Source organism: Brassica rapa, chromosome A05 (assembly GCF_000309985.2).
Source record: "Brassica rapa cultivar Chiifu-401-42 chromosome A05, CAAS_Brap_v3.01, whole genome shotgun sequence".
NCBI classification, from domain to species: domain Eukaryota; kingdom Viridiplantae; phylum Streptophyta; class Magnoliopsida; order Brassicales; family Brassicaceae; genus Brassica; species Brassica rapa.
This window is the reverse complement of record NC_024799.2, coordinates 7,487,823-7,592,885: the sequence shown is the minus strand read 5'-3', so window position 1 is coordinate 7,592,885 and position 105,063 is coordinate 7,487,823. Positions and strand designations below refer to the sequence as shown.

Sequence of the window (105,063 nt, the reverse complement as noted above, 5' to 3'; positions counted from 1 at the left end):
TTTTCAAAATACATTTTATAAATTAATGTATAAGCTTTTATAAATGACTTAGAACCTCTTAAAATAATTTAAAACATCTGATAAACCAATATAAATAATTTTATAAATGTATTTATAAATGTATTTATAATTTTATAAATGATTTATAAAGCATGCATTGAATTATTAGACATTAATAGTTATTACGATACTCTATACACAAATATAATTCTTTCTATATGAATATAAAATCATTATATCAATTCAAATAAACATTTTTGTTTATTATTTTATGTAATTTATAAATATATAAGAAAATTTATCGCATTATTACTCTTTCATAGTTTCAACATTAATTAGTTACCATAAATAAATATTTCTAATATTATGTAGATTATTTTGAAAGTGGTAATTGAATTATCCTTTCCTTTTAAATATAATTATAATAAATAAAATTAAAAATCATTGGCCAATCAAATTATAACAATTTGAAGAGTTCATTTATGATCAACATGTAATAAAAAATCACTTATATGACTTCTCAATCAATATATATTAGGATTTATATTTTTATAAATAATTTATAACATTATATAAATAATTTTCAAATTCTGATAAATTTATTCTATAAAAAACGATAAATAATTTAAAAATATTATTAATAGACATGTTTGGATTTTGTAATATTTAAAATAGTTATTATATAATTATATTCGAATACAATTCATCAAGTAGAGTATAAAACTATTATAGTTATCTTATATAAAAATTCGTTCATTATATTTTATAGTTTATAAATATTAAAAGTGATAAATAAAACATTATTAATCTTTCTATAATTTCAAGAATTAATTGGCATAAATTATTATTTGTAATATTTTTTAGATTATATGGCAAATGATGTTAAATGTTTTTAGACTTATCTTAAATTTTTAGATATAATTTAAAGAAATAAAAATTAAAAACAATCGACCAATCAAATTATAACAATTTTTTGAAACTTCACCTATGAGCGATACGTCACCAGAAATCACTAAAGTGATTTCTCATTTAATATATAGGGGGAATTTCTATTTTTTATATTGTATATTTAATTTTTTATTTATTTTTCCTTATATTATATATTTACTTATTATTGTTTAATTTAATATTTTTATTTCTTATATTTTATATTTACTTATTATTTATTTTTCTTTATATGTATATTTATTTTTATTTTTTTGTTAATGCCACGTGTTATCTTTCGAGAGAAGTTTTTTTTGCTGATGTGGACGCTCTATGGAGCCTCAAAATGTCTATTTTATTAGTATATCAGATGATAAATTATGATAGATGTTTAATGTGATATATATATATTTCTTATATTGTATATTTACTTTTTATTTATTTTCTTTATATTGTATATTTATTTATTATTGTCTAATGTAATATTTCTATTTCTTATATTATATATTTACTTTTTTTTTATATGTATATTTATTCTTATTTTTTTGTTAATGCCACGTGTCATCTTTCGAGAGAAATTTTTTTTGCTGATGTGGACGCTCTATGGAGCCTCAAAAGGTCTCTTTTATTAGTATAGACTAGGGATTAATCCGGGCTACGCCCGGGATTTTTATTTTTTTCTAATTTAAGTTGTTAAATTATTTATATTTAGGTTATGATATATATTTATATAAATGTTAAGATGCATGTCATAATTAAAATTTATTTTTAAATTTTAACACGTTAAAGTAACATATTTTTTACTGTTTAAATATTTTTTTGTAATTTTGTTGGCTATTTAGTTATCATACTTAGCAAAACTATTTGTTGAGTATTTGAATAAATGTTTTAGATATTTAATTAAACTGCAGAGTATTTTCGGTTCGACCACATGCTCAACAATCTATCGATCCGTAAAAAGATGGACGATCTCCTTGGCCAGGTAAGTAAAATTTTAGCAAAAATATCTTTGATTTTCAAATATTAAGTATATAACTATTGTTTTGAATATTGTTTTTTTAATTGTATTTTTTGATTAAATTATTGTATTATAATGTTTATGTAAATATTTTTTGTGATGTTTGAATTTGTGTTGTTCGTATACTTAACCTAGATGATATTGATGTTTAACAATTTATTGTTTTCTGGAAATAGAAAATAATGATATATCAAAAAGTATCTAATACTTGTTAAATGATAGTATAATGTAAATTACATCCATTATTTGAAAATAACCATTTGTTGTTTTTATTTTTTTAAATCAGAAATTATTTTTATTTAAAAACATTATTCATATATAATATATTAGTTTAAGTTTGGAAGATTAATTTATATATATAAATTATGTATATTTAAAAAAAAATTTAAGATATTATATATTGAGTAACTGAATAAAAGCTGAATTTCTTATCTTGAAAATCAAATATTTATATTTTTGTCTTCATGTTGTACTCATATTTATAACTCATTATGTTTTTAAAAAACTTAGTTTTAATTAATAAACGAATTTAATAAATTAAATTCATCACCTATAATGTTCTGTAAACTATATTTGAAAACTCTCTAAAATTATATTTTAAGCATAATATTACTATTATTTAATTTAAGTTATTTTAAGCATAATATATGCTAAACCAACTTAAATTATATTTACAATAGGACCATCCTAAACTGGTTAATAAACCAAAAACAATACTAAACCAACATGAACCAACACCTGATTTGGCGAGGAAGGAAGTGTTTCGGGATAAACGCTTGAATGATTATTAACTGTAATGGTTTGATCATGAAAGAGTTAGTACGAATATTAACAATAAAATTATGGATTTGATTAATTTAAATTTGTAAGAATACCTTTGAGTCTATGAAAAGCAATTCAATTCCAATGAATAAGTTTGGTTTTTGAAAGTTGCGGGTTTCCCAACAATGAATCCACCTAACAAAAAGTTCGTTGTTATAAAAAATCTCTTTCAAGGTCATTAAAGGTTTTTGGGACGGCAAGAGTTGATGGTGGAATCATTTTTTTGCTCGAGTGCTTTGAAGTTTTCCTTGATAAAGTGAGGTTGATGTTGATGGAATAATGAGTTTTATAGGGACTTTCTTGATGTAAAACTATACATTTTTATTTTTTTTTGCTAAATGTGGTATTTCCATTTTTATATAATTTACTATCATTTTAAGATAGATGTACATTTTAAGATCGATGATTAAAGCTTAATGTACTTTTTTCATTTTTTATAATGTTTATTTCCATTTCTTATATTTTTTATTTACGTAATATCTATATTTTATATTTTAAAATAGATATTTAAATCTTAATGTACTTTTTCCATTTTTTTAAATTGTGTATTTACTTTTATCATATATTTTATATTTTAAGATAGATGTTTAATGCTTAATGAACTTTTTCCATTTTTTAAAAAAATTGTGTATTTACTTATTATTATATATATAATTCATATATTATATATTTATATTATTTACTTATTATTTATTTTCCTGTATATGTATTTCCATTTCTTGTACTTTTTATTTACTTAATATCTCTATTTTACATTTTAAGATAGATGTTTAAATCTTAATGTACGTTTTCCATTTTTTTTAAATTGTATATTTCCATTTGTTATACTTTCTATTTACGTAATATCTATATTTTAAATTTTAAGATATATTTTAAATCTTAATGTAATTTTCCATTTTTTAAATTGGGTATTTTCTTATAATATATATTTACTTATTATTTATTTTCTTTATATTGTGTATTTCTATTTCTTATACTTTCTATTTACTAATAGTTTTATAATTTAATATAGATTTACATTTTAAGATAGATGTTTAAATACTAATGTACTTTTTCCATTTTTTAAATTGTGTATTTCCTTTTCTTATACTTTCTATTTGCGTAATATCTATATTTTATTTTAAGATAGATGTTTAAATCTTAATATACTTTTTCCATTGTTTTTAAGTTGTGTATTTTTTTTCTTATACTTTTTATTTACTTAATATCTATATTTTACATTTTAAGATAGATGTTTAATATTTAATGTACTCTTTCCATTTTTTAAAAATTGTGCATGTACTTATTATTGTATATATAATTCGTATATTTATATATTTATAATATTTACTTATTATTTATTTTTATATATATTGAGTATTTCTCTTTCTTATACTTTATATTTAGTTAATATCTATATTTTATATTTTAAGATAGATGTTTAAATCTTAGTGTATTTTTACATTTTTAATGTAAAACGGCAATGTTTAATAGAAGAACTTGGACAAATAGTCAAATAGTTATATTTATGTTTTTTTCATTTTATATAAAATGGTAATGTTACATTATGGAGATAAGCCGCTTTTTTTTAGTGAAAAATGGAAATCTAACATATGTTTAATGTAGTTTTTCCGTTTTTTTTATGTTGTATGTTTACATATTATTGTTATTTTTAAATATAAAATGGTAATCTTACATATGTTTAATGTAGTATTCCCATTTTTTTTATGTTGTATGTTTTCATATTATTTATTATTTTCGAAATTATATATAATGTTTTTTTTGCAAAATAGTAATTTTACATTATGGAGATAAACCGTCTTTTTTTTAGTGAAAAATAGTAATCTTACATATGTTTAATGTAGTTTTTCTATTTTTTATGTTGTATATTTACATATTATTTTTTTAAAAATTAAAAATGTAAATGGTAATCTTACATATGTTTAATGTAGTATTTCCATTTTTTATGTTGTATGTTTACATATCTATACTATTATTTGCGAAGTAAATTTTGGAATCAAGCTCTCACGTTAAAAGTTAGAGCGGTTAATATCGTTTATACCCTTAATAAATTTTATATATAATTAATTATATAATCAAAAACGAAATTTTATTAATAATATTATTTTTTAAAAAAATAAGATAATTCTTATATATTGTGTTGTTTTCTTAAAACATTTTTCAATTATAAAATTTAAAAATAAAATATAAAACAATTATAATAAATTCAATGGTTAAAGTCAATGTTATCTTTAATAAATTTTAATTAAACATACATATTTAATTAGATTTTTTTCACATATATATATATATATTTTTGATTTAATTTTTTTGAAAACATAAATAATAAGTTATTATGCTGGTTTTTGAATTAATAAAAAATAAACTAATAAATATTTGTAAACGATTAAGCCCGCATATGCGGGCAAGACACCTAGTATTTATTATCTTCAAAATTATATATAATGTTTTTGTTTTTTTATAAAACAGTAATGTTACATTATGGAGATAAGCCTTCTTTTTTTAAAGTGAAAAATGGTAATCTTACTTATGTTTAATGTAGTTTTTCCATTTTTTATGCTGTATGTTTACATATTATTAATAATTTTGAAAATTAATAATATTAAAATGTAAAACTATATTTTATGCCACGTGTCATCTTTCGGGAGAAGTTTTTTTTGCTGATGTGGACGCTCTATGGAGCCTCAAAAGGTCCCTTTTATTAGTATAGATTATTATTATTATTGTTTAATGTAATATTTATATTTCTTATATTGTATATTTACTTATTATTTATTTGTCTTTATATTGTATATTTACTTTTTATTTATTTTCCTTATATTGTATATTTATTTATTATTGTTTAATGTAATATTTCTATTTCTTATATTGTATATTTACTTTTTTTATATGTATTTTTATTTTTATTTTTTGTTAATGCCACATGTCATCTTTCGAGATAATTTTTTTTTGCTGATGTAGACGCTCTATGAAGCCTCAAAATGTCTCTTTTATTAGTATAGATATCCCATATACAGAAGAAAAACAACATTATAATTAACCAAGTTATATTTGGTTGAATAAATATAAATTAAAAATCTTTAAAATCCTGAAGGGAAAAGGATTTAGCTCAAACGATACCCCATGCTCTACATAAACATCATAGCGACCTCTCAAATTCTCATCAAACAAACTCAAAACTTCATATATCAGTTCCACACTTGATTTGTTAGCTTGTTTAGTTCTCTCATTCCTAAAAAAAAAGAGAGAACAAAACATCGATCATGGCTTTGATCAAGAACAAATCCTTATTCGCTTCTTTTATGATTTTTGTGGCACTCTTTGTTGGGGGCACCGTTCACAATGTCGGAGACACGAAAGGATGGACCATGATGGGCGTTGATTATGAGGCATGGGCTTCTTCAAGAACTTTTCAAGTCAGAGACTCTTTGATCTTCGAAAACAACAAAGACTACCACGACGTACGTCAATAAGTCACCCCCAACAATTTTGAGTTGTGTGTACCATCTAATGCATTAGAAAGATATGAACCGGGTCTGACACAGTGACACGGTCACTCTAACGAAAGCAGCAGGTGTCCACAACTTTATATGCGGAGTTCCTGGTCACTGCGACCCGTGCCGTGCGAAGTTTTCAGAGGCCTAAGTCAATTTTTTTTTCTTTTGACAACATTTAAGGCAAATATTTTCTCAAATGATCTTCATATAAGATTTCGGTATGTTCGCATAGATATAGTGACTATGTTTATAATTGAAATCTAAAAAGAGAATCTAAACAAAAATCTAAATATATATATATATATACAATCAAACTCTTTATGTACAGTATATAAACATATATAACACTAACTAATGCATTTTATATATAAAATAGGCCCTAAATATTAACTAAAAATGATGGGGTCTAAGGCCATTGTCTTTTTCGACAAGGGTAAGCACGGCTCTGACTGCAACATAGGACAAAACTAGCGTTCCGGCCTCGTTAGGTCCGGCTGCAGCTCCTGTTCCTAGACAGGTCCGGTCACCAAGCTTATCCTTGTCTCCTTTGCCTGATTCAACGGTTAATAATGGTCCAAGGTACCAGAAGAAACCATCACGAGTCCCACATAGCGCAGCTTCAAACTCTAGTGTTTGGATCGGATCCTACATCCTAATTTCTTTATTTCCTTTTTTCATCTTATTTTGATAGACTCCACACACTTTTTATTTCCTTTTGGTTCTACTTCTTACTTTGTAGTTTTTACCTTTGAAATTTTATGTTGGACGTATAGTTATTTTTCTTTCCTTCAATGGTTTTGCATGTTTACTTCAAAATAATAAATTAATTCATTCTTTCTGATTTCCGTTTGTGCACTTAAATTATATACTTCTTGCACTTTAGCAGATGATATATTAAACAGTTGAATTGGACTCCGTAGTACACGAGACATCAAAAAGTGATACTTTTTTTTTTTTTGTAAATTGTCAAATTCAAGGGCTTTTATTAATGTCTAAGAGTTAAAAAAAATATAATGATTTCCCCGTATATCAAATTAACATACAATCTTTATGTAATTCTTATTTTCATATCAGCTACTAAATATATCAATGTTAGGGCCGGTGAATCAAAAAGAAATTAACGTCAAAATTAAGGAAAAAGGAAATTATCTTTTCCTGAGTCATTTGATTTACTTTATAGGTATGTCTTCGCTACAAACAATGCGTATACGGTAGATATGTTTAAATTAATTCGGGCTTTTCCAGTAAATGGAAAGTAGACGACGAAAGAAAACCAAGGTGGATTCAAAGAAAACCATTCATCACAACTACCACAACAACCACATTAGTCTCTTGTATCAGAGAATGAATGAGAAAACCCCGCGAGATCAAGTAACCCAAGGTCCCAAGCCAACCCAAGAACAAGGTTTTGAACTAAGAACATTCATAAATGAGAAATATTCCCGAATATCATTAAAAACGTTTTTGTTACAAACATACACTAAAGATCAAAATGACTAAAATGTTTCAATAAAGAGATAAATATATAATTATACCTTAGAATTAATTAATCCAAACATTAAGATTTAGAGTTAAGGGGTGGCGATTTAGGATTGAGTTTTAAAATTTTATAAAATAAAAAATAAATATTAAAAATTTGAAAATAAAAATTTGAAAAATAGTTTCAAAAAGTATTTTCGAATTACAAAAAAAAAATAATAAAAAAAATTGTAAAGAAAGTTTCAAAAAAAAAATTTATAAAAAAGTTTGAATTTGAAAGCATATAATCTAAAACTATAATTTTTTTTGTATTTATATATCTAAGGTATTTTAGACTCTTTTTATCTATTTAATAAAACATTTTGGTCATTTTTCGTCTTAGGGTCTATTTTTGTAACAAAAACTTGAAAATTGTCTATTTAAAAGAATTGCCCTTCATAAATTTTCAACAAGGACAAGAAAAAAACCTGCTAACATTTTTTATATGAGAAATTAATTTAATTTTTGTAAGTTGAAAAGTATTGGAAGCTTACTAATGCCCTTTATCCATTCTTAACGAATTCTAAATAAAATCGGGACAATATTTGTAAAATATTTTTTGAATGGTTAAGGAATAGGAAAATTTTAACCCAAAACAAAATAAATAAATAAAAAGAACGAGAAAGAAAAAAATAAACAAATTCACTCCGTCGTGGACCATTCAAACACTATTAATTGGAATCATAATCATAAAAGGAAAAGAAAGTATGGGAAAACACTATATATACAGGAACAAATCTAAACAATGTCCTCACAAAAAAATTCTATCTAATATCTGTTTTCTCATTGTTTTTCGACCTCTCGATCAAGGAAAGAATCAGCATCGACCATGAAGACCACAATCATGAGTTTGTTAATTGTGGTATTACCACTAATCGGTTTATCTCATGCTGCATCCTTTTACGAGGTTGGAGACTTCAACGGATGGACGACAAAGATGGGGGTTGCCTATTACAAGACATGGTCTTCTTCAAAGACTTTCTACGTTGGAGATGCTCTCATCTTTCAATACAACAAGGATATCCACAACGTGATTGAAGTGAACTTCAGAGATTATGAATCGTGCAACCCTAACTCAGCTCTGGCAAGATATAAATCAGAGTATGAACCGGTTAAACTTAACAGAACCGGGCACTATTACTTCATATGCGGTTTTACTGGTCACTGCGAAGCTGGTCAAAAGCTGGAGGTCCTAGTCATGCCTGCTTCTCTGCAGAATACTACCATTATTCAACAAAACAACACCTCTTCTTCTAACCCTAAACCTAATCCTGTTAATGCTAAGCCTAATCCTACGCCTAAACCTAAACCTTCTCCTTCGCCACCTTTAGAGGATCCTCTTGTGGTTCTTCCAGTAGATGATGCAACGATTGCTTCACTTCCTCACAATGCGGTCTCAAACCCTCGTGTGTGGAGTGGCTTAAGCATGCTCTCCTTAATTCTTCTAAAAAGCCTAGTTTCTTCTTGATTTTGTTGTTTCAAACATTATGTTTGCTATGTTAGGTGTTGCTTTGAGATTTATGAGTTGAATTTTTTTTGTTATTTACTTACATTGGCGTTTGGTTTTCTTTCCCCTTAATGGATTCTCTTATAAGCTCAAATATTTCTTTTTCTTTTAACTTCTTATTAAAAAGAAATCAAAGATTTTTTTCCAATAGTTTATACCTTAATCTCGTCGTATGTTGATAGTATAGACATTACAATGTTTTGCAGTTCATGAAGAAAAATATATTATTGATCCGAGGCGGTTACTAACTCGTCGTATATACGTAGTAGACATTACTATCTTTTGCAAGTACCCACAAAAGTAAATAAGTGAAGATACAAATTGAAAATACAACTTAAGACCTGTGGCTTATGAAATAGATCCAAGGCCACCTACAAGACGCTTTTTTTTTTCTTTTTTTTGAACAACCACCCACAAGACGCTTTATAATGATAAACTAGGATAATACCTGCGCCTTGCGCAGGGTAAGTTTATTTGTATATATTATCGATAATTTATATATTTGATCATTTTATTTATACATATACAATATTTTTTGTTGTTATTATATAATTTATTATCGGATCAATTTTTATTAAAAATTATGGAACAAAATTATAATTAATTTATCATGGGCTGATAGGATTGGACATTAAACAAATTATGACATAAAAACCTTATTTTTTTCATCGAACACATTCTTGAAAAAAAATGAACAGTATTTTTTCCACAGTTGAATTATTTTGACTTTTATCTTCCATATGGTTTTGAAAGCTTTCATATCAACCATCGAATTGATACATGTCATTTTTATATTTTTAGTCATATACTTAAGGAAAACTTACTTTTTTGTAATTTAAATTCGTTTTAAAAAATTCAAAATATAACATATAAGAAAAAGTCTAACATATAAGAAAAATATAACATATAAGGTGTCATCATTTTTGTATTTTAAAAGTTGTTTTTAAAAAATATATATAACATATAAAGTTTCCTCATTTTTGTAATTTAAAGTCATTTTAAAAAATCAAAAATATAACATATAAGAAAAAATTTATTTTTTATTATATGGTTAATGTGATTGTTTTTTTAATAATATAAAATAAAACAAAAGTGAAGAAGAATGCAAAAATTGTTATCAAATCTTTATTATTCATAATAATTAATTATCATATATATGTAAATCATATTAGGTTTTCGTAGCTTTTATTTAAGGAAAGAATACACACTTCTTATATTTTAGGTTAATATAATGTTCTTTAGTGGACATTAAACAAATTATGACATAAAAACCTTATTTTTTTCATCGAACACATTCTTGAAAAAAGTGAACAGTATTGTTTCCACAGTTGAATTATTTTGACTTTTATCTTCCATATGGTTTTAAAAGCTTTCAGACCAACCATCGAATTGATACATGTCATTTTAATGTTTTTAATCATATACTTAAGAAAAACTTACATTTTTGTAATTTAAAGTCGTTTTAAAAAATTCAAAATATAACATATAAGAAAAAATCTAACATATAAGAAAAATATAACATATAAGGTGTCCCCATTTTTGTACTTTAAAGCCGTTTAAAAAAAATATAACATATAATGTTTCCTCATTTTTGTAATTTAAAGTCATTTTAAAAAATTCAAAATATAAGATATAAGAAAAAATCTATTTATTTTTATTATATGGTTAATGTGATTGTTTAATTTTTTAAATAATATAAAATTAAACAAAAATGAAGAAGGATGCAAAAATTGTTATCAAATCTTTATTATTCATAATCATTAATTGCATTATATATGTAAATTATATTAGGTAATTCCGTAGCTTTTATTTAAGGAAAAAATATATACTTCTTATATTTTATGTTAATATAATGTTCTATAGTGTTATATAATTATGGAAAAACGGGACAACTTTAGATTGAACTATACTTTATATTAGGTGCTCTAGAATTCTTAGAAAATAGATTTAGAAGGCATTTAGATGTGCCACATAAGCAAGGAGTCTTTTTTAATTAATACAAAATTGAGGTTACATCTTTTCAAATACTTTTCAATTAATATATAGGGGATTCATTGGTTCTTAGTTTTGACATGAATCTATCTTCTTTTTAGTTATTCAGTAGAAGAATGCACCTTCGCGAATAAGTTATGAATCTATATAAGCTGAATGTTCCTCTTACATATCCATGTAAGACTGTGACAAAAAGCCAGACAAAGTCAGCTTTTACTAAAGACTGAACAGGAAAGTTAAGTTGAAAGTTCTTTGGCTCGTTTGACAAAATCATGGATTTACGCTTGTTATCGTCTAAACATCTTTTCCTCAACCGAATTACCTTTTGAGTAACCTGAACACATTAAAAGTTTAAAACCAATAAAAACATAAATAAGAAGCCAGAAACAAAATGTTCCTCATGGTTCATCGTTAGCTGGACTTAGGTTTGGTGATGGACAATGTTACCTCAATAAGTTCATCTGAGGCAAATGTATCCTATAGCTTCCTTAAGTGTCATCTGAATCGAAAAGATACAAAAAACTCAATACAAATTTTAGTGATCAAGAAACTAGAGAAATTTGAGAAGATAGAGTACCCATTCAGCTGTGTAAAACTATGAATGATGACTAAGGAATGAAGAGGAATAATGCATTCTTTCATGCTCATAAATTTTTTGTATCATTTATAAGAGATAGTTTTTACTTTCTATTCCTCTTCATTCTTTTTATTTAGAGAAATATAGAACAAATGTGTTTCTCTTTAAATATGATAAGGAATAATAATTCCTCCTTATTTCTATAATTTTATTTATGTATATTTTTTTCCTATCTATTCTCAATGTTCATGTGATGGTTACCGTATATATAAGGATCAGTGGAATTTGAGAAGTCATGTTAAACTCAGAATTCAGTTATACATTTCTAAAAATTAAATAGGGAAGTAGTCTATTCGGATATTAACTCTACACTAGCCACCATGTGACCTCCTATTGATGGAGTTGTCAAACAAGCCATAAGGGATTATATTCAGCAACACAACCACATATCTCTACTCTCACACTCAACATAACATAAGATGAGAAAATGGATCAGATCTGTCACACCTAGGAACAAATAGCTGAGGAAATGTAGAAAGAGATGTAGATCGGAGTCTTACAAGGTAGGTCAGACTCTTACTGGAAACAACAACAAAAACGGCGAAGGAGAAAGCAAGCCGGTGGAGGTAGCAGATGATATTCTCAATATTATCCTTAATGAGCTCTTCTGCAATAGTATTCATGAGTTGAATTCACAGAGACTAATGATTACTCAATAGATTTTAGTTTCGAATTAAACTAAACATTAGTAGATGTAATGCAAATAAAAGACAAATAAAAACTAGGTTGTAAGTTTGATAGAAAAAGTGCTAAACTGAGGGTAAAATAATTAAGCAAAAAGCATACTAGACATATTTTTAGAAGTTTAATTAAGAATCATTTTAAATTTAATGGTGATATATGAGTTAGTAGTTATTAACACTAGGATAAGGACCCCCGCAGTTTGCGGGGGAAAGACGTTAAATTTTAAATAGAATTAAAAATAAAAATTATATAAAATATTTGAAATGAAAATGATGACATATAAAAAGTTTAGTTTATACTTAATCTTAGTAATTACTGCTAAACCTAATATATATTAAAGGATACATAATTGCCAAATAAGATGAAATTAATTTGTTCTATTGCGATTTTAGAAAAGAACCACTAATTTATTATAAATTTGGGCACCAAAATTAAAATACTAATTTTGCTAGAATATGGTGCCTTTAATAAGATGTTTCAAGTATAAAATTTTAGTGGATTTGAAATGAAAATGATGACACATAAAAAAGTTTAGTTTATACTTAATCTTTGTAATTAATGCTAAACCTAATATATATTAAAGGATACATAATTGCCAAATAAGATGAAATTAATTTGTTCTATTGCGATGTTTGAAAAGAACCACTAATTTATTATAAATTTGGGCACCAAAATTAAAATACTAATTTTGCTAGAATATGGTGCCTTTAATAAGATGTTTCAAGTATAAAATTTTAGTGGATTTGTAATTTCGTAATGAACTAACATCATAGAGAAAAACTACACAATTGATATGGATTCTGGTATATCCAAAAATAACTGTAAATAAGACTAAATGAATATATGCAATTTTGAAATAATTAATAATTTTACGATCAACTATAAAATATTATCTTATAATATTTAAGGCATTTTACAGTAATACTTAAGGTTCAAATTTTACATAACATACCAACATAAGGATGAACATATTAATTTAGTGAGCAGTCAATATTGGTATAAAATACAAACATTGGTAATGACTGAAGTGTGCATGAGTGGATGTCAAAAAAAAATTGTACATTGATAATGACTGAATTGTCTTAAACATATTTGTTGAAAGTAGAATGTAGTGCCTTCGTTTAGTCGGGATCGCCAACACAAACCCACAAGGCTAAGGTGAGTTGGGCAGATGTGTGTTATCCCAAGGAAGAAGGAGGGCTTGGAGTTAGGAGGCTGCGAGATACTTCTAAAGTCTACGCGTTGAGACTTATATGGAGGCTCTTTACTCAATCTACATCCTTATGGGTCTGTTGGATTAAGCATTATCTGCTTAGACAAAACTCTTTTTGGGATGTGAGGGATGACAGTAAGGGATCTTGGATTTGGAGGAAGTTACTTAAGCTAAGGGACTTAGCGTATGAGTTTATGAAAATGGAGGTTCGAGATGGATCAAATACGTCTTTCTGGTTTGATAATTGGATGGGTGCAGGGAAGTTGATTGATGTCACAGGGGCCATTGGCAGAACATATTTGGGCCTACCGCGAAGAGCGCTGGTATGTGATGCGGTCTCCAGTGATGGTTGGAGTTTGAGGAATAAGCGCAGCAGGAGGTTCCAGACTCTATACAATCAGATACTTGCAATGCCGGTTCCTGATGAAGACAGGGGAGAGGATCTGGTTCTGTGGAAGCAAGGAGAGGACGAGTTTCAAGAAAGTTTCTCGACTGCAAGAACCTGGGAGCAGATTAGGCACAAAAAGCCTAAGGTAGACTGGTCTGAGGCTGTATGGTTCACGCAGAGCACACCTCGGTACGCTTTTATCACTTGGCTAGCAGTGCAAAACTGGCTTTCTACCGGAGATAGGATGAGGAGTTGGGGTATCACGTAGGGGTGTGGACTTTGTGGAGAAAGGGATGAGACAAGAGATCATCTCTTCTTTGCTTGTCCCTACTCCTTCACTGTCTGGGAAGGTCTAGTGAGAGGGTTCTTTGGACGCAGGACCAACCCTGACTGGTCTACCACACTCAATGCGATCAAACGCAAGAGGGCAAATAGACTGGACTCCATCCTGCTCAAGATGATCTTCCAAACAGTCATTTACCACATATGGAGAGAGAGAAACTCAAGGCGGCATCAGGGCAACTGGGTATCGACGAACCGAATGCATAAGGCCATTGATAGATCAATGAGAAATAGGATAGTGTCGCTGAAGTATGACCCGCAGCATCGATATGCTGGACTGCTACAGAGATGGTTCGAGCTCACGGCTTAGGTAGATGGGGGTCTTTCTATAGATCTCCCTATTCTTTTTTCTTCTTTTAGTATATTCTTCATAATCTGATTCTTTGTAAATGTAATTCTTTTACCTAGTTGATCAATAAATTTGAAATTTCATCAAAAAATAAAGAAAGTAGAATGTAAATCATATCTTATACATCTATTAACATTTTTTTATATATAACCATCTAGTAAATATGGTTTTCTGAAACACACAATAGCAACAATCGAATAACAATGAGATTAATACTTTCTCAATAATTTGTTTTGGTAAAATTTTCAAATAACTGGACATTATAATATTTAAATGAGAATATGTCATAAAAATTGAGAAAAAATAGAGTTGAAAAGATAAAATAATTACAATATTTCTTGTAAGAATCTGTTACAAAGCTAATGTATAATTGGACTATATAATATTTATAATTAATGGTAATGAAAGAAATTATAATGAAAATTGCATCGTTAAAGTCATTTATAATTATTATATGATTAAGAAAGATCCTATGATAGATAAGCTCTTGTAGAAATTAATATTTATCATTTTTTTACGTTTACAAAAATAGTATTTGCAAAACTGAATGAAAGGTTTAATAGCAATGTTCATCTAAATGTTGATTGACTACAAATATATTTTTCTATACCGATTCATAAGATATTGAATTTTTGTTTTTTATTATTTTTAGTGAAAACATTGTGACGCGTATTAGAATAATACCTTTTCAACATAATTCAATAAATTTAAGATATGTAATACAATCTTCACCGCTCATTAGTGTTTTTCTGCTTGATTTTTATTGACACCATTTTTATTGGATTGTTACAAATATTTTAGATGATACAGTAAGAAATTAAAAGTTACAGAAAATGAATAACACGAGAGGAGAGAGAGTTCGTCACCAAAAAGATGTATTTCAATTCACCTCCTCCTACACAATCCCAACCAGCCAAATTCTCTCGAAATCATGGAAAAGTATTATATATTAATTTTTTTTTAAATGTAGAACAATTATATTGTAAAAAACTTGAAACAGTAATTTAATAAAAGTACTTTGATCTTAAAATTATTATAAAATATATTTTGTGTCTAATATTTTTCATTTCATAATGAATAATATAGTTAAAACAATAATTTTTGATAACTTAAATTGTGAATGTAAAATGTAGAAAAATAAAATTATAGAAAACTCATTTCTGAATTTATAGGAAAATTAAGATTTAATCATTTATTTTAAAATCATAACTTATTTAATTAAAAAGTTTGTTCACTTAGATAATAATGTACTTGCTTAAATATAAACTATGGATTTGGAAATACTAACAAAATAAAGTAATATATTTAAGATAATTTTCACACTTTCTAAACACAAAGAAGATATCGTATATGTTGCTGGATACTTTAATCTTTTCTTGTGCACTGGAAACTTTAATCTTACGTGAAATGTTGTTTATCAATACATACAGTTAAGGAAAATTTTAATACATAAAACAATGCTAATTTCACAGCACTTATTTTAAGTGCTGTAGAAATGAAACCAATATTCGATTCAAACAAAGGAGGTTTATAAAAGAAAGCTGGTTGGATGGAAACATAAAACATTACAATTTAAAATTAAATATTAAATATATTTTGTGCTGCTAAACAAATAAATAAATTGTTAAAATATGTATTTTCAAGACCAAAGTAAGAAATGTGTAAACCAAGAAATATCCATTCAAATTTGAAATGTGAGAAAATCTAAATTTCGTTTGTACGACGAATACTGATTTCCATTTCAAGGCCAGCGACGACACCTTTGAAAAGACACAAGTGTCAAAAGTTGCTACTTTTTATGAATAAGTGGTTGTTAACAAAAATTAGATGCAACTAACTTAAAACAAAGAAAAAGAAAAACTTAAAACAAAGAAAAGAGACTGTATGATGTGTTTTTTGTGTTTTTGACTTTTCTTTCATACATATTTAGTTAAGAATATTGAACAATTATAAATTTTAGGTTTCTATAACATTTTTGTTTGTCGCTAACCAACAACTAAATATGTTTGCATGGGATAATATACATAAAATCTCTTATGATGTTTTTATATTCTCTTGGAAATTTTAAGCATGTATCCAAAACAGGCAGTTGAAAACAGGCCTGGAGAAAACAGTGTAAATTCACAATTCTTAATTGTTCCAATTATGATGCCATGGGGGTTTTCTGAGTTTAAAACGTGACACCTATGCCGACTTAAATATTCCAATGGAAAACCATGGCCGAAAAGAAACACTCCCAGATAACACTCTCCAACCGAGAGACACAGCGTTTGATCAACCCATGATCAACCCATGACTATCATATGACTGTTGGATTTTAATTTTTTTTCTTCAGCTCGTTTTTCACAGTTACACGCCGCCCTTTCATATCTCTTGGGTTGACATGGTTATAACTCGAAGCATCGCCTAGGACAACCTAATGACCGACTCATCACCTTCTCTTGAAGCGCTGACTCGGCCGATTTTGCGTCAACTCGGCTGTGTTTTTAAACACTTGTTTCCATAACGAAAACAGTAGGACATTAAAAATGAAAGGGAGTAAGAACAATGGCATGACAAAGTGACAAATAAACAATATATAAATTTGTTAAGAAATTTTCTTTTGGAAGGGTTGTGTCTTTTGGTACAAGAAGAAGCGGTTGTGTCTTTTGGTACAAGAAGAAGGGGTTGTGTCTTTTGAAAAGCGATGATTCGAACACGAAACGTTAAGAACACCGTTTAGATTACTGATGACATCATACATTTAAACGAAACTAAAACTTGACCATTAGATTGTTATAAAAAAGCGATTCTTAGCGTTCGATTTAACTTTTATTTTCCTATAAAAAATTGCTTACATCAACGAAGACAAAAAGTGGTTTCCTATTATATATAGATATTTCAGAAAACTACAAAAAGATAAAATTTTATAAAGAAAATTTAATTTAATAATGATATAGAAATAGTCAATACTTTATTTCAAAAAAAGTTATATGAAATGAATTCAAGTCAATTTAAGATACACTTACAAATTTTAAAAATAATAGATATTTATATAAAATTTGCTAAAATTATCACCAAAAGTGATGTGAATTTTGCTTTTATTTACGATTATATTACTTTTTGCATATTAGTAATATTAGATATTTTATTTTTGTTTACAGTATATAGTTAAATTTAGTTACATTTTATTTAGAAAGTTTGTCATAAATTAAAATTTTCACCACTAAAATTTTACGTACATGTTATATAATATGGAAGCATGTCACATATTTTTTATCAAACCATGTTATTATTTTTTTCTTGAGCAATTTTTAGAGATTATTATTTGTGAAATAATGTTTATGGGATTTGTTTCGATTTTTATCTTGACATATTCCAATAAATTTAAGCACAATCCTTGGTCAAAATGCCAAAGTGGTCATTTTCATATCAGATAAGTAACTATATTTAACTAATATAGATGATACTAGTTGGCAAAAGAAAAGTAATAATAAATTGTACTCAAACTTTTCATATTAGTACGAAAATTCTTAGCTTTTAACGTCTCGTGTGAAAACGATGATCATCGTTGGGATAAAGAAATGATGGTCATCATGTGACTAAAAAGTACAAAACACTTTAACCTATATCATCTTTTATTTCATCAAACTTATCCCACAAAATTATATACCACTGCCAAAACAGTGATCAGTGTCGTTCTCTCCCTATGTGTATGAGACTGTACATATAACTATTCCCATTATTTTAAAGAGATGTAACTTCTTTCAAAATCAAGAAACCTAACTAAAGCAGACTGAAATATCATTTAGTATCTCTGTCACAGAGCTTGAATACTCAATAGCAACTTTTGCACACAAAATTCCAAACTTGTTACAATGTTGACTTTTCTATTAAATAGTCGCAACTTTTTAGCAGATAGCTAAAGGCATCAGAATTCAGAAGCCATCTTAATGAATGATAGCTGCACAGAGGATGATGAGCAGCTCTTATTCTTCAATTACTAGTTTCTACGACCGTAAAGTTCTAAATATTTCAACTTCAAAATTAACTGGAAAACATTACTTAGTATAAGACATAAAAAAAACCACAAGCAAAATCCAGAAAATTATAACTCACTTATAGAACAAAAATGAGATTACAAATAACAACACAAGAACATATTAAAGGGAAACACACACATAGAACCCATCTCATTCAGTATCATAGTCTTGATGATCAATGCAGAACCATAAAGTAAATAAGCAAAACTGAATAATAAAAATACTAAAAAGAGAGTAGTAGAAGTAGTCTTGAATCATAATAACTGAAACCACATATCTATAAACATATGGATAGATCATAGATGGTAAAACAATTAATATATCGCGTACTCTTCTTCCATCTCATTAATTCATCCTTCTTCCTCCGTGTCCTGATATATGAGAAACCTCCATTGTTCTTACCCTTTTCTTCTACAATGAAAATCAAAGAGAAACATATGGGTTGATTAATAAAAAAATTTAGAGTCATTAATTAAAGTTTTCTTTAAATGTGCTAGATAGCTAAAAGCAAACCTGTGTTTAGAGATGTGAGTTTGGAGGAGAAGAAGAAGAGTTTGGTTGAGTAGGTTCTTCTCCATGGATGGGGAAGCTGAGGCCTTGCATCATCATCATCCCATGAGAACCATACTGTGATGAAGAAGCAAACATCACAGGAGAAGCTTGATTGTGATGATGATGATGATGATTGTCCGACGTTGTTTGATGATGATGATCCCAAGAACGAAACGAGTGAGGGAATAAACTGGACTGAAGGGTACCCCGTTGTTGTTGTTGTTGGCCACCAAGAAACACTTGTTGTTGCTGACTGTTAAGCAATGTCATCATCGATGGTTGATGATGGTGAAGATTCACCATGAAACCACCGTTACCTCTTTCTTGCTCTTCTTGTTGTTCAGATGGTGACGACGATGACGTCATCGTTAAGTCGTGATGGTTCCAACCAGAGATTCTCCCAAATGTCTCGAAATGAGACGTGGCGAAGTTGTTGGTCTCGGGAACTACTGTGCTGTTGATGTTGTTTCCTTGAAATGGGTGAAGAGAGAGACCAAGATCTTGATTTAGGTTCGGTGTGGTTGTTGTTGTTCTTGAAACTATATTGTCGGCATCGTGATGATGAGGGTAGTTTTGGAAATTCATGTTCGTACCACCGCCGCTTGTAGTTGTTGTCGCCGGGAAGAACGTTTTCATTGCGTCTTCAGGATCAAGATTGGCCGCTACAAACTGCGTTTGAGTATCAACCAAGTTGGGCTCGGAAGAAGAAGATCCCGGTTTAGTGGTATCATTCTCCGGTGGTTCTTGAGTGGTTTCGAGCTTATCGATGGCAGCTTTAGCTTTCTTGATGAGCCAGTCCACGGCTTTGCTTGGCCGGTCATACTGTAACCGGTCTTGCACATCGTAGAACTGAATCGCCGTGTGAGCTGCGAGTCTCACGCGCCGGTCACGTGGACCCTTAGATGTGAAAACTTTGCTGTGACGGTCTTTTCGTCCTGTGGCTCGAATTATGTGACCACCTGGAACCTCTATTATCTCTCCTACTCCATCTCCGGCGCTATAACCTTTAAGTCCCATTTTGTTGACCTCTCAAAATGACACTGCTCTTGACTAGTGGGGGGGTTTTATCAGCTTGAGGAGGAAACTTTCGTGCTGTTTTTGTTTGGCTCTTCAAAATGGTTGCCGTTTTTGTTGTTGTTGTTGTGGTTGTGTTTGGTGTGTAGTGAGTTTAATAACATCTGATGCAGGCTGGAGACAGCTACCTGAAAGGTGATACAAGAAGTAGCCCATCTACGCAGATCCCCAAAAGTTCTGCCATGGCAGTCACAGGATTCAATGTCCCCAAGATACCAAAAAAAAAAAATGAAGAAAAACAAAACAAGAGAAGAGGCCTCACAACAAAAGAACTGGAATCTTTGGTCTAGCTAGGGTTTTCTTTTAAAGAGATATATTAGTACAATAGAATTGATAGAATAGAAAAGAAAAGAAGATAAAATACTTTTCTCGATATGTTTAGTTGGTGTAAAATTAAAGGGGAAGAAGACGAAGAAGAGAGATATGGAGGAGTATTGTTGGTGGAAAGGATGGCAGAAGTTAAGGGTTCAGAATAGGAAAAGTAAACTAAATAAATATACCCTTTTGCTTTCAACCCTTTGTTCCTTATATTATAATAAGATTCCCATTTCGCATATCAACATGTCTCAACATGTGTCCTTCCTTGAGTTCTTAGCCACATATTTATTTCAATTTTATCTGTTACAGAAAAAATTCCTCAATCATTATTCTTCAATCATGCGTGCATGCCATATTAAACATACATAACCAATGTGAAAAAAAGCACACGCACATATATACATGTATGTTTTTGACCAAAAATATACACAAATGTTGGTCGGTAGAAATTATATGTTAAACGGAGTGGGCAATGAAATAGATTGACGTACAAGTATTATTGATAGAATAGTTTCCCAATTATTTCTATATACTATGCAAGGAGAGAGAAGATTGTTTCATGTGGATAACCATGATTAAAGCCTAATGTTGAATGAGATTCGAATTTAAAAGAGCAAAAAGTGTTAGGAACTTATGAGTTATGATTAAGGTCATCGTCTGAAAATTTTGCTTTTCCTTGTAATTACAACTCTAACATTTATGTAATAAATTTTCCCTTTTTGTGATTATTTTAAACATCTTTCCCTTATTATTCAAGACGTTGATAATGATACACACCAGCTTTTTCTCGTTCCACTAAAAAGAGGGCAATGAAACATACGTTTCAGACTTTTTTTTCCTCTTACCACAACCATTTCGTTATAGATTTGATTATTAGTTTAGAGTTTTGAAGATAATTTTGTAAACATTCGTTTGTTTTAAACTTTTGGTTATATAAACATAAATAGTATACTTTTGCTTCCAAATTAAAAGAAAAATGAAAAATAAATCCCCTAGTTTCATAAAATAGCATTTTATGCCGACGATATAAGTTACAAATTTCTGTTAAAATTAAAAATTTAATTTCTTCAGTTTAGTTATCAAAAACTTTAATTGTTTGTTTTTTTTTGCGAGTAAACAAAGTTATATGATTGATAAAGACGAACAATCTAATAATTCACATTAATGTAACATTGATAAAGACGAATAATCTTATAATTCATTTTTGAGAGTAACCAAAGTTATAGTCTTATAGAAATCCCATGCAGTTATAAATAGGTATCTAAAGCCAGTTTAAAAAGGTGTTAGAAACGTTTCCAATAGCTCGTTATAACTTGTAAACAATATATTTAACATATTTATGTGTGTGTAGAAACAATCAATTAAATAGTCCACTCGATCTAGATTTGAGTATGTTTATCATAGACCACAATTAAAATATAATAAGAGGAAAAAAGCAGAAACTAAAAAGTGTCAAATTTGTCGTCAACTTGAAGACTTCCGAAAGTTGAATTAGAAAAAAAAGAATTGCAGGTTTTTTTAATTTAATGTCTTTAGAAAAAGCATACGCGCATGCAAAATCTGCCTTCATCCCAAAAGATTCCACGGTTCCACCTTATACTTGCAAGTCGTGAAACTTAAGTTAGCCCTCTATATCTTATCCATCAGTTCCACTTTTAAAAAGTAGATCATACCCAATTCAATTAATTTTTACTGAAAATATATAATTTTATTCTATGAAAGACTACTGAACTATTCCTCCGTGAATAAGTTTGGCGAATTGGTAGTGAAGAGAACTTTCCAGGTTAATTCGCAACAGATCGAGCTATACTGGGAGAGATACCGTGACTCTCACATGTTCTCATAAAGCTCATTGGCATCATTGTAACATGATGCAGTGGTGGGTTGGACCGTTCTAAATAAAGATCCAAAGTATTTTATGGTTTTGTAGTATCTCGACTGTCTCCGTACGTGGATATCTAAGTCTTATGTCCTCTATCATATCTGTCTTGATTCTACTTCATCCGATGGATGGTTTGGACTACACAGTAAAAAAAAAAAACAAGATATTGATTTACCATGCAAATTATTGTTTATTTTTTCGATTGATTTACCGAGTAAATTACTAGTAGGCCAACCATTATAAATTACTCTATATTAAACATGATTACTTGTCGAGTTCTTTTTCAAAAATCTTCTGAGTATTCAAATGCATTGAAATGACATATATTCTAAACCATTTCTTGTAACTCTTCTCACATGCACTAATATTTTTTTTTGGTAAAACACATGCACTAATATATATCTTAGAAGTTGGAATATTATACATTTACCATCCCTCACAGAAAGCGATGTCCTTAACTCGTTATCGAAGTCCGAGATTCTTATCTCCATGATAATAAGCTCAAAAACACTTCATACTAGTTTGAGTTTTGCAATATATTCGTTATGTCCTGACCGTTTTCCTCGGCTGAACTCTACATCTCATCATCGCGCATATAAACTTTGCTTCATATTTCCATGATGAACCTTTTTACCAAAAATAAATTTCCATGATTTTAATTAGAGTTTAGAGAGTTCCTCTTTATACATAATTTGGTCATGACCAACTAAAATTTTGAGAACTGATATTCGATCATAGATGAAATTCCTAGGTACCTACGGTGTTAGAATTCAGAAAATATATAAAACAACTTCTGGACGATTAAGCTCACAACATTTACATAAACTTGCATTGTCTGTTTTAGGTAGAGTTTAGTTCACTAAAAATATGCAACCGTTTGTATCAACAAATTAACCTACGACGTTAAGCCAGTTTGGTCTTGAAAGATAACTTGCGATATTTTATCGTTTATCTATAGTTTGCATTTGTTCAAAGACTTTCAAATGCTTGATCATGTATGATACTGTTTGTTAATAACTTAGTGACCCAAAAAAATCTTGTTAATAGCTGGTTCTTACATATATATTTAAGTGAAGCATTTAATTATTGAACCCCTTTTTCCAACTGGAAAGTAGGCTATATATCTAGATAGGAAGAGCTAGGAAGCGTCGAGAATAATGGAATGCGAATGTATAATAATTAGTGTTGGACGTTGGGGAACCTAACTGAATAATGAATACTTAGGTCCCTGAGCTTGTGTATGATATACTTTTACATACGTATCGTGAATAGAAAATAACTCTAATTAGCTTCTTTTTTTTGTTCAAGCTAAGGAAATACTACTCCTTCCGTTTTTTTATATTTAAGGCTTTACGATTGTGCACATAGATTAAGAAACATTTAATTTCTAAACAAAAACATTATTAATTGTTTATCTAACCACAATTTAACCAATAATAAAATAGAAACTATAATATCATTGGTCATCTAGCATTAATTAGTAATAAATTTTACATAGAAAATTGAAAACGTGAAATAATTTGAAACAAAAAAATTCCACGTCATATATAAAAAAAACGGAGAGAGTACTTTTTAATATCAATAAATACTCTTTCTTAAATATAATCCCATAAAGACATCATATATACAACTGAAAACTTTATTAACTTTTATTCAGCGAAGATTATTTTTCATATACTATTTTTATTATTAAAATTTTAAAAAACTTTTTAGTGTATACCTTTTACTACTCCATCCATTTCATGGCAATTAACATACTTTATATCTCAAGTTATATGATGTTTTTAACTTTTAATATAAAAATTATATTTAATGTTTTATGATTATTTATCATTAATTAAACTTTACGTAGGTTAATAATAAATATTTTAATAAAAATAAAAATAATTTAAATATGTCTGTAACAATTAAACATTAATTATCATGAAAAATATGAAGTAATATTTACATAAAAACATAGCTTCTTTATGCACGAATTTTGATACAGTGGTACACATTTTTTTTGTCAACTACAGTGGTACACATATAATTTGTACTTTGGTACTAACTTCATAATACTCAATCTAGTACTAATAGAAATTTGTACCCGAATCTGAATCCGAATCCGACCCAAAAAACTCGAACCGGAATCCGAACCAAAGTAGAAAAATACCCGAACGGGTTTTGTATTGAACAAGTTTTGAAATCCCAACCCGATCGGGTATATCTGAAATCCGAATTAATACCTGAAGTCATCCAAAAATATAAATATTTTAACCTAAATCTACATCTTTCATCCAATATGTAATGACTGGTTTCTCTTAACCAATTTTTGCTTAATTAATATTATATAAAATCAATATCAAATCACTATTTTTCTTAACTTAAATATGTACACACATATACATATATATATATATATATATGAATATGTATCTCATTTTTAAACGTGAGACTAAAGCACCATCTACATCTCTCATCTTCTATCCCTACAAAAATTTTTTTCCTAAAATATTGTTCTTCTCACGATCCATATAAGGTTTTTCGAAGACATTAGTTGCTGTCGTCATCAACAATAACCACCATAAACATCACTGTAACAACCGGAGCCACTTCAAACCATCTTGTCGTTCTTCATACCGGAGGGATAGTTTCCATCCATGGAGCTTCCCTTGTTACTCTCGATCTTTTTACATAACAAAAGCAAGAAGAGGAATAGTTTTTTTTCTGCAAAAATTATGTGGTTTTAAATTTTCTTTTATCAAATGCTTTGTTTTTTCCGGTTATATCCAAAATACCCGAACCCGAACTAAAAATACCCAAACTCGACCCGGATTCTATACCTCTATATCGAAATACCCAAACATCTGAAATATCCAATCAGAACCCGAACGGGTATCCGAACGCCCATCCCTAATAGAAACTGTAATCTATAAGTGTTATCAATGCTTGAAAGCCTCATACATGTTGATTTTTAACTGTCCATATATATATATATATATATATATATATTTTTTTTTAAAGTGTCATTTTTAAAAGCTTAAATAAAATTAAAACTCATGGCCCGATTTACATTATAAATATTATATACATGAAACTGACGTATAATCTAAGGATTCCTGCTAATGTCGTTATTGTATCACCATCTTAGATTGAAATATATGAATTTTAAATATTATTAGTGAATCTAAAATCCAAATAAAGGTTCTTTAATTCAAACATAATATTAAATTAAATAATACCATACAGGAGATAAACCTACGAAAAAGTTATCTTATAGTTGCTCAGAATAAATAAGCGTGGATGGATTCGAATTGATAGCCAAATAGCTTGCCATATTATTCATAAATTTGATATGGAGATGATGATCATGCTTTGTTAGCAATGCGTAATAAAAGCTAAAGGCGGTCGTGGCTGCAGTCTGCAATGACCTCAATTTCCTCAACGTTGAGGATTTTGTCACCACATAATTTTCAAAAAGTTAAGTTATTAGAAATTAGAGTTTCTTTCGTTCAAATATTTTAGTTAAAGAAATATTTGGTGGTCTTATTTTCACATCAGAACTGAATAAAAGTTTACTATTTTGAATTTAATATAAATTTTTATCTAGGTTTAGAAGCAAGCAAAACTTAGTTACTTGTAACAATTTGAACCATTAATTTGTAGCCAGAAATTTAAATTTTTTGGGTTAGATGAATTTTGTCTCTTTTAAATGGGTACCTCTGCAAACAACCTTTGTTCTTTAGCCAGAGAGTTAAACTGTCAGTATCAGGACAGAGAGATAGTAATCAATGCGATTTTTTCTGTATTTTTGCTAAAAGCTTTAGGGTACTACAATACATTGTGAAGTTTGAATTTCCATAAATTTTTAATACTTTTTCGAATTTCCAGAGATTAAAAAAAAAAGAATAACAGTATATTGTAAATTGTATGCGGAAAGTGTAGGGCTAAGGCATATGCTGTGTTTGCAGACCTTGAAGATGAGAGGACGGTGGCAGAAATGGACCCCTCTTCCATCTTTGCTTTTTTCATGTGTGTGTTTTTCTTTTAAGCTTTCTATTGGTTTCTTCTGTCAAATAATTTTTAGTTTATAATCAGTACGACGAAAATAAAAGTGAACACGCACGCTAACACTAATATCTTTCAAGCTCTAGCCTTCGTACAAGAACATTGATGACTGATTCATATTACTGTTTTTCATGTAAAAAGAATTCATACGATACAAATGATCCAACGATATTCGAGCATCAGTCATTAGTGGAGATACGATTGCCTGCATTGACAATTTGACATGCGTCTATATATATATATATATGTCGTGGTCGATAAAAGACGGTGCAGGCAGTGCTTTCTTTTCTCTTGACGATTATAATTTGGAAATTTTTGTCAGCATTTTAACGTTTACTCATCTATGTACGTAAGTACATCTGACAACGGTTTAATCTTTCTATTTTTCTACATCTCATTCCGTAGATATGCTTCTCCAATGTTATGGTCTAAGAACTCATGTAAACAGTTTGAGTAAATGTTATTGAAATTCACATATTTTAGCAGTGACTTAATGTTGCCATAGATATAGCATTGAAATGTATCCGTATTATTCATTCACACTATGAATAGGATAAAGTAACTGGGAATAATTAAACTTCATGCCATAAATTCCACCAGTTTTTCAAAGAAGTTGATATGTGAAGAAGGCCTTAGTTTTATAAGTATTTTAAATGATTATAAGCTACAACTTTTGTATACATAAGCATAAAGAGAAGTACATGCCCTAATGGATCCTAATCCGACTACTTTCGCAGAGGAGCTAGCACTAAACCAGAAGTGGCAATTTCTAAGGCAGTTAGAAGAGTGTTTTTTTAAACAAAAATCGAGGATAAATTGGCTGCGTGAAGGTGATCTTAACACTACTTACTTCCAGAGGGTCTGTCAGGCGAGAGCTAGCTTCAACGCAATACGCTCCTTTCTTCTAGACTCTGGCGTAATCATCACGGACCCATTGGTGATGAGTGCACATGCTATTGCCCATTTCCAATCTGTCTTGGGTCCGGAATATTTACCCCTGATTTGGTACTCATCAGCTGCCTGGTTCCACGATCTCACTCCTTTTAGATGCAGTCAACAACAAGGAGGAAACATTTTGTTGATGCCAACTACTGAGGAAATCACTAAGCTCATGTTCTCTTTGAGCCCCAACAAAGCGCCTGGACCTGATGGCCTCTCTTCAGCTTTCTACAAAGCCACTTGGTCACTGCTTGGAACAGAATGTATCAATGCGATCCAGAACTTTTTCAACTCCGGTTTCCTGCCAAAAACAACCAATTCAACAATACTCTCACTAGTACCAAAATTCACAGGAGCAACTCGTATCTCAGAGTATAGACCCATTTCCTGCCTGAATACTATCTACAAGGTCATCTCAAGGCTACTGGTGCGGAGACTAAAGCCTATCCCGCAAGATCTAATCCTACCTAATCAAACTGCTTTTGTGGAGGGTCGGCTTCTAGTGGAGAATACAGTTCTTGCTAGTGAACTAGTGAATGGCTATCACAAAAACAAGGGATCAAAGAAGGTTACCATTAAAGTGGATATAGCTAAAGCTTTCGACACCCTTTCATGGGATTTCCTCTTCTCGGCCTTAGAGAGTCTGGCCTTGCCGGTTCCTTTTGTCCGCCTCTTACGAGCCTGCATCTGCACAACATCGTTCATGGTTGCATACAATGGTACCGTAAATGGTTACTTCAAAGGTAAGAGGGGCTTAAGGCAAGGTGATCCCCTTTCTCCTTACCTCTTTGTGATTGCAATGAACTACTTGTCTCTAATGTTGGATAAAGAAGCAAGAACAGGGAATCTAGCTTACCATCACAACTGCCACAAGACTAAGTTGACACACTTATCCTTCGCTGATGACCTTCTAATTTTCATTGATGGGTCTATTGAATCTGTCCAACGAGTGCTTCAGATTCTTCGTGAGTTTGAAAACCGCTCTGGATTGGCAGTAAGTCTACAAAAGTCTAGTTTCTTCGCCTCAGGTCTCTCAGATCAAGAAGTGTCCTCGATCCAAGCCTCAACTGGAATGCAGAGAGGAAGTCTTCCCATGCGTTATCTTGGTGTTCCGTTAACTACAAAGAAGCTGAACCTGCAAAATTGTGAGCCCTTACTTCAACAAATAAAACAGAGATTCTCATCATGGTCATCAAAAGCCCTGTCATTCGCTGGAAGGCTACTACTAATCAAAACTGTTATTACGGGTGTTTCTACCTTCTGGTGTTCAAGTTTTATCCTTCCAAAAGCGTGCATCAATCGTATCAACTCTCTTTGTGGGTTGTTCCTGTGGAAAGGTAAAAGTGAGGGACGTTTTTCAGCTAAAGTGGGTTGGGAAACGGTAATACTTACCAAAGACCAGGGAGGGTTAGGTGTCAAAGATCTTCACTGCTGGAATCAGGCTTGCATACTCAAGCTAATTTGGTTACTTTTCTTCCGTCCGAATTCAGTATGGGTCTGCTGGTTCAAAGAAGTCATCTTGAGAGGGGATGTCAGTAACTACTGGTCCATTAGCCCAAGCAACAGCTTCTCATGGCTGGTTAACAAGATGATTAAGGCAAGAGTTCTGATCTACCCATTGCTAAAAAGGCAGCTTGGTAATGGAAAAAAAACTAAGTTCTGGTTTGACAACTGGTCTCCGCTTGGACAACTTGATGTACTGCTCAATGGTAGCTCATCACGTCTTGGCATCCCGAAAATGGCGACAGTGGCCTCCCTTCATCGTAATGGGCGTTGGCTTCTACCCTCTGCAAGGTCAGAAGAACAATTAGCTCTGCAAATTCATCTCACAACAGTTTCTTTATCAGAACAAGAGGACTACTATGAATGGGAAATCGAAGGAAAAATAAAAAGCAAGTACAACTCAGGAGAAGTATACACTTACCTTAAAGGGCCAATACCAACTGTTCCATGGGCAAAGCTTGTCTGGTTCTCCTATGGGATCCCGAGGCAGTCCTTCCTAACTTGGTTGGTTTTACTCGATCGTTGCCCAACGCGTGACAGGTTACTCCGATGGGGTATGAATGTGGATGCTGTTTGCTTGCTTTGCAATAACGCTCCAGAAAGTAGGAATCATCTTTTTTTTTAGTGTTCTTTCAGCAACAGGATCTGGAGATCGATTGCATGCCGATGTCGACTGACTCCAAGCGACTCTTGGTTATCAACACTTCAACAACTTCTCACTCTTGGCCCCAACAAAGATGAAAAACGCCTTACTCTCCTTGCCACCCAGAACACAATCTATTGGCTCTGGAATGAACGAAACCAAAGACTTCACAATCAAACTTTCAAGTCTGCTGATTCCATCATCTCAACCATCGATAAGCAGGTCCGTAATCGCATTCAAAGCTTCCGTCACTCGAACCCTCGTGCTTGTTCATCAATGATGCAGCGGTGGCTCGTCTGATCGTAACTGGGGCGGGGGAAACTGACCAAGACAACTACGATCTTTTCTGAAACGGTTTGACTCCCAACCCCCTCGGGGCTGCGTCTTTTATTTAAAACTGGGCCACAAAAGTTCTACTGATATGTGTTTCGTTATTCATCTGGGCTTGTCCCTTAACACTCTTAAACCAATGGGTTTGTAATATTTTGTTTCTTTTGCTCTATTTAATATGAATGCCTTCTTACAAAAAAAAAAAAACTTTTGTATACATGTGATACATAGACCCTGGTGCAGAGAAGTATGCAATAGATCACAATATTTTTTTTCAAAACTTAGTTTTAGTGATAGTCATTTTCATCAACCCGGCACTGACAACAAAACTTTGCCAACAATATTTTGGTCTATTGCAACATATATCTATGTGGGAACAATTCAACAATATATTATTGAAATTAATTACCATGAATTTTTAATAAAGTTTATAGAACAAAGTTTTTTTAATAGTCAATTGAATAACATAATTTAATACCAGTTTTATTTTTCAAACAAAGAATATTCTTGATATATCAAATATATATCGCAAGAAGTTTGGTTTATATATTGTTAGAAAGAAAAGCAACTTTGGATGGTTATTAAGGAACTTGCTAGTAGTTGTACAATAATAGCTAAGTTAACAACTTATTCATATGAATTATATTATTGCTTTTGATGATTCAGTCGTCTATATTTTTCTAAATGTTTTATTTTTCAAAAGATTTTTTTTTCAATCTCTGACATTGAATAGTGAAAATAGAATGAAAATACTGTTTGCAACGAAAAAAATTAGGGGTGGGCACTTCGGTTATTTTATCGGTTCGGTTCGAGTTTGGTTCGGTTTGGTTAGTTCGGTTCTAGATTTTTTTCAGCTGAAGTAAACCATAGTTAGTTTGGTTTGGATCGATTTCGGTTCGGTTATGTTCGGTTCGGTTTATATTCGGTTTGGTTCATATTCAATTCGGTTTGTATTTCGGTTCGGTTCGGTTCAGTTTAATCGGATTTTTCTTAGTTTATTTATTGTACAAGAAATTATGTTTTAATACATAAATGTATGGTTGTCATGAAATAATCATGTTGGTCATAATAAAAAATTAAGTATGTAAATTAAATTTAATATAAAACCAAAATAAAAACCTTTTAAAATGTTACAAATATAGTTTATAACTTTATAAGAATTCAATCAAACCAAAATTAACTAAATAAAAAAAAAAAACAATATTTTTGTCTCTTAAGAATTAAAAAAAGCATGTAATAAGTCATCTTCCATGTGATATCATCAAAAAAAGCTGCAACGAATCAATAATTAGTATATGTTATATATATACTATACGAGTATTTATCTATATTTTTACTATAACTCTACACCCATGATTCCATATTGTTCTTTTCACTAACAAAAATTGAAAACAGAACACGTCTTTGAGAGAAATACAATAATGGTTACACAAAAGCATGAAACCGTATAATAAATTATATTAGTTTCATGGAAATCAAATTATATTAGGATTTTCTTAGTGTAAAAGAAAATTACGTGGGCTTAATCTTAAGATTTTAATTTACTAATATTTTTAATTTAAATAACTATAAAACACTTCGGTTTATCGGTTCGGTTCGGTTTAAACTGAACTGAACTGAACCGTTCGGGTTGGGAAAATCTTCAACCGAATGATTTGAAATAAACTTTGATTTGGTTCGAATCAGTTTCGGTTCAGTCGGTTCAGTTTGATCGGTTCGGTTCGATTTTTTTGCCCACCCCTAAAAAAAATCCTAAAACATGGGGATAATAAATCAATCAAATTGGTGAAAGTAAAGTAAACAACAAGGCATAACCAAGATACGGATATACAGAAAAATAAGTGAAAGGAACAAATGAGAGATCTCGTGATCCAAGATGATGATTTAATGTCATTTTTCTGACATTATTAGCTTTTGCTTTTATTTCTGCATTAAATCTATCCCGCACCTAACAGCCTAACATTTTTGTTTGTTTTTGCACATTAGTATAAGACAAATTCTCATCTCAAAATTACAATTTCTAGCAACGCATCATATCAAATGCTGCAAGTTCTTTTTTATTTTTGTGTTTTTTGAAGATTTTTTTTCTTTTTGAAAAAGTTTTGTTGAAGCTTTTGAAAGTGATAGTTTTCATCTTTTTCTTTCTAAATTGAAAATTTTCCGCCCCCACCGGCCAAAAGAGGATACCAATTATCAAGAGCGAGAAGAGCAAGATGTTCCAAACAACATTATGACGAGGGGGTATACACGGAAGATGTCCAGAAGAAATAAAAAATGATTAAACTAAAAAAAGTATATTAAATTTTGAGATGGATTGTGCAAATTCTTTGAAAATAACCAAAGATCTAATAGACTAAGTTTCTTTGGATACTTTGGCCAAAAAAAATATCTTTTAGCTTGGAATAAAGATTTTTATTTTTATGATTTTATAATTGATTTAAATTTTTTAGTTTATTTAGAATTTTGTGTAACTTAAATGTTTATACGGATTCTCTATTTATTGAAATGCACACAAAATTATTTATTATTTTGAGTTAATTATAATTTGTCGGTAATAATTGTTCTCTAGAAATAGTTCTACAGACTAAACTAAATTTAAATTAAAATATAAAATCATTATACAACAAAATTAGGTATATAAAAGAGAAATTTAAAACTATTTTTTTTCTAAAAAAAATTCTTAAGCATATAAAATTTAAAGAAAAAGTGGATCCACCAACTTTATATTCACTGATCTATACTATTTATTTATGAAGTGATTTTGCTTATTTGTCATGTTTTCCATGATTTTATGTAATTTTGTTTATTTGTCATGTTTTAAAGGTTTAAACTGAGTCATTAATTTATTAATAATTTTTTAGCTGAGTTAATAATTTATTAATTTAAATAATATAACTATGAAATTTGTAACTAGATATATAATTATTTTGATATTGGTTATGTGTCATGTTTTCCATGGTTTTAGTTAGTTTTTCTTATTTTTCATATTTTTATTAGGTTATAGCTTTTAAAAATCACAACTCTTAAAATAACCTACATCTGTACAAGTGATTTGTAGAGCTAAATATCCACATCAATTTTTGAGCTTTCCATAAAGTTCTACAGCAAAATCTGAAGCCACAGCAAAAAGTCTACATGTTTTTTCTACGGCAAAAAAATTAAAGCTACAATCATTACCAATCGGACCCTAGATATATAATTATTTTGATTTTGTTTATTTGTCATGTTCTCCATGATTTTAGTTAATTTTACTAATTTGTTATGTTTTTATTAGGATTTAGCTAAATTATTAATTTATTATTATTTTTCTCTAAGTCATTAATTTATCAATTTAAATAATATAACTATTTCAAGCTTTGTAATTAGATATATAATTGTTAAATAAATTTTGTAACTTTGACGAGTTAGAACTAATTCTTATTATTTTGTTTTAAAATCATATTTGTTACTGGTAATTTTAAATCATATTTGTTACCAGATGTGGAACATAATCTATTTTTATTGTACTTTATAGTTTAATGATATAAATAATGTTTAAGTGATATTTATCTTAGTCTATGTCGTATTATAGTTATAGTAGTATGTAAATGCTAATACAAAGAATTATGATGCCGCCTTTATCTTAGTACCCACTTTAATAATGTATTATAATAATTTGCCAATTCTATGCCATGATAGTAATATATTCTCATCATACGTTTGATGGGAAATACACACAAAACTTCATCTTTGAATAATATGAAACATTTTCAAATGTTGCCTTTTTGAAAAAAAAACCCCATTTCACTTTTCTTATTAGAGTTATTGAGTCGGCTAAAGATTGCTATAAAATTATAGTAAAAATGTTGATACTTTAGAATCATGAAAAAATCAAAATTTGTTTTAATTGAATTGGTGTTGGTTGATGCCGTTGTAAATATATTAATTTATTTTGTTATTGATTCACATTAATTATATGATTTTTTGTTAGTCACTTATTTGAAATTTAATTTGTAGAGAACTAGGACTCGTGCTTCTATTGACTTGTCTTTTGGTAATTTTTGATATACATTATCTTAAGGGGATTCTTTTATTCTGCATAATTTCATTTTCGTTGATTATATCATAAAATATAACAATTCCTCTGCTTTTAAAGATAAATTTCTATATAACAACCCAAGTCATATTTTGTGATGATTTTCCAAAAGAGTCAACAAATAATGATAATTCAAAGAATTTAAAAAAATATTGGAATGTCAATATGGAAAAGGAATATTTAGTCGGTATATTTTCTATATTTTATTTTGTTTTTATTCATGTGTCTTATTTATGATATGTTTGTTAACGAATTTTTCTTTCTAATGTTTTGTGTTTTAGATATTATTGACGAAATTGTGAATGTTGAACCTTTAAAATATCTCATTGAAGAAGGAAAATATTTAACTACTATTTGTGACACAATGTAAATTTTATTCAAAGTTTAATTTAATTTAACATTGTTATATTTTTATAACATGACACTAATTTAAATTTTTTTAATATTTAGCAATACATGTTTAACATGCACATTGGGTCTTGATATGCAAGTATCAGATTTCTTTAAAATGATCATGAAAATCAATGTGGTATGTATTATTGAGTTTTATTCAAGTTATCTACATAGTTCTGTGGCCAAGAACATGTACTAATAAAATAAAGATTTTTTTTCAGATTGAGTGTGTTTGCACTTAAACCATTTTTTTAAATTAGACTCTTTAATATTAAAAAAATTATGTTAAATTAAGATTCAATTTCTAAATAGAAGAATCATCTATAAACAATACATAAAAAAATTTCACACAATAAACAATTGAGATTTGGTTAAAAATACCAAAAACACACAAAAGAAATAATATTTATATCTAATTAAATACATTAGCATAAATATAAAAATAATATTCTCTCCGTTACAAAATGATACATGTTTTAGCTTTTTCACACGGATTAATAAAATATACTTCCTTATGTTTCATAATAAGTGTCATTTTAACATTTTTGTTGTCATAAAAAACGTCACTTTACAATTCCAAAGAAAATTATACTTGTTTTCACCTGAAAATTATTAAAAAACTGCATTGATTTTATAAATATAATTTTATTTATCTCAAATACTATTGGCCAGAGAGGTATAATTAATAACAACTTACATATATTCCGTCACTTTCTTAATTTGTATGAAAAATATCATAATAACACTTATTTAGAAACAGAGGGAGTATTAAATTTCAATATTAATTGCATAATTTTTTGTGATTGTCTATTTCCTATAATTTTAAACCAATAAAAATTTAGAAAATACAATTAGTTTACAATTAGTCATTATTAGTTGTTAAAAAAGTGCATTGGAAATTAAAAAAATCTATCATTTTGAAATTTTTTTTTTTTAAATATGTATCTTTTTGAAAGAGATAGAGTATTAAAATAAAATTATTAAAAAATATATATTAGCTCGCTTTGCTTCGCACAAAGCTAGCCCACACCTGGTAAAAAAATGATTAAAAGGGGAAGAAACAAAAAAGGAGAGCTTAAAAGGACTTATTGAATCGACAAGTCCCGATCGTGAGTTAAGAGATAGGCTTGAAGATATGCGAGGCATTTATGACGCGTGGATAACACGTTTCCATCAGTCGATCACACAGTCATACTCTTTTTGTCAAGGCAATATGAATCCTTCTGTTTTTTGATTAAACATGAGAAGTGTCCAGGCCGAAGCCCAGCTAATTATATTCATGTGGATTGGTCCATCGTGGTCGTCTAATAGTTTTTACTTCTGTTTCGTAGGTGTTTTCTTTAAGGTGGTGTGGTCTTTTCCATCTTCAAGCTTGTGTTTCTCGCACTTATGCGGTGATTTGCTCTACTTTGTTTGGTTTGGAGTTACTGTGTTATTTAAGCTTCGCCTCTCTTCCCTAGTTGTTTCAGTTTGGTTTCGGCATGCTTCCCTCCTAGATGATGCCATAGAAAGTCGTCTTTTTAAAGATGTTCCAAAGGCTTCTCCTGTTTTTTCTCGGTTACAGATCCAGTATCAATAATCTCAGGTTTGCAGTAATCAGTAAGGGTCTTGAGTTAGTGGGCTTTGGTGCGCTTACCCTTTTGTTGGGGATCGTTGATCCTTAAGTTCTTTTGGCATCGTAATTCCTGATTTATTTCTCCTATGAACTTAATAATGTCTTGGGTTCATTAAGCAATCGGTGCGAATTAGATTGGATGACACTCATGGCTTTGCTGGCTTAATGACATGCTAGGACAAGGGAGCAGTGAGAAGTTCGATGTTATTTTTATGCGTACGTGGTTTGATGCGGGTTTGTAATCTCGTGTGTGATTTGATTCTTAGCCTGCTTGACCTATCCTTTTCGGTTTGTTTTTACTGTTTTTATCATGTCTCCCACGGGATATGGTCTCTAAGGACTTTAATGTAGTCCGTTGGCGTAGAATCGAACCTATGTATCCAGGGTCGGCTCAAGAAAATTATGGGCCCTTGGACAAAATAGTTTTTCAAAAAAAAAAATTTACATATACTTTATGGATAACATAAAAATTTTGGGTTTTTTTTTAATTTTTTTTTTAAATCATGCCCCATTTGAACACTAATTATGTAATCTCGTGTGTGATTTGATTCTTAGCCTGCTTGACCTATCCTTTTCGGTTTGTTTTTACTGTTTTTATCATGTCTCCCACGGGCTATGGTCTCTAAGGACTTTAATGTAGTCCGTTGGCGTAGAATCGAACCTATGTATCCAGGGTCGGCTCAAGAAAATTATGGGCCCTTGGACAAAATAGTTTTTCAAAAAAAAAAATTTACATATACTTTATGGATAACATAAAAATTTTGGGTTTTTTTTTAATTTTTTTTTTAAATCATGCCCCATTTGAACACTAATTATGTAAAAAAAAAATTGGGCCCTGGGTCCAACCCCCCCCCCCCCCCCCCCCCCCCCTTCTCCTATGCTTCAGCCAGCCCTGTATGTATCCTAACAATATCTTTCATCCTGTTTATGCAAATAGCATTTCGAGGAAAAAGATAAATTATTGAATAAAGATTTAACTATTCGAAAAATAAAATTCGTAAATAAAATTTGAAACTATTCGAAAAATTATATTCGTAATTAAGTGAATTAAATGATGGTTTGTAAAAAGTTATATTTTAACAAAGTGGTGTTGACCTGGTTGCTAAATGGGTTCCACTTAGAACTTCCGATATGGATTTGATTCGTGCAATTTAGATGGATTACTCGTATATACGGATGCAAAACTTTGTAGGATTAATTAGTTAGTCTTTGGATTTAGAAAACATTTAGAATCCCACGGTTATAAAAAAAGGGATATATTTTTTAGCAAAGTTTATTTGAGAACCTCATACTCAGATTTAACTATGTAGTTGGTATAGCGTCAACAATACCCATCATTTTGAACGTAGAAAATATGCTAAACTTTTAGAGTTAAATCAATCCAATGGGATTACAGTTTTTTCAGAGCATATGTAAATTATGAAATCTACAATTATTAAAAATAATATTCTTGTAACTGTATACGAAAATAATAATATACTAGATCTTGACCAACGCAACCATATGGTATAGTCGCTACGAGACGGAAGCTTGAAACGGTGAAGTACGGTAACGACCTTGTGTAGCGGGTTGGAGAGACCGCTAATATTGGAGCACCTTCTGCAGCAGCCACCCATAGCAACATTGAGTAGTCGCTATGGAATCAAGATTTCTGAAGCACCTAAGTGTCGTAGCGGCCACCATTGTACTGGCCAAGACAAGTCGCTACGGCCTTATCAGGTTACTACAAACGAAAAGACCTAACTTTTTATGGGTCAATCTAGGTTTGTTGGGTTGATCCAGCTCGTTTTTTAGGCTTCTATAAATACTTTTTAGACCAAAATTTAGACTTGTCTTGTTATCTATGAAATCAATTTTGGAGTAAAAGATTCAATCTTGATCTATATCTTTTTGTGTTTGCTTAATTGCTTTGATCATTAATCATGTTTAGTTTTAAATCAACCAATGACTTAATGTCTATCATAATAATGAGTGAGTAGTCATTTTTGGATTCATGGATTATGATGATTATGATGATAAAATGAAGATCTAGAGTGTTTAGATTAATTTATTTCCTTGCTTGTTGAGTGATCTTAATGCTAGTCTAGAGTTGACCTCTTTAGATTAGAACTCTAGATATTTCATTGTCCGGAAGGTGTTCGATGAAATGTCTAAACCAACTCAAACTTGCTCTTTGCTGGCTTAACCAAAGACATTTGATGTAAGGAGAGCTTAGATAGTTAATAAACTCACTTTTAATGATCACTTGAATGACACATACCAAAGTCATTTGATGTTGGATTAATAAGAGTAAATGAGCATTTTTCTTGACAAAGAACTTGTTTAGTCTTGTTGGCTAGATTTAAGAGAATATCTTGATTGATACCTTGTCATTCTAGATTAGAATTTAATCATTTTTAGTCAAATTCATAGACCCATCAGTTCTTCTTTATCCTATTGTTTGAAAGTTAGTTAATTTATTGCTTAGAGTCTTGTTAGTTAAATCATATCTATACTATTAAAGCAGGATCCTATTGTCATAATTACCTTAGCCTACCCTTTCCTTCACTAACATTGCATGTTTCATTAAGGGCAATTAAGTAATATTAATAACAAATCTATATTGGGTCATTATTTTTGGATCCAGCCCACATCAAATCTCTCTTGGGCCATTTGGGCCTATTAAAAAATCAGATTCAATTCTCACTTTTTTTTTCCTTTGGGCTATTGAGTCCAAGTTCAAATAATTTTTTTTCAACTATTCTTAATTATTATTTTTTTCTTTTCTTAATATAATTTAAGCATTCATAAAAATAATTAATTTTTCTAATTGAAAAGTATAAATCTTTATTAAAAGTATATAATTTTTTAATTACAATATTAACCCCATAATAAATTTAATTTATCAGAGTTATACCAACTTAATTCATTAAAAAAGTAAAGTTTAATTTTTTAAACATAAATAGTCATTTAAAATGAAATACGATAAATAAAGATAAAAATTTTAAGTCTTTTATAAAATAAAACACAAATATATGAAAATGTGATCCATTTACTAAATATTTGTCAATTGAAAAAAAAAACAAAAATAAATCCGCGCTTTGAAAGCGCGGATCAAAATCTAGTCACTCATTATATTGAGTGCACTTAGATTAAGTATAAACATGTATTCTCTTTGCATTGAAATCACTTAGAATTAGATTGACTCTTAAATACTACATTGATTTGACTTAGGATTTAAATAAAGTCCTTATCAGTTACAAGTGGGCCAAATATGTGACCGACTCTGTCCACGAGTTTAGTGCCCTTTATCTAAATTTGGATGTAGCCTTTCCACATTTTGGAATCGTTAAATTCTGAAGTAAACCATAACATATAAAAACGTCAAACACGAGTATTGTAAATATATATATATATATATATATATTGTGTTTGTGTCTGAATTTACCACATAGACTCCAAAGAGTAACATAACCAGGGTCAGGCCTTAATATAAACTAACAAAGCATGTGCTTCAAGACCGGACATATTATATTTTTATAGGGCCAAGATAACACAAAAAGTTATCTCTCTCTGCTTGTTTTGAATTTTGAATTTTGAAAGCTTTTCTGGAACTGAATTTATCAGATTCGGCTCTGAACACAATTATCAGAATGTAGGGTATTATACAATAGTAGGGAGACGAAGGAGTACCATGTGAAAAAATAACAATAGATATTCTTCGTTCTTGAATTTTTTCTTTCACCCACGAAATTTAGCAACAAATTGAAATTTTCTAAATATTTAACCTAACTCAGTATTTTAAATAAAGCATTTGCTATATATATATATGAAAAATGATTGTAATAATACGACATCACATGGCTAAACGTCTGAACAAAAACAATGTATTAAAATTATATGAATTATATGTATAACATGACATTTTTGTTTCCTAAAAGAACCAAAAATATCTTTTCACATTAGGTCGACAAAATATCAAGTTGATTAATTGGCCTTATAGAAGGAGTCAATACCGTTTACAACACTTGTTTCTAAACAGCCCCACACAGGATACTCCCTCAAAAACTTAAATCTAGGAATGGTAGAGCGCTAAAAGAGCAACGTTATTAATTGGTTAGAGCATCACTAGTAATGGTTTCTAAAAAATAATTTTTTTGTTTTATTTTTCAATTGCAAAACTAACCTGAGACAACTTACATGGAAGTCGTTTAGGTATAACAAAATATTTATTTTTTAATTTTATACTACACGACTTATGTGTAAGTCGTCCAGGAAAAGTCAAATTTCTGACACAATCCGGTCAAATGCAAAACTAACCGTTTTTCTTAGACGACTTACATGGAAGTCGTCTCGAATGGACGTTAAAAATCAATTGCAAAACTAACCTAAATAGACGACTTCCTAGAAGTCTACCAGACGACCTCCGTGGAAGTCGTCTGCGTCGATATTTAATAAACTTTCATTTTCTCTAAAACTATAAAGACTTTTTAATTTTTTTGTTAATTCATGTATATTAATCAATATTGGGGCTACTGAATGAAATTTATAACTTAATTGTTGATATTTATGAGGTTACCAACATTTAGTAAAGTTTCTAGCTAATTGAAAAGACTTCCGTGGAACTCATCTACATTAGTTTTTGTAAATTTGTTAGGTAACTTTAATTTTCAAAAGTGTTAAGTAACTTTAAGAATATCAAGTAACATGGTTTAATGTATCTTCTCAGATCATAAGATATACTTTTTACTTATGTACCTAATGAAAATGTTCTAGCTTTGAACTTATGTAATATTTTCTTTTGTGAATTTGACTAAGTTTTCTTTAGAATTCATCTCCTTTAGATGAAATCAATTTGATTAATTTTTTGTGTTATTGTGTTTTGCTATTGAAGTTGTATCAATAACTTCAATTATGTCAAATAATACTGGCAAGATAATATTGTGGAAAATGAACATATTTACCAAACTTTTTTATTAATATCTCAAATTTACAAAAAGAGTCACAACTAAAGGAGTACACATGCAAATAACAAAACATACCACAAACAAAACTATTATAGATCATTCGTCTACAAAGACAAGCTTAGACTTCACTTGATATGGAAGAAGACCCCGTCAGAAGACTTCCGGGAAGTCGTCTTGAAGACTTCTTTGAAGTCGTCTGGAAGACTTCTTTGAAGTCGTCTGGAAGACTTCCTGGAAGTCTTCTAACGTATTATATCAAACCCAGATCTGAAAAACCTGTATATTATATCAGAAAAACGTTCAAATGACTTAAAAATAGAGAAAATGAGTGGAAAGTTAGATAGACATACTTTTATAGAACACACAAAGTACATATCCAAATGGAAGATGAGAACCATTTGATTAAAACCTGCAACAAAAAGATAGATTAGTGAGAAAGACATGAGACAAAAATGAAAAATTCATATAAAGTTTAGTGTTTTAAAGTCAAAGAGATTAGAGTGGGTTTGCAGAGTTTTAGTTTGGAAAAAAGGTATGAACTTTATGCAACAGGAGGTTACCAAATGAAGAAAAATCAAACATAAAAACTTACCAAAATGCTCAAATCTATTATGAAAGAGAGACATAGGAGAAGACTCCGTTAGAAGACTTCCTGGAAGTCGTTTGGAATATTTCCTGGAAGTTTTCTAGCCAAGAAGTCTTCCAGATCTGAAAAACCTACATATGCAAATCCAGATCTAAAAAACTTGCATCTCCAAAAACGTTCAAATGGTTCTAAAACTGAGAAAATGAGTGAAATATTAGATAGGTCTACATTTATAGAACACATAAAAATACATATATGAAATTAATAAATATACCTTTAAATGAGTGGAAAATGAGAACCATGTGAAGAAAAACTTGCAAAACAAGATAAACTAGTGAGAAAAACATGAGACAAAAATAATAAATTGATATAAAGTTTTATGTTCATAAATTCAAAGAGATTAGAGAGAGGTTGGAGAGTTGTAGAATGAGGAACATACCATTTTTGTTGCAGTCATTTGAGAGAAATAGAGAAAATGTGTAAATTTTTCTTTATATATGAAGACAAAAATTCCAATAAGGTTAAATATTTTTGATCAGAAGACTTACTAGACGACTTACTTGTAAGTCGCCCAAAAGACTTCAAAATTTTTAGCGGGAAACTAAATTATTTTTAGCGGGAGTTAGAAGACAAAAGTTTTCTAATCGCCAGACGACTTACATGTTTGTCGTCTAGACCCTAAACATAACTTATAAACTAAATTAATTAACTAAACACTTTATAAAATCAAATTTAACTTAAAAGGTGTTTACTATACACAAAAATAATCACATGTAGGTAAAAATTTAATTTTTCTAAAAAACATTTAAACTTTCCAAAATCTAACCCTAAGAATACATACAATACTACAATATATATTGCCAAACCCTAGACCAAAGAATATCATGATTCACTACTTTCACTCATCTATGTTGAAAACAATTCAATTATACTATATCTTAATTTATGTCATTTAAAACTGTTTATAATTACATGATTTTAATTTTTCGCTTATCAAAATATATTTTTACAAAATTTATAAATTATTTTTAAGATCAACTATACCAGACGACTTCCGTGGACGTTGTCCAGAATACTTAACAGAATCTTAGAAGACTCAAGAAGATTTAGTAGGACTATATTCGTAAAAATGAGTTTTGTTTTTTTGTTTGGTTACAAGGGGCTGGCTGTAATTTTACGAGACTTTTTGATTACTTTTGTATTTGATTTAAGTTTAGGTATACTTTTGCAATCAAAATCAAATTTTGAGTTATATTTGGTAAATCCCCAAAAAAATTAAAATAAAATATATTTCTCTGTTCTAAAGTTTCCTAGAATAAAGTTTGTGAGTCACAACCAGAGTTTTATAATGAAAGCAGTGCCATTGTCGGAAATAAAGGAAAATGTTTTATAATGATTCTTATGCCATTTGGAAGCATATTTATCAAATGACTTGTCCTAACCAGAGTTGCAGAAGAAAAAAATGAGATATTATACTAACAGCGTTGTCGCATTGGTATTGTGATGCGCAATGTCTTATCAAGAGTTTCCACTCTTGGTGTCTATGAAGATAAACATCACGACCTTCATGAGTTACATAAATGTTAGAAAGTCTCTTTTTGTCAGCTTAAAGTCGTGACAGTGAATGAGAAGTGAACAAAAGTGGCTTCATATGTGTAAGGTTTCAATAATTTATCCCACAAGAATTAATTTACATAGTGGGTTTTTCTGGTCGCTTGAGTTTGTAGGGGCCAAAATTAAAGAACGTTTGAGGTATTGACACTTCGATTTGGAATAAGGTTTCAAATTGCTTTCTTTCTTTTGAAAACAAAATTAGGATTGCGTTCAAATTTGTTTGTACGTAAAACTTTTATATTTAAGCTATTTATATTAGGATCATATATTTATATGTTTTTTCAAATAGTTGTTTTATTAAATTATGTAATAGTTTACACTAACCCAATTTAGGTATGGAAAATTTTATTACTTTATCATATTATCAATTTATAGCGTGTTGATTTATAGTGTTTCTAATGTACTTGGTTTTACGCAACAAAGATAAAAGAAGTAACAGATCAAAGTGAGTATCAAGCATTTGTACGCAGCAATTTACAAAAATAGTTTTTCTGCGTTATGCATTTTTGTGTCGATTGCATGCATAGTTATTTTTTGTTTTTTGAGAAAGGGCCTGATTAGATGCATAGTTGTATTGCATAACATATTAACATATCACATATGTTATATTACATGCTCTTGTTATGTTAAATGTATATAAAATCCAGACTTTTAGTTAGTAGTTCTATATATTAAAAAAATTTGAACCCAAGTTCTATGAAGTTTACCAGTTCAGTATTTATCAACAAACTAAAATATGTAATTAATTTTCCTTCAACCTAGGAGGCTAGCATTAAAATTTGATAATTATATATATAACCGAGAAATTCCACATCAAAATCCACACTAATTCAAAAGATTTATACAATGAAGAATCGATCGGAATTCTTGATTCTAAACATAATTGTAATCGCAGTGGAAGAACTCAACTTTGATCCCCTAACTTCACGATAAATCTTCCACCTATTAATCAAAATATAACATACCTGTCTAAATCTATCAAGATTATGCACAACGGTCTAATCATCAGTTGTGCAACCTTATCTATCGCAATTTAACAACCTAGCTTATCAAATAACAATGTTTTAACAATATTTGAATTACGGAATAACCCTAGACCTTAATGTATCCGGCGGAGACACATCGCCGTTATGGGCCCCGAATTCACTGCCGAAAAGACTTGATTTTTGTTTATTGTTTTCTGGGGTCAGATTTAAGTTTATAATTTTGTTCAAAAAAATTTATACTTTTATAAAAGAAAAACGTGAAATGCGGTCGTGGCCACTAAATTTTGCCGCCTGAATCATGATTCTTCGAGGCACATGAACATCACTTAAAGAGAGTTTAGCCGTTAGTTTTGTTTTTAACGCCACATCTGAATTGGCTTTACGTGTACCCACGCAATAACAACACAACTCTAAAAATATACTCCGTTCTATCAATAAATCTACGTACCTTTTGCTTTTCTAGTCATAAAGTACTTATATTAGTTGGAGCTATAGAAGAGAGATGTGAGTATATTTGGCGCCGTCATTGCACGATCTAACGTATCTTCTTAATTTATTATGCATTTATGATCTATTTAATAATAAGTGATAACTGCGGGTTGTCCCCATTTTAAAAAAACAGACAACTGCTACAAACAAGTCCAGTCTTTGAGTATAATCTAATAAATATGAGTATTCAAAGATCTGTTCTAAGATCAACTCTAGTTGTACGTTAAAACATTAAACATTAGTATTTTTATTTTTGTATAGTAAATCTATAAATTAATAATCGATAAATTAATAAATTTATGCGGTTCTAAGTTAGGATTATTCAAAATATGACACAAATTGATAAGTTCATATTTTTTTAAAATGTTCTGTGTAATTATGTGGTCCATTAAAATCATAATTAGTAATTTATATGTATATGTATATATATTTTATATAAATGTAAAAAAAAGATTATTTTTTTATTCATAATTGAATTATCTTTATATTTTTTAATATTTTAATATATTTTGATAATATTTAGTAAATTATATCTAAAGCCACATTAAATTCTATGAAACATATTTTATATACATCAAATCATAAATAAAGTCATATTTAGTTCATATTTCAAAATTTTAATTAATGTATATACGGTAAAATAAAATATTTTTTATTTAATAAAAATATATTTTAAATGATAAAATGTAAAATAAGATTTTTTATAAATTAATAAAATACGATAGTCCCAATATTATTATTATTATTATTATTATTATTATTATTATTATTATTATTATTATTATTATTATTATTATTATTATTATTATATAGAGTCTTTACTGTATATGATATGATGCTGCATATAACATTTAACTATAATTTTTTTTTATTTTAACCAGGTGGTCTTTGGCCTAATGGTAAAGGGCTCATAACTGTGAGTACCGTCGTGGGTTTGATTCCCTTTCGCCACCAGGGACGCTTTAAGTGGTAAGAAAATATGTATCTTGCGAGCTTCGTAGTGATTAGTCCTTAGGCCTAGAAAGCGTTTAGGATCACACTACAGTTATAAAAAAAAAATTATTTATCCAATAATATGTTTAAATAAATATTTATTTCTGAAAAAAAATTGTAACTAAATAAATGTATATAAAGAATCTTATATTTTATGTTTGGTAATATGAAATTTTAATAGTAATTATTATTTTGTAAAATGTCTAAATTATAAAATATTAAAATTTAAAATATAGATTAAAATTCAGTTACTGCATCGGATATACAAAGTTATAAAACTAAAACAAACGAACATAGAAACTAAGATAACTTTAAAGATAATAAAAAAATTAAACAATAATCTGATATCAAAAAAGCCTTTTTCCTACTAAGATAATGTTGGTACTTATCACTTGATGATATTTCGTTTTCGTCTTGAAGTTGCTGTCTCTGAACATGTTATGTTTGATTGTTTTTCTTTGAGATTGATCTTCTTTATAATAAAATGCTGGTTTGAGATCCATGATATCTATTTTGAAAACCTTTTTCTGCTCTTCATATTGGTCTGTTGGTGTTCTTGTACTAAAAATAAACACTCCATTTAATTTCAATATACATCGACCATTTCTTTCATTCCAACATATTGTAGATAGTGGTTGAGATCATATTATGATCAGCATGAAATGTCTTTGTGTCTGTGTGTAGTTAACCAAAGGAAATTCAATCATGTGTACACAAAGTTAACTAAAGGAAATCCTAAACCAAAGAAAATATGCTTCCTTGACTCTTTTGCGCTTTAAAACTCATATGAGTTTGCACTTGAATCCATAATAAGTTCTGGTTTTGTGCGAACTAAAAAAGAACAAATCGAAACGAATAGTTTAGCTTATTAAAATTTACTTGTATAGTCTTTAATTAACATATTCGACTTTTTAGTTACAATAATATATATATATATATAGATATATATTAGTTTTTATCAGAAAGTAGCTAACTAGAATTGAATCACTAATGGAATCTAGTACAAATAAGGTGCCTTCTAGGTTTTGGAAGGGATAGATAAGGTTTTTTGAAGGGGCAATGTCACTTTCATACATATGCCTTTCTTTTCTTAATTACTAAAAGTTATTCTTAGCACAATAAACTATAAATATACTAATGGTGAAATGAAAATATAAACATTCTTAGCACTTTGTTTCATCAGCAGACGTAACTCAAAAGAGAGATGGGACCTCGGAAATGTAGATTGGTGGACCTAATTTAAATTTAACACACAAATATCAATTTCCTTCACCAGAAGCATAGTTCTCACTTCTCAGTTTGATTTTAATTAGCTCAACATTTGACAATAATATGACCTTATATAATATACAAGATTTGTCTTTCAGTTTCCCCTAGTATCTAGGACGAGAGGAAGTCTGGTCATACATACCACGACTAATATAGGGATTTTTGCAAAATTGACCTACAACTTAAAGTCAAACACAAAACTAACCTCATTTTTTTTTGAAAATTGGTTTTGTCCTATTCACCCCACAAGTTCATATAATTTACGAAAATGCCATCAATTTTTTTTTTTTTTTTTTTCGAAAATGACATTTTTACTCTCTCACCCTCATCATCTTCAAGTAATTACAAGATTGCCATTGTCATCAATACCACAACCACCATGAACAACCAATTTGAAGCTCTTAATGCTCCCAAAATCGATTTACCCTTCTTCTTTTTCCATTCTTGTGAACTAAACACAACATATCTCTCTCACTTTCTCTCCACAATGAGCTAAAAAAACCCAAGATTTTGATTCTAAAATTTTTATGGTTCATAGAGTCATAGAAGCTAACGATTACGGGTGGGTGACTTTCGTTTGTGATTCTGTGTGCTTGGAGAAGCCTTATGTATGCTAAGGAACTTATCTCACCAATTTAAGGTATGACATTGAGTTTTTTTCCAGATCTGTTCGTCAGACGACTTACTTGGGAAGTCGTCTGGCTGTAGACGACTTACCTTTCAGTCGTCTGGCTGTAGACGACTTACCTGGAAATCGTCTGGTCAACGCAGAGGTTATTTTTGCAATTGACTTTGAAATCTGTAACCTGAGACGACTGAAAGTTAAGTCGTCTACTATTGTTTGGTTTCAAAAAAAATTCCAAAGAACCTAGACGACTTACATTTCAGTCGTCATAGGTTAGTTTTGCATTTGACTGGATAATTTCAGAAGTTTGACTTCCCCAGACGACTTACATTTCAGTCGTCTGGCGAAAATTAAAATAATAATATTTTTTTAAAAGTAGACGACTTAAAGTTAAGTCGTCATAGGTTAGTTTTGCAATTGAAAAAAAAAACTTCAAGATTTAATTATACACAGACGACTTATAATTCAGTCGTCCACCAGACGACTTAATTGTAAGTCGTCCAAGACTTTTTTCCGAGATTCTGGTCAAACCTCGTAAATCCTGGACGACTTACATTTCAGTCGTCTGGTGGACGACTGAATTATAAGTCGTCTGTGTATAATTAAATCTTGAAGTTTTTTTTTTCAATTGCAAAACTAACCTACGACGACTTAACTTTAAGTCGTCTACTTTTAAAAAAATATTATTATTTTAATTTTCACTAAACGACTGAAATGTAAGTCGTCCAAAAAGTCAAACTTCTGAAATAATCTAGTCAAATGCAAAACTAACCTCTGACGACTGAAATGTAAGTCGTCTAGCTTTTTTGGAGTTTTTTTTTTAACCAAACAATAGTAGACGACTTAACTTTCAGTCGTCCGAAATAACAGATTTCAAAGTCAATTGCAAAAATAACCTCTGCGTTGACCAGACGACATATAGTTTAGTCGTCTAGACAACTTAGATTGAAGTCGTCCGCGTCTTCTCCACTAGTTTTTAAGTCTTCTACCTTAGTTTTTGAATAACTTGTATTTTTAAGAGTGATAAGTAACTTCAAGATATGTAAAACTCATATTTACAAAATATGTTCTCTCCCTTAGTTTTACTAAATTTGACTAAGTTTTTCAATGCAAACTTATAAAAAATATGATATGCTTTGACTAGTTACTATTGTTTGTTTCCATCTCTTACCAACATTCTTGTTTAATGATGAGAAAAAGGCTATTGGAGTTTATTATTGCATATGAGAGATCCAAAGATAAGAAAAAGGCTACTGAAGTCTATTATTTCATTGATTTGTAAATGTGTAAACACATTGTTAGCACATTTAATACATCTTGGAAAACATTATTACTGATTTTACAAAAAAATCACAACTAAAAGAGTATACATGCAATTCACAAAACAGACCACAAACAAAACTATTATAGATCATACATCTACAAAGACAAGCTTGGATTCCACTTGAGTAGACAAGACCAGACAACTTTTAAGAAGTCCAGACGACTTCTAAGAAGTCCAGACGACTTCCAGGAAGTTCAGACGACTTTGCCAGAAGACTTTTAGGAAGTTCAGACGACTTCCAGACGACTTTACAGGAAGTCCAGACGACTTCCAGACGACTTCCAGACGACTAACAAGTAAGTCGTCCCAGAAGTCTTCCAGATCTGAAAAACCTGCATATTAAATCCATATCTGAAAAATCTGCATATTCAAAAACGTTCAAATGGCTTAAAAACAGAAAAAATGAGAGGAAGATTAGATAAATCTACCTTTACATAACACACAAAAATATATATCTAAAAATAATAGATCTACCTTCAAATTAGTGGAAGATGAGTACCATCTAATTAAAAACCTGCAAAAAAAAAATAGATTAGTAAGAAAGACATGAGACAAAATTGAAAAATTCATATAAAGTTTGGTGTTTTCAAGTCAAAGAGATTAGAGTGGGTTTGGAGAGTTTTAGTTTGGGAAAAAAGTAAGAACTTTATACAACAAGAAGTTACCAAATGAAGAAAAATCAGACATAAGAACTTACCAAAACGCTCAGAAAAATCCAGACGACTTCCTAGAAGTCCAGACGACTTCCTGGAAGTCCAGACGACTTCCTGGAAGTCCAGACGACTTCCTGGAAGTCCAGACGACTTCCTGGAAGTCCAGACGACTTCCTGGAAGTCCAGACGACTTCCTGGAAGTCCAGACGACTTCCAAGAAGTCCAGACGACTTCCAGACGACTTCCAGACGACTAACAGGTAAGTCGTCCCAGAAGTCTTCCAGATCTAAAAAACCTGCACATCAAATCCAGATCTGAAAAACCTGCATATCCAAAAACGTTCAAATGACTTAAAAATAGAGAAAATGAGTGAAAGATTAGATAAATCTACATTTATAGAACACACAAAAATACATATCTAAAATTAATAGATCTACCTCTAAATTAGTGGAAGATGAGTACCATTTGATCAAAAACCTGCAAAAGAGATAGATTAGTAAGAAATACATGAGACAAAACTGAAAACTTCATATAAAGTTTGGTGTTTTCAAGTCAAAGAGATTAGAGAGAGGTTGGAGAGTTTTAGAATGATGAACATTACATTTTTGTTGCAGCCATTTCAGAGGAGGAGAGAGAATGTGTAAATTTTTCTTTATATAGGGAGACAAAAAATCCAATTAGGTTAAATATTTTTGACTCAGACGACTTCCTGGACGACTTACATTTCAGTCGTCTGGTGAAGAAATTAAAACAGACGACTTACATGTAAGTCGTCCAGAAGAGTTTAATATTTTTAGCGGGAAATTAAATATTTTTAGCGGGAAACTAAAATAGAAGACTTTCCAGACGACTTACAAGTAAGTCGTCTGGACGACTGAAATATATGTCGTCTGGACGACTGAAATATATGTCGTCCGGGTAAATTATTCAACAGACGACTGAAATATAAGTCGTCCACACCCTAAACATAACCCCTAAACTTAATTATCTAATTAAACACTTCATAAAACCAAATCAAACTTGAAAAGTGTTTACTATACACATAAATAAACACATATAAGTGAAAACTAATTTTTGAAAAAAACATTTTAGTTTTCCAAAATCTAACCCTAACAATACATACAATACTACAACATATGTTTGCCAAACTCCTAAACCAAAGTATTTCATGATTCACTACTTCCACTCATCTATCTTCAAAACAAATCAATTTTATCATATCTTAATTTATATCAGTTAAAACTGTTTATAATTACTTGATTTTTATTTTTTACGCATCAAAATATTTTTTTACAAGATTTATAAATTATTTTTAAAATAAATTGGTACCAGACGACTTAAACTTCAGTCGTCCAGACGACTTCCAACATCTCAGACGACTCAGACGATTTACTGGGGCTATATTCGTAAAAATGGCTTCTGTTTTTTTGTTTGGTCACAAGGGGCTGAGCTGTAATTTCACTAGGCTTTTAGGTTAGTTTTGCATTTGATTCAAGTTTGGGTATAGGTTTGGCATTAAAATCAAGTTGTGGGTTAGTTTTGGCAAAAACCCCACTAATATATTTGTCCATGAGTTTATATGGATACTGTGTATTTTTCTCGTGTCATTCAAATACATATGGATATTGTGAAATTTACGTACTTTATACTAACGAAAGTACAAACCAATTAGGCTATACTCACAGTAGTATTAACTAAGTTTCTGAAGATTTTGGTACGAATAATCTTTTGTACAAGGATAATTTATGCAATCACTATGTGTTGATACTGAACTGGTCAAACTCGAATCTAATATAGTAATAGTAATATGTATTAAGAATTTTGAGATAGAATAATATCATGGGTTAAACAACAAGTCCAAATCAACGAGTGAAAAAGACTGATCGTGACAGCAATTTAAGATATCTAACTCTTTAGCGTGAAGGACGGATCAGTGAAGAAATTTTTTTTTTTTTTTAAAAAGGGACTGATCAGTAAAAAGAAGAGTAGATCAGTAAAGAAATAAGATATTTAGAAAAAAAGTAAGTATTCGAAAATGATCGTAAGATAACGGTTTCACGAAAATTACACTTCAGTTAACCAAACCGTTACCTTGTTACTATATATAGGTCCAAATGCACAACTATAATACCTTGAATTTGAACAATTACTTCTTTTATGTATACCAATTAGGCAATTAATATATTGTTTCAAAATATAAAGTTTCACATCTATTGAATGCATTCATGTTAACTATATCCAAACTTTAAGCAAAAAAAAAAAACAAACTTCGCATCATATTTACAATCTATTAACCAGAATTGGTTCAATATACCAAATTCTATTCTAGAAATCATACAGAGATCATCTATGTATTATTTTAGAAGTATTGTTAAAAAGTATGTTAATCACATTTGCGTTTATTCTTTGATTTTGACACTGGCGCATATACAAAATTGAAAAATATCCTTATAAATTTTCCAAATAAATGTTGGTAGTTTTTCTATGTAGAGTTATTTCTCCCAATATAGATAACTGAAGTATCCTCTTATAAACCACACAGTCCACACATACATTTTTCATGCTAAAATATGATTTTGCATTTTCCGCCAAAATATTGTTTTAATTTCTTTAAATTTAGCGTCAGAACTTATTTCTATATTTTACCAATAAAATTAAACATGCATTTTTCTTTATAAATTTGATTTAATATTTTGAAAAAAAATATATATCACATAATTCTTTCCGATGAAATATTTTTGTATTTCCCACTTTTTTGAAAATACAATTTTATCTTTTCTCTGCATAAATTATATTTTATATTTCAGATAAAATGATTTTATAGCTTTTTAATTTTTTGTATTTTTAGAAATTATTTTGCATTTTTCAAATAAACTACACATTATCAAGATTTTGCAAAAAAAATATTAAACTGCATTCAGAATAAAATATAGTAATAATATATTATACTTAGTAATAGATTTTAGTTAGTAAATTGTTCCTAGATCATAATAGGTAATCCTATAAAACATCATATGTAAGTAGGAATCTCCCTGTCTTATATCCACTATTTTCAGCTAAAAACAAATCAGGTTTATAGGTTTTACTTCCTATCACAATACTGTAGTAGATTGAAACTCAAGTGAATCCCAACTGTTTTAGTCCGATACCACAGGGGATCTTGCTGACCTTTAAGAAAACCACGGCAAACTATCATCCTATGTTTGATTTGGAAGCTGACTCTTGAGGTCTTCTGTGTTTTCTGTTTTCCTATACGTTGGTTGTTGGTTCAGGAGGATTATCTGATGCTGGCTTATATTATTTGTTGTGGGACTAATATTTTTTTTTTGTATTCGCCGACTTTTGACTAAGGAGAATTGGTTGATACCTCATATGAAACTAATCCAAATATGAATAGAATAAAAACAAGATGCTAAAAGAACTAAATTTTTATATAGGTTTCTGCTATTACCGGGTAAACCAGGTTTTAACATCTCAATATAGACTTTGAATGGTAACATTCGTCCCGCACTGCACCGCAGTTAACAATAACAAAAATTTCTATATATACCATATATCTATACGTTTTTATAACTATCAGAACTGCACCGCAGTCAAACCGCTTGTCTCGTACCGTTCAATCTGCTGTTACCATTCGGTGCCATAGTATACAAAAAGAGAAAATAGTCCAAGAATATTATTATCTAAGAGCCTTTAATCTCTACCTCTAGTGGTACCTATGAGAATAGTCAAACCGAATATGAGTATCAAATTTACTGACTTGTAATCTAGTCACGCAGTTATATAGGTGGCCTTTCACCAGCCACCATCTTAAATTATGTGACTAAATATTGACATACTTCTTCTCGGATTATTCTATTCACATAACCCTTACAAAAATCCAGACATACTTTTGTCGCCGTTGGTTACTTTATCTTTGTCAGTTATATAATGTTTATAATCGAATTGATCAAAATAATAATAATAATAATAATAATGTTTATATTCGAATAAAAGTGAAAATGGATAACCTTTGCTTGGACCTACTGAGCATGTGGATATAAGTCGGTCCGACTAATATTCCCATGTGGGCAATGCCTATATTTGTCGACCTTATGACCTTCAATTATTATATACTATGTAACATTGCTAACCAAGAAATGCTCTCTGGTGACAACTTTCGAATGGCGATTGACTGTTTCTGTTTATTTAAGTCGGGGAACGAATGTTCTTATATAAGACTATTAGTTTTTCGTTGAATCTTGTAAACGTTGTCACTAACAAAAATTTCAGCGTTTTATTTATTTTGAAGATTATATTGAGCTACGACTAGAAATTTTCGGCACACGAAAATGAGATCAAATAAATGGTGTTACTTAGTAACTTTTCTCCATTGATGAGACTCGAAATCATGACGTTGAAAAGTATTTATCGTTTCTGTGTTATTAGACTCATTTTAGTCAAAAAGTTATTAGACTCAATAAATAATTTAATTAACAAATTACCTACTGAAATATATCAATATGTACAAGATTACATTGATATAACGTGTAAGGAAAGACATCCACATACATGCGTTGGACAGGAACAGAAAGATCAAATGGGTTTTGGATAACTTGTCGGCGATTTTACTAAAAGAAAAACAAGACCGCCCCATAGTGTCTCACTCGTATTCTTTTCGACGTGGTCCGTCAGAAGAAATGTTTCTTCCTCTCCCTTTTCCATTACTTTTCTCGGCTTATAGTCTCTATTATGAGAACTTATCAGCGCTTACAAATATTCATTCCACCAAATATATATGGGGAGGGATCAAATTATAGTCAAAAGTCAAAACTTAATGAGTACGTAGGAGAAAAACTAAGGTGCAACCTTACGCACAAATTGTATACCTATTTTATCTACCTTTTGGGAGAAGGCGTGAACCTACGTCATGATAACTTAATTTGTTTTCAATATTTTGTATAAAAAAATTATAGATATTATTAGTTTCTTGAAAATGACAATACCCTAAGAACTTAAAACTGAAAATTAAAGATGGGATACTCAAATTTTGCAGTCGGGAATATATAACTTATAAATATGCAACTTAACAAATTGAAGATATTCGTGAAAATAATTTACTTTCTAAAATTATAACCTTCTGACATGTTTATAGTTTTTTTCTTTCTTTGCCAGTATGTTTAATCCATCTCGAAATAGTCGTATATCACATAGATTGAAAGTATAATTATAGCTAGATCTTGATCCGCGCCCCCGCGCGGGTGTTGGATTTAACTTGCGTTCAATGTAAATTTATAAACCACTGATTTTATAAAATGTCCATTAATATTTTTATGTTTTGTAAAATATATTTAGAGTAGAATATATTGTATTATAATATAGATGCTTGATAATAAATTTTTATCTGTACGTAATATTATATTTATAATTTTATAATTTGATGCAATTTGATGTAATTGTAATATTCATATATTAACCTATTAATTTATTTGTTTATTTATTTAAAAATGATTTAATTTTTTACAGTAGGTTTTTATGAATTATTATAAATTTTATGATATTTGGTTTTCTTGAAAATTGTATTGTAGCAGATTAATATATACTATATATTACAGTTTTTATTTTCAGCAAAAAGAAATAACAATTCATTATAATTAATTAATTTTAATTTTTGATTTTAAGTGAAGGGGCAGATTTGTAAATAAAGAAGAAATGCAATGGCTAAATGTATAAATAAAAAGAAATATTTAATCTGGTATCCGTGTTTCCAAAAAAATTCCATTTAATTTGCTATCCAAGTTTCCAAACGATAGAATCTATAAATGAAAAAGAAATATAGTGATTAAATATGTAAAAAAAAAAATTAATTTGCTATCTTTGTTTCCAAACAACTTTCATTTAATCTACTATTTAAATTTTTAAAAGTACCTTCAGTTTTAATAATACAGATATGTAATGTTGTAAAAAAAAACTTATTTGTATAATCGTGTATATGGTTTACTTTTAAATTAAGCTGAATCTTCTGTTTTAATATATACTTTTACATTTCTATAATTGCTACTAAAAACATCTTTTACATATAAGATGCCGTTTGTGTTTTTTTCCTTGGTAATGAGGTATAAACATTAGAAAATTTGACGGTTGTGAAAACCGTTGACGAATATCAACAATAAATAGCAAAACCAAATTGATGATTTGGAAAATATATAGTATATATATATTAATTACGAAATTAATAAATGGTATTAATTTAAATATTTGTATAATAGTATATATTATTAATTACGAAATTAATAAATGGTATTAATTTAAATAAATTATTTTAAATTTTTAGAAAAATTTTGTTAGATTTTTTCTCAACATTTTGTTATAACTAAAAATAAAATTTAAATTTACAGTTAACATTGATTTATTATTAATATCTTTATATATTGAATAGATTAATATTAAATAAATGTAATTAATGAAATAGACCTAATAAGGCTAGTATGACTTTTTTATGGTAGATAAAAATGGTACTTCTCTTTTAATAGAGAAGATTATACATTAATTTAAATAAAATTTTATTATAAAAAAATAAAATAAAAGTGTATTCTATTTATAATCATATTCTATATCTTCTTTATTAAAAGAAATACCATAAAAATTTATACTAGGTCTATTTCATCAATTACATTTATTTGACTATTTAAGTTAATCTATTTAATATATAACATTTCTAAAAAATCTTATAAATTTTGTAGATATTAATAAATAAATTTTAACTGTAAATTTAAATTTTATTTTTACTTATAACAAAATATGTTGAAAAAACTTAACAAAATCTTAATAAATTTTTAAAATATTTTTAAATTAATTTTAAATTAATGGAGAGATTGTTTTCATAATTAATACTATAGTATTATTATAATGTATTTACTTATAAAATCTCACAATATACTAAAATAAATAACATAGAAATATAAATTATGCTAAAAAAATATCAGTTTTATAGTATAACTAAATAAAATTTTAAAATGAATTGTATTCAGTGTGTAAAAATTATAAAAAATGAAAGAGATTCTCAATTTTTTTATTTCATACTATAAGTTTATTTTACCAAACTCGAAAATATATTAATATATAATAACAATTAATAATAAAGTAAAAAATATAAAACAAATCATTATACATTAATAATATCGAATAAAAAACATACCCAATAACATTATAAATTTACACAATATATAACACTAAAATGTAAATATCTTTTAAAGTTTTGTGATGATATCCGTTATATATTTATAAAATAAAAATCTACCCGCACGGATGTGCGGGTGAAAAATCTAGTATCTATGGCTTTGATTGGTGACATGAGTTACAAATGATTAAGTTTGATTTATGTCCATAACTCAAAAATGTTACCAATCATGATTAATTTTTTATTTTTTGAGTTTGTGTTTGAGTTATCATGTGTTATCATTGAGGTACAATTTTGAGTTATCTCTTTTGTAAAATTGGTAAATCAAATAATTAATCAACATCAAGCCATTTTGTATGTATTAGAAGTTGATGTGGTAGTTATTTTGTTTTCTACGGATTATTACGGTTACTTTTAATTTTTTTAACAGTTTAATATATTAATTGCATGGTAATCATTTCTCAGTTTACTTTCCTTCACTTACCAAACCATTGTAAAAAATCACGTAATTATGCACTAGTTAGTCAAACTTTTTTTTATAGATTTTCTTATTTGAAATTAATTATTATTTAAAAAAAATTGTTAACTATGTTTGGTAACTCAAAATTTTATATACAAAATTATGAAAATATATAAATACCTTTCCTATAATATATATATATATATATCGAAGTATATTTCTATAATATTTTTATTATATATTTTATATTTTCAGTCTATTTTGTTAAATCTACCATAAATGTTATTTTTTGAAATAAAAAATACTACAATTTATACATCGAAAGTATTACCAGTCGATTATTTTAAAAAATAATAACTCATATTTTTACTGCGAACTCACTACATAAATCTGCAGTTTTTACCACATAATTTTTACTGCAAGTTACATCGGATTGTAACTTTTATTGTAAATCAACTCTAATACAACATGTCACCAGTCGGAGCCTATATATAGTCTAAAGCATATAGAGGGCTATAACATGGAGTAGTCTCGCATGAGAATCTGGACTAGTTGACATTTTATATTATACTATAGTAAACCTTAATAGTTTGCGGGCAAATCGAAATAGAAGACTACACAATGGCACTGCTCTGTCACCAGAAGGAATTTTCAAGCAGTTGGATCGATTCAACCATGATGCTATCCTTGGACACAAGAAAACAAAGCTTTTGATCACCTAATGCGCGTGGCTCGGGCATGCGTACGAGGCTGTCTACATTGCACTTTGGTCAAAAAATCCCGTAGACTCAAACTTGTTTTAGTTGACTCTAACTAGTTCTACATTACAAACTAGCATCATTTTAATATGACATTCACATATTTGGCAAAAAAAACTTATGTCCAACTTTTTAAATCCTTAATCAACCATACATGTAAAGTAAATTCCTAATGGTCCCTCAAATATAGATGTTCACCTGAGAAGTTCGATCGTTGGGTCAGTTGAATAACCTGTATCGTAATTAGTGCTTTTGTGTGTCCGTGCATGAGTTTTATAATACAAAAATATGACTCAGATTTGGCTTTCATTTTTGTTGTGGATCCCATCATGTTCTCTCCACTGACCCAACCTACTCAATCCTTAACATCTTCATCATATTTTGCCTCTCTAATTTTATCTATAAATAGAAAAGTCTCATTGCACACAAATCATCATACTCTCTCAGCTTCATCTCATTTTGCATATCTCTTTCTCGATCTCTCGCAAACTCCACAATTTACCTTTTCTCCTTAATCACCTGTTATGGCGAATTTAATTCTTAAGAAAACTCTTATCATACTCTTAGTCATATTTGCATCACCAATCTTTAGTACTCAGGCTCGAATCCTCCATGATGATCGAGTTGCAAACATGGGCACTATGGATAGTCATGTTCTGCTACGGGAGCTCGGGTTTGATCTCTCCAAGTTCAAAGGTCATAACGAGAGGAGATTTCTAGTGAATTCGGACAGGGTTTCACCGGGAGGACCTGACCCGCAACATCATCACTGAATGGCCCTTACGAATATGTACACTTCACCCGAAGTTAAAGCACAAATAATTGTGACTGATCCATGCAAGTCATTTGAATATCGCTATTATGCTTTCTTTCTTTTTTCCTCATCATAAATCTTACGTACAATTTTGTTGTATCAAGGTTTTGGTATCCTTGTACCTCCTTATTTATACATCAAACTTTTACTATGTATGTTTTCGTGTGTCTCCAATGAGTTACCTTTTATGTAACAGCAATTGGCTATAAATAATACACCCCGGTGTTTTCCGTGAGAGTTTTACTTTTCGTCTATGGGGGAAAAATAAAGGTAGGCTAGTTAAGTATAATGAGTAAAATTATAGCACTTGGAAATACATATGATCAAAATGATTTTTTTGTGATGTTATGGCATGTGCGCTTCTTTTTTTGATAAGTATGATGGCATGTTCACTTAAATTCATAAATTAACTAAAAAAATCGTAAGAACCGGTGACATCCAATATTTTTCTAAACTTACATGAATGATATACTTGTGATATCAAGATTCAAGATATACTCCAAGAAATCATTTATATTTTATTTATATCACTTTAGAAAAGAATACGAGCATGTTGTAACCAACTGTTTGTGTATGCTATTAGCTTGATCCTATTATCTAACATTTTCTAAACGAGACAGAGCCAACCCGAGCTGGTCTTGTAAAAAATCAATATGTAGCGGATTTATTCATTTAGCTATTGTGAAATTTAATTGGAGAATACATACTTTAAGGTTAGAAGATCGCATGTTTGCTTAAGAAATGTTGTCATCAACTACGAATTATATATGTAAAGTGAGTGATAATAAACAAGACTAACGGTGTTAAAAAAACAAACTGTAATTCACCGGTGGGTTCAAAAAGAGAAAATAAAAACTGCATTTCACCGGCATAAACTACTGTAGTGGTAGACATTTTCAGAGGTTCAGTGGTAAACTATCAACTTGACAAATTAGCATATTCATCACCAACAAATTTAGCAAAAAAAAAAAACATATTCACCAACAAAAAGATTATTCTCGCCGCGCACGCATATGTCTACGTATATATGTACTGTTGACATCATTTGAATGTATTTATTTATCAACTCTAGACTTGACATCCTCATATTAGCCACCCGTTGAAACCATAGAACGTTTATTTTGATGTTGCACCCAAAAAAAAAGAATATTAATTTTGATGACCTAAATATGACGACAAGAGTGGTAAGTAGATACATTTGTAGGAAAAAAATTCTCAAAAGAATGTATGTCTGGATTCAATAAAACCGACTTTGGACGTATAAACTTTCAGTTTAAATAACATGTATAATGCATGCTATTGACGACAACAACAAAAACTACTCGCATTAGTGAAATATTCTTTGTACAAAGTACAAACGTGATGTGGACATGTGGTCATTTGAAAATATTTATTTATATATATATATATAATATTTATTTTTTTTGCAAATTTAAAATATTTATATTTTATGAGAAAATAATTGGAAGATATGATTGACTCATGAGAAAAAATATTGGAGGCTATTACTCATTCAGAAAATGGGCCCGATACTTGTCATCATTAGAAGTTTATGAATGAAAACTCTAGGAAGAACTAATGAATTAATATATAAACACTTATCACCAACCTATTAATTATCAATTCATTTTGTCATGGCCCATGATAAACCTAAGTTTAATAGATTTCACGATTTCTTTATATTTGAAATTCGATCTCTTGCGTGTATAGATTCATCAATTTGCTTCTAATTCTGGTAATCCTTTTTACGCAGATTAATTGTTGTTATCAATGCATATGTCCTTGTTGCTTATGCGTGACTATACAAGTGGAGATCGCATTAGGGACGATGATCAAAAAAACATTTCATGTTATGGAGTGGTTCACATAACCGATACCTTGTTGATCTTCTTCTTCTTCCGTGTACATTAATAATCCACTTCCCTAGTCACAAATTCTATCTTTTTATTGCTTAAATGTACTATTGAAAATTCCAAGATTTGGCGCCTCAGATTTTATTGCTTTTGTTTTGAAAATAAGCAGCATTTTTTATAGTTATTATATCCATGGTAATTCACATTTGTCTTCTTCTTCGTTTTCGTCCTCCTTTGCCATATCGCAATTGAGAATCCATGTCCCATCATGAGTTTTAGCCATCCCTTTGTTCTCAAGAACCCACGAATCCCCAGGGACTATGTACTTATCTTCAAGAGCATCTAAACCATTTTTAACCAGCTGCTCCAGCTTGAGTTCCGATTGATTGTGTTGCGTCCCCTCCACGCCTTGCAAGTACGCCTTGAGGTTATGGAAATGCGCTAGGCTTAGAGACCGTTTCAGGTACTCTGCTTTCAATGTGTTGATATGGAGCTCCTCCCCAACATCTGTGAACCTGAACAGCGGGTAATGCGGGATGAGATCAGGGACATTTGCTACTCTCAAGATGTTGAGTTTTTTTAGAGACTCCACGAGTGTTTTGAAGTTGCGGTCACCGACGCGGGGGCTTCCGAAAGCGAAAACCGTGACACAAGAGAGCCTGTCTTGAAGACTTGGTGTGGTCTTTGGCCATTCGTTATGGAGAAAGTCTGTGGCTGGCAGAATTGAGAGAACTGCTCCCAAGCTATGGCCTGTTAAGGTGATGCTAACTTCTTCATGTTTGTACAATTCGAGTAACCTTTTGAGCTCTCCTTGAACCTGAAAATCAAACCAATGGGAATACAAGTAATAAACCAAAATTACATATTTTCTTTATATTTTTCAAGATTATATAATGAAACCAGCGATGATAATTAGTAACCAAAGTTTAATGAAACGCTCCTAAAGTCCTATGGGAGGTTAGTAAGAGACATGTTTTTTTTTTGAGAGACCTGTTCTCGTGCACTGGTTTTGTCAAAACGTGAGCGTGGATCAGCGGTTGTATAAAGAGACAGCCAACCACTGGCAATGCGAGGTGGGTCACTCGGGTCAGCTCGAGGTAAAACCGAGATAGCTGATTCAAGTGGGAAATCAAAATCGTTAGCCCACTCGTACAGTTGAATAGTCCCTCGCCATGCTACAACAATGTCTCTTCTCCCTAACAACTCCTTGCACTCGTCTGTAGCCACCGCGACATAACCTAACCAGTTAGACTCTTTGTTCCATGCTTCCCTTGACCATGAGTTGATCATGAAACATTCTGGTAACTTTATCGACGATGTTCCATATATGAACTTAGTCACCTCGTACCTGGACATGTTTTATATAGAGGTATAGGAATATAAATTTAACCGAAATTCCTCAAACCGTATGATACAAGTAGATAAGTTTTCACCTGAAAGGGTTGTCTTTAAGGTAGCCGGTACGAGCAAAGAGCTCTTCCTTGGTGTAGCAGCTATCTCCTACGTATTTGGACAGGCGGCCACAATTGAAGGTGATGTACCCGACTTCAACCATGTGGCCGTAGTGGAGGATGTAACGGCGTAGATCCAAGTCAAGAGGATCAAGCAGGTCTTTCCATTTGCTATTGCCGCTCAACTCCTTCCATCTCTTAGCGATATCTTCCACCATTTTCACTTTTCTTTCTGAATCCAATCTTCCTCCCCCGCTCCTCTTTGTGGCCTTGTAAAATTTGTTGGAGTTTTCAAAAATGTTTGGATAATTAATGCGTGAAGTATTGGTCTTGAATACACAACATTCACATAAGTTTTGCCTTATGTTGAAGGCTTTAAAGTGTATATACGCACGTTATACTGGGTTAGAAAATAAAAGAAAATAATACAACAATTATTCCTATATATATAGTGTAACTAATATAAATTTTAATTATATTAAAAATAAAAATAAAAATAAAAAGGGAAGAATATCAAAATTATAGAATGGTAAAAAAAACAAGTTTTAAATGGTGACCTGGTGAGTGTGAATAGTGAATTTCTTATCATTATCTACAATTTACACTATTTACGAAAAATATTTGTTATTTCTAATTCTTTAACATTCATTTACATTAAATACTTTGTTCTTTTTATTTTATTCTTTTTTTATTTTTTTAATTTTTATTTTTTATATTTCTTTAATGGTTACCGGTTGAAGCTATATAAAAAGAGAACTATGAAGTAAAGAAGCAGGTTCCAAGTGTCAGGAGACACCAATGGCTACAATCGAGACCCTTGGGCCTTGGGAATATATACCATTGTAGAGACTTGGGTGTGCGTCCTATCGACACTCCGAGATGTGATATCAAGAAAATACGGACGGATTTTTTGATTCGGCTCAACACTTTGTTCACCACAACCCAACCTAAGGGCAATCCTCCTGGATATCTTTGTCCCATGAACAACTGGGCTTGGCCCTTGCATGAATTCAGTGGCTCGTTCCACTCTCTTCCACTGATTTACAATACAATTAATGTTTCGAAAATGTATATGTCAAATATTTATCGGCTTTCGATGTAAGAGTCCGTTACTTTTAGACGGAGGGAGATGGAAAATATAGAAAGCTTACTAGTAGTGGATAGGAGAAGCACCTTGAAAGAAGACTTGAGTGTGTGAAGGGTCAACGTTACGGTTAATCCAGCCCATGTTTATAGTCCTTTGTAAAAGGCTAGAAGCTGTTCATGTCTTTGTACAATTTGTTTTCTTCCCTCGTATAATCCCACTTGCCAACCATTATTGAACATTCCACAACAAGCACATATATAAAACGTTTGAAGAAAAATGGAAAAATAGAAAGAAAGAGAAAGGGTTTAGCGTTGACTAATGTGATCATAAGGCTGGATTCCCGCGGTGTGAGTCCACCAATACCAGGAGTTGGAGATCAGAACGTCCATGCCAAGCCAAGCATCCGCTTTTTTTTTTGATGGAGTCAAATACAAGCACTTGTCCTACTTTTTCTTGGACAACGTCTACTAGAAACTTTGTTCTGTACAGAACTATTGTCACTCCATAATTCGGCACATTTTTTTCATTTAAGTAGTAACAATACAAGATTGTTACATCAAATGATATTAGTTGATTTACTTATAAGAAAATGGATGTACATTTATTTTTCTTTACTTGTTAAAAGAAGTCATTACGTCAAATTTTTGTGTACGTAAATTAGTTTGAAACAAATTAACCATTATTTGTATCCATATGTTAGCTAACTCTTTTTATAACATCATTTAAATATAAGGTTTGGCACAGAATTGTACGCAAACAATTTATTCTGTCATGGATTCTCTTTTTTATCAGCTTGTCAAAACCAGTATGTATATGATTCCTAACACCTATACTGTCTTGGCCACAAATTTAATATACTTACAATTTGTATGTAGTATATTAAATTTGTATGTCATAACCAAATACAAAACCAAACCGAATAAAATTTGGTTTAAATCGGCAACATTTTTGTAAACCAAATTAATTGAAACCCGAACTAACCTTTCAAACCGAAACACATGTCTTATCTTAAGAAGATAAAATATAGATGGTTTATATTTCGCAGTCATATCTCATATATATTAGTCTTTCTTTATATTTTATACTTATTGTTACATGACAAGTGTTTGATATTAACGAGTCATATGGAACCAACCTTTTTTTCTGGAAAAATATGGAACAATCTTGAAATATAAAATAGACGAGAGTCGAGACGAGACAAGAAGAAATAATTATTATACAACAATGGGAAAGACTTTCTCCCATAAACATTTAATTAAACACGTGTACTCAATCATAAAAAGAAGTTACACAAGAACTTGATAAAAGATAAAGGGCCTTGATTCATAGCTTTAAGCTGCTTCTTATGTTTTGCTTATACATTCTTTATATACAAAGATAGTGGTGCTTAATTTACTTACATTATATGTGTAACCATAAACATTTTTTTACAGGAACTCCCATTCAGATTCTTCTGGTGATTGATCTTCCTCAATCTGTTTCGAACTGTCGCCACATTCTCTACCATTTTCAACATCTTCTGCGTACCATTGACGGGCAAGTCGCTTGTATTCTTTCTCTCTGTTTTGCTTCATTCTTGAAGATATTGCGTCCCTGATCTTCTGCAGAATCAGTTTATTATAAGGCCTGTGTGGATGATAAATGCAAGCGTGAAACAAAGAAAAGATGAAAGAAAGAGACAAGAACCTTGTAAGGTTTGTGTTTGTCATTCTCCTTCATGTCAGAGAAAACACAATGCAATTCGTCTCTATCCACAATGATACAGCTTTCTTCAACTGATCTTCCACTAAGCTGTTGAAGAATCTCTGCTTTCTGCTCTGACTCTGAGACAGAACTCGACCCAAATTTAGTTTGCGTCGAGTCTTCATCGGTTTCCTTTCTGCAATCTGAATAGAAGAAAACAATAATCATGATGTTAAAATGATTCAAAGCTTGAGCTATTTCCAATCATGTGCATTCCATTTTAAATGCAAGCAGCAAACAATGTAATGGAATCGCATAATTATCAAATGCCTAAAGGATACACAGAACCTATGTAATGTTAATTGCTCAATATAAACGAAGAAGGTCTGGTTTATGGAATCCATAGTTCAAAAGAGAAGAATATGAGAGATGAAAAGCATAAATTTTACCATCAGAACCTGCAGGTAAGCTTGTGGCAACAGATGGTTGAATCTCTGAATCTTGGATCCTAACAGAATCAGCCACCCCAAGACCGTGGTCATTTTTGGTTCTAAGCTCTGACTCATGGCTTCTAACAGAATCAACCACTCTTAGACCGTGTTGACCTTTGCTTCTATCACCTTTCTGACACTTGTCTTTAGAAATGAGTCTTGCTACTACTCCACCTGGAGGAGGATCACTTGACTTCACAGTTCCAACATCATGTTTGACACGAGCTCTATGAACCATTGATGATATACTACTCGAGTCTTTCAGTGTGACTTGTTTGCGACCGAGCTGTGTTCTTCTATACGGACTTCCGTAACTATACTGCCTAGGAGAAGTACAGATATCGTAATCATCTGCATCAACGCCACGGAACTTCACGTCAAATACATCCTTCTTCCCTTCTTGTTCTTGCTTCACATCTCTGGTTTGTTGGTTCATGCTATCTCTTTTCTTTTTGAAGGAAGAGCAAACAGGGGCGTATTCATGTAAGATAGAAACGGGTAACTGTTTCTCCGAATCCAGAGTCTCATCGGGTTGGAAATCTTGAACCACATCGGAACAGAACTTCTTGAGAGAGTTTCCAACCGTCTGAACTTGGCTCTCAACGTATTTAGCCGTGTCCTAAGAACCATAAAGAACCAAACCAAAGAGTTAAAAAAGAAGAGGTTAAATCACCGTGGACAAATGATTACAGTTACCTGGACGATGATCTCTTCAACCTCTAAGCACATTGCTTCAAACTTGTGGTAGACATTACCAACCCATGTTATACCTTTAAAATCCATTTACTTTGTCTCAATCCAAGAACGTTTGTTTCTGTCAATGGAAAGAGTTGGAAAAAATTCAGAGAGAGATAATAAAGGAAGGCTATATAACTGTATCGTACACACAAACATCAATTCATGACTTATAGAAACAGGATTGCAAGAAAACAGAAGCAGCTAATGTATCCAAGAGGACATGGGGGTTATGCAGCTTTTAAGCAAACCCTTGCATAGGTGTTTCCATTAAGCAAATCCTAGGAGCCTTTTAGAAGCTTTAATATATTTGAGGAGCAGCAACAAATCTATCTCTCTGTATCCATATTGTTCTTAAGAATTAAGCAAAACCCCATTTCTTCAAAATCACCACAAAACTGGAAAACTCAGAAACATAAAAAAAAGTTCAAAATATACAAATTAACGATCATGTGAATAAAATAAAAAAAAAATCAAAACTTTCAAGTTTGTAGATCATTAAAGTAACACAGCTGGTTGATTACTAAGATGAACTAGGTCTTCGATTAGCAAAATAATCTAACATGTTGAAATTCAAGGACTTTAATTTTTTTTTTAAAAATTGAAGCTTTGAACCAACAATAAAAAAAAAGTAAACGAAGTTGAAGAAGGACATACGTGGGTGAAAGAGGTAAATCGCAACGAGGGAGAAAACACGTGACCAGAAAGAAGTAGAAGAAGAAGAACCCTAAAAACTCATTTGCAATCAATCACAAATTGAAAAAGAAAAAAAAAAAGAATCTTTTAGAGAGAGAGAGAGGGGGAGGGATTCGTTAACCTCAAAGTAAGGTACGTGCAAGGTGATCAAATCGTATTCTGGTTTCTCACTCTGATTGATCTTGTGATAGAATTAGGGATTGAGTAAGTTATGGCGATGAAGCAATCAAAACCAAATGTGCAACACAAAACCTTTAAACCAGCTCTCTCTCTCTCTCTCGGGCTCGGGTTTTACCCACCCGTTTTCGTCTTTTTCTGGGGGACCCAGTGATTGCGTTGACAATTATCCTTTTTCAGATTATTTATTATTAAGAGCATCATTTTTCTGGGGGACCCATTGATTCCACCCAAAACGTTTTTTTTTTTTCTTTTTCTATGAAGGGAAATTGGGAGCTATAGACATGAAAAAAAGGTAATTCAGAGCTCGACTGGTTTCCCCGCTACCACCCGCAAACGCAGCTTTTGCGGTTGGTAGCGGTTGACAGCGTTTCAAAACAATCATACAAACCGCTACAAATCGCTTTAAACCGCTCCGAACCTCTTAAAATCAAAAGCTGGTTCCAGCTAGCATTTGCGGTTGCGGGTGGATAATTTTTTTTTATTTTTTTTTAAACTATATAAATACAAAAATAAAATATTCAATAAATTTTTTAAAATAGAATTATAAAAATACTAAAATATATCTATTATATTTTAATTAATATTATAAAATTTTAAAGTAAAAATATTTTTTATAATTTAAAAAATTTAAAAATAAAACTTTGAAAATATAATTTACATATTTATTAAAAATTTATGATTTTTGATATTTTTATAATTATATAAAATGTAAATATTGTTAATTTCTTATTTAACCGCTGCTGTATTTGGTAGTTAACCAGTCAATAAATATCCCGCAAATGCATCAATTTCTAACCGCAGAACCAGTCGTACAAATCTCTTAAAACCGCTAGAAACCGCAACCACCCGCATCCGCAAACGCCCGCAGCTGCAACCGCAACCGATGCGTTTGAACCAGTCAGACCCTCATTCTATAGTACTTTTACCTAACAGATATATAGACGGCGTCAATAATACATAATAATAATATCCTATCATTTCTCTTTCACCGGCTAACCTGCTACAATTAAAAAGAAAAAAAAATTATAACTTTTACTGTCCAAAGTAAATCGTGTGTTCTCCCATTCCACACACCTTCTCCTTCTCGCTTTCTTCGTCGGTTCTCTCTGGAATTCCAAACAACCCTGCCGCTTCTCTGCTCCTACGGCTCGCCTCTCACTGCAATCAACTTTTCATCTCCGTCATCTTCCCTTCTCATCGGCTTCGGCTTTCCGGGCGTCGGTGGTTCGGTTTTGCGCGACGGTTTCGGCGGAAGGGAGTAACACCGCCGGCATCTCCAACTTCAAAGAGTAGAGTTTTCTCAAAGCTTTGATAACAGCGTAAGTTCTTTCGCTTTCTACTTTGTCTCTGTTTCTCTACTTTGACAACAGCGTAAGTATTCGTATCCCATTAAACCATTCCATGTAGGATAGTAGCACTTGCGATAATATTTGATTTGTCTCACTTTGTGTTTTGGTGTGGTCCTCCGTCTGATGTCGTTAATCTAAGTTATGCTTGCTTTGGGGTTTCTGTCTTTGTGGTCCATTGTTCATGGTCTAGAAATATCGATTATTTTGTGGAACACTAAACCCAAACCACATATATGTTACGTATGTATCTGTATATTTAGTCTTATGAGTGTCATATTAACTAGAATAGTATGTTATTCATAATATTCCGTTTTACATGGAATGGTACTTTCACATGATATGTTGTTCCATTTGGTTGCCGGTTCTTACCCTGTTTAGCTCATTATTCATTTATATATTGCATATGACATTGTGAACCATCTTCACTCTTTGACTCTCTTACTTTCCATTCTTCAGGTTTGTTATGGACGAGTTAAAGCTTCCAAGTAGATTGTTTGAGACAGGCTACGAACCCAGTGGCAAGAAAAAGTTTAACAACTATTTCAATCTCCGTTGGATTGAAGTGATAAAGAGTGCATTAGAGGATGAGGACCTGACGATGTTGAGTGCTTCATAGTTTGGCCAAGTACTAAAGACGGAGTCTCATACCGTCTCGGTTATGTTTCTTCATTACATTCTTTCACGACAATTGACCAATGAGAAGAACTTCGAACTTTGGTGGCTTTTCGTGGGAAACAAATTCGGTATGCTATTCAAGACTTTGCACTTGTAAGTGCCTCTATTTCTATTTGATTCAGTGTATATGAAATGGAAATGATCTTATTTGCAGTCCCTCTCTATTTAAATTTGGAATTGGGTTGTGTAAGTTTGTACGTTTGGTGTTCATATATGAGGTATTTGCAGTCCCTCTCTATTTAAATTTGGGTTGTCTAGGGATTAGGGTTTATAATTTTCTAACTTGGGTTTAGTATTTATTATCAATTGTTTGGTTACCATCTCCTTTATCTTTGTATATCATGGTGCTCAATGCTTGATCTACTATACACATAGTGCCATTTTAAATAGTACCGTTCCAATGGAATAAAAGTCTTCTCGTAATTTTATAATACACAATTCCCTTCCCGTAATCATTACCTTATACACATTGTTTAAATTTACACGGTGAAAATATCTTGGTAAATCAGGTGGTGTACGTGGCATCCTCCTACTCTTTCATATGAAATAGTTGTCATCAACTTGTGTTAGGTGTTTAATGTCAAGTGTAGTTTTACCACTTCCCCATTAGATTTGTATCCAAGTAACATAGTATACGGTATATGGAATGGAACATTTAAAATAATAAATACACAGCACAATTATATGGAATAACATTCGTATGAGATTGTACCTACGTTTCCCACTGCAAATTTCATGTGGCTCATGAGGTTTATATTTCCATAAGATTTGGGTTTCCTATGTATTGGGATTTATATTTTCTTAACTTGGGTTTAGTGTTTACTATCAAGTGTTCTATTACCAATCCCATTAGCTTTGTATTTCATGTTGGTCATGAGGAATATAGATACATATTCTCAATAATATGACATGTGGATTTAATTTCACAAAGATTTGGGTTACATATGTATTGGGGTTTATATTTTTTTAACTTGGGTTTAGTGTTTACTCTCAAATATTATATTACCATTCTCATTAGCTTTGTATTTCATGTGGCTGATGAAGAATGTAAATACATGTCCCTTGTATTATCGCACGTGGATTTAGTTTACCGATATAACATAGTACATAATATTTGCCCCTACAATCATAGACATTTCAAAATTTGAACAATATATATATATATATATGTACTGTGCTATATCGTTTGTCACATTTTATATTCTATAACTCATGTAGAATGGAAATGCATGTTACTTGGGGCTTTAGTTTATGAAAGATTGGGGTTGACATTGGATTAGGGTTTATATTTCCATATAGGGTTTAGTGATTAGTGGCTAAGGTTTAATTTATGGAAGATTGAAATTGACATTAGATTAGAGTTTATATTTTTATGTAGGGTTTAGTGATAGTTGATAGGGTTTAGTTTATGTACGATGGAGTTGGCATTGGGGCAAGCATTACCACCTTCCATGAAGGTATGACCATATCAGCATTTGAAAAATATGTTAAGATGATCTTTAGATTGTAAATACATTTTTACTATTTCTATTCTATATGCCTCATGTAGAATGGTAATGCATTTTACTGGCCACCAGTATGTTGTGTTTGATCTGCTTCCAACTTCATAAATGAAATGGTTATGTTACCATATGGAATAGTTATACGATATAAAAAATAGTATTCTCTATTATATGTAGTACTACTTGTAAAATAGAAATTAAACTTTCTTTGCAGTGTTATGAAGGGAAGATAAGATGGTAACTTATATTTTTGCAATATCTTACTTATTTTGGCAATATATGACTTCATTTTTGATAAAGTATTACATACTTTGCGTCTATCATGCATATTTCAACTGTCCAATGTAGATGCTCTTTCAATTGGAACTATATTTGTCTTTATATTATTCTATCTACAATATATAGTATGGAACTACAGTTTCTGGATTCTCCGTTTGTTTAACATTGTCTTTTACACTTACTTATCATCAACTCCTATCTCTGCATCTTTTCTTTCTTTTGATTTTGAATATGGTTTATGCACGCCCTTCCAAAAATGTTCCATTGTTATTAGGGGACAGAAAACCACCACGTTATTTTTTCCATGTGAAAGAACCGGTAACCTATTATATATAAGGTTATAACCGGCAAAAATCAAGGCAAAAAGCTAGTGACTACATAATGTCAAAATCATGTCCATTTCCTTGAGTTCTCACCAAAATGTGGCTAGTAAGCCAATTAGCCCTTTTGGTAAACCACCCAAAAACGTTTACTTTAGCAAAAACACACAAAAACGTTTGCTCTAGGAAAAACACATTCTTCTGAGGTTTTTTGTTTTCCTACTAACACAGTACTGGTTGGGCGTTATTAGCATATGTGCATGTTATTTGCATATTGCACTATAATGACATGACTCGTTCCAACTACGTACTTAAAGGCTATATTGACTATTGTCTGAGAACATCTTTTAAGATATGATCGTTTAATATACTAGAAACATCTGTAGTCTGTTCTTGGGGTATTAACTTTAAACTGGACATAGAAAAAGTGGAATTATACTGATATCAATTACAAATAGAAATTGCAAAAAAAAAAAAGAATAAACATTTGTTACAGTGGTATTTAGTTATTTACTAATAATGCTTTTCCAGTAATTAAACTCTAATGAACGGGAACAAAAGTGGAACTTGGAGGTCTTGGAGGAAGAATCTTCAGCTTTAGGGGTTTATTGTATACTCTTTTAAACAGTGGGAGCTTCAATGAAATAATCCTCACTTTCAATGCCTTGTTTCTAGTAGCATTATCTTCTAATTTAGCATGATGGTGTCATCAAACAGTCTTCTTATCATCTCCGACCAGAAACGGATGCAACAACAACTCGGAAGCGGTTCCTCTATCTTCAGGTTTCACTGCAAAACACTTGTCCAGAAACTGCCTTGCATCAGACGGCACAGTGTCTGGAATCTCAGGTACCTTTTTGTCCTCCCCTAAAAAATATTCAAGATCATAAAAACTAACCTCTGACCACGGACGCTTACCAGTGTACATCTCGAGAACAATGCAACCCAAGGACCATAAATCTAGGGCTTTCCCGACAGTACCATCACGGACAGACTCGGGAGACATGTAGAAAGGAGTTCCCACATAGGGAGAATGGTACTTCCTATTATCGGATTCTTCCTCTCCTTCCTTCAACGCCAATCCAAAATCCGCAATCTTCAGTTCATAAGTGTGATTAGTCGATGTTTGCTGATGATCATAAACCGGAAAGAGAAGGAGATTGCCCGGTTTAAGATCGCAGTGAACATAACCGTCACTATGAACCGAGACCAAACCTTGAAGTATCATCCTAGTAAAATCTTTGACGGTCGAATCATTCAACTGTTTGTTAGCACGGATGAAACTGGAAAGAGTACCTGCAGAAGCGTATTCCATAGGTATCTCGTAGACTCTGTTTCCGATTCTGTCGAGTCGTTCGTGGAGAGAACGGCTAAACACTCGCACGATCCTAGGAGATCCTTTGAGCTGGGAGAGTACTCGAAACTCTCTTTGGATAGTCCGACGGTCCGAGGAGATCTTCGTGGCGATGAAGGAGGTTGAGCCATCGTGTGTTGTGTGACGGTAGAGGTGGACGGAGCCGTATGAACCTTTGCCTAGAAACTTGACGAACTTCATGGATGGTTTGTCTCTGAAACGCCACACTTTTGCTTTCTCTGTGTGATTGGTCTCTATAAACCCTTGAGAAAGTGTAACAACTCCCGCGAGAAAGAAAACGAGTAAGACAACGAAAACACCTAGTTTGATCATAGTCATAGACCAAAGAGAGAAGAGTTATTATAATAGTAGTAACGAACAGAACTGGTGATCTCACTTTTTGTTTCTGTTTTTATAGATAGCTCGACTCTCACTAACTAGTATTGCAATGTCGAAAAAGGAACTTTGTTTGTTATTAAATTGACGATTTTACCCTTCTATTTCCTGTTTTGGAAGTGTTTGTTAACGCAACGCGTACGAAGATTTACTAGTTGACGATTATATACATCTCTTTATCTTCAGATCATCAAATCAAATTCCTATGGGGCTATCTATTTATTTTTTTTGTTTTCACCGTTTTTGTTTCTTCGCCAGAGATTAATATTATTATCTGATGACACCCACAGTAAATGATTAAATTAACAACCAGAAGATATAGTGAAGCATTTCTCCATCATGTCTCCATAGAGAGAAAAATCACTATGAACCAAAATTCGACAATGTAAGTTGAACATCATCCTCTTATCTGAACTGTTGTATCTTCTCTTTTGAGTTAGAAAGCTACACATTGTTTTGGTTCTAATATTGGACTTAAGTATATCAATTGGGGTACGTCATAATTAACTGACTTCTTCTTGTTATCCTGTGTTCATCTGTTATCTTAATCAGTCTCTATAGCTTGCTCTGAAACATGTTATTGTGTTGTTTGTTTTTATAGTGAAGGAGAGTTAGGATTTCTTGGAAGGCTCCCGCTTGTTTCTCACTGGTAAGCTGCAGACATATTATTATGTACTTGTCTGCCAGTGAAAGATTAAAATAAAAACAGGGGAAGCTGATTAATTAACTCCTTGTATTTTGTAAGTTGTCACTTCTGCTCTTGTTAGGGGGGCAAATTAAGTAAACTAAGTGCAACGAAGAGCTGAGAAAAAACAAGAGAAGGCCGAAGCCATGATATATGTCTAAATAGAGTTCAATGAGGATCATGCTCTTTACTTACCAAGACCTGAAGACTAGTAACAGACTAACAGAGATAAACTTGCAGGATTTTCGCATAAAGTCAGTATAGAAACTCAGCAACATAATTTCTCCATGTGTTTTCCATTAATTTAAAAAAAACAAAGTCATACATAATGCATGGACAATTCAGTGATATACCAACAATAACTGTTACATGACTCTACAAATTAAAAAAAAACTTGACTGGACAATAACGAGGTGGGAATTTCTAATCTACGCATTGACTCTTCACTTCCACGAGTCTATACAAAAATAGACCTCATATCCGAAAGCCTCTGTCTAAGTTTCTCCAACTCCAGAGTGATATTCCTCGGGTTACTACCAGTCTTGGCACTCATAGGAGACGACTCTGTTGTAACGGCCCGGTTCCTGGCCCAAAAATTTTCATAAAAGAATGGGCTTCTCTACGGCCCATTTCACAAAAAACCTAGGGTTCCCTTCACCCTTTCCTTTATAAAGAGATGCAGCCCATTCTTTTCTCTCATTTTCTGAAACTTGAGCGAAGCTCTGCAGAGATTTAGAGAGACTTGGAAACCCTAGCCGTCAAGCTTCTCTTTTCCCTCTTCCCTCTTCTTCTCTCACGCCTCTCTTTCTCTCCTCTCTCCCTCCTCCTCGCCGGTGCCATGTGGTGATGGTGGTGGTGGTTGCAGCCGTGGTGGTGGTGACCAGATCTCGTCTCTCTCTTGTTTAGTTGTTCCAGATCTGTTCAGATCTCTTCATCCTTGTTTCCAGATCCAGATCTAGGCTAAGGTGGAGTGTTTCGAACCCAACCTTCTTTCATGGTTCTGTATACTCCTATATGTTGGAGTTAGGTTTGCTTAGACCCTGTTTGGGAGTTAGGTTGATAGTACATGGTATTGCTAGGATGATAGATGAATGGATCATGATGCATAAGAACCCTCATACTGATAAATGGGACTTGATGAACTGAATTGAATTGTTGTGGTAATGGTTGATTGGTAGTTGATACTTGTATGTTTGGTTGTGATGTCCCATGTGTTGTTGTGATTGAAGTTAGGATGCTAGAGAGAAATAAATGCTAGGATGATAGGTGAGCAGTGATTATAAAAGTTATTGAAGTAGAACTTGAATGCGATGTGTATTGTGTGTGACACCGATAACGGGTGGCGTCTAGTGATTGAGTCCAAGTACAAGTATGAATGAAAAGGGGAGTAATTGGGAATGAGAAGGGTTAAGTGGAAACGATAAGGAAGTGAAAGGATAAGTAAAAGTATGAAAGAATGATGTTAAGGTTAAGCATGGGTGGGAAAGCATATAGAGAGTCTAAGGAAAGTAGGTGGGGTAAGTAGTCCACGCTAGGTATCCATAGGAGATGTGGCGAATCCACATGAATATGGAAGCACCCATAGGAGATGTGGCCAATCCACATGAATATGGGGTAGAAGCCTAGTGGGGGGCTACCCACTGAGGAAAAGTATGTGTGGCAGCAGTTCACGCTAGGTATCCATAGGAGATGTGGCGAATCCACATGAATATGGAAGCACCCATAGGAGATGTGGCGAATCCACATGAATATGGGGTAGAAGCCTAGTTGGGACTACCCACTGATGAAAAGAACGTGTGCCAACCGCGAGAGGCGGGATATAAAAACGTGCATCATGGTCGGGTAACGGGGAGTTAAAGGTGTCATAGGATCGAGTTGGACTGGTAAGATGAGTCGGTTAAGTCTAGGGTTTGACCTGTGTGGCAATGAGTGAGATCATTGTATTGATTGATCACTAGGTTGTTAGAAATGAATGGAAGTTAATGTGGAAATTACAGATGACGATAGGAAATGATAAAATGCATTAACTGATTGTAGTGGCTAGTCGGTCCTAGTTCCCGCATAGAGTAGTATAGAGTGTCATGCGGGCAGGCTGGTCTAGAGCCACTTCACTGAGTAACTTGTTGCTCACCCCTCCATTTCCATTTTTTCCTGTGCGCAGGACTGTAAGTAGAAGTATATGGATGTGGGTGTGACGGTATTTCAAAGAAGGTTATGCGCTCGTCTCTCGGGACCAGTAACGGGATACGTAGGGTTGTCTAAATGAGTAGACACGTGTCCATAACGCCCCTTCGATAACCCCGGTCGGACGCCGGGGGATCGGGCTGTTACAATTGGTATCAGAGCGGGTTAAGATCCCTTAGTTCTGTCCTAAGGGATCGGCATTTCCGACGTTTAAAAAAAAAAAAAAAAAAAAAAGAAAAGAGAGAATTGTTTTAACTAAAAGAAAAGAGTGTGTGAAAAGTTTTGATTTTTCTGAAAGTTGTGATTTTTCTGAAAGTTATGAACGATTTCAAAACCACCCACTATATCTATACTTCTATTATGGTTCTGATCGGATGTCTACTTGAAGGATGTCTTCGACAACCAGTATCGACCAGAGTGACAATTACGGGTATCGTGGACCTGCATGGTGGAACCCGAACTACACTCGGACTCAGCGCATCATAAAGAGAAAGGTGGTACCCCATCGGTGACGTCCATTGATGAAGTTCCATCGCCAGACACATGAGTTGGAGTGGTTGGAGGAAAGCCAGAGATGGAAACCCGACTAATGTAACTACCGAGAGCGTGAAGGTTGTGGCGGATATCATGAGTTTAGAGGAACATTAGAGGTGCAGTGAAACAAGTTGAGGCCATAGGTCAATGAAAGTATTTCCCGAAGAATGACATATATCTAATGGAGGGTTAGTTCTAGGATATCTGCCCGAGAGACATGATTGTAAGGGAATACAATAAAGATATAACCCCTGAGGAGATTGTCAGGCACTCTCTAAGGGGGGCGAGAACTGATTCACAGCTTCCTGAAGGAAATGAGAACCGATCTGAAGAATAGTTGTAACGTGCAAGATTACTGGGATCATGAACTAATCTAAAAGGGTGCAGAGCTATTGTTTGGTGTAAGAAGATCATAGGCTAACCAAGCATCACATACTCAGAGCCCAAGGAGAACTTGCGACATCGTCATTAACACAAGGCGGTTTCGTTGTGACAAGAGTGGAAGTGCGAGAAGAACCACACTAGGTGATAATGGATGGGAGCGTACTACCAGTATAACCAGTACAACTAGTAGGGCTATGATAGGAGGTTCGTTCATCAAGGAAAACATGGCCAGACCGAAGGACTCAGAGGACGAGGATATGTTCGGTGTGGAGTAGCTCGTTAAGTTTCATGAGATGAAGTGCTCGCTAAGTTAATCAACGGAGATGTGGTTGGGTACCACACAACGGTGAAGGAAGAGATCATGGGACAAGTTTATCGGTCGCAATGGCCATTGTAGTGGGCAGCAAACAGATTTATCCGGATTCGAAGAGGAACTGCCAAGAGGGTTTTAATGGAGCTTTGCAACTAAGACTTGTTAGTTGAGAATAGTGGGATGTGAGGCCGTATATGATTGATGCAAGAGTTTTATGTGTCAAAATGGAAATGGAATATGATAACAATATATTTTTGTTGTTGGGTCGCCAAGGACATGGCAATCAACCTATGTGATGTACATGTGTGTGGAGCTTAGAGAGGAAGTTGGTTAATGGATCAGATATTAGTTGAATCCATGCAAGACATTAGCTATGACTCAAGCAAATGGATATCCCCTATGAGGATTGTATGAACAACCATGTTGAATCCCTTATGTAGGACCAAAGTGGGGGAGATCAGAATCTCGAGCCTGAGATGATCCAAGAAACCGCTTAGCAGATATAATTGTTGATGATGAGCTGCTGTACGAAAGGATAGAAGAGGTACATGACCATCAGAGAATTACGTCGACAAGAGTGGTGGTGATGTGGAAATGCATATGAGATGAAAACAATCTAGGGATGAGAACGCTGATGGAGAATCGATTTGGGAATTAAGAGGACGTTGGATCTCCGTGAGGAATATGGAACCTGGTCTGTTGCATGAACCATTAGATTTCAAAGGACGAGTTGTTTACCCATTCGGGTTCAGGATGTTAGAGTTGGAGTATCGACATATAGAATTCGGGGACGAATTCCATTCAAGTGGGGGAGAATTGTAACGGCCCGGTTCCTGGCCCAAAAATTTTCATAAAAGAATGGGCTTCTCTACGGCCCATTTCACAAAAAACCTAGGGTTCCCTTCACCCTTTCCTTTATAAAGAGATGCAGCCCATTCTTTTCTCTCATTTTCTGAAACTTGAGCGAAGCTCTGCAGAGATTTAGAGAGACTTGGAAACCCTAGCCGTCAAGCTTCTCTTTTCCCTCTTCCCTCTTCTTCTCTCACGCCTCTCTTTCTCTCCTCTCTCCCTCCTCCTCGCCGGTGCCATGTGGTGATGGTGGTGGTGGTTGCAGCCGTGGTGGTGGTGACCAGATCTCGTCTCTCTCTTGTTTAGTTGTTCCAGATCTGTTCAGATCTCTTCATCCTTGTTTCCAGATCCAGATCTAGGCTAAGGTGGAGTGTTTCGAACCCAACCTTCTTTCATGGTTCTGTATACTCCTATATGTTGGAGTTAGGTTTGCTTAGACCCTGTTTGGGAGTTAGGTTGATAGTACATGGTATTGCTAGGATGATAGATGAATGGATCATGATGCATAAGAACCCTCATACTGATAAATGGGACTTGATGAACTGAATTGAATTGTTGTGGTAATGGTTGATTGGTAGTTGATACTTGTATGTTTGGTTGTGATGTCCCATGTGTTGTTGTGATTGAAGTTAGGATGCTAGAGAGAAATAAATGCTAGGATGATAGGTGAGCAGTGATTATAAAAGTTATTGAAGTAGAACTTGAATGCGATGTGTATTGTGTGTGACACCGATAACGGGTGGCGTCTAGTGATTGAGTCCAAGTACAAGTATGAATGAAAAGGGGAGTAATTGGGAATGAGAAGGGTTAAGTGGAAACGATAAGGAAGTGAAAGGATAAGTAAAAGTATGAAAGAATGATGTTAAGGTTAAGCATGGGTGGGAAAGCATATAGAGAGTCTAAGGAAAGTAGGTGGGGTAAGTAGTCCACGCTAGGTATCCATAGGAGATGTGGCGAATCCACATGAATATGGAAGCACCCATAGGAGATGTGGCCAATCCACATGAATATGGGGTAGAAGCCTAGTGGGGGGCTACCCACTGAGGAAAAGTATGTGTGGCAGCAGTTCACGCTAGGTATCCATAGGAGATGTGGCGAATCCACATGAATATGGAAGCACCCATAGGAGATGTGGCGAATCCACATGAATATGGGGTAGAAGCCTAGTTGGGACTACCCACTGATGAAAAGAACGTGTGCCAACCGCGAGAGGCGGGATATAAAAACGTGCATCATGGTCGGGTAACGGGGAGTTAAAGGTGTCATAGGATCGAGTTGGACTGGTAAGATGAGTCGGTTAAGTCTAGGGTTTGACCTGTGTGGCAATGAGTGAGATCATTGTATTGATTGATCACTAGGTTGTTAGAAATGAATGGAAGTTAATGTGGAAATTACAGATGACGATAGGAAATGATAAAATGCATTAACTGATTGTAGTGGCTAGTCGGTCCTAGTTCCCGCATAGAGTAGTATAGAGTGTCATGCGGGCAGGCTGGTCTAGAGCCACTTCACTGAGTAACTTGTTGCTCACCCCTCCATTTCCATTTTTTCCTGTGCGCAGGACTGTAAGTAGAAGTATATGGATGTGGGTGTGACGGTATTTCAAAGAAGGTTATGCGCTCGTCTCTCGGGACCAGTAACGGGATACGTAGGGTTGTCTAAATGAGTAGACACGTGTCCATAACGCCCCTTCGATAACCCCGGTCGGACGCCGGGGGATCGGGCTGTTACATCTGTGATCTTACTAACATCTGCACGCAAGAAGATATGATTCAACAAAGTCGACGCGTCTTTTCTATCATCTGCCTCGGGGGAGAAGCATGTCATGAGAAAGAGTTTTGCGTCAAAAGGAAGATCTCTTGGAATCAACGGCCCGTGGCAATTCTTGAGATCGTTCAGTTTGTAGTCTGTATGCCACCAAGGTCTTTTTCCCGTGTACATCTCTAGTACAATGCATCCCAAAGACCACAAGTCAAGTCCCTTCCCTGTCTCTCCGTGAGAAATTGATTCTGGAGACATGTAGATCGCTGTTCCGGCGAAGGGGTGATGAGGTTGCCACCAGCTAGTGTCTCCATCTCTTCTCGTCAACCCTAAATCCGAAATCTTCAACTCGTGAGAGGATCTCCACGCACCGTTCTTGTTGATATAACTCGGGAAGACGAGGATGTTTGCTGGTTTGAGATCGCAGTGAACGTACCCGCGTCCGTGGATGGTGGCTAAGCCTTCTAGAAGCATACGAGTGAAATCTCGGACTAAAGCATCAGGCAGCTTCTTGTCTTGGAATTGGTTAGAGAAACTCTTCAAGCTTCCTCCAGGTGCGTACTCCATGTGAATCTTGTACTCCAAGCAACCTTCTTCGTTACGTCTCTCTTGCACTTCGGTCCCGTAACACTGGACGATTCTCGGACATCCTTTGAGTTCAGACAAGATCTGAAACTCAATGTAGAGAGACTCGGCGTGTTTATGGTCGGAGGTTTTTGCGGCTGCGTAAAGGGTCTTGCCGTCGTGACGTCTTTTGTACTTGTAGAGACTCACAGAACCGAAAGAGCCTTTTCCCAGAAACTTTTCGAAGTACAACTCTGGCCCCGCCATTGCAATAGAAAGATGAGAGCTTAGGGGAAATCTGAGAGTTGGTAATAATAGCTTTGGTGAAGTTTCGACAAATATAAATAAAGCTACTAACGCGTATATGTCATACGATCAGTAACTGAATGTCTTCGGTCCCAAGTTTCTTCTTTTATTTTCCTTTCTTCAATTTACTCAAAAACAAAAAAAAAAAGATTCCTTTTTTTCTGAGAACAGAAAAGTTAAGAAAAGGAAACAAGAAATAATGACCGTTGTGGGTTTTCGATATACATCTTGATTTTTTTTTTCAATGTATTTATGGAAATTAAAATGCACAAGAAAAAGGAAATAACAGAAAAGGTACCGTTGTGTTTTTTTTTGAGGTTAGCAAATTAGTAATTGAGTAAATGAAATAGATTAAAATATCTCCCTATACATTAAAATAGAAATCACTTTAGTGATTTCTGCTGAGGTGACACTCATATAGAGCTTCTCAGGAAAAACATTATAATTCTATTGGTTGGTTTTTTTGAATTTTTTCTTTCATTTATTTTAATCAATTGCTTATGCAAACAAGCCCAAAACTATTGCCGATTTCGTTAAGCCCATATATACCTAGGGGATAATAATTATCGATTTAGTTTAGCCTTGGGTACCCGTTCGGGTTCGGGTCGGGTATTTCAGATTTTCGGGTATTTCGGTATAGAGGTGTAGAACCCATTCGGATATTTCTGTACTTCGGTCGGGTTTGGGTATTTTTAGTTCAGATTCAGTTATTTTGGATCTGGTTCGGATATTTAGATTTTGAAAAAAAATTAAAATTTTCATTTCTCAAGTTTCTTATATTTAAAAATATAACTTTCAGTTAACTAATTTTTTATTTTTAATAGATTGAATAGTTAATAGATTTGGACATAACATTTTAAAACTAAAAAGGCATTAATTTAGTTATTTTTTTTAAATTTCGGATGTAACTTTTTGTTAATTTTTTAAATAAAAAACTTGACATGCATTTTAAGTGAGTAGCAAATCATTTTTTCGTAATTGTATGTATATCATATGAACTTAAAGTATGTGTAGTATCAATATAAATATTTTATATAAAATGAGAGATGTAAACTAGAAATATAAGGTTAATTATACATATGTTCGGTTATCTTCGGATATCCATTCGGGTTCGGGTATTATCCGTTCGGGTTCGGGTATCCAATCTCTCCTTATTCAATACCCGTTCGGGTATTTTGCTACTTCGGTTCGGATTTCAGTTCGGGTTTTTCGGATCGGGTTCGGATGCCACTTCGGATATCGGGTAAAGTGTCCACCCCTACTAATTAGGTTGTTTGTTTTTAATAACTTACCTTTCTAATATGGATTACTTGCGCTAGTTGAAATCATTAAATATGCAAATAACTTATTGACAAAAATTTGTTTTTAATAACTTACCTTTCTAATATAGATGACTTGCGCAAGTTGAAATCATTAAATATGCAAATCACTTATTCACAATATGGATTACTTAAGGAAGTTGAAATCATTAAATTTTATCGATTTAGTTTACACTTGGGCAAGATTTAGAATTAAGACAAATATTAAAAACTTTCTTTATTATTCAAACGGTAAACTTGCGCATGTTGATATCATATTTATTATATTGCTTACAAAATATTTTAATGTTTCTAATTAGGTTGTTTGTTTTTAATAACTTACCTTTCTAATATGGATTACTTGCGCAAGTTAAAATCATATCATATGCAAATCATTTTTTGACAATACACATTTAATATCTTTCTTTAAACGATTTTATTATTTATTATGTAAAATATTAAAATCACTAATATGAGAATAAATCGACTGTATATATATAGGAGACACCCAAGGTCTTAAAATACAAACATTCTATTTTCATTCTTTAAAGTATTATTCACAAATCTCTCCTCTCATACTATTAAGGTATTACGACAATGCTGCTTGTGTGCTAAGAAAAATATGTTTAGACGCAAAGGTTCATCATCTTTAGAACCATGAACTCAACTATTTGTGTCTTGTCTCCAAAAAGCATGTCTGGTCTATCTTTTCCACGTGTTGAATACTGGTAACGACAATATGGTCTTCCTTTTTTTATATGTAAACCAGGTCGTGAGAGTGATAGTGATCCAGAAAACCTTGATTGAACATGCTGAGAAGCTTCGCCAAGTTAAAGCAGTTCTTGAAGATGTTCTTTAGTACTTTCTCTCTCTTTGTTGAATATTTTCCGAGAAAGTATTACATAGTATCATTTAGTAATACTATCTTATATCATTTTTTGTTGTTGAATATACTATATTATATTCATGAGGTCATTTTCTCACAGCAGAGAACCTTTTGAAATGGTGCAGGGAGCAAATTTCTCAGGGATATACAGGAAGGTTCAACTGAAGCCGCTGAAGTGGGATGGTGAAGACGAAGAATAAAGACCTGTAGAGGCCCTTATGATTCTTAAATACGGCGATGTTCTAACTCACGCTGGTAGAAAAGAGGTGTTTACATATTCTACCATTTAATTTGTCATTGTATATATCCAAATATGGAAGAATTGTTTAAATTGATAACATCACTTGTTTTCCAAATATGGAAGAATTGTTTAACTTATTGACGTTTAACATCACTTGCCATATAATCTAACGAATATTACAAATAACAATTTATGGAAACTATTCTCGAAATTATTGAAAGACTAATAATGTTTTATTTATTACTTTTAATATTTATAACCTATATAATATCTAAGGAATATTACAAATAACAATTTATGGAAACTTTTTTTTTTCAAATACAAATTTTAAAATGAATAAACTGTTGCAATTATTTATTTTTTTGTATTTGCTAGATGGGTTGTGATGAGTTAGGAAACCGATGACGGTATGTCAATTTAATATTATTTCATGTTCAATAAAATTTAGAAATTTATAAATCTATCAAATAATGTTAACCCGTCAAATTTCTTACAAAATTTATTTAATTTTTTGCAAGTTTCTAATTGAATTTGCTTTCTTTATCGAGAAATGTACTTCATAATTTATATTATTTATGGATAATATTTTGATTTTTATTATATTTTCTTTTAATATGTCTACATAAATGTTTGTTTATTATTTATGGAAAAATAATATTATTCACCTAAAATAAAGAATTACGAAACATATACAATACAATTCTAATTAATGATAATATAAAATCTGTTACTTCTAAAACTATACAATATTTATTCCATTTTTTGAAAATATCTTCATAAACACACAAAATATTTTGTGACGTTGGAATTATACATACACACAATATCTTCCTCTTCATACTGACGTTACTGTGTTCCCTCTCGTGAGGTACGGGCCGAGTGACAACACAGAGTGCGGACCGATCATGTTTTTATGCCCGCACAGGGTGCGGGCCGGTCACCTAGTTGTACTTATTCTTGGGTTCACCCCCTAGGTTCACCAACCAATAGGATTATGTCATTTTAGATTCAGTATCTTTTAAAAAAAAGAAACAAAATATTATCGAATTATATTATATTTTTAAAATAAAAATTGTATTAATCACAAAAATAAGATTTTTTAATCGCAAAAAAAAAAAGAATTTGTTATTCAAAAGTATTTTTAACGCTGCCAACAAATATTAAATTCTAGACTCTAAACCTTTAGGTAAACCCTAAACTCTTGAATAAATCATAAATCTTAAAGTTTAAGATTTGATCCAAAAGTTTCGGATTTACCCAAGGGTTTAGGATTTACCCAAGGGTTTAAGATTTACCCAAGAGTTTAGGGTTTAGGATTAGGATTTAGGGTTTAGTGTTTTGTTGATTGTGTTAAAAATATTTTTTTTTTAAATTCAAGAATTTAAAATTTATCAAAGGGTTTAGAGTTTACCAAAGGGTTTAGGGTTTAGATTTAGAGTTTAGTGTTTTGTTTATGGTATTAATTTTTTTTGAAAACCTTTGTTTTGTAACTACTATTATTTTTATTTCTTTGTACCTTTTTAATTTTAAAAACGTAATATAATTTGACAATATTTTGTTTTCTTTTATAAAAGATATCGGATTTGTAATAACTAAATCTTATTGGTTGGTGAACCTATAGGTTTATCTAGGGGTGAACCCAAGAATTACTCAAAATACTGTTTATTAGAAGCTATAATTTGAGCCATGATCACAGTGACCTACAGCGACAACCTCTGTCATCTTAGAAACCCCAGTTTCTCAGTCACAGACTCACAGCCGATAGAAAGATTAGTGCTTCGGTTGAACAGGAAGAAGAAGAAGAAAGTCTCATGGGAAGATGGGACAGTTGATAACGAGTTTATGCAGAAGAAGATTTCAAAGAAATGTTGCATCTTTCACAAACAGAAGCCCTTTGATGAGGATGACAGCGAAGAAAATGAAGATAACAACCGCCACCATGATCATGATCATAACCCTTACAAAGCAGCTGACTAATCAATTGAGGCTTTTCACATCACAGTCTAGAGATATCTGAATCTTTATAATAAGATCATGGATTGGAGACGATTACTTCTGCTGAGGTTTTCTTTTGGTTTTGATGATCTTCTCTTCTTGTACCTGACACGGTAACACCTTGTTTGGCTTTGTCACTATATATGTACATGTAATTTGAATATTGCACTGTAATGGCATTCACTGCAATGCTGATTTTAACTACTTGAGAGCTGTTTTGACAATTATCATTTCAGATGATCGTTTTAATACTTACTATTAGATCACGTGTGCGTGGAAAAGGGTCTTTACGCATAAAAGTATCTCATTTTATACATCGGTCAGGTACACCAGATTTGTTATTTGTCATTTCAGATGATCGTTTTAACCAAAACAAAGTGGTTAAAGAAACTTTTCATCTTACAAGTTGCAATCAATTTGGGTTACTTAATTAGTACACAATTGTTCTCTATCAGATACAAACTGGAAAAAGTGGAACTGTATTCATCCTATCAGATACAAACTGAACATTAGATAAAAGAATCAACATTTGTTACAGTGATAACTAATATTTCAGTAAACTCTACTGAACAGGAACAAAAGTGAATCCTGGTGGTCTCGGAGGAATGATCTTCAGCTTTAGAGGTTTCTTAAAAAGTTGGAGCTTGGATGAAACAATCTTCACTTTCAATGCCTTCTTCGTAGTAACACTATCTTCCAATTTAGCATCAGGCTTTACGATGGTGTCATCATCAGCAATCTTCTTGTTATCATCTCCGACCAGAAACGGATGCAAAAGCAACTCAGAAGCGGTGCCTCTATCTTCAGGTTCCAGTGCAAAACACTTTTCAAGAAACTGCCTTGCATCAGACGGAACAGTGTCTGGAATCGCAGGTACTTTTTTGTCCTCGACTAAAACATCTTCAAGATCATAAAGACTCCTAAACTCTGACCACGGACGCTTACCAGTGTACATCTCGAGAACAATGCAACCCAAGGACCACAAATCTAGGCCTTTCCGGACAGTACCATCACGGACAGATTCGGGAGACATGTAGAAAGGAGTTCCCACAAAGGGAGAATGGTAACACCAATTATCAGATTTTTCCTCTCCTTCCTTCAACGCCAATCCAAAATCCGCAATCTTGAGTTGGTAACTGTAAGTCCACGCTTGCTGATCGTAAACCGGAAAGAGAAGGAGATTATCCGGTTTAAGATCGCAGTGCACATAACCGTGGCTATGAACCGAGACCAAACCTTGAAGTATCATCCTAGTAAAGTCATTGACGGTCGAACCATTCAACTGTTTGTTAGCACGGACGAAACTGGAAAGAGAACCTGCAGAAGCGTATTCCATAGGCATCTCGAAGACTCTGTTTCCGTCAGAGTCTAATCCTTCGTGGAGAGAATTGCTAAACACACGCACGATCCTAGGAGATCCTTTGAGTTGGGAGAGCACTCGAAACTCTCGTTCGATAGTCCGACGGTCGGAGGAGACCTTGGCGGCGGTGAAGGAGGTTGAACCGTCGTGCTTTGTGTGACGGTAGAGATCGACGGAGCCGTATGAACCTTTACCTAAAAACTTGACGAATTTCATGAATGGTTTGTCTTGGCAACGTTGCACCCTAATGATCGCCATTACTTTCTCTTTCTGTAATACTTCTCTAGAAAAAGTCGAACTAAATCTCGAGAGAGATTGGTAAGGAAGAAAACGCCTAGGCAACAAGAAACCCTAGTTCGAAGTGTTGTATGAAAAAGTGTGATCTCACTCTCGTTTCCGTGTTTTTTATAGTCGAATCTCTCACTATATTTTCCTTTTTCTTAATATATCGAAAAAAGGAAATTAGTTTGTTATAGTTAGTGACGAAATAATGACCGTTGTGGGTTTTCGATATACATCTTGATTTAATTTTTTTTTTTCAATTTATTTATGGAAATTAAAATGCACAAAAATAAAAAAAAAGTTTCGAGTTAATAAGGAAATAAGAATACAACATTAAGGGGATTTGATTTATATATATAATAATATTTTACTGTGTAATTCAAAAGGATCCAAACTTCAAAGCAAACAACATGCAATCATAAACACACTAAAAACTCCAAAATGCACACTGAGAGCTAAATTTTATACCTAAAACCCCAAAGCCTTTCCCAACAAGTAACCAACTACGGCTTGCCATTGGCCTTTGGCTGAAATATTTGAACCAAAGACCACAAAATGTCCATTCTCTGCATCACTTTGTTGCTTTGACTCTGCCATTTCATATGATGACCATATTAGTCACCCATAGTAATCCAATGCTCAAGCAAAAACCCTAGAGAAAAAAAGTTCTCATGTAAATAATTTTGACTCCTACCTCAACTACAAAGCATATCCATGTTTTATCTCCCTGAGCCTCGGTGACGCCTCTCAAAATGGTAAGATCCAAGCTCCTGATCACGTTTGATATCTCAAGAAAATGGCTACACTCTTCACATAACATCTGTCCAAAACCCCAAAATATTTCAAACAACTTGGAACCTGGAACTTGGGAACGGAAGGAAGTTCAAACAAACACTAACCAAAAAGGAAGAAAGAAGACATTACATACCTCGATAAGCACCATCCCATGCTTGTTCAGATTCTCCACGATTATAGAGCACACTTGCAGATGGCCTCCAACCTCCACTGCGCAGGTTGAACCTTGCCCGCCAGTTTCCTTTTGTTGCATCTGAGATTACAAAGTTATAAGCCAATGTCAATACAAACTTGTGGCTATTCTACCCTCTCATTAAAAGAATTCTGAATATTTACCAAATATTTGCTATATCTATCAGTCAAACATAACAGCCTTATTATGTGTCCATTTGCATATATGGAGGCATGAAACAGAGATTATTAGTATCAAGAAATCTGATTTTTTTTTTTTTAACCTTTGCATTGGCACTTTTACTGAGCTTGTCAGCATGCTTAGTAACATTCTGCAGAAAGAGCATGTGCTTGATCGTGCGTTCTAGCAAAGAATCAATACTGCACTGTAATATACGACAGAAAGTTATTAGCAATCAGAAAAAACATTGGCAACTATGAAAATCATTATCTTCTAGAAACAGAAACTACAAAATCAATTATAACTTTATCCAACTTAAAACACTAGACCCTACAATGTTCCAGCTAGGAGGAGCAAAGTCACCTTTGATCCATTAGGCACAAGTTCTCGAAGTTCCTTGATTCGATCCTGAATGAGTTGCCTGTCTCTTGGGCGAGGCCGAGAACTTTCACCAGGTTTAGCCCTCCTTTTGTTCTTCTTAGGCATCTCCAGGGATGTCTGAAAGTGATCACTAGAGGAGCTGGGACACGTTGATGAGAACCCGATGGAAGAAAATGCTCCACAGATATCTGACGGATTCTGTTGAGTATCCACCTCTACTAGTGGCTGATTCATAGCTCTATCATTTGGGTTACTAACAATATGCTTGTTTTGACCTGAGGGTTCTGCCATTTCCATGCTGGTAAGCAATGACTGTACAGATCTGCTCGAGAAGATATCATCCCTGGCATTGCCGTCGCTGTGACAAACATTAGCAACCACAGCATCTAAAAGATTCTCAGGGGCAGAGTCAAACGTAAGCTGGCTATGACTCATATTATCATCTGTTGGTCTTGTTGCTGAGCCATGTTCAGACTTCACTAGCTCCTCGAGACCTCTGCTCGTTTGCTTGAAACCAGAGCCTAATGCCTCTAACAGCTCGCTGCCAGGGAAATTATATCCAGATGAGATCAAAGCATCAAATCGACTTGACTTTTCGTTATCAGTCGATAAAGTATGAAAAGTTGAGTCCAGGCCTGGATATGACTGATCTGTTATCAATCTTTCAGTGTCAATTGCTAAAGTAGATGAGCTTGTGTTGTTGAGCACATGATTCTTCAAATACGGATGTAAATTAGGATATTGAGTTAGAAAACTTGACTCTTCCACGTCCATAGCTTTGCCAACTTCCCCAGAGCAGTTAGGGAAAGCCTCAACATGCGAACATTCAGAAGGTAATTTTGGCTGCAAGAAAGAAAAAATACAACACATCATGTTACTAGTCAGGAAGCTAGTTCAGGTCACTGTTAAAAGAGCCTTTAGCACTCTAGTACTCTACTCCTTCGTTTTCGCAAATAACGAGAAACATAGACAAACGTGAATCCATATTTGTATGAAGAAGATCTTTACCAGATAAAACGAATTGTTCATATTACATTGCATTAAATTTGCTTCATGATCTGGCAGTGGATCCTTGAGTGCCAAAAACATGTGTTTGATATGATTCACCAATGTCACATCTTCATCAACCTGCTCCACACAAGCACACAATACGACCAGATAAGTACATAGCGTTTTGCAAACAAGATGTCCAGATATATGATGTTACTTACTTTAAGCAAAGAGCCTAGCTGCACAACACCACAGGGACCAACAGGTACTACAAGAATGGTCTGTGACGAAGGACGAACAGAGATTTATTAAAAAAAAGTCTTAAGTTGCAAACTTTGAGGAAGTCTTTGAAATTGATGCAACTGATCAGAAAAACAGAATAGTAAAGAAAAAAAAATCTCAAAATACCTTGATTGCAGCAGATATTTGACTCTCCCAAACGTTATGAAACTGTACTTGGAAAGAGGTACAGTTTTAAGAACATGAAAAACAGAAGAAAAAATCAACGCTCGAAAGAAGTTCCTAACCTCTGAGGCTGAGTACCAGTTGTCATAATAATCAGGGAATACCCACTGATGTTCTCCAGAAACCGCAACATGTCCTACAATCCTGTTAACATAGACATGATTCAAAAGAAGATCAGTCTCGGCATCGTCCAGTCACATAATTCAACAAGAACTGCAAGATTCTGTGACTAATAGTAAAAGCTTCTGCTGGCATCATCAATTGCCGAGACAATACTAAAGCTTTGCATCATGTAGCTAATGTCACAAAAACAAATAAGAAAAACGCAAATTCAAGCTATATAGCTAAATGCCAGACTGCGTCACACACTGTTGAGCAAAAGATGCATAGTTGAAAAGATGACGCCAAGGAAAAGTGAGTTAGCAAGCAGTTTATTCTTACCCTTCCCCTAGAGAATAGACATGATAAGCCATCTTCGCCAAAGCTAAACCCAGTGGGTCATGTGCTCCATGCATGTTTTTTGGTGAGTTGTAGTGCCCATGATTGTCATAGTAAGCATCCTCCAAGGTAAGTACCCTGCAAGTGTTCAATATTCTAGAAATCAGAAACTATCCTGGGCAACTAAACGCTCAATTAATATGGCAATAACTAGTTCAAAACCCAATAGAGTACAGTCCACACTCATCATCAGATAAAGACTGATTCTAGCGCAAACACCTATTACAGAAGCATTACTTTTACAGGCTATGAGCACCTAATAACTCTTCCAAAAGATTAAGCCACTTAAACTACTACTACTGTATAAGGTTTCATATGTTCTTTTCACAGGAGCAAGTTGGAGGACACATGTGCTTACAGTAAACACTCTTTAAAAGCAAAATGGCAATGTTTAGACGACTCACATTCGAGATGGATGGTTAAGTTTCCAGAACACAGCATACTTCCACTCCGTGTTGGAGCAAAGACTCCTCAGTATCTCTTGAGAAGTAGAACCCATTCTAAAGGGCAAAAACCAAACCCCCTCCCCCTCTTCACTAATGTCCGACTCAAGGGAGACAAAGAGAGATGAGAACTCTCCGGACAAATAAAAACACAAAACCCTTTCCCTTGATTCTTTTATAAGTTCGAAACAAGACAGTCCTTGTCTACCCAAACACAAAAAAAAAAAAAAAAAAAAAAAAAAAAAACCTTTTTGACCTTCGGGTAAGCTACAAAGTGACTAACTACCCCTGTATGAACCTCTTCCAGCTTGTTCTCTTCGTAATCCAGCTCTTGGATTTATCGGCGGTCCTACTTCATCCTGTGAGATTTGCCTCTTACCCATTCCTTTTCCCCCAAAAAGCCCAAAAGGAATCTAATTTAACAACCCTAGCCTCTGTCCAAAGAACCAGACTTTCAAACAGTTGGAAACAGAACCAGCGAGATAGATCTGTTGCCTTGAGCTGCCGCCATTTCTAGTTCACGAACTAAAGTTCAAAACTTTACAAGGAGAAGAGAGAGGAAAAGGAAGCAGAGAGAGAGAGAGAGAGAGAGAAAGAGGTTGTAAGAAGAGAGTTTAGCTTATGTCAGAAGACATTGGTTCTTCTTGTCAATAATTGATCTCTGCATCACTCGGATATAAAGAATCTTTCAATCTCAGCTAAAGAAATCTGAAACAAGAGAGAAAAGGAGAGGAACTGAGCCAAAAGACGGTTCCTTTTTTTTTATAAAGGGAGAAAGAAGATGAAATCAGGCTAAGTAAGCGGGCGAATCACGCACCATGCTCATTTTAGCAACGGAAGCTGAACGATAATGTTCAATCGTGCGCATGTTAGTTACTTAGTTAGTGAGTGAGTGGGAGGGTGTGCTTTGAGGTTTGAGAGGGTAATGAGAGATTTTATGTTGAAAACTTTGAGAGGGATACGATCTCTTAAATAGTAATGGCCAGCAAAATCATTCTCCTACTGAATTTTTTTCCTTCCTTCTTACTTTCTTTTTTTATTTACCTTTCAATTCTTTCATATAAAAACATATTAAACCAAATCTTACTTCTTTTTTTTTGTATTTATTGTATGTTTAGTTGTGTGAACTCACCACCAGCATATTCAATGTCACTACGGGAACACAAAAACTTGAAATGGTGTATTCATGCAAGTATATAAACATCACATATTTGACGTTAAACTATGACTTATAATTGGTCGTGAGTTAAAGTTCATTAAGGTCATAGGTTAACGTTCATTAAGCTCTAGATTTAGACGTCCATAGTTATAAAAAAACATTTAAGGGGATAAAAAATTTATAATATAGTGGCTTTGGAGTATTTTTTTTTCTTTCATGTTTTAAGCGGTTAATTACATAAGACCGGGTCAGTCTGATTGTAACTTCAAATTATGTTACTTATAAATTAATAAGTAAAACAATTGTTGATGGTAGAGTTGAAATGTTAAATTTTAAACCCTCGTTTCATTTTCAGAAAGAAATTTGTGGATATTCAGCTTTTGGTAAAAAGAAAATGATTTCATTTGCCAATATAAAGTTGAAACATATTGGACTTTATAACTTGTCCATTAGGACCATTACATATTATGATGAAATAGACTCTGCTCCTTTTATTTCCCTTTTTGTATTGTCAACAAAAATCAAATGTCTTTTTCATACTCACTCATTTTGTCTTGCTTACCATAATAATCTCTGGACAAAGGAAAATACCCATTGCATAACCCATTTGCTGCCCTATGCTATTTTTAGTTGGGGGTGGTCCACTATATAACCAAGATCGCATTCCTAATGCTTAAGAGTAAGATGTTTGGTCCAAATTAATATTAAACCAACTGGTCCAATTATCACCAAATCAAACAACCAATGTAATTTTTAATAGATATTGACATTGCCCCTACGAAGAAAATCTTTGTATACATATCTTCCGAATTCACAACTGTGTTTTTTTTTTTTGCTAAATTATATGCTGTTTTTTTTTTTTTTTTTTTCTCTTGGTCGATCTTTCGATAAATTTTTTAAGAACGCAAGAGTTGAGAGTATTTTGAAATGTGTATAATCTGATATTGAGTTCCACTTGAAAATGAAAATGATGATGTTTTACTATTGATTGCTCATTATATTTTAGCTAGAGGGGATCTTATTATATGCTCTCATGACATGTTTCCATCAATGTGTTCTAATGCAACTCACCAACTCAACATCCCTTTCCCCATTTCATCATTTTTTTTAATCTTTTGCTCCTTTTTACCTCAATTCATTTATGCACACATATTTATATCTTATCCTCATTTTTAATCATTCTTTTTCACATATTTAATTTTTAAAGCATCTCCAACTCATCTTTATATATGTTTCTATAATAATATTTAAAGGTAAAACTATTTCATATCACCTCTATTTTTCCTCAAAAATATGAATTTTTGTTTTTCCTCTATTTATAAAAAAATGAAATAGCATTATTATTATTTTATTCTATATTTAGAGATTAATTTTTAGAGAAATATATTAAAGCAAATTAAATCTCTATTATAAAAAAATACTAAAATAGAATTTGCGCCATGCACGGCTAATAATAATGGGTTTAAATATTTATTTTGTTCTATAAATTGTTTGATATATTACATCTTCTCTATCTTCTAGAAAGATAGGTCATCATTGGGATCTGAAAGCCGAATATAAGTTTTTGTATATGAAGTGTCAGCCAGAAGTTAATACCCATTCTAACTCTAGATGAGTCATCCTGAATTAGTAATCTTAATTTTAATTTTCCATTTAGTTTTAAATAGTTTGAGATCTTTTATAAATATTTTATATAATAAAATTTAAATGATTTAGATGAACCCGTGTTTGATAGTTCAAAATCAAAATATAACACATGAAGTCCAAATATTACTCTAATTTAATAGATTAGATATAATTTTTTTTTTTCAAATGCAAATGAATATTTAAAAAATAAATTCTAACAAAATATTTTAAAATTTTATTTCTAAAAAGAAATTAATTTAAATTTCAGTTATCAGTAAAATATAATTAAAGTATTTTATTTGATTTAAATTTTTATTTTTAAATCAAAACTGAATTAATTTTAATTTTAATTATATTTTGATGATAATTAGAATTTAAATTAATTAAATACGAAAATAAAATTGCAAATAGATTTTTTAAAATATTTTGTTAGAATTTTATAAGGAAAGTTATTTATTTATATTTCAAATAAAATGATTAAGATAAAAGATATTGTAATTAAATTATATGTAATTTGATAAATTTTCTAAGAGATGGTCCAAATAAAAAGTCACATATAAAAATTCGTAGGACTATAATTTAATAGATTAGATATGTATTTTAGAAGAAAAAACAGTAAAATATATTTGAAATGGTCTTTCTCAAGTGTAAAATTTTGTATATTAATTATAATATAGTTTATTAAAATTGCATCACTAGGTATATCAAATGAATATATAATTCTCTTTCAAAAAAAATATATCATATGAATATATAATTTTAAAGTTTTTCAATGTGATTCTTTATCAAAATCTTGCCTTTAAAGTAATTAGTTCAGTGGATTATAGATTGTTCGAAGAAAATTCACCATATTTCTGTTAGTAATCTTTTTTTAAGAGAATAGCATACTTAAGTTTTTTACATCATGTTTTTTTTTTTTTTTTTTTTTGTTCAACAATTTTACATCTCATGTTGTTAACTCAGAGAGTCAAAGGGATTATCGGTTTGGATGATAAACCGGCTTTCTTGAATTATTTAATCTCGCCTACAAACTGTGACTTTGGAGCTTGTATTTTGCAGAATAACAAATGTAGTGAGCCTACGAAAAAAGTGTAGCTAGGTGCTGCACTTTTTGGTTAGATATTGATAATTTTGTTTCCACCGAAAATTATTTTAATTGATTCCTATATGTTTCCGAAAGTTGGCATTATCTGTTTGAAAGTTGGCATGCATCTGTTAATTAAATTGCTTCAGTTATCTTTTAAATCAAAGGACTTTTGATAATAATGTTTAGTGGACATCTTCTGATGAGTTGGTCCGTAATCGATAAGCCATGCAAGTTCCATCCATGATCATATGTTTTTCTAATTAATGTTTATCTTAATCATCGAACGTTTTCAATTCAAGTTGATGTCGATCTTATAAGTTACATAAAATTTTAAATTTTTATCGGGAATCATATATATATATATATATATATATATATATATATATGTATAAATAATCAATTTGTTGAACATCGTCTATATATATACTGCATAAATGTGATGACGTGATGTTAGCAAATCCATCTCTATTACTTCTTGTTTTATATCTATCTCTGAAAAAAAAACTAGCGCACATTTTTTTCCGTTATAAATCAACTCGTATGGTTGTAAAATATGAGATTCATTCACAGACTTTCTCAGCATTATATCTAATCGTTTACAGAACAAAAAAATAAATTTCTGCAGCAACAACAAGTGTATGGTTCACGTTCTCCACAACGCACTAAAGAAAGGTAAAATGATTGTGGTTATCAATATTCATTGTACCAGAAAGAAAAATAAACGAATCTTAAAAATAAGGGTAAATGGATTCCAAAATTAGGGTATTGAAGTTTCTCCAAAAAGGGAACTGGGTCAGAAGTTGCTTAAAAGAGTGGCAAAGGTAGAGCTATTTTTCTCTTTTATAAAATATTTTTATATTAGTTTATTGTTTGGGAAATGCTTTTTTCAAAGAGGAAAAATAAGAAAACAATGAGACTTAGGAATGTATGATGGAACTAGTTGTGGTCCATACAAGATCTAAGGAATCTAATAATTATTGTCCTTAAAAAGAAAAAAGAAATCTCACTCAATCTCTCTCTATACAAATTCCATTTGTTCTTCTCCTCCTTAGATTTTCTTTTGGCCTTGGGTTCACTGCTCAGTGACCCTCAAACCTTAAAACCTAGCTAGCTCACCAAGTGAACTCCAAAAAAAAAAAATTATGTGCAAGTATGGCTCTGTTTTTCTAGGTCTATAGTTTGTTTGCATTTCACTTAGTTCATATATTGATTATTTGTTGTATTATGCAGTATGCTAATCATGTGTGGTTATGGCATTGGACAGAAAGTGGAGCTTTTGTAACGAATAAGATGAGTATAGTCAATAAAGATGACCGTCCTCTAGTTGTTAATAGTGAAAATAGCTCGTGTCAATTGCAAATCTAGAACTCAAGTTTATATAAATTAGTTTTAAAAAAAAGTTTATATAAATTCCCGTGGGAGAAAAAAATACTATAAATCCGGTTCAGATGTATTATGTTTCTTATTTGCAATTAATTAGTCAACAACTCCGATTGAAATATTTTTGCATGAAGATATATTGTTACAAATTATTTCAGGCCCGTTTTTTACTTCAATATATAAAAGGTAATTTAGTCTGACCATCTTGATGATGTCATTGTATTTTGGTTCTATATTATATGATTTTCATTGTTGAATCTTCGGGTAATTTTTTGACCATTTCAAATTTCGACTGATAATATTTGTTTTGAATGAAAAAGTATAATTCATAGCTTTGTTTCTTGAAAATTATTATCTACTGGATTCTGGAGAACATGAGATAGTTTTAAAAGACTTGGAATTACGATATCGAGCCATTCCGTCTACATACAGCCCGAATCTGGAAAGGCTCGAATAATTTTGTCATGGTTCGTTTAGCCTAAGACTAATGAATTTAAAAGACACACACAATAGGACTAACCCAAGAAAGCCTAAAACCCGACCAATGGTTTAAATGGGCTCGATCCTTAAAACCAAAACATAGAATCCTAATTGAGAGCTCCAAAACCAAATACATAGATTCTGAAGTAGATTTTTTTTTTTTTTTAAACACTATTTGAGTGCGACATTCACTTATGCCCAAGGAAAAAAAATGAAGTAGGCTGACACTTTTTTTAACTAAATATATAATATTAATCCGACAATGGAAATACAATATCGTTTACAACCCCACTTCAACCAAAAGCTTATCTAGATTCATATTTGAGACATTTACATACAGAGACACATTACGTCTTTCTCTTACCTTTAGAGACACATTCTGTGGTTGGGACACATTGTCCATACAGCTGTTTTTTTGTGGACGGAATTACCCCTGCTTTAGGTGGAAAGGGAAGTCTGTTCCTTTTAAGAAATAAACTACATGGTCAATTGGATTTGGTCATATAGTAACTTATTTATATTAGATTTTGGTTTGAGTGACTAAATGATTGTAACTTGACCGATGAGTTGCAATTTTTTGTATTTTTTTAATATATTTTTATTATTTTTATAAGTTCACCTCTCGTTCCTTAGTTTGATTATTTTTCAAATATTAAAGTATAAAAATTAAAAAAATTGACATAGTAAATTCTAGCTTTTTATCTTCTACATTTTAACATCCATTAATATATATTTTAACCATTTGATGTCAGATTTTTGGATTAAGCATTTGTGGACAAATGAAATATGGACATCTATATTGTGGATAGAAGAAAAAAGTGGATTCATGAGTTGTGAACACGTAAATTACAAATGAATTGTAGAAACAAGAATTATGGACAAGCAAACTAAAATCTATTTAATTATCTTTTTACTTGTTATATGTACATAAATATAGTATAAAAGTTAAGTAAATTTGAAAAGTCATCGAGCACAATCAATAGAAAATTTATGGACAGAAAAAATGTGGACGCAAGAAACTTGGACACTTAACAGATACTTATGGATGGATATATATGGACGCAATACTTATAGTTACGGTGAACCGTTGACAAGGAATAAACTATTCTTTTCTGTTCTCTGCTAATTTTAGAACAAAGAGACGAAAATTGAGATATATCATTACAAACAAAATAAAGCTAAAATGGTTCGATTTTGAAGCAGAACTCGCACATTGCATCAAGTGTTTGTGGACACGAAAAATTGTGGAAGAGTTAGATATGAAGATACACATTGTGGATGGTAAAATTATGGACACGGGAAAATGTGGACACATGAATCAAGGTTTTGTGGATGAAGATCTTGTGGATGAGGTCTTATGTTCAAGGTTTTGTGGATGAAGATTCGGCAGCCACCTCCACTAACCACCACCATTGTATCCATACTCACATCTTCCACCATCGCTTCCACAACCACCACTGCCTCCACTACGGTATCCACCGCTTCTTCCACCACGCCCTCCACAGCCACCACCATCGTTTCCACACGGGACTGAGCCTAGAGAAAGGGGTTCAATTTCTCAAGATGTAAAAAGTTAGGGTTTGGACCGAGAAGACAGAGTCAAGTAGTTGTTTTAAGAAGCGGGACCTAACCTTCAATTTGGAGTTAATCTGTGAATCACCAGACGCGGTAAAGAACAGAGTTTCGAGGTCGAGAAACATAGATCGAGATGTCGATTTCGATTTCGGGAAGAAATTCGGGGAAAAAAAATGTCGAGATTCAGGGAGAAAGAAGACGTCTATTAGAATGAGAAAGGGGTTCAATTTCAGATTTAGATTTCTGGATCAAAAAGATGTCGGGGAAGAAAGAAATTAAGATTCATTAGAAACGACGATAGATTTGTGAAGATAAAGGAAGAGATAAGGTTATTAGAAATGTTTTATTCATTTTCACAAAAGGTAAAAATATTATATCAGTTTGGTTAGTTGGATTGGCTAACAAGAGTTACCTCTCTCTTTGCCTCTCTTAGTTGGAGGTTTTTTAGTTAGAGGTTATGTTTGTAAAACTAACATGAGAAAGTGTGTTACATAGACAATGTGTCTCTTAGTGATATTGCAAACTCAAATTGTGTCTCCCAGCGTAAATATTTCAAATATCATAGCACTACCTTCGCATTAACCACCTAAAGCGTCGCATTCCGCTAGACCATTCTAAAATCTCTAGATAATCGTATATTCGTTCTCAACCGTTATCATTAATCCTGAGAATAATGGGTTTAACCTTGTTTCCTCATATGTCGGTCTTCCTGGTACGACGTCTGAAGTAGCTAGGTCTGGGGGATCTAGCCGAGGCTTATAACCTCCATTGGCAATGAAGCACAAGACGAGCAAATGAAAAGGGTACAGTTACGAGCAACCACACCTTAGAATGAGCCACCACAAACCAAAGCTACACCACATCGCCATTGCCGCCACAAATATACAGTAACAGAGATGCACAAAGACCCAAGCTTGACATGAGCTTTGTAGGCTTGAACTTGCCACTACAAAGAGCTTAGTAACGCTTCCAATCCTGCACAAGTAAGCCATGTACACACTATCACAAATGAACAATATTTCACTCACGGCACTAGGATGTGAGATAAGCCGAACATTGACATGTCACGGTCACTGCAATGACATTGGATGCCACTCAAAAACCGAATAGCAATAACCTGAGCTGCGATAGATTACTCGCTGGTGTCAAACAGAGAGACACAACAGTAAAGAGTCAAAAGCCAACCCGGAGCAAAAGACCATCATTGTAAACCAGAGAAATCAAACTCGAACCAAGTAGAAGATAACTTGCAGGAAAGAGAGGCTGAAGAACACTGTCCCGGAGCCATAGACGACAAATTTCTTGTGACCCTTCATACTCTCACGATTCAGGAAAGGGTCAAGGCACCATCACCAACTGCGAACCCCAAACTCCAGAATCGTCTCTGAGTAGAAGAAACTATGGAGCTTCCCGGACAGCTTAGGAGGAGCGCTGAACCTCCATGACACCACAGAGAATCAAATACTCACCGCCACTGACAGACGACCCACTGAGCCACCTGCCAAAGCAATCTCGAGCTTCTCCAGCTAGGAGTGACAAGAACCAGGAGCACAGTTCAAAATTGTTTGGAGGATCGAGAGAGTTTCGGAGAGGAGAAAGAAAGATACTTTGTATTAGGCTGATATTTCAGTATAGCAAAAACCGAGAAGAAGAGAAGATCAATGTACAACTCTGCTTGAGATTGAGTTTAGAGAAACCAGAATTACATACAACTTCAGAATGTTCGAAGTGAAAATAATGCATTGTTTTTTTTTTTTTGGACAAAACATGCATTGGTTATTTTTTCATGGAGGTAGGAGCTTTTTCACCAACATATCATACTCTCTACATACAAATTTTGTCTCCATTAATCCCATTTTAGGCTCTTTGTTTGCTTAATCATTAGAATCCTCTGTGATTCAGACAAATAAAATACTTGAGGATGAGATTTAACAAAATCTGCAAGTCTTTCCTGAACACTTTCCAGAGTGAGATCTTCTTGCTTTCTGATTTCGACTTGTCATTCTCCTCAATTGCATCGGAATCGAGTGTGCATGAAGGTATGGCTTCATGCAATTAGTCGTTCATCACGTAGCAACACTCTTAATCACGATTTCCACTGGCAATATATGTTTTAGTTGAGACAAGTTGCCGGAACAAAACCTCCTAAATTAAAATATACTATTTAAATAGGAAAAACGGCTTAGAATTAAGATACACATCTCTTAGACCATCACGACAAGTTGACTAAGAATTAGAAACAGACGTCCTGCAGACGTGATACTGGATTTGTTTTCAGATCAGATCTCAAAGTTATTAATTTGTCTTATCTAAGCTGTTTTATTCAGATCAGATTCTAAAAGCATAAAAGGGCAAAAACCAAATTGGCTTTTTATTTAGATCGGATTGCATAGTTGACAATCAATGAGACAGCATGAACATTCTTTATTGTTTTTTGTTTGTTTTGCAGTGCATGATATTCTGCTAAATCTTAACTTTTTGGTAATATCTGCTAAAACTATGCACAACTCTTTTACTACAATTTTGCTATTATATAAAACAAATGCTAATTTTGCTTTATCAACATTTGAGTTAAAGAAAATCAGTTACCTGTTAGCTGAACTTTAACTACAAGTTTTAAGGCAACTGGAACTTTTACAGTCATTTTCTTCAACATTTTTCTTGCTTATTATTTCCTACAGTGTTTTTGTGTGTGTGTGTGTCTGTTTCTTCATTATTTATTTAAGCATAGTTCTTTGTTTAAACATTCTGTCATTTATCATTCCACACAATCACTTTGAAGATAAAAAAGCATTGTTATTAAATCTCTTCATGATCTACACCAAATTTAAACAATGATGAACAAGAAGAATGATTAACCTAATTCTGTAAGATTTGTTAAATTGTAGATTAAGCAATGTTATAGACCCCTTCATGACCTCTACAAATTTCAACAAATGTTGCAAGGAAAATGATTTACCAAAAAATCTGTAAGATTTGTTAAATAAGATTATATTGTTTTCACCCTTTTACTACACTTTCATTAACTTATACTTGAACTACTCCAAACTTGAACTTCAATACTTTATTCCCTAATCTCTACACGCCTCTCTCTCTCTCTCTCTCGAATATTTAAAGTCCAAAACGCAGCCGACAGAACTGCAAATCTCAAGGGCATGGTGGAGCAACAGCTTTCTTGTTTTCTTCTTCAAGATGCGACCGGATTGTTTGGGGAGATGCCAACTTGTTAATGCTGCACCATAAAAAGATGGTTTTAAATTAGCCATTGAAATAAATCCAAAAGAATTATGTAAGTACTACTAACTAAGACTATGATGACTCACCAAACTAGTAAATCTCCACTTGATGATCTTTTCTCAGATATCCATTCAGGGACGAGCTCTTGCATTAAGATTAGTTGTTCTTCAACTTCTTCTGCAAAATTGCAAGTGAACAAACACAAAAACAGTTAGCACAACTTTAAAGAATAGACTTGTTGAGATGTTGAGAGGTAAGAGAACTTACTCCTGTCGGTAATATCAGAGTGTCCGGCGATGATCTTGTGCACAAGCTCTTCTTTTGTGATCACCCAACGCCTTATTGACTGAATCAAGTAATGGATGACGTTGAAAAGTTTAGGTAGACAAGCGATCATCTTTCTCCTTCTCTTTGCCTCTGAGATTGCTGGATTTGCATCTTCAATAGCTTTCCTCTCTTGTTCTTTAATCTGAAAAGAGCAAAATGAAGATGAATGAGTTATCTATATCTCAACCAGCAAAGGCCAAAAAGGTTAGGTTAGTAAAAGGTAATACCGATTGTCGAAGCTCATCAGGAAGTATGCTGAGGATTTCATCATCGCTGGATTCATCTTCCTCAGGCACTTGATCATTGTCTTCATCAGCATTTGTCGCATCCATATCAGCTTCCTCTTCCTCCGTAAAAGAATCAAAGTTCAGCGACCTTGACGAACTTAGCGAGGAACGCCTCGCTAGCTTAGCCGGTGGGTCGGCAGATACATCATCTGGACTTGTATCACCGCTGCTCCTTTTCTGCAGACGAGCTGCGAGTGATGTACTGTAGACTCTGGCAGGAGTTGAGGCACATTCAGGTGGAGTTGAAGCAACAATAACTGGTGCTGAGTCGATTTTAGCCGGCGTTGAAAGTACACTAGCTGGAACTGACAGTGCTTTAACTGGTGTTGAGTCAATTTTAGCCGGCGTTGAAGGTAAACGAGCTGGAGTTGACACTGCTTTAACTGGGGTTGGAGCCAAGTTGATCTTAGACAAAGCAGGAGTTGCAGTTGGTGCAATGCTGATCTGAGGTTTAGCATTGACTGGAGTTGATGGGACTTTGATGAAAGATGAAATCAATTTAGCTGCTGGGATAGAAGCCATCTCTTCCATGAGATTACCAGCACTCTTAACCTCAGCCTTTGAATCTTCATTTGGTTTCTTTCTATTGAATAGCTCTGGAAGCTGCTCCTCTGGAACTTCATCACCCTAAAACAAATAGCAAAAACTCCATTAGTACCTGAGTCATTACAAGAATTCATTTCTTCCTTTCATCATATACCTGAGGATGAGATTTAACGAAATCTGCAAGTCTTGCCCTGAACACTTTCCGGAGAGAGATCTTCTTCTTGCTTTCAGATTTCGAATTGCCATTCTCCTCAACTGCACCGGCGTTGAGTGTAACATGAAGATCTGGTTTCATGCAGCTAGTTGCTTCATCATGTATCAACACTCTCTTGACCTCGACTGCCTCTGGCAATATATGCTTTATCTGAGCCAAGTGACTGTAACAAAACCTCCTGAGAAAATAAATTCAAGTCAGAAGCAAGATTAGAACATCACAAAACAACTGATGTGATTGGATGATCCAAAAAAATAATTATTTTGTCTTTTTGTCTAAGCTATGTACAAAAAGGAAACCGACCAAACTGACTTTGTTTATTCAGATCAGATCCAATCAGTGAAATCAAAAACTGTAATGAATAATAAAAACTGAAACTTTCTTTATGTCAAAGTACAGATCTAAACAATTACTAGATCTAAATACTTCTTTTGTCTTAACTAAAACCTATATAGACAAATACTAAACTGGATTTGTTTATTCAGATCAGATTCAATCAACAAGATCACGAACACAGTAATAAACTTTCCAGGAAAATACCTTTCGGTTAAATGCTCGATTTTCCCAGAAATGTTGGAAAATATCGGCTTAGAACCACGCAATCTCGATAAGACGATCGTACTGTCTAACGCATCAAAGAACTTCCCCAGAATCTCATACCTGTAGATCTCATCATCAGTATAATGGTAATAAAAACCGAAACTTTTTAAGATTCCTTGAAATCTAAAACCTGACTTACTTCTCTGGTAGTTTCTCTTTATCAGTGTTCTTTCGTTTGGAGGCGGAAGACGATGAATCATCATTGGATGAAAACAAGAGCTGGCTCCTGGCGGATGAAGCCTTACCAACCGTATCTTCAGATCTGCGACGAGATCCAGCGGCCTGGCGAATCTCTTTCACCGATAGAGCCACGGATCGGTTTCTGGATCTGGTGTGCATGGCCTCCGGCGGCTTCTCCGGCGTGGGGAAGGGTACAGCGGGCTGATTAGGGTTTCCGGTTTGCGATTTTGATGAAGGCGAATCTAACAGCCGTTTCTTCGATTTGAACGGGATGGATCCAGACGAGCCCGATGCACTCATTGTTTCGAGTTAAAGTCAACGAGTGTCGGATTAGGAGAGAGAGAGAGAGAGAGGAGCGGTGGTGATGGAGAAGAAGAGAGGGTTTATATATGGGCGCGGAGAGGAGGGAGGGAGGGAGATCGAGAGAAGATGCACGTTGCTTCCCGCCAAATTATGCCCGTTCCTTCCCGCGAGATTATGTTACTGAGGTTAAGCCCATTAAGGCCCAATATATGAAGACGGAGATAATGAATGAGGTGTAGAGCGAAGAGTGGAGAGAGAGTAGCCACGTGCGGCTCCCGCCAAATTCTGGCGTTGCTTCCCGCGAAATTAGATCAGCGAGGAGAAAAGCCCATTAGGCCCATGATGATGGTCAAAAACACCTGCATCAAAACTCTGGGAAAGGATCTAGTCATCTAGAGGTCGAATACAATAAATAAAAACAAAAGCAGATCTGTTCAACAGTTTTAACTTTGTGAATAGAAATCATATGATTTTTTTTGTATGTATGAATTACCAGAAACTTTTTAATGAGCAAGATTGATATGCCAATGCAATGCAATGCAGTGTACAGAATTGATATGAACTAATTGATATGCCAATGCAACGTACAGGCTAGCTCATTATTTATAGATGCTTTGAAAACCAAACTATTCACCCAAAATAATTTTATCATCACCAATAAAAATAAATAAAATAAATAAATATATTTATAAAATAGAAAGTAAGTACACCATATCACATATAATTAATATTTTACATTACACATTCCTCTTAAACTTTTAAATATTTATCATATCCCAATCCTGTTTCTTTTTTGGACAAGATCACATTCCTATTCTAGACTAAACACTTTTTTAAACTTAAATGACAACTTTTCTTTAGTCATTTTTGTCTATTTTTCCTAATAAACTTCAGCTTTTTATATGCGAATAGTGGTTCGTATGCGCTTCACGCGGGAACTTGTATTTATTAAAAAAATTTCTTTTGCATATTTTTATCTCAAAAAGTTTGTTTTTGTATTATCCGTTAACTGTTTTATTTTTGTTGTTATTTTTCTTTAATTTTTATTATTCTTTTATGTTAAATTTTTTTGGTTGATTAATTTTCCAAGTATGCTTAAGTTATAGTGAAAATATCTTTTTTTTTAATTCTCGCGGTGTACATTTTAAAATTTTTTTGTTTTATTTTAAATCATCTAGTTATAATGCAGCAGTGTTCTCTTTGTATTGAATATTTTCGTTCCTATTAACTATGCAATATATATATATATATATATTAATTTTTGTATCAACATTTGAATTATTAATTTTTATTACTTCAGTATGTGACATTTTTATTTTTAAAAAAATTTATCTGGATTAGATAATCTTAAATATTTTGTTTATATTCTTAAAAAAAAATATTTGTGTATAGTAGTAAGATGCCCCATTCCATTTATTTACAAATATTTATTTTTTATTAAACATTTATGGAAAATATAATTATTTACTTTGTTTCAATGTTTTT

General features: G+C 32.3%; 10 protein-coding genes and 1 long non-coding RNA gene across 17 annotated transcripts; 4 read left to right on the top strand and 7 right to left on the bottom strand.

Moving 5' to 3' along the window:
* Positions 1-6,027: 6,027 nt before the first annotated feature.
* On the top strand, positions 6,028-9,247 carry LOC108871867 (blue copper protein-like). Its single transcript, XM_018658876.1, has 3 exons — positions 6,028-6,225; positions 6,722-6,840; positions 8,590-9,247. Exons 1-3 carry the CDS (start codon positions 6,028-6,030, stop codon positions 9,245-9,247), a joined length of 975 nt encoding a protein of 324 aa, XP_018514392.1.
* Positions 9,248-14,012: 4,765 nt separating this feature from the next.
* LOC103868241 lies at positions 14,013-14,852 on the top strand. Its single transcript, XM_009146353.1, has 2 exons — positions 14,013-14,389; positions 14,492-14,852. Exons 1-2 carry the CDS (start codon positions 14,013-14,015, stop codon positions 14,850-14,852), a joined length of 738 nt encoding a protein of 245 aa, XP_009144601.1.
* A 4,117-nt stretch (positions 14,853-18,969) lies between these two features.
* On the bottom strand, positions 18,970-21,005 carry LOC103867916 (transcription factor TCP10). 2 transcript variants are annotated; one of them, XM_009146011.2, is made up of 2 exons: positions 19,427-21,005; positions 18,970-19,321 (listed from the first exon to the last, which is right to left on the bottom strand). In XM_009146011.2, the coding sequence occupies exon 1, from the start codon at positions 20,480-20,482 to the stop codon at positions 19,433-19,435; it is 1,050 nt and encodes a 349-aa protein (XP_009144259.1). In that variant the 5' UTR covers positions 20,483-21,005; the 3' UTR covers positions 18,970-19,321; positions 19,427-19,432. The 2 variants fall into 2 exon arrangements, with proteins under 2 accessions (XP_009144259.1, XP_009144258.1); XM_009146010.3 differs by having other exon boundaries at positions 18,970-19,324; positions 19,427-21,001.
* Positions 21,006-31,319: 10,314 nt separating this feature from the next.
* LOC103867915 lies at positions 31,320-36,763 on the top strand. Its single transcript, XR_001958515.2, has 2 exons — positions 31,320-36,063; positions 36,462-36,763. It is a non-coding gene; the product is annotated as an uncharacterized LOC103867915 (long non-coding RNA).
* A 14,565-nt stretch (positions 36,764-51,328) lies between these two features.
* Positions 51,329-59,203, top strand: LOC103867914 (CLAVATA3/ESR (CLE)-related protein 5-like). Its single transcript, XM_009146009.2, has 2 exons — positions 51,329-55,957; positions 57,873-59,203. Exon 2 carries the CDS (start codon positions 58,671-58,673, stop codon positions 58,917-58,919), a length of 249 nt encoding a protein of 82 aa, XP_009144257.1. The 5' UTR covers positions 51,329-55,957; positions 57,873-58,670; the 3' UTR covers positions 58,920-59,203.
* A 120-nt stretch (positions 59,204-59,323) lies between these two features.
* On the bottom strand, positions 59,324-64,308 carry LOC103868239 (phospholipase A1-IIbeta-like). The gene is made up of 3 exons (XM_009146350.3): positions 62,247-64,308; positions 61,804-62,161; positions 59,324-61,630 (listed from the first exon to the last, which is right to left on the bottom strand). The coding sequence occupies exons 1-3, from the start codon at positions 62,480-62,482 to the stop codon at positions 60,998-61,000; spliced, it is 1,227 nt and encodes a 408-aa protein (XP_009144598.1). The 5' UTR covers positions 62,483-64,308; the 3' UTR covers positions 59,324-60,997.
* A 238-nt stretch (positions 64,309-64,546) lies between these two features.
* LOC103867913 lies at positions 64,547-67,342 on the bottom strand. 4 transcript variants are annotated; one of them, XM_009146004.3, is made up of 6 exons: positions 67,078-67,333; positions 66,918-66,987; positions 66,222-66,339; positions 65,484-66,144; positions 65,038-65,237; positions 64,547-64,952 (listed from the first exon to the last, which is right to left on the bottom strand). In XM_009146004.3, the coding sequence occupies exons 3-6, from the start codon at positions 66,306-66,308 to the stop codon at positions 64,779-64,781; spliced, it is 1,122 nt and encodes a 373-aa protein (XP_009144252.1). In that variant the 5' UTR covers positions 66,309-66,339; positions 66,918-66,987; positions 67,078-67,333; the 3' UTR covers positions 64,547-64,778. The 4 variants fall into 4 exon arrangements, with proteins under 4 accessions (XP_009144252.1, XP_009144256.1, XP_009144251.1 ...); XM_009146008.3 differs by lacking the exon at positions 66,918-66,987 and having other exon boundaries at positions 64,547-64,949; positions 67,078-67,342; XM_009146003.3 differs by lacking the exon at positions 66,918-66,987 and having other exon boundaries at positions 67,078-67,332.
* A 4,079-nt stretch (positions 67,343-71,421) lies between these two features.
* On the bottom strand, positions 71,422-73,887 carry LOC103867912 (mitogen-activated protein kinase kinase kinase 17-like). Its single transcript, XM_009146001.3, has one exon. The coding sequence runs from the start codon at positions 72,952-72,954 to the stop codon at positions 71,971-71,973; it is 984 nt and encodes a 327-aa protein (XP_009144249.3). The 5' UTR covers positions 72,955-73,887; the 3' UTR covers positions 71,422-71,970.
* Positions 73,888-74,123: 236 nt separating this feature from the next.
* LOC103867910 (mitogen-activated protein kinase kinase kinase 18-like) lies at positions 74,124-86,705 on the bottom strand. Of its 2 annotated transcripts, XM_018659027.2 has the most exons (3): positions 84,676-85,576; positions 79,692-80,951; positions 74,124-74,258 (listed from the first exon to the last, which is right to left on the bottom strand). In XM_018659027.2, exons 2-3 carry the CDS (start codon positions 80,550-80,552, stop codon positions 74,154-74,156), a joined length of 966 nt encoding a protein of 321 aa, XP_018514543.2. In that variant the 5' UTR covers positions 80,553-80,951; positions 84,676-85,576; the 3' UTR covers positions 74,124-74,153. The 2 variants fall into 2 exon arrangements, 1 of the variants encoding a protein (XP_018514543.2); XR_004457919.1 differs by lacking the exon at positions 74,124-74,258 and having other exon boundaries at positions 80,835-80,951; positions 84,676-86,705.
* Positions 86,706-86,943: 238 nt separating this feature from the next.
* LOC103867907 (transcription factor bHLH155) lies at positions 86,944-91,614 on the bottom strand. 2 transcript variants are annotated; one of them, XM_009145997.3, is made up of 12 exons: positions 90,539-91,614; positions 90,180-90,212; positions 90,078-90,149; positions 89,699-89,780; positions 89,580-89,621; positions 89,393-89,452; positions 89,190-89,309; positions 88,164-89,024; positions 87,904-88,005; positions 87,582-87,701; positions 87,348-87,473; positions 86,944-87,243 (listed from the first exon to the last, which is right to left on the bottom strand). In XM_009145997.3, the coding sequence occupies exons 1-12, from the start codon at positions 90,631-90,633 to the stop codon at positions 87,157-87,159; spliced, it is 1,800 nt and encodes a 599-aa protein (XP_009144245.1). In that variant the 5' UTR covers positions 90,634-91,614; the 3' UTR covers positions 86,944-87,156. The 2 variants fall into 2 exon arrangements, with proteins under 2 accessions (XP_009144245.1, XP_009144244.1); XM_009145996.3 differs by having other exon boundaries at positions 90,078-90,212; positions 90,539-91,605.
* Positions 91,615-100,661: 9,047 nt separating this feature from the next.
* Positions 100,662-104,846, bottom strand: LOC103867904 (CDT1-like protein a, chloroplastic). The gene is made up of 7 exons (XM_009145994.3): positions 103,235-104,846; positions 103,036-103,155; positions 102,436-102,673; positions 101,676-102,362; positions 101,389-101,590; positions 101,208-101,298; positions 100,662-101,116 (listed from the first exon to the last, which is right to left on the bottom strand). Exons 1-7 carry the CDS (start codon positions 103,573-103,575, stop codon positions 101,032-101,034), a joined length of 1,764 nt encoding a protein of 587 aa, XP_009144242.1. The 5' UTR covers positions 103,576-104,846; the 3' UTR covers positions 100,662-101,031.
* Between the last annotated feature and the right edge of the window lie 217 nt (positions 104,847-105,063).

Coding starts and splice junctions, on each gene's coding strand:
- LOC108871867 (XM_018658876.1), top strand. CDS start 6,028: ATGGCTTTGATCAAGAACAAATCCTTATTCGCTTCTTTTATGATTTTT. Junction 6,226..6,721: donor ACAACAAAGACTACCACGAC/GTACGTCAATAA, acceptor ACTGCAACATAG/GACAAAACTAGCGTTCCGGC. Junction 6,841..8,589: donor ACGGTTAATAATGGTCCAAG/GTACCAGAAGAA, acceptor CTCTCGATCAAG/GAAAGAATCAGCATCGACCA.
- LOC103868241 (XM_009146353.1), top strand. CDS start 14,013: ATGGAGGTTCGAGATGGATCAAATACGTCTTTCTGGTTTGATAATTGG. Junction 14,390..14,491: donor TTCACGCAGAGCACACCTCG/GTACGCTTTTAT, acceptor TTGTGGAGAAAG/GGATGAGACAAGAGATCATC.
- LOC103867916 (XM_009146011.2), bottom strand. CDS start 20,482: ATGGGACTTAAAGGTTATAGCGCCGGAGATGGAGTAGGAGAGATAATA.
- LOC103867914 (XM_009146009.2), top strand. CDS start 58,671: ATGGCGAATTTAATTCTTAAGAAAACTCTTATCATACTCTTAGTCATA.
- LOC103868239 (XM_009146350.3), bottom strand. CDS start 62,482: ATGGTGGAAGATATCGCTAAGAGATGGAAGGAGTTGAGCGGCAATAGC. Junction 62,162..62,246: donor CTTAAAGACAACCCTTTCAG/GTGAAAACTTAT, acceptor AAACATGTCCAG/GTACGAGGTGACTAAGTTCA. Junction 61,631..61,803: donor AAACCAGTGCACGAGAACAG/GTCTCTCAAAAA, acceptor TTTGATTTTCAG/GTTCAAGGAGAGCTCAAAAG.
- LOC103867913 (XM_009146004.3), bottom strand. CDS start 66,308: ATGGATTTTAAAGGTATAACATGGGTTGGTAATGTCTACCACAAGTTT. Junction 66,145..66,221: donor TTGAAGAGATCATCGTCCAG/GTAACTGTAATC, acceptor TATGGTTCTTAG/GACACGGCTAAATACGTTGA. Junction 65,238..65,483: donor CTTACCTGCAGGTTCTGATG/GTAAAATTTATG, acceptor TCTTCTATTCAG/ATTGCAGAAAGGAAACCGAT.
- LOC103867912 (XM_009146001.3), bottom strand. CDS start 72,954: ATGACTATGATCAAACTAGGTGTTTTCGTTGTCTTACTCGTTTTCTTT.
- LOC103867910 (XM_018659027.2), bottom strand. CDS start 80,552: ATGGCGGGGCCAGAGTTGTACTTCGAAAAGTTTCTGGGAAAAGGCTCT. Junction 74,259..79,691: donor ATGTTAGTAAGATCACAGAT/GTAACAGCCCGA, acceptor GTTACAACAGAG/TCGTCTCCTATGAGTGCCAA.
- LOC103867907 (XM_009145996.3), bottom strand. CDS start 90,633: ATGGGTTCTACTTCTCAAGAGATACTGAGGAGTCTTTGCTCCAACACG. Junction 90,213..90,538: donor CTTAACCATCCATCTCGAAT/GTGAGTCGTCTA, acceptor GAACACTTGCAG/GGTACTTACCTTGGAGGATG. Junction 89,025..89,189: donor TGAACAATTCGTTTTATCTG/GTAAAGATCTTC, acceptor TCTTTCTTGCAG/CCAAAATTACCTTCTGAATG.
- LOC103867904 (XM_009145994.3), bottom strand. CDS start 103,575: ATGAGTGCATCGGGCTCGTCTGGATCCATCCCGTTCAAATCGAAGAAA. Junction 103,156..103,234: donor AAAGAGAAACTACCAGAGAA/GTAAGTCAGGTT, acceptor TGAGATCTACAG/GTATGAGATTCTGGGGAAGT. Junction 101,117..101,207: donor AGTGGAGATTTACTAGTTTG/GTGAGTCATCAT, acceptor TTTATGGTGCAG/CATTAACAAGTTGGCATCTC.